The 144,179-nt window shown below is 34.3% G+C and overlaps 2 protein-coding genes across 3 annotated transcripts; both read left to right on the forward strand.

Annotated features, from left to right (window-relative positions):
• Window positions 1–5,287: 5,287 nt before the first annotated feature.
• LOC105219291 (probable cytochrome P450 6a14) lies at window positions 5,288–7,281 on the forward strand. Its single transcript, XM_054227466.1, has 2 exons — window positions 5,288–6,578; window positions 6,761–7,281. The coding sequence occupies exons 1-2, from the start codon at window positions 5,492–5,494 to the stop codon at window positions 7,174–7,176; spliced, it is 1,503 nt and encodes a 500-aa protein (XP_054083441.1). The 5' UTR covers window positions 5,288–5,491; the 3' UTR covers window positions 7,177–7,281.
• Window positions 7,282–39,691: 32,410 nt separating this feature from the next.
• Window positions 39,692–110,991, forward strand: LOC105219289 (limbic system-associated membrane protein). Of its 2 annotated transcripts, XM_054227324.1 has the most exons (11): window positions 39,692–40,026; window positions 60,506–60,804; window positions 61,407–61,504; window positions 69,332–69,539; window positions 83,395–83,553; window positions 92,117–92,245; window positions 94,460–94,597; window positions 100,171–100,323; window positions 103,480–103,533; window positions 106,638–106,736; window positions 110,362–110,990. In XM_054227324.1, exons 2-11 carry the CDS (start codon window positions 60,675–60,677, stop codon window positions 110,514–110,516), a joined length of 1,323 nt encoding a protein of 440 aa, XP_054083299.1. In that variant the 5' UTR covers window positions 39,692–40,026; window positions 60,506–60,674; the 3' UTR covers window positions 110,517–110,990. The 2 variants fall into 2 exon arrangements, with proteins under 2 accessions (XP_054083299.1, XP_054083300.1); XM_054227325.1 differs by lacking the exon at window positions 103,480–103,533 and having other exon boundaries at window positions 110,362–110,991.
• The last annotated feature ends 33,188 nt before the right edge of the window (window positions 110,992–144,179 follow it).

Genomic DNA, 144,179 nt, shown 5'->3' on the forward strand with positions numbered 1-144,179 from the left:
TGTGACATCCTTACAGTTTCTTCTACTTCAGTGAAGTAGCCAGCTAATTTTGAAATAAATTTCAATGACTTTTTCTCTGCATTTTGCCTTTCCAGCTCTTCAGGAGAATTTCTTATTTCGCTCCACTGCATGCGGCAGCGCCACTTAACTTATGCTCATATGATAATTAAGTGGCCACAGTTTTCTTTATGGTACTCACCTCTCTGTAACCCCTGCAGCATACGAACAGCAGGCGTATACTCTCAATGTCTGCTTGCATATAAGACACTTGGGCAATATAGCCATGTGTCCTTTTCACCACTTAGAAAATGTCGCTCTGCTACAAATGTAGCCTCTTCTAAGAGCACGCTTCGCTTGACACACAACGCTTTGTGGCACCATTTGCACTTCTAATTAATGTGTCGCGTATAATTTCGAATTTTATACCCATGTGTCGTATCTGAATGGTATTATTTACCGGTGTGTATAAATTTTATGTTTATTAAAATACTAAAATTATAGAAAAGTGATTTCATTATAGAGATCAGTACCCACTGCTCTATTAAAATCTTCTAAAAATTTTATATTACACAAAATCTCACTTCGTCACTTCGGATCAACTGGTTATCACATCTCTCCATAACATGATATTCATTAACCTGCAAATATAGCCGTCCTTACTCGTGTCTATTTCACCCCTTCGCACACTTGCTTTCGGCGCATACATATACATTTTAATCTCATAATTTATAACATTTCAAAAAGCTACTTTAACCAAATGCAAAAAAAGTTATAATGTTAAACCAACAACTTCTGAAGTACACTCACACCTTCGCTTCCAACCGTCAGCGTCAACAACGTTTCTCTTACTGTAAATATTTTTTTAATTTTTATTTTTTACATTTATGGTCACATTAATGACACTTCTATGGCCACTTGTAAGTTTTGTGCACACACATACACATACATATTTATTTATTATGCTTTCGAAACGTTTGTTGTGCAGAAAAGCAAAGCGTCGGTGCTCTTAAAGGATAGCGACTGGAGGTTTGCCATTCTAAAGTGTTCGCATGTGGAGCATGGACAATATTTGCATTCCACTTTACCTAGTTAGTTTCCGGAGTACACTCAAAATGAGTGTAGCAGGTAAGTAGACGTTTATTATGGTTTCTAAAATGTTTTAAAATAAAGTTGCATTAACTCAAGTAATATGCATGGCATTTTTAAAAAGCCATTGATTTCAGAAGCGCTGTGTAACATATCATATGTTTAATGTCCTATCCTACATTTTCAATGAGATATATCAATAGATCTTTCACTTTCGCACTTCTGAAGGGTAAGTAAATAAGTACGATTTTGTATAGTAAATCGATCTTAATCAAAGTCTTAATCGAGCAGAAGCCGGTTACTTGATCAATTAGCTCCTGTGTGAAAAGGCTTTTACTAGTGAAGTACCTCAGTCAAATAATTATATGTGCATGAACTTTTTGCAAAAAAAAAGTAAAGATTATAAAATTGCAAAATATTTCTGAGTATGCAGGTTTGTTATTATTAATGAATACGATATAAAAAACCAAAAAAATAACAAATTTCAAAATATTTTTTAAACTATAAAACAGAATTGAAGTTGAGGCTAATAGTAAATATTTATATGTGTATTTTACTATTTTTACCAGTAAAGCCTATACATTTGAATTTAACTGAAAGAAATGTTTATTTAGTAGAATTGTCCTTACATTTTAAAACTAAATGAAGCCGCTTAATCAGAGAATTAACTACTGACTGTAGAATAGTTATGTAAATATTGGCAAATTCGTGCTTTATGGCTAATTTAAGGTGACGTACTGTCTCAAACTGCTTTCCGTTTTGGAAACCAGTAGCAGAGAGGTTCCCCCAGAGATCCTCAATAGGATTTAGGTTCGAACTCAATGCTGCACATTGTAATACCGGAATTTTCCGGTCGTTAAAGATGTTCTTCGTGTGGATTGAAACGTTATCCTTTCGATATGTCCAGTTATATGCCATAAATATTGCCAAATTGTATTAACTCGCTGTCCAAAAGATCTACATTGATATTAGCAATCATTTGAGTGAATATAAAACATGTAGATAGCTTTTCCCAGCAGCAATATGCAGCCCATGAAATCAAGGTACCGATTCCAAAACATCGATTGCAGTAGGACCGTCGTTCCTGGTGCGAATCTCTCCAATATTTCTTGCAATGACCTGGGCCGACCAAATTTAATTTTTTTTCGTCACTAAAGACTGTATTCTATCACTCATCGGTACAGAATTGGTATTTATTTTCAAACCTCAAATGTGCTTTATTGTGTTTTTCTTTAGCGTTGGTTTAGGTGCCATGGAGGTGTGTTTTAGAAACTGATTTTTATGCATAATTGGAAAAATTATATTTATTGTGATTTTCTGTCTTAACTAGGTCCATATTTGATCGCCGCTTATCAAGTCCGCAACTACTAGCCGTCGAATCATCCTTTCGCACCGCTCATTAATGTTGTTTTTCGTCCGCTGCGTCGCACTATACCATAATTAGTGAGGTTTTTAAGAAATTTTGAGATACAGGTCCGATGTCGCTTTGGTCTACAGCCATTTTGAAACCGCTTTCAAGCATTCTTATGATTATTACTTGTTCCTCGACTGATAAACTTGTACCACGAGGCATTTTAGGCTTAAAGTTAAATAAATGTAATCAAATGTTTAATAATTCATTAAGTTAATGCATTTACAATAATTTTGAAACAAATTTTAGCAAAAAAAGTTATTGCTGCGGCACTATCAGGAAGAAAGATCCGCTAAACTGATTTTGCACATATAAATATTTACTATGCAATACCCAATTCACAAGCACATTCTTAATGTAACTGTGCAACGAACGAGAAAAGTATGAAACAATTTTCGTTGCATAGTAATGGTAAGATATCAACCTTTTATTCCACATTTACCGAAATCCAAAAAATAACAGTGAATAAGAAATATAAACAAAAGCAAAAATGTACATATAATTATTTGACTGGGGTATATTCTCGTAGATGGTTAATGTCAACATATTCGGGAGTCGATTTTTGGTTTAATCGCAGACCAGTCCAATTCGAAGAGCTTCAATTAGTCGTGTCATACGGCCAGGGTATCTCAAAGGATTGTGTTGACTATATAAACTATATAACTCTTTTCAGGCAACTTTAAGTTGTATCTCATTGATTACGGTAAGTTGTATATCGTTCATTACCTGTATAAAACAGATAATATGCCGATTCGATGTGGAATTCGGTCTCATATGGCGAATAAATATTACCCTTTCACAATTGGTGCTCAGAAACTGCTGTATTATCTAGATATAATTCGGTACAATTCCTTTTGTTTCTAGATTTAAAAAAGTCACTCGACAAGCAGATATTGAACCGCAATGCAGAGATTACTATCTACACAAGAGCAATCTATAGTAAACGAATTTTCGGATGATTTAAAAAAGCTTGAGGTTCGCTGAAAGAAGTGTATCAAGCTAAACGAAGACTATGTTGAGGAACAAATCTTATTTTTCCCCAGTACTTGACAGACCGCTTTTGAAATAATTCGACAGACATTGCCTTTTAAAAGAGACTGACGTAAAAACAAATATTCAATAGCTTTCATTCATTTAAATGAATTTAAGCAATTACTCACACTCAAATATAATAAATTTGTTGTCACCAACGAAATATAAACAAGAAAAAACGTTAACTTCGGCTGTACCGAAGCTAATACGAGTATACCCTTCACAGGTGCATTTCTTTTAGTAACTATATAATTTTTTCGGAGATTAAATTATTTCTATGAAAAATAACTCACACCAACTTTCGTGAAGATATGTAGTAAAATGCGGAAGTTTTCCATACAAGTCATTGATTCCGATCGTTCAGTTTGTATGGGTGCTATATGCTATAGTAAACCGATCAGAACAATTTTTTCGGTTTGTATGGCAGCTATATGATATAGTGGTCCGATATCGGCAGTTCCGACAAATGAGCAGCTTCTTGAAGAGAAAATAACATCTGCAAAATTTCAAAACGATATTTTAAAAACTGAAGGACTAGTTCGTATATATACAGACGGACAGACAGACGGACATGGCTAAGTCGACTCAGCTCAACATACTAATCATTTATATATATACTATATAGGTTCTCCGACGCTTCCTTCTGGGTGTTAAAAACATCGTGACAAACTTAATATACCCTGTCTGTTCAGGGTATAATAAGCAATAATAATGTGCTAAAGCAATATGACCAAACATATATGTATAAATATATATATATATATATCTTCTTATGAACGACAGTGATAAGATAGTGACGTTTCCAGACTGCTTACAGTGGACTTTGTCGCTGCTCAGTCATTATTATTTACCTAGATATAACTTCGTGAACTTTGATTAATTTAATTAACGGAACTAACTTTTTAATCAGCTACAAATAAGTGGAAAGTAAAACTATACATAATGTAAAGATGTAGATAAGACTAATGAGTAGCTATTAGCTCCTAACATAGCCTAACCGTACAGCCAAAACAAATTGCAAGTATACTGTGTGAGGCTTAAAATAGACGTTCTCTTTCACTTTACTAAGGGGGTGTAACCATGATTCCGACTCTTGCGCCTACAAAAAAAAAAAAACTACAGACAGGATGATAGACTCCATTTTTGATGTCGACTACATTAAGTTACTTGGTTGTCCCCAGATCGAAAAACCCACAACCAGATCATTCATGTTGTGATAGATGACATGTCTCCATTGTTTTTGACGTGCGTATGCTGCGAGAACCTAACATCAACTGAGACAACTATCTTGTAGCTGGAAAGATACCCACCTATGTAGCAAAGCACGTACGTTAACAAATGCAAGAAAAGTTTGACACTGAGAATGGTTCACCAAAGATCAAATAGACTCATTGACAGTGATTATAAGAATTAAAATTGATAGCAATAATGATATTAACTACGATACATGTTCAAAGGTATTATCTTGACGGTAGCTGTTGTTCATTCTAGCATGACTGGCAGTTTTTTGCCTGACTCATAATCAATTTCAGTAGAATAACCCAGACAGTTCATTATAACATTCTAATACACTTTTGATTTCATATACAACTAATCTAGCCTAACAGTAAACATATTATGATTTCAAAGAGACAATTAGATAACTCCTGCTACACCGTACTATAGCTTATCTATGTGATAACTTATATCTTGTATATATTATGAAAGAATAGAAGCCAAAGTACAACGGAAGAAGACACTAATTTTGGCTTATAAATAGTCACTGAGTGGTCGCACATCACTTTAGTACGCACGCAACACTCTAGTCGAACACGTGTAAACCATTTCGGTTAAAAAGATTTTTAGTGCGAATATTAAGAAGTTAAATACTCAATTTTGAAGACGAAAGTGAATTGAAGTCAATTGAAGTGAAGTTGAAGAAGTGTTAACAGTAATCTAACCAATAAAAAGTAGTGTTTCAAAATGGATTTCTACTTCATTATATTCTCCACAATCCTGACGCTTTTGCTCAGCTATCTTCGCTACAAGTATCAATATTGGGAGCTACTTGGAGTGCCGCAGCTGAAAATGAACTATCTTTTTGGAAATCTCTTCCGCATACGAACCATACATAAAACGGAAATTATGCGTGAAGTCTATAAAGAGTTTCGTGGCAAAGCAAAATTAGCCGGCACTTATATTTTCACCAAACCCATAGCTATCGTGTTAGATTTAGACTTGGTAAAGTCCATATTAATCAAAGATTTCAACAAATTTACGGATCGCTTTGAGCAAGTTAGAAGCACCGGCAGCTTCCTCAATGAACATCTCTTTCGCTTACATGGTGAGAAGTGGCGTCCCTTGCGCACGAAGCTAACACCGACTTTCACGTCGTCGAAAATGAAGTTTATGTTTCCCACAGTGGTGACAGTGGCCCGTCAATTGGATGAGACTTTCGGCGGCCATTTGGCTAAGACACCAAGCGGTGATATAGAACTACACGATTTGATGGGACGCTTCACAACCGATGTAATTGGCCATTGTGCCTTCGGCGTTGAGTGTAATAGCTTGAAGGATCCGAATGTGGTATTTCGTGATATAGGCCGCCGTATTTTCTATCCACGTTATCTCTCTATACGTCTGCGTACGCTTATGATTACATATCCGGCTTTATTCAAGTATTTGAAATTTTTAAATATCAAAGAATCTCCTAAAGGTGTTGAAGAATTCATACTGCAGTTGGTGCGTGACACCGTGCGTATGCGTGAAGAGCAGAATATACAGCGTAATGATTTCATTAATATGCTAATTGAGTTGAAAAATTCAAAAGACATGAAAGGCGTGCCTCCAATGGGTATTGAGGAGATGGCAGCGCAGGTGTTCGTGTTTTTTGCAGCTGGCTTTGAGACGAGCTCCAGTAATATGAGTTATGGACTATTTGAGTTAGCGAAGAATCCTCAGGTGCAAGAGAAATTGAGAGCAGAAATTGTAAGCGTGCTGGAGAAACATAATGGCGAGTTGACCTATGAAGCTATGATGGAAATGACATATTTGGATCAAGTTATAACCGGTAAGCTGGTAACATGAAAATCAACTAACTATACTTTCAATAAACTTAGAGAACAGTAGCGGGTCTCTGAAGATCGTATATTTCGCACACCTATAGCTTGAGGCCAACACCGTATAATACGGCGTCGTCTTTATACTTTTATTTCGCTTTCACTTTCATTTTACTTCTTTTTTCACTTTCAGAAACTCTCCGTAAATATCCAGCACTCGCTGCTCTCACACGTGTCTCTATTGATGATTACAAAATCCCTGATACTGATATCACACTCGAGAAGGGCACACGCATTTATATACCCGCTAAAGAGATTCATTATGATCCGGAAATTTATGAGGATCCGAAAGAATTTCGCCCAGAGCGCTTCAACCCTGAAGAAGTGCAAAAGCGTCATCCACAAGCTTTTCTCGGTTTCGGTGATGGACCACGCAATTGTATTGGCCTACGCTTTGGACGCATGCAAGTGCGTGTTGGTTTGATAACTTTGCTGAAATCTTATCGCTTCAGCTTATCGGAGAAGACACCTACTGAATTAGAGATTTCTAAATATAGTATAGTGCTTGTACCACAGAGCAAAGTGTGGCTGAAGGCTGAGAGATTATGAAGATAAAACTTTTTTGTTGTTTATATAAGAATTTAAGTTGAAGTTTTATGTTTAGCGATTCCTTTAAAAAGAGACAAGATAGAAAATACATACAATAAATATTAATTTTTGTAAAATTTTATAGATATTCTAATAAATCTATCTAAAATACTTCTTCATACAAAAAAGTTTAATTCTCTAGGACACAGAAATGGTTCCTGCCCACAATTACGCAAACAAAAGCCTTAAAAGCTATTTTTTTGAAATGAATAAGCAAAAGCTTTTCCAGTTAAAGCTTCAGGGAGCAAAATTTCTTGTGTAGCTCGTTGGCTACATATCTCCTCACAAAAGCTTTTTGTGGCTACTACTCTGTAGCAGTAAAGCTTTTAAGAGCTTTTATGTTGAAGCGAATGTTATGTTAACAGTATACGCCGAAATGAGTATTTTTGCTCGGAGAGCTGGAGAGTTGTTGAGTGAAATTTAAAAGTTAATTTGAGAAATGAATAGCCTGAAAATTACAAGTACATTTAAGGCACTCTTAATTTGTACGTTTCTTATGAAGGTTACCATAATTTTCGGACAAATTGAATTTTATTTGAAATGTCGGCATTTCATATATTCATATGTATATATACATATGTCGAGAATGGTTTCTAAGTACTAAACTCCTTAAAGTCAATAACGCTTGTTATGTTGGAGGAACAGAAAGAGTTCTTCGCCAGAAAATATTTGTTTTTAAGAGGTTTAATAATTCAATTATTATAAAGATCTCTAAGTTCTCAGGGGATGTTCAGATCGTACACTTTTTGGTCAGCTATCTCTCATTTTTATACTATATAGATGATTTTTCTAAATTTTACTATAGCCTAAAAATCCATATAATTTATCTGAACTTTGTTATAAAAATTTGTTTAAATATACAGAGCAAAATTTTTAGCGAAGGCATTATGGACCGCATACTGCAGGTTAAATTTATTTCTAATGGGTGTTTTATTAGATATGTTGGTTGGTGTTATGACCAAGAACTTAGTTTTGTTTTTAAGATAAGTGTTTGATATTATTCTTTAAGTGGTTAGGGGTAGTCAGAGACACGAAATAATTCGAATTTTCAGTAATTTTTGTTTTGCTTTAAAAATGATTTCGAACAAGTGACGGAAGAGCCGGAAGATGACGCAAATGCTTCGGACGACCTAGTAGATTCTATTGGCTACCATTACTGATAGTACTAGTCAGTCTAAAGTAACCAGGAGCGCGACAATCCCAAAAGTTTCTTACTGCTATGAGAACTGACACACCTTGGCGGTCACTGGCAAACAAGGCGACTCTCTTCTTCTGCTTCTAATCTTTGGGTATTAAGGGGTTAGGGGTAGTCAGGGACATGAAAAAATTACAATTTTCAGTAATTTTTGCTATTAAATCATGTCATTTTACAAAAGTAATAATATGGCATTAATTCACAATGTTTTGACTTGAAGTCATAAAAAATTAAATGTAATTTCCAAAGTTGAAGCTGTTTGTGTTGACCCAGTTCCAAAACAAGGTTCTTGATATGAAAAATATGTTTTATAAATAGATAATCCTGGACCTGATAGAAGCTTTTTCTTTTTTTTTTTTCAAAAATTAACAATATGGCAGCCTCAAGAAATTTTTTTCTAGATTTTCGGGAAAAAATCAACAGTTAATTGGTATTAAAAAATCGAAATTTTTGAAAAAAAAAAATAAGTCTCGATCCGGCCCAGGATAATTATGCATTGTAAAAGTTGTAGAAATTTCATTAAAATCTACTGAGAGGCTTTCGAGTTAGTTTTGTGATCAGTACAAAAAACATAGTTTTGAGAAAAACGTATTTCATGTGTGACCTGGCGTTTTGGAGTTCCCAAGCGCTCTTTGTTATTTGTCGAATAACTCGAAAAGTAATTATAGGATCAACTTCAAATTTTCAGAGAATATTTTGAAGATTAAAAAAAATTGATTTTTTGACAATAATGACTACCCTTAATCCCTTAATAAGAATGGCTCGATATATATAAAATGACAAACCAAACTGAGTATAACGCAAGAAACAGTTGTCAAAAAAAAAACCTCTTCGAATAAATATTGCCTCATTGGAAACAACACGTGCAAAAAAACACTCATTATTATATATCTGTCTACTTTATGTATCTAAATACCGTCAATAAAATCGAGAGTTTTTACAGATTTCTCGGAAACTATTTAATCGGTCTTCGAGACACAAATTGAATAGACTTGGAAAAGAACAATTTTTCGTAATAAAATCCATTTTTAATTGTTTTCTCTTGATTTCTAATTTCTAGTCTTCACAATCCTCTTCACTTCAAATGTTCCTGCTTTTTTCCTAGGGCTCGCCTTTTTGATAATGAAACATGTTATGGAAAGTGTGCAGTATTTTCGTGATCAAACCCATGGTTTATAACAGTAAAACGAGTTGAAATTTTTATATTTTTCAAAAGTTTTACGAAAAATTTATGAATTAAAATATTTTTGAACTTCTTCACTTCATTTAAATAACTTTAAAAATCAAAAAAAATGTAAAACCAATAGTAGAGAGATAAATAACTATACCATCATCCAAAATCAAGCATTATGTTTATACGTAACGCGTAACAACAAGAACTTAAGAGATTAGATTACGTTAAACACGGAATAATATGTCAAACTACTTAGCTTATCTCTCGCGCTGACCCATATACATACTTGAGACAAATGAGAAGCTGTCGCTTAACTAGCCACGCATCAAGCTACGACAACGCTTAATTACACAAATTCACACCGTTAGATATCCACACACACAAACACACTCTCAAACACATGCAGGCAGCTACTTTGTGACAAGAGATTAAATTAAATGATAAGCTGACACATAACACGACAACTTACAAGACGTTGAAGATACGCGCGAGCGAAGCCGGGGCTTGTTGGCAAGCACCCGAAGAAAACACAAGTGCCGACGCGCTAAACAAACATAGATCCGCAGCTACATATACGCACAGGTGTATATATTTAACTAAATTAACGTGATAAATATGATAACAACAAAAACAATGCGCAAGTCATTGAGCCAAGGTAAACAAACAAACAAACATTCGGTGATGACTCATTGAGATTACGCTTTAAATTGAATTCAATACAATTCAAATCAATTTCATTCCACACAATTTGTAAATGTGTATATATTTTGTGTTTGTCTGTCACTGTTATTGTTATTATTGTTGCAATACAAACAAATGTTGCCCGAGTGCTATGTAATGTTGTGTATGTAGAAGCGAATTGTAGTAAAATTGTAATTGCAATTAAGCGCATTATTAATTGATAAGCATTTAAATGGCACACGCTGTGTTCGCACATGCACACACACACATCTATATATATGTACATATGTAATTATAGATTTACATATTCATCTGCACAGTCTTCCCTATTGCTTCACAATGCTTGTGTTTGTATGTACACAAAACTAAGTGAATTGTTAATGCTATTAAATCAACTGACCAACAAAGCAACATTGATTTAATTACACACAGCTACAAAAACAACAAATAATATAAAATTTATAGTAAAGTGATTGTCAAATAATTATTTATATTGGCAACAATTACTTTAACTTTTAACAGTCGCCATTTATGTGTGACGGAATTTTTACTCGGCGATCATTTTAAATAAAAATTCACGCTGAATTGTTGATATGAACAAATTTTAAGGATTCTTCAAGACCTATTGAATGATTTATGAAAATTCAATTCAAATATCAATGAATGCTTCAGAATAAAAATTTCTGCAAATAGTTCTCCTAAAGCCGGAAACTCTGCTCAAAAAAATTATCAAAATCGAACCATAATTTTTCAAACTCACTAATACCGAATATAAGAATATCAATGCCTATGGATAATTGGTGCCAATTTAGTTCTCGAAAATTAGTTTAATAATCAGCATTACTTTCAGATAATTAATAGAAAGTTCCTCCAACTTCTAGTTGATTTTATACTGCATTATTTGGTCAAAATATAACATACTATATTGGCAAAACGTAGTAAGAATATAATCTTGGATATTGTGTAGCTTTGGTAGCGAAAACAAGTGTAATCAGTCCTCGATTTCATTTTCGTTTTATAAATGAACCAAATATATAAGTAATGTTAATTGTTCTAAAGAAAATTTGGTGGGCACATTAATTTAACATTAATTAATGGTTTAATTTTGAAATATTCGAAAAAAAATAAGCTAAGAAAATCTATAGAGCACTCAAAGGTAATAATGAGTGGCGTATAAGATGAAACCTTAAGACAGATCAATTCATAAAAAGTGACAATTTTTCAAAGTGGAGCGCCTAAGATGACTCGGCTATATAACGCGAATGGACAACAAAAGACCACAGAAGAAAATTGTAGAGGCAAGGGGAAGACCACGAAACCGCAAAGGACCGAGATATCTGAAGGTCACATGTGCAGCAAGCCATAACTCAAAAGCGCCAAAAAATTTATTATGACTTAATATCAACTTCAATTGCAATCTGACTATATTATACTCTCCACTAATAGCAGTATATTATAGATAATATAGTTCATTTCGACTTTCCGGTACGGAGTGTGTATTCTATTGGTTAATACTTTATTTATTTGGGTTTTGGATTTTGGGCTTTATACGCTATTTTTCTCAGAAAGACGAAACTTGCCTAACAATTGTCTGACAAATTTTCACTTTGAAGGTGATAACTGCGAGAAATTTTAAGACTATAGTCTTCAAAAAAGATCTAGAACTCTTCAGATAATGTTGTCTAGGTGCTATATTCAGATCTTTTTTCAACTAACATTCTCTTAAGAAAACCAAGAAAAAACCTTTGAAAATATTTTAACATCCAAGTTGAAATTTATTTTCAGCAGTGATGATATAAAAGGATAAGGAAGATTCGAAAAATTTTAAATTGAAAAGATGCTTACAAATTAAAACAAAAAAAACTGTGACTTCCTCGGAGAATTTGATGAAGGAATAATAATATAATAATGATATTTGTGGGCGATATTTTAAATCGGAGACCTCATATTTATTCAATATATCAAAGACATCATTATGTTAGTAAGTTTAGAACAACTGAAAGCAATCTCAAACTACACTCTTGTGCTATTATTTTCCGCGACTCAACAGCTCCTTGCTAAAAAGTAAGTAAATGAGTGCAAAAGATTTGACCCTCGCGGCTTATAAGTGACATGCACAAAACCCGTGAAATAATTTTACATGCAAAGTTAATTAAAATCAATTTGTCAAAATCTGTCAACGCGTCCTTTAACCACAAAGCCACTGACGGTGTGCGCTTACTTACTGATTTATGCCATCCTTGACACACGAGCACAGACATATACAGCTGTATAAGCTACGTGTTCAAGGCATCTTTACGCTGTAGCCTTCAACGTGGTTGTTGACAGTTAGCTCGTTGATATGCAGAAACATAAATATATATTTACGAAAAGTGAAAAATACAGTATTTGTTAAATGATTAAGACCATAAACTAATATTATATAGATATATTTATATAAGCATATAATATAATTTTTGAAAATTGTATGGAAATTGAAAATTTAAAGAAATTAATAAAACATAAATTTTCTTATCGCCCTTTTCGAAAGTTATTATTTTTATCTGTACCTATAATCACTGCCAACACTGTGCTTGTTATTTGCAACATCGATGCTGTGAATCTCACAACCAAAAATTAAGTCAGTCAAAGTGATAAAGTAGAGAGCACTGGATAATAGAGCATGCGACAGCCGAGTCGATGTCGGTGATACCATAGCATGAAAAAGTTTTGCACAACTCCACGCTCCCATACTCCTCAACAGGCACGTTCATCAAAACAGTAACACACACACACAACCCTGATTTCACTTGTACGTAGGTGAGTAAGTCTCCGACGACAAGCAACGACAGTTATAAATTATGATGTTGTGACACTTTGGTTTTACTGCGCTTCCTTCCCCATCAATTCGATCTCATTGCCACACGCCGGTGTAGTAACGAATATGTAGATGAGCTTGTACTTATAACTTCATATTTTTGTTGCTTCGTATACCTACCAGTTAGTTGTTGTAATTCATTGTAATGAAAGCCAATTAAAAAATCAAAAACTTTGCGTCTTCATGCACTTCATTGGAAGTGGAGCTCAATGTGGTTAAAGTGCTTTTGTTGTTGTTGAGATTTTATAGTTGACTTGTTGCATTCATTTCATTAAATTAATAGGATTATTATAGTCAATATAGCAGATATTTTGTGCAGTAAAATTAAAAAAAAAAAAACAAATATATATGAATAGATGCTATATAAATGGAAGATCCCTTTATTATAGTCAAAAAAAAAGATTAAGCATATTATTTAAACATCAAGTCCACACAAAAAACAATCAAATACAGATGATTTACATTGAAATATTTTTATTGGAAATAAATTTTAATCCGCTCTTAAAAGAACATTACCTTATTTTCGGATCCAAAAATACATTTGAGAACAACAGAGAATTCTCCGATTTGACATTCTTTAGCAATATTCTCTTTCTGCGTATCGGCCAAAAGTTTATTGAGTGGTAGGACAGCAGTGGATGATGTCGCCAGAAATAAGCGATTCCAAGTTTACTGGATGTCAGGACACAGGTCCATCGAGAGTAACGAGATAGTAGACGAAATTGCCAAGAGAGGCATAAAACTGTCATCTGAAAGCATGATCGACGTAGATAAGCCCATGCACAACATTTATGATGATCTAGATAGGAACTTGGTAAGAAAGTTCAAAGCACGCTGGAAGGATCTACCGGGATGCAAAACCGCAAAAGATAAGTGTAAAGCGGTAGATCAGAAGTACACAAAGTTCTTACTGACGCTCGATAGAAGGAAATATAGGAATATGGTCGGCATATTCACTGGTCATAGTCTGGGGTCGGCGCACGCATAAAAGATGGGGCTGACAGAAAGCGAAGAATGCAGGAAATGTCAAGGCAAGCTATCAGAGAAGTAATGGCAGATCCTTTGTGTGATTGTCCTGCAGTGTCAAGGCAACAGCTTCAGCACTTCGGGGCTTCATAGTACGATAATCTTGAAGAAATATCGTTAGTGAAACCACATCATATTTTGAAACTCGCGTCAAGCGCAGGCATCCTAAAGGATGATTGACTACGTGGCAACAGTCCATCTGGTATCGCAAAGGACCAAAAGCGGTCCATGTGTGGCGCATTGGCCTACCAATTATCGTAAAGGATGATTGACTACGTGGCAACTGTCCATCTGGTATCGCAAAGGACCAAAAGCGGTCCATGTGTGGCGCATTGGCCTACCAATTATCCTAAAGGGTGATTGACTACGTGGCAACACTCCATCTGGTATTTGATAATCGTCGATACGATTTCTTTGAAATCCTATCTATAGATAGTAAACTATGCAATCTACTGCTACGCTAACCGGGCCCGGTGTTCTGTCATAATGGTTAAAGTATCCCCAAAGTCGAAAGATTGTCTAATATTGGTTCACAAATATATTTAAGAAGTAGCTAGATAATAGTTACAAAATAAAACTTATTTGATAAGCTCCACTCCGTTTTGTCACAACTGATACCTGTTTCCACTAAATATTAAAACGCGTACATCATTTAATCATCCGCTACACATTCGTATATCGGTACTGTGTCATGTCATTAACTGGTGTTTATATACAATATATGCAATGTTGATCCCAAACTGTTCATTGTTGTCATTGTCAACTTGCAGTGTGTACGCGACACTTAATTAAGTTTATTAGTCTAAAATGTCAGCCATCAAGGTGTTTACTCTGTAGTCGTCATCTTCATGTGAGCAGAGTGTTTTGAATTTTTAATTAAACTTGTTAAAGTTGGAACATTTTAGTATAATGATGAGAGACATAAGTTAGTATTAAAAAAAAAAAAATAAAAATAATAATATCAAATCAAAAAAGCAAACATAATTCCATAATTTTTTTTTCATTTCCACACAGCTAGCCTATTATATAATTTAAATATATATGTAGGAAGCTAAGTCTAATGGTTATGCAATTTAACAACTAATTAAAAGCATTCCTACTATGAAATGCAATTAAATGCCCTTCAAACTCGCACGTCCTCAAGTCGTATGTTTCGCGTAAATTTCACACCACATCCGACGCATGTCAACCACGCTGTGTGCTAGCCGTGTGCTACGCCGAGACCATAAACAATATTTGCCACACTTGACGGTACAAATTTCTTGCCATAAATTTCCAATATTTGTACCAGATTGTGGCAGTCACGTAATAGCGTCGTCTTTGCTTAGCTGGTGGTTTATATATATATATATTTGGCGTAGGAACCGCTTTAAGCGATTATAGCCGAATCCACCAGAGCGCGCCACTCATTCCTCCTTTTTGCTTTATGGCGCCAACTGGAAACACCAAGTGAAGCCAGGTCACTTTGCACTTGGTCTTTCCACCGGAGTGGAGGTCATCCTCTTCCGCGGCTTCCTCCAGCGGGTACTGCATCGAATACTTTCAGAGCTGGAGTGTTTTCTTCCATCCGTACAACATGACCTAGCCAGCGTAGCCGCTGTCTTTTTATTCGCTGAACTATGTCAATGTCGTCGTATAAATCGTACAGCTCATCGTTCCATCGTCTGCGGTATTCGCCGTTGCCAATGTTTAGAGGACCATAAATCTTGCGCAAAACCTTTCTCTCGAAAACCCCAAGAGTCGTCTCATCGGATGTTGTCATCGTAGCACCTGTTGGCAAGAGTGATTCTGCGTTGGATTTCAAGGCTGACATTGTTGGTGTTGTTAATGCTGGTTCCCAGATAAACGAAATTATCTACAACTTCAAAGTTATGACTGTCAACAGTGACGTGGGAGCCAAGACGCGAGTGCGCTGACTGTTTGTTTGATGGCAGGTGGTTTAGCCATTCTTTTATTTTGTTTCTGTAGTTTTCCGCTTACTAAAGGCATATTAACTTTTTAGATATTTACAGAGGGGTACAATTCTGTTATGCTTAGTTCTTTATAGATTTTGGTTTTAGTTAGTTTGCTTTCGATAACAGGAGAGAGAGAAAATGATTATAAAAAACAACTAAAATCAATCATCTGTGCGGAAGAGACGGAAGAAACACAATCCTTAAACAATATAAACACTTCAAGAAACACGACAGACTACTTTGATAGTTATACCGAACTCTGAGTTGAGAAAATTTCATTGAATAAACTCTATTATAAGGAGTTTAAACTCTATTAGCAAATAGTAATTGGAGAGGAACAATTAGGAAATGAATACCATAGATTTTTACCAATATACTAGGTTGGCATCTGTGCAATTTAATAAAAGTGTTTGTAGCGATTGATTTGAGACTATACCTATTACATCGGCTATTCAAGGTTAGCGACTACGAATAACTAAAAAGAGCATAGCTTTAAATAAGTTACTAGGCTGAGTGGCTTAAAAAAAGAGAAAAGTCCTTCAAATTGTGCTTCCGATATATATACTCGATCATATCTAGATCAGATATGTGGTAGTTCACTCAGTTCTATATATTATAACAACTAGTTTACAACCGTATGTTAAACTAAAATCCCCTTAATTAGCTCTAAGGTATAGTTAATTGTGAATAATTTACTCTTAAACGATTCAACTCAAGTCCATATGGAACGGATTATAACATAGTAAACTATTCCACAATGAAGGCTCATAAAACTTAAATAATAATTGCCTTTTCGCACAGCAACTAATTGATCAATTAACAGGTCTTTGCTCGATTAAAGCGCCGATTTATATCGATTTACCATATAAAAAAATTTAATTTTTCTACATTAATCCTTAATCGAATGATAATCGAGTTGAAAATGCAATGCAACTCTGCGACAAAGAACGCAATTGTAATTATAAATGCCACTCGCATGGTTTCTCAATTAAATATTTAAATGATCAATTAATTTGGCTGTGCGAAAAGGGTTTAAGCTAAATCCGACAAAACAGGATTAAAAATCTCTCATAATAGATTTGCTTCTCCTTACAAAAGCAACTAACCTGTATCTAGAGATAATTCCTCCCTAAAAACGAGCAGCTGTTTTCAAAGCTTGTGTTGTGATAGTAAAAATACAAATAAATATTCAGGTTACATAAATACAATGATTTTTCAAAGACTCCAGATCCCGCAATACTTGTCGGTTTCCAGTAAAATTATAAATCATTATAGGGTATACTTTAATTATTATACTGTGAAAATTATAGTATATGCTATTGATCAGCAATCTCAAATTAGGTCGTGTTCATCATTGCAGTTTTCTTTTTCATGTTATCCACTGCGGAGATATTGGAGATATAATTATTAAATGTTGGAACGAGTTACAGCTTAGTCGAAAAAAATATGGTTCAAACAACTCTAACTATGTATATCCTTCCATTAAATAACCAGTGCCCCGTAACTCTTTAAAAACTTTATCTACCTTGGTTAAAGAATCAACGAAAATTAAGTTTCAATTTTGTTGTTCGACGTAGATAAAGTGGGAAGGCCCCAAAATGGAGACGAACATGGGTTCGTGACTTTGATTTTATTCGATTAATTATGGAAATTGAGAGTTATGAGTTGCTTGACGATTATTTGCCTTCACATTTGTTTAAAACTTGTTCTTAAAAAAGAAAAAAAGAAAAGAAATAAAATATGAGCTAACGAAATCACTGAAACTTACATATTGAATAATTATGGAAGATTTTGGAAATACCCGGTTTAAGAATTGTTGAAAACTATACTACATATGTATATACACATCATAAGATATTCATTCCTCTTCACTCTATTTTAAACTTCTTACTGTGCTCTTCAAACTCAATAACCGCGAAGGCTATAAACGCATGCTAACTATAAATAAATTCAACAATTTTTCAGTTTTGCTGTGAATTTCAGGCATAATTGTAATGGTGAGAAGCAAACCCATTCGCTCAGCCAACATTCCCTTCACAGCCAACAGCGGCGCAACAAGCGCTGAAATAGCGCCGCAAAAGCAATTGTTGAAGAGAGGATATCCGCGCCTGGAAATTGCGTGCCAATGTATACGCTACACAAATCATTTTAACAGGCAGTTTAATGCCGTTATTGTTGTTGTTTGATGTTAATACTGAATTTCTAAGTTATTTTTTCTTCTACTTTGTGTTGCAGTAACGAAAAAAGCAGCAAAAAGTAAAGTGTAACAACAACTCTGCATAAAGACAAGGCAATAAAACACTTAAGCACACGGCATACAGTTGAGACAAGGATAACAGCAACAAGGATAGCAAAGTTGCTAATATCACTAACCCTTTCAAAAATTAAAACAAAAGTAACTCACCGTCAACCACAGGCGTACGCTATGCAATTTTATTTTAACCAATTTCCAGCAGACCTCGAATATGCGCCAAACAACAAGCGCAGACAACTTCAGGCAAGACAGGCGTAACTACTTTGTTAGCTATACTGCAGGTACACACCAACGACGATGGCCTGCTTGAGTCTCATACATTTCGGTAACACGCAAAACAATAAAAAAGAACGAGTTCGACGCAGCCGCACCCTCATCCTCGCGAAACTCACTGCGAAATTGACGATAGGCAATTGTGCTAATTTGTTTGTTTGTGTGCTGTGTATGTGTGTGAGTGTGCCTTCAAATCCTTGCGCGCGACTTTCACATTTGTTTTCGGTTGCTAGGTACTTGGCAACTTTGCTTTGATTGCCGTCGTTGCCTGCCTGCTGCGGCACATATTTGCTTGCATTTGCTGCTAATATGAGTTTTGACACCTGATAATTGCTTTTTACCCGCTTCCGTTCTAACAAGCTGAAAATAACGCTGCAAGGATACTTCCTCGTATAGATAAATCTAATTACAAGTACGAACATACAAATAGTAATACAAACATTTTATGCTATTATTTACGTACATGTGTTAAAGACACTTTGTGGAGTGTGCCTTTTCTTTGGCTGCAAAAATATTAACTGGATATGGAGTTCAAGTAGAGACGCTGAAATTAAATAGTTAAAAATTCAGATCAATATTCACAACGGTAAATAAAATACTGAATTGATTAGTAGTAATACGAAATTAACTTTTTAAGTAAATTTAGGTTATCAGACCTATCATTACAATTATATTGGAGGATGGAGTCATATGTAGAAGTTCACGTAAGTGAGGAAAGTTTCTGACTGTCATTCACTTGGGAGTGGCCAGGAACGATTCTTTTACATGTGGCTCAAGCAGCTCACGTATTCCGGTCTTAGACCAAGTATCCTCTGGGTAGCCAACAGACATCCGTTTGGAGGCGAGCTAAAGTGAGAAGGCGAAACCCGAATATGCGGTTGTGCGTAGGGTTTGGGACCCACCAAATAAAAACACCCCCCAATGAAAAAGAAAAAACAGCCTCGGATGAGAGACCCCAATTTTGATGACGACCACTGCAAACGTTTAAAGGACTACGAAATAAGGGCATGCACTTGGAATGTCCGGACCCTTAATTGGGAAGGTGCCTCTGCCCAGCTGGTTGATGTCCTCGTAAGAGTAAAGGCTGACATCACCGCAATCCAAGAAATGCGATGGACGGGAAAAGGACGGAAGAAGGTGGGTCCTTGTGACATCTACTACAGCGGCCATATAAAGGAGCGCAAATTCGGTGTGGGATTCGTGGTGGGAGAGAGACTCCGTCGTCGAGTCCTGGCATTCACACCGGTGGATGAACGTCTAGCCACAATCCGCATCAAAGCGAGGTTCTTCAACATATCGCTGATTTGCGCCCACGCCCCGACGGAAGAGAAGGACGAAGTGATCAAAGATACATTCTATGAGCGCCTAGAACGTACCTATGAGCGCTGCCCCCGCCACGATGTCAAAATCGTGCTTGGCGATTTCAACGCTAGGGTGGGTAAAGAAGGTGTCTTTGGCACAACAGTCGGAAAATTCAGCCTCCATGACGAAACATCACCAAACGGTCTGAGGCTGATCGACTTCGCCGGGGCCCGAAATATGGTCGTCTGTAGTTCTAGATTCCAGCATAAGAAAATCCATCAAGCTACAAGCTTGAAAGTACAACACCAGGAGATGGCGAACTCGATTCCCCAATCGACGACGATGGAGCAGATGTTCCATTGCCCGACCGTGAAGAAATTCGAATAGCAATTACCCGCTTGAAGAACAATAAGGCGGCGGGTGCCGATGGATTACCGGCCGAGCTATTCAAATACGGCGGCGAAGAGCTGATAAGGTGCTTGCATCAGCTTCTTTGCAGAATATGGTCGGAAGAAAGCATGCCTGACGATTGGAATCTCAGTGTACTCTGCCCAATACACAAAAAGGGAGACCCCACAATTTGTGCCAATTACATGGGATAAGCCTCCTCAACATCGCGTATAAGGTTCTGTCGAGCGTATTGTGTGAAAGACTAAAGCCCACCGTCAACAAACTGATTGGACCTTATCAGTGTGGCTTTAAACCTGGAAAATCAACAACGGACCAGATATTCACCATGCACCAAATTTTGGAGAAGACCCGTGAAAATAGGATCGACACACACCATCTCTTTGTCGACTTTAAAGCTGCTTTCGACAGCACGAAAAGGAGCTGCCTTTATGCCGCGATGTCTGAATTTGGTATCCCCGCAAAACTAATACGGCTGTGTAAGCTGACGTTGAGCAACACCAAAAGCTCCGTCAGGATCGGGAAGGACCTCTCCGAGCCGTTCGATACCAGACGAGGTTTCAGACAAGGTGACTCACTCTCGTGTGATTTCTTTAACCTGATGCTGGAGAAAATAATACGAGCTGCAGAGCTAAACAGAGAAGGTACAATCTTCTATAAGAGTGTACAGCTACTGGCGTACGCCGATGATATCGATATCATTGGAAACAACACCCGCGCCGTTAGTTCTGCTTTCTCCAGACTGGATAAGGAAGCGAAGCGTATGGGTCTGGTGGTGAACGAGGACAAGACGAAATATCTCCTGTCGTCAAACAAACAGTCAGCGCATTCGCGTCTTGGCTCCCACGTCACTGTTGACAGTCATAACTTTGAAGTTGTAGATGATTTCGTCTACCTGGAAACCAGCATTAACAGCAATAACAATGTCAGCCTGGAAATCCAACGCAGAATCACTCTTGCCAACAGGTGCTACTATGGACTAAGTAGGCAATTGAAAAGTAAAGTCCTCTCTCGACGAACAAAAACCAAACTCTACAAGTCTCTCATCATTCCCGTCCTACTTTACGGTGCAGAAGCGTGGACGATGTCAACATCCGATGAGACGGCACTAGGAGTTTTCGAGAGAAAGGTTTTGCGGAAGATTTATGGTGCCTTAAGAATTGGCAACGGCGAATACCGCAGACGATGGAACGATGAGCTGTATGTGTTATTCGACGACATAGACATAATCCAGCGAATAAAAAAACAGCGGCTACGCTGGCTAGGACATGTTGTTCGAATGGATGAAGGTGCTCCAGCTCTGAAAGTATTCGATGCAGTACCCGCTGGTGGAAGCAGAGGAAGAGGGAGACCTCCACTCCGATGGAAGGACCAGGTGGAGAGGGACCTGGCTTCGCTTGGAATAACCAATTGGCGCCAAACTGCCAGAAGGAGAGATGCGTGGCGCGCTGTTTTGGACTCGGCTATAACCGCGTAAGCGGTGTCTACGCCAGTCAAGAAGAAGAAGAATACGAAATTAACTTTTTAAGTAAATTTAGGTTATCAGACCTATCATTACAATTATATATGTCACCATTATTACCGAACCTAACTATAAATACGTATCTTCATTATTTAAAATTTTTGAACCAGCGGTTTTTTTTTAATTATGTAGACTTATGTATTGTGCAAGCTTACAGTTTAATTTTTTGTTATAAACTGTGCACGTATTCATTCTGTAGTCATTCTCCGCTGAGTGGAATTGTCAAAATAGGTTTCTCGAATAAAGTTATACTAAAGTGGTTATACAAAAAGTGTTCCACAACATAAAAATAATTGTTTTATTTTAAAACAAAGTGAACTATATAAATAAGAAAAGATGAGAGAGTTATTTAAAAAAAAAAAATTCTGGAGAAAAGTGTTTAGTTTATTTATAAAATTTAATTTGTGCCAATAAACCACATCCTGTAACTAATGAACCAGGATAGATAGAATTTTGAAATTTTTATCACTTCATATTTGATTTAAGACTAATGTATATCTGTCCTAAAAATATGTTAGCTCCGCCCTCTTTAATTTGGGCATGAAAGGGTTAAATACTTTCAAATTTGAGAAGAATCGAACGGTCGAAATATTTTTTGAACCAGTGGATAAAAAAAATATTTCCCGTTGCTTATCCCTCGATAACAAGCTGATAATTGTTCTTCGTAAAAACGATTTAAAACTGAATAATAGAGGTAACCAATACAAAAACTTTAATTAAGATTTCATATTTCCTCAAAATGTCAATCTATGATTCGGATAACAGTAGTAGTAGTAGTAGTAGTAGAAAAGCATACAGCCCATAAAAATATATGAAAAAAAGAATAAGAATGGAATTTGCGCTCTTAATAATAGTCTTTTGGATATTTATTTGTTTAAAGATTGTCGAGTAACTTTTTTCTTTAACATATTAGCTTTTAATACCTGCAAGAAGAAAAAGGAACACTCAACGACAATCCCAATCATTCCAAGTTTTTAAAAAAAATTCGAATATTTTTAATTTTTGGTGGTTAATTTCGCAAACAGAAATACTTATAGTAGCTTTGATTGGGCCAGATATTTGCAACTAAATTGAAAAGGTATAGCTGCTGGCGTAAACCTATGATATCTATATCTTTCGACTGAACAATCGCAGCGTAAGTTCTGCTTTTCCACACTGAATGTAGAAGCGAAGCGAATAGGTTTGGTGGTGAATGAGGACAAGACGAACGAGCCTGTCACCAACGCACTCGGGACTTGGCACCGACTTCACTGTTGACATTCATATCCTTGAAATTGTAGATAATCCGTTGCAAAGATCAGGTGGAGAGCGACCTCATATTACTTGGGATTTTCAACACTAAATTTGCGCTACTTTATATGGCCGCTGTAGTAGATGTCACAAGGATCCTCCTTCTTCCTTCTATCACACTTCTTGGTGGTGATGTCAGCCATTAGTTGTATGAGGATGGTAGAGGAACCTTCTCAATTAAGGGTCCAGACATTCCAGGTGCATGCCGTCAAGTTCTCGTTAAAACGTTTGCAGGGGTCATCATCAAAGGTGGGGTTTCTAATCTGAGGCTCTATTTGAAACTGTACACATAACCCTAGAAGCGATATTTGCTTTGTTGGCTATCTAGAGAATACTTGATCTAAAACCAGAAGTCGTGAGCTGCTTGAGTCATATGCAAAAGAATCGGTTCTGGCTACTCCCAATTAAATTACAGTCTTGTCTTGCCTCACTTGCGTGAACTTCTACATTAACAAAACCGTCGATCACCTGAACAGTCTGTTTACATTTTACTAGGTTTTACCAGAAGAAAAAGAGAGAAAAATAATAATATTGTTAAGGAACAGAAACTCAATGAAAATGCTTCAGATCTAGAATATTACATGAAAATAATAATCAAAAAACATAATATAAACTCATGTAAGTATTCTACATCAATCGGCCAATGAGGCTGCTTCAATACGAAAACACTTAAACTTATAATAACCTTGGATTTAAAAATATTTTCCATTCAAAGCACTCACTCTATATGCATCCGAATATGATACGACGGGTGAAGTTACGTCGTCATTTAATCATATACGTGTATGTGTATATTTGCTCATAAACGATACATTGCCTTTCAGATATATTTTCCTAATTATTGAATATGTTAATAATTAATGCGAGCTATCAGTAGAACTACAACAGGACTCAGCAGGAGTATCGCTGCAAGTGTTGCTGTTGCCTTGCTCACAATTGCAACATCAACTTCAACTCACCGCATTAAAATTATGTTGGTAGGGTTTATTTTGGCAACTCAGGTTGCCAAGCAAACTATTGCATTTGGTGTAATGAGTGCGGCTACTATCGAACGAATATGAGTTGTCGTAGGTAGGTATATCAGTACTTGTGGTTGCCCCGAACAACAACAACAATTGCTGACATCATGTGGTTGTAGCGACAGGTTATGGGCAACATGTGCCGCTGGTGGGCATTAACTGATGGGCACTGATTATTTATTGAAGCGCATACTCATCTTGTAATGCATATATACGAGTATATACACGTATGTATATATATAGTGCAATAACAACGAGAAGGCTTCCTCTAGATTCTATTATTAGTTAAAGTCCAATGCGACAAACCAATAAGACAACAAGTCAAATTAATATTGTTACTCATACAAGTGTCAACTATATTCGCACATAATTCAATATAGCTCATCAGATATTGTCCCTTTTACCCTTACTCTTTTTTTAATTCCTATGAGTATTGATGCAACCCCAGTGTAAATTTCATCAAAATTCATGCAAACACCTCACTTGCCGCCAACCTAAATTGACAAAAGTTATCATACACAAAGTCTACATACATAGAATGGCAAGCATATACTTAACAAAACCTCAGAGCTGCATAAATATTGACAAACTCATCTTCACTTATGTTTCAAACTCGCCAGACTTCCGCTACATATCAATTCTCTCGATGAATCTCCTGCCAACTCTCTGCTGCAGTTCAGTGGCTTGTAGGCAATACACATACCCACACTCATGTATATTGAGATAGGTGTACTTACTCATTCATCGTATGCATAAATCAATGCCAGCTCAGATGTGGTGTTGATGCCTTCAGTAACGGCAATGTGGTGTTGCCGTTGGTTTCGGTGTCGGCTTGTGGGTTTCGGTTTCAATGTCTGGTTAGGTGAGTACGTACCTACTATGGCTTGTAGATTATTGCCACAAGTTGTAGTTATCGGGTGCGTTAAGGTTACAGTGTGCAGAAGTCGAGAATCACAAATTTAAATATAAAAAAAAATATTATTGCTTCCACTTACTATAAATATAAGATAATGTGTAAATAGCCTTTTCGCACAGCCAAATTAATTGTTCAATTAAACTTTTAATTGAGAAACCAGTTTTTGCCCTTCGCACTGCCGGCTACTCGATTATCGATCAGCTGTTACTCAATTACCTCAGCATACATACAGCCAAATTAATTGTTCATTTAATATTTTAATTGAGAAATCGCCTTTCGCATTGTCGGCTACTCGATAATCGATCAGCTGTTACTCAATTACCTCAGCATATATACAGCCAAATTAATTGTTCAATTCATCTTTTAATTGAGAAACCAGTTTTTGCATTTCGCACTGCCGGCTACTCGATAATCGATCGGCTGTTACTCAATTACCTCAGCATACTCTACTAATTAAATTCAGACACGTAACAGTTTGAAGAAGGTAATTACTTCGACTATGATTTCGTGAATGTTCGATCTCTCCATATTTTGATAAATTAAAGCTTAACGCATACCGAAACATTCAATTTCGGATTCACAATGTGGAAATGTTTCCCGGACATCTCATGAACGATCCTTAAGTAAATTCAATAAACTTCACACTAATTCTCTGCAATGATTGGTATATTAATATAGATTTTAGACCTGTGTATTTTCCCTTAGTATGTACAAAATCGCTTCAAATCTATCCCACTGTACCCAAGGTACCGCCATGAGCCTGTAAGCACCCTCCGCATGATATCACATCTCCGTTGAGTGCAACAACAGTTACAACAGTTACAGTTACAACAACTATTGGTCACAACAATGACGCCCAAACAACATCAATTACAACAAAATCATTAGCCTTCACAACAACAACAGCAACATTGATTTGTAACAATTGAATTGGATTCAACCAAACGTCAACACTTGCGTATCTGTCGTGCTAATTATCATGTTTACAATTGCTTCGGGCCCGCTGGTATATCTGCATGCTATCGTGGGTGATTATGTAATGAATTAGTGTCGTTATGTAATAACTCACCGACAGCTGAAGGGAAAATGTATCATATCGGTAGACGCATATATATTCTGCGGTCTTTTGTTTGACACGTGAAGAATTAAATTACATAACCATATGCTAAAATAATTTGGTGTATATACATATCAATAGGAGTTTCGAAGTTATAGAATATGTAAGAGGTGAGCTGCCATACCGCTAAATTATATTACATTATTGTTCATTACTTTTTATAAATCTGAAGATGGAGGCAATCTCACCGTTAATGGCGACTTTTAGTTCTCCACGTCAATTTGCACTAGTAGCAACCGATCAACTTAAAAAAATGTATATTCAGTGCGTCATTGGCAGGATTAGAATGACTAAGCAATAGAGCGAAAGGTGTTTAGAAAGCATAACTAAGGTAACGTAAAATTGTGTCCATCATTACGCCCTATGCCCACATTTCGTACCATCCCGTGGCATAACCGCTCGCTTCGATGCTATCATTATTCGATTTAGAGTTTTTTTTTTTAAGTTATAATATTGTGAAGCATATGGAAAGTGAAGTAAGAGGAAAAAAGTAGTTTACGTTATAATAAAATAATCTGTTAAAACTAAAAATACACATAAGGGACTGTCACACTATAAACGTAGTATTTGTGCAAAGTTCTGCACCGATATCTTCACTAGAGCTTACTTTACATATTGTAAAGTAAACTATTCAGGTCGACTTCAAAGTTCTGGTATATAAGCGTGATTGCGAGCCGATTTGGCCTTTTTTCACAACATATCATTGGGATGTAAGGAAAATATTACAAACCAAGTTTCATTGATATTGGTCGAGTAGTTTCGGAGATATGGTTTTTGACCCATAAGTGGGCGAAGCCACACCCACTTAAAATTTTGTATACCAATTTGGGTGGAGCCCTTCTGTACCTTCTTTATAATGAAATTTAAGGTTTCTGGAGTTGGGAGTGGTTATAATCCGACATCCTCCATTTTTGGACTGTATAAGATAGTACCTAAAAGAAACGATTCTAGAAAGTTCGGTTGATATAGCTTAAGTAGTTTACGAGATATGTACAAAAACTTAGTAGGTGCGGGGCCACGCCCACTTCTCCAAAAAAATTACATCCACATATGCCTCTTCATAGTGCGATCCTTCATACCAAATTATTCACATAGCTTCATTTAATGCTTAGTAATGGCACTTTATGTGTTTTCAGTGGTCCGATTTTTGCCTATCTTCGAAAGCAACCTTCCTATGGTGCCAAGTTTCATCAAGATATCGTAATTTTTACTCAAGTTACATCTTGCACAGACGGGCGGACAAATAGACATCTGGATTTGAACTCCACTCTTCACTCTGATCACTTTGGTCTATATATATATGTATATATATATATATATCTATATCTAACTCGTTCAGTTTTATGACTTACAACCAACCGTTATGTGAAAAAAACTATAATACTCTCTTAGCAACTTTGTTGCGAGAGTATAAAAATAAAAGAAGGAAGCTACATTCAGATATTTTTAGATATTTTTTTAATTGGAAAATGAGCATGACGTCGCCTACTTATAGGTCAAAAACCATATCTAAGGAACTACTTGACAGATTTCAATGAAATTCGGTATATAAGATTTTCTTGACACCCTGATAACAAATAAAAAATGGGCGAAATCGATTCACAACCACGACTACTTTCCTTATAACTCAATTTTGAATTCCATCTGATTCCTTCGCTTTATTATGTAAACATAAGGAACCAATAAAGATAGCGAAATAAAACTTTACACAAATACTGTATATGATCTGTGGCATCACTTGTGAAAAAATTTTTGAAATCGGACTATAACTTTTGAATATCCCAGATATCGAATATAAAGACCGCAGTGCCTTATGGTAATGTTTCTCCAAAAATATCGGTAAATCTCTCAGACATCTTAATTTAATTCAGAGGAAATCTCTTTCTTCTAATAGTGTGTCTCTGTATCAGGAATGGCAAAAATCGGGTCATAACTTCCCCTAGCTCTCATATACCTAATTATAAGGTTTTCAAAAATACGATGGGCTTCTTCTTCTTCTTCTTGACTGGCGTAGACACCGCTTACGCGGTTATAGCCGAGTCCAAAACAGCGCCACGTATCCCTGCTTCTGGCAGTTTGGCGCCAATTGGTTATACCAAGCGAATCCAGGTCCCTCTCCACCTGGTCCTTCCATCGGAGTCGAGGTCTCCCTCTTCCTCGGCTTCCACCAGCGGGTACTGCATCGAATACTTTCAGAGCTGGAGCACTTTCATCCATTCGAACAACATGACCTAGCCAGCGTAGCCGCTGTTTTTTTATTCGCTGGACTATGTCTATGTCGTCGAATAACACATACAGCTCATCGTTCCATCGTCTGCGGTATTCGCCGTTGCCAATGTTCTGAGGACCATAAATCTTGCGCAAAACCTTTCTCTCGAAAACTCCTAGTGCCGTCTCATCGGATATTGACATCGTCCACGCTTCTGCACCGTAAAGTAGGACGGAAATGATGAGAGACTTGTAGAGTTTGGTTTTTGTTCGTCGAGAGAGGACTTTACTTTTCAATTGCCTACTTAGTCCATAGTAGCACCTGTTGGCAAGAGTGATTCTGCGTTGGATTTCCAGGCTGCCATTGTTATTGCTGTTAATGCTGGTTCCCAGGTAGACGAAATTATCTACAACTTCAAAGTTATGACTGTCAACAGTGACGTGGGAGCCAAGACGCGAATGCGCTGACTGTTTGTTTGATGACAGGAGATATTTCGTCTTGTCCTCGTTCACCACCAGACCCATACGCTTCGCTTCCTTATCCAGTCAGGAAAAAGCAGAACTAACGGCGGGGGTGTTGTTTCCAATGATATCGATATCATCGGCGTACGCCAGTAGCTGTACACCCTTATAGAAGATTGCACCTTCTCTATTTAGCTCTGCAGCTCGTATTATTTTCTCCAGCATCAGGTTAAAGAAATCACACGAGAGTGAGTTAGATGTGTTGATTTTCCAGGTCTAAAGCCACACTGATAAGGTCCAATCAGTTTGTTGACGGTGGGCTTTAGTCTTCCACACAGTACGCTCGACAGAACCTTATAGGCGATATTTAGGAGGCTTATCCCACGGTAATTGGCGCAAATTGTGGGGTCTCCCTTTTTATGTATTGGGCAGAGTACACTGAGATTCCAATCGTCAGGCATGCTTTCTTCCGACCATATTCTGCAAAGAAGCTGATGCAAGCACCTTATCAGCTCTTCGCCGCCGTATTTGAATAGCTCGGCCGATAATCCATCGGCCCCGCCGCCTTATTGTTCTTCAAGCCGGTAATTGCTATTCGAATTTCTTCACGGTCGGGCAATGGAACATCTGCTCCATCGTCGTCGATTGGGGAATCGGGTTCGCCATCTCCTACATATGACTCCATCCGATGGGCTTAATAGCTTAAAAATCGTTTAATATGTAAAATATCTTAGCAAAATTAAGTGAGCATATAATTTTGGAAACAACGTAAGTTGGTGGGGAAAATTAGTGAAATCGGTTCAGGAATTACCTCAGCCCTCATATACTATAAATGGTTATTTTCGTTTCTATATTGAACTTTATGCCGAATATATGGGTCAAATTAACACATAATTTGACAATCTCTTAATAAAACTATATTTTAATAACACTATAATAAATCGATAAATTGTGAGAGTATAAAATGTTCTTAATTAACCTTTCCTTACTTGTTAGCTTAAATGGGTTTTAATTTCAAATACATATTTAAACTCAAATATTCCCCAATATTAAAAAAATGATAAGCAAGCAATTGTGTAAACAACTTAGCACAACAACGATAAATTGCACAGCAGGAAGTTATTAGTCATCAACAATACTTTAAAACGCAATACTTACTTAATTACAACTCAAAAACAACACAACACATAAGCCACTGATGTGCATGCACACACTCTAAAAGCCGATCAAATAAATATGTTTATAAATAAATGAATATGTGCATATACACCTACATACAAACATATATGTATACTCGTATTGGCAACATAATCCGCACTGCACACTTAACAGTCGTACCATTTGAGATTTTCTCATGCATAAATTTACCAAAGTGAACTTTTCAGCCAGCCAATATGTGTTCAATATGCCAGCCGAGCATTTGATAATTTCTGGCATAATTTATGATGATTGTTATGCAAGCGTTTCACATACACACATATTTCAAAAGTGGATCTTGTTGCACATACATATATGAATTGTGTGTTGGTTTTGTTATTTTCTGCTCAGCACACATGATACATGATTAATATGCAGAATTTCGGTGCACCACAGTTGCTGATTTGTGGCCAAGTAATGTGACTACAGACGCCTGCAAGACACACTCAACACTTCACAACCACACTGTGTATTGAACTCGAGGTCTGCATGTAACTGTGAGTGAGTTAGTGAGTGCGTAAGTTAGTTATGCTCAAGTTATGATTGCTGCTTGCATATTTTATGGTTGCATAAGTAAATTATTGTTATTCATATTAGTTGGTTGGACATGTTGTTGCTAAGTAAACATTACTGCGCCATCAAATTGACAAATTTGGCTATGCTTACTAATTTATTTAAATGTATTTCATAGACCTGGTTGACTTGACCAGTTAACGAGCACATTGCTCCGTTACTGACCAAATTAATTGTGGCCAATCGATTTGAGCCACAAAATTTTACAATGACACATATAGCTAATTATGTGGTATTAAATATATTAAAATTACACACACATGCAAAAATATTTAGCAAAAATTAGCTTGTTAACACATTTTGCCTATTTGCCCATAAAGTCATACGTTGCCTGCTCATACATTGTACGTTGCTCATACGCCATGGCATGTGCTCGGATACTCAAATTAGCTGCAGGAAACATCAAAAATTCAATAAGAAAAATCATATAAGTACTTTGACATTTTGCTAGCTGTTTGTTCACTCAAGCATTTTAAACCCAAATGCGTTGGCAACAACAACAACAACAATTACAGTTTAGCGTGTATCAAATCGAAACACTAAACAACATGCGTAGTGGTAATTTTGTTTGCTGGAATTTCGCCAAAAAATACATGATTCAGGCGTAAATATTTTCTGGTAGAGTAGAAAAATATTAATTTATCAAGCAAATATATTAAATAATTCAGTTTTAAGTATGTGAGACCAATATCTATGAGTTTACTAGTTAATTTAATATTATTTTTAAACGAATTTGCATAGTACACTTTATCTTTAAATTAGTGATATTAATATGAAACATCAAACATTTTTATGCCGCAGTAATATTCACTATAACCTTATAATATGGTGAAAATAGCTGACAAATGTTTCGTTTTGAAGACATTAAAATTTATGACTCTGTCAGCATAGATATCAGATTTACACAGTTTTTAAGAATACATAATTAGTAATCTGTATCTGAATCTCGAAATGTTGAGAAATGCCCTCATAAGTTTTGTCACTTTAAAAGGTTATGTTGGTCTAGTCCTGCATGCCACGCATAGACCAGTTATGATCCATCACGTATTCCCTGAACGTCCCTAAACGATAACTACTACTCACTTGACATGAATTTTAAGAGTTAATGATCTGCAACGTATCGTATTGTGGAGCCCCTAAATATCTTTCTAACGCAGAACAAACGCACAATAGATGATCCACTGTTTCTTTGGTGCCCTGTCATTAACACTTCCTACATTCCTGCCGATCTGATAGCCCCCATATTATAGGCGTGTGCCATTACTAGACCAGTAAGAATAAAAAAGTAGCAACAGTTGGCTCAATCTGTTACTAGGTTTATTTGTCTTCAGAATTACTTCTACAAAGAAGGCCTCGAGGCACCACGGCGATTTTAGACACGAGTTCCGAGTTCATAACCTGTTTGAAACAAAATAAAAAACGAGTTCGACCTTTCTAGAAAAGTACTTAGGTTTCTATATTCATATATATAAACTTTTCTCAATTTTCTTAACAAAATATAAGTAGTAAAGTAGTAGTAGCAGTACCATAATTATCGTGAGTAGTTTAGTAGATAAGATTAAAGTGAAGCCCTAAACATTGAAATTACTGTGAAATTTTTATTTAAAAATTCCAAAAAATTAGGCTTTGGCGCTTAATTTCTCATGACGTGTCCAAAAAAAAGGTCTGCGGTGGACATCATAACTCATGATTGGTTCATCTAAAAACAAAAAAATATTTCGATAGTAAGGAAGTTAATGAACGAAGGAAAAGATAAAATATTGAAATTTGAATTTTTGACAGAATTTTTACCAAAAAACTCACTTTTTTGGTTCGGCATATATTAGCTCGAAAAATTTTTTTCCCGACGGTAAACGGTAAGCATTCAAAGCTTGGTAGTGGAAACCGACTCTACCCACACCCGATTTGTATTCGGCGATTAACTTTAGTTTATGGACATTCCCATGACGTCCTTCCCGTCTTACAATCGTTTGACCGTATGCAATTTGTATCAATCGGAATAAGCACGATCGCTAGATCAACATAGTCCCCATACGAGTACACTAACATTCAAGCTTACCAAAACCACTTTTTCACACTTTTTGTCTTATGTGTGTTATTTATTCGCAAAACTAAAAGAGTTTTAAATGTTTTATTACCAAACTTTCTCAATAATACCCACAGACTTAGCTGTCCGAGAGTTAAATGCTAACAAACCCACGAAAAAAAAAATAAAAAATACAAAAGTGAGCGCTGTGATAAGCGAATAGCGAATAACTGGACCTCTTATGTGTACACCAGAAAATATATAGATACGAGTATTCATTCATGACATCTCGCTGTTTTATAAACTAGCGCATGCTTGCAAGACCATGTCCGCGTCTGCTACTGACAGCGTTTCAAAGAAGCATTATTTTCTGTACCCAAGTGAGTACAAAGGGGTCGAATGGGTTAAGGCAATAATATCTCAGACTGACTATAAACTGCAGAATATATTGGACTTCTAATTAGGTCAAAGTAAAATGTTAAAAATAAATATGTCATTAAAATTTAAATATTGAAAATTTAATATAATGGGTTTCACAGAAATAAACAAGTAAGGAAGGGCTAAGTTCGGGTGTAACCGAACATTTTATACTCTCGCAATTTATTTATTTAACTTAATGTACGGCATCCAACTGTGGGGTACGACCTGTGCAACCAATATCGATATAATTCAGAGATTCCAATCAAAAATGCTTAGAACAATCACGTGCTCACCATGGTATATGCGTAATGAAAATATCCATAAAGATCTTGGTATTCTCATGGTAAAGAAAGAAGTAGAGACCAACAGACACAAATATTTATCCAAACTCCGAGATCACCCAAACCCATTGGCTAATGCTTTATTACATTCTTGTAATCAATCACGTCTAAAAAGAAGAGATATGCCAGCACACTGAGGAGCAACGTTTCACCAAAACAACTCAATCAATTGGTTGAGCTTGTCTAGTTTTAATTAGAATAAAGATTTTATAACTTATTGTTAGGCTCCAAAGAGCAGATTCAATAAATAAAGAAATATATGAACAAAAAAAAACTTAATTAATATTATATAATACACAATTTGACCCACATATTCGTCATATATATTGTATAAAGTCCATTGAAAGTTGGAAACCCTAATATTAGGTTAGAAGCACCGAGGTCCTCATGTTCGATATATGGGGCCCTGAAAACCTATGGTCCGATTTCGGCGATTTTTAGAAATGGGCTGCCACACTATAAATACAGTATTTGTGCAAAGTTTTGCACCGATATCTTCACTACTGCTTACTTTATATATTGTAAAGTAAACGATTCAGATCGTCTCCAAAGTTCTCGTGTATAGGAAGTAGGTGTAGTTGTGAAGCGATGTGGCCTATTTTCACAACATATTATTGGTAGGTAAGGAAACTATTACAGTTTCATTGACATCGGTCGAGTAGTTCCTGAGATATGGTTTTTGACCCATAAGTGGGCGACGCCACACCCATTTTCCATTTTGTAAAAAATCTGAGTGCAGCTTCCATCTGCCATTTCTTATGTGAAATTTAGTGTTTCTAACGTTTTTCGTTATTGAGTTAACCCAATTTTAGTAATTTTCAACCTAACCTTTGTATGGGAGGTGGGCGTGGTTATTATCCGATTTCTTTCATTTTTTGGACTGTATTAAGAAGTTTCATTGGTTTGCGAGATATATACAAATAACCGGCGGGACCACGCCCACTTCCCCAAAAAAATTACATCCAAATATGCCCCTTCCTAGTGCGATCCTTTATTCCAAAATTTACTGTTATAACTTTATTTATGGCTAAGTTATGACACTTTATGTGTTTTTGGTTTTCGCCATTTTGTGGGCGTGGTAGTGGACCGATTTTGCTCATTTTCGAAAGCAACCCTCTCACGGTCAAAAGGAATATGTGTTCCAAGTTTCGTTTAGATATCTCAATTTTTACTCAAGTTGTCGCTTGCACGGACGGACGGACGGACAGACGGACGGACAGACATCCGGATTTCAACTCCACTTGTCATCCTGATGATTTATATATATATATAACCCCAAATCTAACTCTTTTATTTATTGGTGACACAAACAACCGTTATGCGAACAAAACTATAATACTCTGTGCAACATGTTGCGAGAGTATAAAAAAAAAAATATTTTATTGTCCTATTAAATTCTACAACAGCTATAAAATATCGTTGTCTCCCTCTTAAAGATACTGTCTGAAAAAGATTGCGCGTTACAAGCTAGCTTTATTGTCACTTAAAACTTTACACGAACATGTCTTTCTTCACGAATTATTTTTTCAATTAAGGTGAAAGTCAAGTTTCAAGTTCTAGGTGAAAGTCTAAATTAAATACGTATTTTTATTATTCTCAGTTCGAATGATATTGCTAAGAGTTATACTGGAAAATATTTCAGAGAGCTCTCCGGAAACGATGTCACAATAGCAGAATTTCTTTACAGTTTTCTTCAAAACTTTATTATTCCCTTATTCAATGTGTATCTTTAAGACAATAAAAAATCAAACTTTTTTTTAATATTAATTTGAAATTTTAACGGTTGTTCGAACAGATATTTATTCGATATAGTCATGTGATATACTTCAAAATTGAAGCATTAAAAACAATTGAATATTAAATATTATTATTAATATTTATGTTATTAAAATTATCTTTAATAGTATTTCGACTAAAATGTGTTATAATAACCCATCTCACATGCAATGCGTGCTCTTGTCGGAGAACAGAATGCCGGCGCACAGTTCAATCATATCATGTCGTGCTTTTATTTGCCGGCAAATTGGTACCAAATTTAAAACTTCCTATTTCCCGCATGTCGTAAACGCGCCGCAACTCTGCCCCCAATACCTATAACATTGTTGTTGTTGCGCACAAAAACGTAAAGCACTTCAAATACGCGAAGTTAAAGTACTTTCGACCATCGCAACAAATACAAGCTTGCTCGCCAACCCGCTCAGTCCACTAACCTTATGGCACACACACACACCGCACAACCAACGAACCGCGCCTCGTACTTCGCTCGCTTCGCGTGCCGTAATGAATTCAATGCGAGCGCTCGCACAATAACAAACCGCCGAGCCGATTGTATAAAACTGGCAGGCGTGATTTCTTTTTTTCCTGTTTTTTTTTTTTTTTGTAAAAATGGAAATACAACAACAAAGTATTACGGACTTAGTGTCTGTTGTTATTGTTGCGCATAGCATTTACTGTTGTTGTTGCTTTTCAACAACAGGTTTATTAGCGTTTTATGACTGGCGCGTTTTAACCCTCCATTTCGAAAGTGTGAGTTTTTTTCTGCATTCCTGCCCTGCATTTGTTGTAATATTTTAAGTGATTTTCCGCGAAGGCATTGTGCAGTTTTTTAATTGACAGACAATTTAGTTTGCCAGTTGTTTGGTAAAGTAATTTTCAGACTTTTGTTGTGAAGTGAAATCTGACTGGGGCTTAATAGGTATTAAATAAAAGTTTATGGCACTCGATTAACGGTTGATCGGTGCGCTTTATTCATTCAGAGTATGTAATTTTATTTATGACTTCGTACGGACCTTGAAATTCAGCGGAATTAATTTATTTATGTACAATATGAGGGTGGCTTATTTTATAGTGAATATTTCCTATGAAATAAAGTATTAATTTTATAAGTATTGAAAAGACATCCACATCCGAAAGACAAAAGAAGAAATCCACATTTCTGTCATAGATTTAGTTCAACAATATAATCTTTAACACTTTAGTACATCGAAAATCCTTCGTCAGGGTTCCAGGGTTCAGGTTGAAGTCAAATTCTTATCTTCGTATCGCATATATTTTGTATTACCAGATTATACTAACGAAAAATATTGCCGTTGCTTTGAAAACATTTCGGAAATGTTAAATGCTCGATGAAATGAGGATATCACACACTATTCTTTGAACGGAGATAGTTAGAGGATAGTACAGCGTGGCCGTTTTAAACTGTCTATACGATATAGTGTATATTAAACCAATTTCGACATTTTAGCAAATAATATCCATTCATTCGATATCAAGGACAACCTGGGAGTCCTTTGATTTTGCATTAGAGGAAAACACGTTTAGGTTTACATTTTTCAAATGGAATGTAGAAATCCTTGTATAATTGATATTAACCCATTCCATCCCAATGAACTCGCTTGAGTAAAATGCGAGCATGATCGCCAGTTTATATTACAGCGATTCATGAATGAATATATAATTTCCGGTGTACACTTTCGTGGTGCCGTTTATCTCAGCGCTCCCTTTTGAACATTTTTTTCCTGGCTCAGTTAGTATTTAGCTCTCGTACAGCTAAGACTACAGGTATTATTGAGGAACTTTAGTAATAAAACATTTAAAGCTCTTCTAGTTTTGAGACACACATAAATAAAAAAAAGTGTGAAAAATACCTTTCGGTTAGCTCGGATTTTAGTGTACTCGTATGGGTACAATTGGATTATTACGTGCGTATATTTTTTTCATTCTTATCGTATAGAGTTTCGGGGAAAGAAATGGTGGCTCTTTTCACATCAAAAAGAATGACGAACCAGCTCAGGTTTAAGGATTGTCACCAAAGAATTTGGTGGATTTGTGAGCTACTTAATAAAGCACTTTGCGTCGACCAAGAATGTTTCCAAAATTATCATAATAATTTTTATCAAAGAATCAATAAAATTTTTTAAATGGACACTTCTGGAAATTTTTAAGCTATTATTTTTTAAGAGGGGGCTAAATACATCATTTTAATAAAGGCTTATTAATAAATTTAAGAAAACATGGTTTAATGTATGATTTGGGATTATTGGGATTTAATGAGTTAAAGGAATTTATTTGAAATTATTAAAAATGTAAACGTCAGGGCATTTTGACAAAAATATATTGTTTGTTGTCGAGAAGCGGAAGTAAGTGAATGATAAGTAGGGATACAAACAAACGATGATTCGGTGTATCGAACTACTAAGGAATTCTTCGTATTTTACAAAAAAAAAAAAAAAAACGAATTCCAATGTGACAAAGCGTTTCCAAACAGACGGTTTCGGGTTAATACCAGAAAAAATGTGAAGATGTGAAGTAAAATGATCATTTTTTTAATATGTCCGACCGAGTCCCATTTTTTGGCATATGCCGATTAATAGCTCTGCCGCCAAAGGATCGGCCAATGCCGAAGCCGAAACCAATTCTTTCATAATCAAATTTATTTAGTAAACTAGTATAGTAACACAAGAAAAACACGAACAAATAACATCACAACATAAATAAAAAACCAGTTAATTTTTGAATATGAAAGTGTTTATTAATATAATTAAAATTCAAAACTAAATAACTTATTATTATTATATACACATGTGTAGATAGAATGGAATATAGAACAATATAATATTTTTCCTTTAAGGACAAATGGGAGCTTTAAGTCTGTTTTTTGAAATTAGTAGGTCTAGAAAGATGAAAGGTTTTGGTAAGAAATAGATATCTTTAGCCAATTGTATTTCGCGTTATGAAAATGCGCTCGATGTATAACCGTCGCATTATATTTCATATGTATTGATTGTGAAAAACTATTGAAGAGAAACTTAAAAAAATATAATCTTAAATTATTTTCCCTATAACAATAAGAAGCCCTAATAGTGGTTTTATGATATCATCTTCTGTCGACCGAATAAAGACCTTATCATCTCTATAAAAACCAAACCAGAATCGGATAGATTGACTGATAACCGATCAATCTTAAACAAAATATTATTATCCACGAAGCCACAATAAAAAATACTCGGTTAAAACAAATACTAATCAAAAACACGATCTTTGGAATGAAAAATAAGCCTAGATTCGGAGCATAGCATTTCCCACACTACAATTTATTATTTTATAAAGATTGTCCCACAATACACAAAAATTTTATTACTTGATATAAATCTGAATGATTTTTCAGTTTTTTATTATGTCAAGTGTACAGAATGGGACTGTTAATATTTATTTATGAATCCAACTGTGTTTATAAGGTAAATAGAAGAATTCATTTTATATTTTAACCGTTAAAGAAATAAAAAAAAAATTAAGTGTAATTCGAAAGAAGGTACTAATATAATTATTACTAGAAACTTTCAAAATTTACCCATATTTACGCGAAATATAATAGACTATAAATACTACCCAAACTATAATTTAGAACTTTCTTTATTCTTTAACAAAGACTAGATAAAAAACGCATTATTTTAAATAACTTGAAAGCAGTAAATGGAGTCAGCATCATTCATAAACTTAGATAATGCAACCGCAACTAACAAAGATATTTAACATTTCAAACTACGGTCCATCGTTAGCAAACAAATGTCAAATTCATTCATAAAAGGTTGTACAGAGGGAATTTTTTGAAGCATTTAAACATAAAGAGTGTGTACTAAAATAACCTAAAGAGACTGTTAATAGAGGAGAATGACACTCTGCAATATATTTACCACCTTTAGAGAAATAAACCCACCACACTTCAATAAATACCAAACCAAAAGAGGGGCAATGCGAAATAAACACACAAAAGAGTAAAAAAAATAAGCAATGGAGCACATTCTAATACACCAACACCAATAAAAATATGAGTACGCGCATAAATAAAGTAAAACCAAAAGCAAAAACAAATAAAAAGCAACCAAAAAAAAAAAATAAACAAGAAAACACAACGTAAAGTAATGCCAACTACTGACAGCGGGCAAAGGAAACGAAAACGACTACAAAAACAAAATCACAGTTGTCTGATTCGTTGTGATTCGTCTACATTGTCGACGGCGCTATTACTGTTGGTAACGGTAAAGACGAAAGCAACGTTTGTCGTTGTATCTATTGTCTTTCTGTATACAACCACAACAACACACATACATGAATGTGTCTGTGTGGGTGTGTGTGTTTTGTTTTTGTCTCCCAATTCGTGTGTGTGCGGTGACGAGCATTAGTTCGTCGTTCGGGTCACTCATACGACACGCTGTGGCCACACTTCGCCAAGGCTTCCGGCAAATGAAACCGACCTATTGCGAATCAGTTGTTTGTCGGCATCGTTTGCGAGCGGTTGTGTTGTGTAGTTGAGTAACGGTACTATTTTATGGCGCGCAATCGAAAACGTGTGTGTTAAAGAAATTTGTGTAATTTGTGGCATAATAATTATATACTAAAATACTTATGCCAAATTAAGGCAACCGGTGAACTGCTATCGCAGTGAAGTGTGGGCAAGTGTTGTATGGCAAAAGAAGTGGCATGGAGTTGTATAGTGTTGGTCATCTTAAGATAAACAAGTGCTAAAGTATATGTTTCATAATTAAAACAGGAATATGTAAATGTAAATTACATACAATTGCGTGAAAAAAATATTGTAAGTTTCATTTTGTTGATGTTTAAGATAATAAGTTCTTTCAGAAAACGCCTAAATGTGTTCCTAACCTTCTTAAGTTATTATAAACTTGTGAGATTAGAACTTATCATTTATTCATTTCTGTAATAATGACAAATAATTGCCAAGAAGTGGAAAACATGATTCTCAAAACTAGCTGAGTGACTTATAAACAACTTCATTTATATTTATATAGTGTGGAATTATTTACAGTGACCTTTTGTTTGGCTCACACCACTTAATATACAGCCTAAGCTTCAAACGTTCTGAACAATCCCGTGGCGGGACTCGGTGATGGAAATTGCGAGTATTTCTTAGAAATGTTACTTTGGAAATTTCGATTAGTCGCCCAACTATCGACTGTTAATGCTCTTAAATTACTAATTTGTCGACAAGAATTTTTCGATCAGTAAACATTTTTAAGTTTTGTCGATCATGTCACACAATAGCTAATGAAAATCTAATTGACTGGAGTCTATTCTAATGCCAGCCGACACTAGCAATAGGGGTGCATATTTATTATTTGATGTCGAATACTACTCTTGGAACTCTTCCTTTGATTAACTAGTCTAATGTAACTAAATCTACCCAAAAATTTCTGGACAAATTTAAACTCTTAATTTCTTTAAATTTTACAGAACATTATTGATTGATAATTTAAGATTAATTTCTTTAAAAAACGACTTAAAAGACCGGTTGATGTCCTCTATGCTATACATTTCATAAACTATCACGTTTTTTAAATATATAAAAGCATTAACAACTCATGTTCCAAACCTTTTGAAAAATTTCACTTTAACACTTTGAAATTTAGTCTTCTTAGAGCTACACTTCATTTATCATATATAGCAACTTGTTTGGAAAATATATGAAAAGAGTTGTCATATATTCAAATTCTCATATGTATAATGTGATTAAACAATATTACTTTTTAGAATTTTCAATGAATTTAAATATATATGTATTCTTTAGAGATTTCGAGTGGTAGACTTAAATGATTTTTTTATCTATTGGCCGAATGATTGTGGTTGTCAATATTTTACTTATGGGTTAAAATTATTTATAAATTCGGCAATGGAATGGATTTAATTGATTTCTTGTGAAATTTGCCAATTTTGTTGCATTTAAGCTAAATAGCTTTCGCAATCAATTTTACAAATAAAAATCAAAACAAACATTTAATTGAAATCATCAAATAGAAGTTTCGGTCTAGAAAATTTGGCAACCAATGTATATCTTCGGTTATTTCATAAAACAATTTACATAAATGGAGAAATCGAGATTTCAGTTTACATTTGAAATATTTAAACCATTTTTTATTCAATAATGGATTAAGAAGTTCGAACTCACTTTGTGGCAGGTGCGATTTCTTATTTCAATACCTATATGAAAAAATATTTAGTTACACCTCAGTTAGTTCTGTAATGTGCTCTATTTGTTCAACAAATGGTTGGAAGCATCTAAAAGTTTGAAGTATGCTTGCTTGTCGCAAATACGCTTGAGGATTTGCTGTTAACATGTCTATAGGTTGAAACTTTTAATAATACATGGTTACTTTGTACTATAAAGAAATTTGGCAGATGGACGAAATGTAGGCCTTACCTCACTTACAATATTATGCTAACCGAAAAGTTATAAAGTGCTTACTGGCTCCAACCATAAATGAAGATATAAAAGCAAAACTTGAGGATCATACTAACAAATGGCATATTCGGATGGAATTTTTTCTGCAAAGTGAGCGTGGCATCCTATTATATGGCATGAAAATGGTTGAAACCAGATAATAACTACGCCCACACCACAGATGGTATATTGAAAACTACTAAACGTGCGTTAGCTCACTAATGGAAAACACGAAAAGCACTTATTTTTATAGAAAATAAAGTAAAGAACAGTTGTACTCAGATTGATATAAAAAATAGAAAAATGGAGTGACGCCGTACAATTATGGGTCAAAAATGATATCTCAGGAACTACTCGACCAATTAGAACAAAATTCGGTTTGTTACATTTTTGTGCCAATTTACGAGATAAGAGTTCAATTCATAATCCCAACTACTTCCTATATAATACAATTTTGAATACTATCTAATTCGTTCGTTTTACAATAGATAAATCAACAACAGTGAAGATATCGGTATAAATCTTTGCAAAAATATTGCTATGGAGGGCAGGCAATGCCCATTTGCCGAAACCCCAGACACATGAGGACATCAGTGCCGGTGGCGAAGTAAGTCTGCTCGATATTCTACAGAAATTCAGAGTGAATGTGTTCCTTATAGTGTGTCACTGTGTGAATAAAATCGCCTAATCAATTGATCCTGCCCTCAAATATCTACTGAAATGATTACCGAATTTCCAGTGACTCTTTTACCGTGTATGTTAGTTGATATGTGACATATCTTAGCAAAATTAAACGAATGAACAATATTTGAGAAAATGGTATTGGTGACGAAAATTAGTGAAACCGATAATATATATATAAAGGCTTTAGTTATCGTAGTGTACTTTATGCCAAATATTTCGGGCAAATACCATGTTTTCATAATAAAACTAAAGTAATAAAATGAGACAGTTCGGTACACCCTTCCTTATTTGTTCTAACCTTAGCTGAATACCGACAAGGCAAGAATAAAAATTACAATTTTTCAAATATAATATACATTTTTGAACATTGCTTATCTTCATTGCGAAGAAAACCATCGAAAAATTATTGTTATTCATACTTAAAAGTTTCATAAAATCCAATGATCATAATAAATGCGTCCAATTATTCTTAAAACCAACCAATTAACCCTCTCATGCCCGAATTAAAATGGACGGAGGTAACATTTTTTTAGTACAGATATAGATTAGTCTTAACTCAAATATGAAGTGATAAAAATTTCAAAGTCCTTTCTGTCCTGGACAGGATGTTACCTATGGGCAACAACTCAATTATTATAAATACACTAAACTGCCTATTGGCAACATTGGGCATGAAAGGGTTAAATGTACTAAATATGTACAAATTTTTTTTTTTTTAATGTGCTATCTTCGAATGTATTTACAATAGCTTTCTCTGCTTCCTATTTCTATCGAGTTACTACACGAGCACTAACAGGTTGGAAATTCAAGTCATAGCAATATATATTTTCTTCTAAAACAAGCTGTCATATTCCATACAGTATATTTTACAGAAACAACTGAAAAACTCCGCAATGTGTAGACGACAAAAATAATTAAAATAATCAGCTTGACGGAAGTGCCAATACTTGTGTTAATTATCACACACAATAAGTGGAAAGAAAAAAATAATTATCCAGCAAATTATGGCAATGAATAAAAATGCGAAAAAATATATAAACAAATTATACATAAGTATATAAATAAACAGCGTGGAATGCCGCCAGCTTGAACCGAATTTGCGTGTTGGCAGCAAATATGCGTTGTGTATGGCCTAGACTATGGACTAGCTAAATAACACAGGCAGCCTTTTGTTGTGTGCCACTAATGTTGTTATTATGATCGTGTTGCTCTTAGTATGCGCTATTATTTGTTAATGTGCCAGTGTGATTGTTTATTCAAAACAACAATTGTTGGCAAACGCGAATCTGCAGCAGCACGCGCACAAACACACAAGCGGCGCATGAATAAGTGATAGTGTGTGGATAATTAGGAGGGCGCGCGCGCACCGGCAGTAAAGCTGACTGGCAAATGCGCTAACGGTCTGCCGAGCGGCTAATGGTGAATTCGTGATTTTTGTAATTATGACAAAAATGTGCATTGCAGCACGACGCGCACTGCTGCCTACTTATATGTATGGATGTGTGTGTGTTGTTTCGCTGTCGCTGTTTGGCGCCATTAAATTTTCGCCTGAAATCACTGCTGCGACTGGCGACGCGCTTTGACCTCATGGCCATATGGCAAATTCTGGTTATTTGGTCTCGTGACCGGCACCACTTCAGTTGCACTTCAACTGCCACGGACAGTAACTGCCAATTTTGCGCCTAACTAATTCCGTGTATTCTAATAAGCACATTGTTCGTTCGCCATTTGTGTTTAGTCGAGTATGTGCCTACATTCATATGTACTAGTATTTGCTGCTGTAAAATGTCTGTGCGTGCGTGCATGCGCTTGTTGTGGCGCTTTGCGTGTGTATTAACCTTTTATTTATGGAATAATTGTGAAATGATCCTGCGCGCTTTGTTGCTGTTTTTTTTTGTTTGCATTCAGTAATGTTGCATAATTTTAGGCGCTCAGCATATCTGCACGTATTTATAGCGATTTCCGTGCGTTATTTTTGCCTTTACTCGGTTTTATTTTTTGCTGGATTTCATAAATATGAAAACAAGTAGCCTAAATACCGCTAAGTACCTGTGTGTTTAATACACTGTGGAAAATGTGTGGCGAAAAAATATTTTATTTAGGCTATACTATTATTTATGGATAACTTATTGTAATCGATATTTTATTTTATTGTTTTATATTTTTTTCTTCTTTTATGTTTCTTTATACCATAAATTATTACCCTGATTTCTCATTGTTGAAAAATGTTGTACTTTTTTCTTATTCAAATAATATCTACAAAAGCTTCAAACCGGAATTTCATAACTGCTTAAAAAATAGAACGCCTTTACTTACTTCTATCAACTATACACTGTGTATCCACTTTCCTTTATAAGGCAAACTTAAGCACGCCTTTATTGAAGTGAATAATGCTTTTGCCCTTGAAACCTTAGAATTATGGTCTAAACTTTTTTTTCATTCGTGAAAACACTTATTGATGAAAGCACTTCAAAGGAAGGACCTGAACCTTAATAGCAAGAATGTTCTTTAAAATTACGTCACAAACTCGTGTTCTTTCAAAGCGGCAGTATAAATCGGTTTTATATTTATATCGAAGAAATTAATATACCATCGCTCACTACAAACTTTTCCTCCTTCTAACCGAAAAAATCTAAGACCTCCTAAAAATGAATACTTACTTGATTTAAACCTTGAAAATTTCGTAGTTATAAATTAGTCATCCAGAAAACAAGTGTCGAATAACTCATTCTCTTATGTAATCATTCCGATAATAGAGGACAGTTCATAGGACATATATTCAAAGAAAAAAGACTACAGTTAATAAACCAAGGTCTCGTTCGGTAAGAAAGTAGAGTTAGAGTATAATTAATATTATTTGATTGGTTTGTTGAAAAGGGTGTCAGAGTGGATATACTGCGATAAGCGTCACCTAAACAACTCGGTCGATTTGACAAAACTTCTAAGTTTTTTTCCATCCCAGCTGCCCAATTTCTCTTAGGTTATAGTATTGGTGATAAGCTCATAATAATCTTAAAGTCTATTATGCTTAAGGTTTCAAAATTTTTGGCCTAATTTATATACTTACAATCGGTTGACGGTCTGTATCTGATAATTTTAAGAACTGCGAACTTGAATAACGCATGCTTTTAAGGCCTGTGCACGAAAACACCTCATATAACTAAGGTATTTTATATTGACAAAACCTCATATAGAGTTTGATTGAACTCCTTGATTATGAAACTAGAATGCTTCCAATGTAAAGTAGATGCCGATATCGATTCTTTAATGAAGAAATTTATTTAGTAAACCAGTATTGTAACAAAAGAAGAACAAAAACAAATAACATCACAAAATAAGTAAAAAATCAGTTCATATACATATATATAAGAAGGTATTTATTAATTGAATTAACATTCAAAGTTAAATAATTTATTTTTATAATACATAGATAGAAATAAGTTTTTCTTTTCTCAAAACAAGTTGTAACCTTTTCCTTTAAAGATATCAAAAGAACTTTGTTGGGACGTTCTTTTACATACACCTCATAGTCCAAATCAGCACCAAATGATTATTTCCTGTTCCTGTCGTTGGCGAAATGAATGAAAATTTGTCTCAAGAGAAATCTAGATACATCGGGTCTTGAAAACATAGGGGCAGATTTCGACAATTTTTAGAAGGGCGATGCCACTCTTTAAATGCAGTATGTCTGCAAAGTTCTGTTCCGATATCTTCACTAGTGCTTACTTTGTATATTTTAAAGTAAACGATTCAGATGGACTTCAAAGTTCTGGTATATGGGAAGTAGGCGTGGTTGTGATCCGATTTGGACTATTTTCACAAGATATCATTGGGAAGCTAGGACCAAATTTCATTGAAATTGGTCGAGTAATTTCGAAGATATAGTTTTTGACCCATAAGTGGTCGGAACCACGTCAATTTAGAATTTTGTATACCATTTTGAGTGCAGCACTTCTGTACCTTCTTTATAATGAAATTTAAGATTTCTTGTGGTTTTCCTTAAGCATTTTTAGTAGTTTTCAACATAACTTTATATGGGAGGTAGGCGTGGTTGTAATCCGATTTCCACCATTTTTGGACTGTATAAGGTAGTACCTAAAAGAAACGACTCGAAAAAATTACATCCACATATGCCCATTCATAGTGCGATCCTTCATACCAAATTTTACTTCAGTGGCTAAATATATGGCTTAGTTATGACACTATTAGGTCTACAACTTTGCTTCTCCGTTTTCCAATAGATGTCTCTAAGGTAAAGCACTGGTCGATTAAATCGATTTTTTTTATATCGATCTTGGACATTTGTGTAAACATTAACCCAACAAAATATTTGTAGAGATCTTTTTGCATCCCAAACTTATTCTCAACTGAAAATATCACTTTTTGAGCTGAATTCTCGACATTTGCGGGCTGAGGCTCATCGACATTTGTAAACGTTTTTATAAAAAAAAAACTTAAATTTACAAATAAAAACGGCGGAAGCAAAGTTGTAGACCTGATATATCTTACTCTTTTAGTTTTAGGTGTTACAAACAACCGTTATGTGAACAAAACTATTATACTCTCTTAACAACTTTGTTGTGAGAGTATAATAATGAAGTTCTTTATACTAGAATTAATATTATTATCGTGAGGTTTGTTTGGTTTAGGCAAATATGAATCGAACTGTGTTTTATAAGATGAAAAGAAGACTTAACACGTTGGGCTTTTAAAAAGTCAAGAAAGTAAAAAGTGTAAGTGTAATTCATAAGAAGTAGAAAGAATCGGCTAAGAATACTAAATTTTGTGATACTGACCGATGCCGTTGCCAAGGCCGGTTAATCGCTCGGACTCTATTAACAAAATCCCTTTAAACGTTAACTTTCCCTAGATATTTAACTTATTCTTCTTGAGAATAACATATAAGCATTATTTCAGTTTTAAATGTCAATGAACAATCCTAAGAAACGCCACATATTGCTAATCAATTGACAACTTACTATCAATTTACAATACTATCCAATGAAGTAGCGAAAAGTTTCTTAATTTTCGATACTAATTGTTCAAGCATAATTAAGTGTGTATGAACCACAGATACAGCGACTCAATTAATACCTTAATTCTCTCAACTAATTGAGAGGTAATGACTTCAGTAGATTGTATAGGTTAGGTTAGGTTAGTCTGGTAGGCCTGCAGGCCACGCATAGAGAATGTAGATTGTATAATGTGAAAATAATTATTTATATTTCAAAAAAATAATCAAAGACGCAACCTGTAGTATTGTACGAAATATTAGAAAAATTTAATTGAAACTATTTATTTACAACTTAATTGCTTTATTATATATATTTTCATTGACTTAACAGCAATTTGCCTATACCAATTGTTGAAATAAATTATGTAATTTTTTTATAATCACACTGAAATATTACTTACAGAGTCCCATAGGGGAATCTCAGGGGAATCAGTTATTCATTTTTATTTATTTTTATTTTGTAAATTGTAATTTTTTTTTTCTAAAAGATATCTGATCGTATGAATTTATAATAGAGTAGTTGGAGAGTATTGATTCGAACGAAACTATGACTGCTATTTCATCACAGTAACAGGCGAGAGTGAGTGACCACAAGTGGACGCCACCAAGCAATCATTCGGTTCATTGTTTAACATTTATTAGATATCCCCTTGAAAATCTGCTATGTCGTATAGTCTAAAATAATTCAATATAACGAACTGAATCGAAGACGCCTTACTATAGAGGAGTTCATATTTATCGATAAATGTCTAAATTTATTTTGTTTTTATATGGATACTATTTGCTTACGATACTATAAAATATATCTTCTTCGATAACCATGAATTTTCAAATTATTTATGTGGAGCTACATACAAAAAAACAGGAAGGAAAAAGGAGTACACTCATTTCATACCTGCACTTCAGCTAGTTTAACTGACATATTAATAAATTAGGTCATTGATATGACTGCATGCAGTAGTCAATTATGTGGTCGGAAATAGCGTATATTTTACAAAATTTAAAACAATTGTTAATATTTCCAATATAATTCATAGACAATATATCATATTGACATACATAATTATAAACTGCCGCACAGTTAATCATAAGCTTTATAACAAGCATTGTGTACAATAAAGCATGAAGGTATCAGTAAACGCAATATATACATACGTATGGTATATATGTTTGTAAGCTTGCTTAACGGTATCCATAACGGCATGCGTTCAACGGCTAAAAGATAATTATAAAATTGTCTGTGTAATCGGTTTCACCGTGATTACAATCGTTTAATTTTTAATGCCATTTAAAAAATAATCGATAGTACTACAAATGCACAACAACAACAATACACACAAGCGTGCGCGTGCACACAAGTCTATAAATGAACGTAGAATTATTTTAAAATTAACTCCACTCGAATTACGCGGCCACACAAAATGCCATATCATGCTGCAAGCAAACATGAATGGAAGTATATATAGACATGGAAACTCACATGTCTATAGGCATGGGTGTGTGCACAAAATACTGGGAAAATATGAAAATGTCAATCCCGCAAGTCATTGCATATGTCACGCACACAACTGTAAATATGCCGATTGCACATCGTGTGCGTTGCATTAATGAATGCAACCATGCAACTGACCGACAGTTGGACAGTTATCCAACGGTATGCAACAAGCCGCTTACTTGATGTGTGAGTGTGTGCATGTGGTTGCTTGCTCGTGCGGTTGGACAAGCTGAAGCGCGCGTCTGTATGTCTGTCTGCCCATCCGTTTTGCCTATTTGTTTGTCAGCTTGTCCGACATTTGGTAAATCTGTCAAGTGCTCAGCTAGGCATTTCACAACTCAACGGTTGGCCTATGAGCACAAATATACATACACACACATATATAAAGAGAAACATACATTGATATCTACGTTGGTCTTCAGCTGCTAGCGTTGACAACCAGAAGTTGCTGCCATATTGCATGCCATTCGTATTTCGCACGAGAAAATCATAATTTTTTTTTGTTTTTGCTTTTGCTATTGTTTTTGTAGTTTTTGTTGTTGCCACCGTTGTTAATTACAAGCGATAATAATCAACTTCCGTTCTTAAGTCGCATTCAACATGCCGGCAAGCGTATCGCACACACGTACCCAGAAGCCAAACCGACTGTTGAATACGGGCCAGCAAATATGCAGCATACATTAAGGCGCTTGGCAAGCATTTTTGTTGTTTGCTTCGAGCGCGTGTGTGTGTTTTTTTTTTCTGAGTATGTATTATGCGATATGTTTGCATTTTCGCTTGATTTATGCGAATTTTATGTAGTGAAAATATGGTAAGCGCTAAAAAATTGCAAAAAATAACAAAGCAGCAAGCAAGTTTTTAGTCGCGTCATACAGCGTAATCGTTTAGTAATGGGCGTGATTGTGGTCGATGATATCGGGAAAATGGGAGAACATAACTAAGAAAAGTTAAGTAACAAGTGCTGTTTTTTCATAATAAAAAAATATTTATTTAAATTACGAGTAACATTAGCATTACTTATGTATATGAATTACTGCTCAACAATATTTACATATAAAGTTTTTAATTCAATCTAAGATAGCTCATACATCCTTCATATTAAAAAAGTATTTCATCCAACTATTGCTTGATAACTAACATTACAATAAATATTTATATTCAAAAGTGATTACATTACATTACTGTTACCATAAGTAATTAATTATCATAACTGCAACCATTACTACTACAAGTAATTGTATATCATAGTTTGAAATTTACCACTGAAATAATCATTACCATTAGTACTTTATATTCATTACTGTACTTGTAATTACATTCTTGTAATTTCCTATATATTTATAAAGGTATGTGTTACAAAGCTTACAGCGTACTCCTTTTGTAATGACTGCAATTGTATTTTTTGGTATTATTAATGTAATCATTACAATTAACTCATTTTCATAACTATACCCATTACCATTTCAAGTTGTATATCTTCGCTTACGCTGTATACCATTCCATACCATACCGTGAGATATACCATTCTGTAAATAATTCTAAGAGTGTTCATCAATCGACTCTGGCTTGTTGGCATAGACCATAAATTTAACGTAACCCCACAGGAAATAGTCGAACGGCGTCAAATCGCATGACCGAGGCGGCCAATTGACTTCGTGAGACTTCGTTCACCAAACTCAATGAATCGATGTTCGATCGACATTCGCTGTGTGGCTTGTGCCGCCGTCTTGTTGGAATCACATATTGTCCAAGTCCATATCATCCAATTCGGGATAAAAATATTTGGTTATCGTTGAGTGGTAGCGATTCCCGCTCACAGTAACGTACCGGTCTTAATAATCACGGAAGATGTACTTCCCAATGACGCCGCCGGCCCATAAACCGTATTTTTTTCGGGATGTAATGGTGACTCCTGAAGTACGTGTGGATTACTGCCTGACCAATAACGCATATTTTGCTTATTGGCGAAGCCATTCAATGAAATAATCATCACATACGACGATTCCGGTGGTCAAGCTGCTTCAGTTCTTGCGTCAATTTATTCTTGTAAGTATATAGGCCAAGATATTTTTGCAAAATTCATTACAACGACGTTACAGAGATGTCCAACGCTTGAACGTGTGAGGAACTGATTTGGGTCTTCGTCAATTGCTAGTGGCAGCAATATTCTCGACACTTCGGAGACTTCTCTGTCTCACTGACACGGGAACATTTTGTACTATGCCTCTGGTTTCAAATTTTTCCACTAGACGCTCAATTGCTGATCTGACAAGACGATTATGACGACCATCAATTGGACGTAGCGCTCTCAAAGTTGAGACCAGAGACTCCGAATATCGGTATTACATTTTATGATTTCGACTCGTTGTTGGATCATATTTCTTTTCATGTTGAAATGGCAAACCTTACTGAAGAGAAATGTCAGTTACTATATTTATAGCGCCCCCATTGAAAACCCCTTTATATATATCTAAGGTTTTGTAGTATTTTTATTAGCGCCAAAGAATCCATTATTATCATTTATAATATTTTAACTAGTGCAGTTACTAGCTTCACTACTTTTCCCAGTATTATTACAGTACTAAAAATGTGTACTCCTTTACCAATTACCATTATGTTTAGCAATACAATTACAGTCACTATTACCATTACCAATATCAATTCTATTATAATTATCATTACATTAAAATTAATTATATCTTTTGGTTTCTTGTGCTTTACATTGAAATTACTATTACCAATACTTTTTTCATAAAAATTATTATAGTAAGTAGTATTACAATAACTATTAGAAATACTTTTACCAGTGCTGCTAACAATATCATTATAATTATAATTACAATTATTATTTTCATTTGCTCTCTTGGTTATTATTAGAACTCAACTATAAAGTGATTCCTAATTTCCTGTTCAAATCTATACTTTATATAATCATATTTAAATGCTAGACCGTGCACTGGCCTTCTTAAAAATCACACAACTAACCATTTTCACTCAATTTAAACACGAAGCCATTTTGAGGCATACAACTATTACTTGCGCAACGCGAACAAACTTGGCATAACTTGGTATAATATACATATTTCAAGGTATTTGCGGCAATTTACATTACGACCTGTCTCTTTAACGTCACACACAAAGCTTTGCATGACAAAACGCATAAAAGTAGGCTATGAAAGAAATTATTTAACGAGTGCTATGTTATTACCTGCATACTTCAAATTGAGTGTGTGCATGTATGGGGATATATGCGTGCAATTATGCGTGTCTGGCGCACAGAACGAAAATCACGTCGTTTTAGAGCGCCATACTGACTACGGTATGCGTGTGCGGATATTTAAATATTTTATTCAATTACATATATACATATATACATAGTAAACGCCTATTTAAATAAAATTACTTATTGATTATTTTTTCGCGCCTATTTACTTTTACGCGCAACACTTTAAAAGCGTTTCACCGAAATCAGCGTGTCATAAAGTGCTGGCGCTTACTTAAGTCAAGTTGACATATTAAGTGTTTGAAATTCATCAGCGTTATTTAATCCGCTTAATTTTGTAAGCATTTGATTGTGTTGCACGTGTAATTAGTAAATTAGTTTGCCTCAATTGACGACTCAAAACAAATTAATATTTCATAATTACATTGTGCGTGCACAATTCAGTGATCCACACACACAAGCACACATACTCCTTATAGCGGAGTACATTTAAAACGCTTGCTACAATTTAATAATCCTTCATATTAATGGCTCACTAGCTATTAACTGCACATACATGAATGTAAAATTTAATTTGCAATACCCTAGGGCTTCAATATTGCTGCAAAACCGAAACCGATTAGCTATTAAAAGCTCTTGTCATGCAAAGTCTTTGCTTTATTTCAATTCTCATTCTGTTCATCAAATTTAATTTAAAATTAATTTTACTTCAATTCATCAATATGCCTGTCAGCATAAGCGCATCTATAATGAATTAGTAGCTAATTGTTGTCCACCTGTTCAATGGCTTCCTTTTGTAGCTACTGACAGGCAGTCGTACTACTACTCAGCAGTGATTCACTTATAAATCGTATGCTTGCTTCTGAGTTTAATACGTTATTATATGACACAATTACGTTGCTTTATATATGCTACGAAGTTAACATTATAACAGTTAATGTTATCTGTTATAAGTATACTTATTGGTTGACCAACTCAGAACTGCTGTTAAATTTTAAGGAAAGCGTTTTTATTTTAGAAAGAATTTTTTTCAAGTAGATTGCCATTACTTCAGCCTTATATATAATTTACTGAATTGCAATAATTTCTAATAGCATTACTAACACCAATATCTTCATATTTTTTATTACCATTACAATCATCATTACCAAAGCATTGTATCAATATATTTAAGATTACTAAAGCAATTACAGATACCAGTACATTGATATTTAATATTACAATTACCTCATGGAGATGAGGTCTGTCCCGAAGTTGCTTCCTCGACATTGCCGTACAGTATAAATTTTGGACCATTGATTTCCAGTATGTACAGGCTCTGCAGAACTATATTTTATGTGTTTATCCTGGACTCAAAATTGGTAGACACGTTCCAAGTGACATTAGGAATTAAATGATGTGTGTTCTCCATGCAGGACATTTCCGTTTCTACAGGAATATACCAATATTCCACCAATACCAATATTTATTACTATAGATATTATAAAATTTTACACTTCTCTAGACACAAAATTGCTAGGAAAAATATCAAATTAATATATTTACGTTACCGATAATGAAAAAATAATATATTAATACCTTAATTTGTAGCGACATAGAGCATTAGGTGAAAGTGCACATATACTTATTTCCTATTGGGAATTTATAAATTTTTATTTTTTCATTACTAAATTCAAAAACATTTAAGTTTTTTCAACATATTTTTGGTTTTTATTACCAAAGAGTAACACGTATGCACATATACTTATTTCCTGGAGGTACCATTACCAACGCAATATATTAAAGGAAATGGTAATTTGGATTACCATGACTATTACTGGTAATGTACTATTAGTATCAATACCATAATAATTACCATTACTATTACCATAATCATTACAAACAAAGGGGTTTTTAAATGGGACACTACAAAAGACATAGGGACAGCAAAAATAAAGCATAAAAAGATATATGATCCAAGAGCGAGTCGAAATTATTTAAATTTAATACCGAAATTCGGAGTCAATAGCATCAACTTTAAGAGCGCTACGTCCAATTTATGGTCGTCATAATCGTCCTGGCAGATCAACAATTGAGCGTTTAGTGGAAAAATTTGAATCCACAGGCACAGTACAAAATGTTCGCGTGTCAGTGAGACAAAGAAGTGCCCGTAGTGCCGAGAATATTACTGTCGCTGGCGCATCAATTGTGGAAGACCCAAATCAGTCTCTCACATGTCGTTCTCTGTGACATTGTGGAGAATTTTGCAAAAAGATCTTGGCCTAGGTTAGGTTAGGGTAAGTGGTTGTCAAACGACGCGCCTAGGCCTTTGGGAGGCTCATTGTGACACCACTGAGACTGTGATCCCTTACACTATTGAGTCATTTTTGAACCACCCTGTGGTCTTAATAAAGTGAAAAAGTTCACACAATTTGATATGAGCAACTTCGCCCAAATCATCGACAAAACCGCATCAAATAGTTTTTCTTCTTTCCTATACATAGCCTTACATCCCCATAGAAGGTGTGTAATCGTTTCCTCTTCTTCTTGACAGCTTCTTCAGTAATCATTAAAAGGTAACCCCAGTCTGCTGGCGTCTCTCCCAATCAGACAGTGTCCCGTTAACACCGCTACAAGGGTTCTTGTGTCATTCCTCTTGGCCTAAATCCTTACAAGATCAAACTGACGATGCAAGAACTTAAACCGCTTGACCACCAGAATGTAATTTTACTTTCTGAAACAAATTGGTATAGATTATAGACTTTTTGCTTGAGTCGTGTGAGCTTTGTTGACCTTTCACAGAGAATACTTGATTTTCCTCAGTGTGTATGCAAAATATCATATTTATGGTAATTTTTATCTCACAGAAGTGTAGATTAAATAGCCCAAACTTTGTTGGAAAAATATAATGGAAACGAAGTTTGGAGACTCCAGAAAACTCAAAAACTGTTATAAATGATTTTTCCGTTCAATGATAACCGTATATTTTTGGCCCGAATAGGATGTTATGGACTTGGACAATTTGCGGTTCCAACAGGACGGCGCCACAAGCCACACAGCGAATGTCACAATCGATTTATTGAAAACCAAGTTCGGTGAATGTGTTATCTCACGAAATGGCGCAGTCAATTGGTCGCCTCGGTCGTGCGATTTGACGCCATTAGACTGTTTCCTGTGGGACTACGTCAATTCTATGGTCTATGCCAACAAGCCGGCGACGATTGATGAACATCATACGAATATCTAACGTAAAATTGCAGCAGTATCGGCCGATTTATGCTTGAAAACCGTCGAAAGTTGGGTTCAGCGTCTGGACTTCTGCAAGCATGCTGGTCGTGACCATGAAAAACAAATCGAGTTCCATACATCATGGTACTTTTACAAGAATAAAGAATTTCATTGATATCTTGAAACTTTTATAGAGTTCTTATAGAAAACACTTTATATTCTCAGAATTATATCCTCAATTCTTTATTATGACTAAATATAGTTTCGAAAGCAACACTCTCTTGTTGGAGCCACACCTCCCGCCACCGCAATAGCACAACAGCAACCAGCAACAAACTTAGGTTTAATTTACGAAAGGAAAGCAATAGTTTTTCATTTCCGTTTTCGTAATCAGTTTTTCGGTTAAAAGTAGACATGAGTAGCGTAGCTATAGCATATGCACATGACGCTGAAAGTAGGAACGAATGTGTGTGTGTGAGAAAAGTGAATGCAAATGGAAACGTATGCCCACGTTTGTTGGCGCATTTCTTAAGTGTACAGGCATATGAGGCCTCTAGCGTTGCCTTGGCGTGCACTTTGTGTCCTTTGGATGCCCCATGGGTATTGGCATTACACATAAACTGTACAGCCATTACTTAAACGCCATCATATAGATATGTAAGTATGTAAATATGAAACAGCGCTGAATATTCCTTTGGCTTACACCCACATATGTTCACTTGTATACAAGCATATACTCTCAGGTCTCAGGTGTCGGTTTGCACACACGTGTGGCGCTCACCTATCACTCGCTCACATCTCTGCCGTCTTTCAACTTTGACGCCGGTTAACAATTTCCCTTTAAATTCTTTTTCACAATATTTTATTTCTTGCACTTTTGTTTTTGCCTCATAAAATGTAGGTTGTTGCTTTGCACTCAAGTTAGCTAACGGTAAAATATTTACGCTCACAAATTCGTGGTTGTTTGTTAGTGGTGGCGGCGACTGCATTGCACTAGTAATTTTAACACCACATTTTGATGCCATTGCAGTGGCATAAAAACCGAACTACATTAACGAAGGCAACAACTATAACAACAACAACTCAGTAAGCAGTTAAACGCTACGGCAGCCTTGAAGTCTTGAAAGCTTTGCGGGCAAGCAACAACTTGGCGCAAAGTGAAAACAGTCAGACATCAAGACAATAATATATATATATAACAACAACAAATACATATGCTATATAGTAACAACAAATATATATAAATACAGAAGATATATACCTATATATATACAGTTACATATTTGCAGCATTGTGAAATTTACACAACTTAAACACGCAAATTGGCAGCAAAAGCGTGCTGCAAAACAGCTTTCCTATAATGTGTGGCTACAATAAAGTAAAAATAAAAAATAAAAACAACAACAATAAAAAATACATTACCAAACAAAAAGCGTGCATTACATTAACTCCCTTTGCAATGCATGCAGCTGTTTAACAATTTTCCGCTTTTCTCAACTTTCTTTGTTTTTGTAATTCTTTCAACTCTCCCCCACTCCAAACTTGCCATATCACTTCGCAAAAGCCTTCGCTTTAAACTTGAAACTTTCGCAATTTCAACGCCTCATGCCTTACCAACTTGGCATTCGGCACGCCTTACTATTTTCCTGTTTAAACTTTATTATTGTTTTTTTTTTTCGATTTACGCTGCCGGTCTATGTTTGTCTCGCGGGCTGTTGATTTCTTCGCTGCTCTTATTTACCGACTTATTAGCGCTCAATTGTCTGCTAACTTTATTTCAAGTGGCTGTGCAATTATTTGAAGCAACAAATTTACTTCCATTGCTGCGGGAAGTTATATAAAAGAATTACTTTCTTTTTGTAAAAATTACATAATGCCTTGAAGGTCAAAGGAGTTATGGCTTCATTTCAGTAGAAAGCTTATAATTACTGTAAAAATTAAAAGTGTTTGTTTGAAGGTTGGAGAAGCTGAAAGCAGTACAGTTACAAGATTTAGCTTCAGCAAGAGGTGATAGTAAATAATATGGACCAGAAGCTATTAGTGTATTAATGAGTCCAGTTTCCTAAGAAATATATACAAGCAAACTGGGTTCACTTACTGCATTCAACAGCAGGGAGACTAAACTGTTGGAATCGAAATGAATGTGTCAAGATCCCAGAAAGTTAACACTAAAGTATTTATTTATTATTGATTATATAATAAGTAAGAATGGAAAGTAACTTCAAATGTAACTTAACATTTTTTTCTTAATGTTGTCATATATTCGGCATAAGTTCCACGAAAATAACGAAAACTATTATATATAGTAGATAAATAGATAGATATTGATTTTGAGGAAAGCACCACGACCAGTGGTCTATTATGCCCTATCCAAGTCTACAGCGACTCCATAAGACCCAGTACCCTGAAAAATTTCAGGATAGTATTAGGACTAAGGGAGACGACGCGCCCCTCTGTTGGGATGGTATATCCTAAAACTTTGCTCCTGCTTCTGTGAAGCGCTGGCCATTCCAGCAGTAAGTGCAGGAGAGTTTCGTCCTCCATGTCACAGAAGCGACAGGTCCGCGACGAGACCAAGCTCAGATTATTAAGATGTGTCCTGAGCTTACAGTGGCCCGTGTATATACCCACCAATACCCTTAGTTTGCACCTTCCACCTAAGCACTTGAATCTTTTGTTGTTATAACCTCCCAATAGGCCCTTTACTGACGCAATCCAGCTGAATGGCATTGGCGTCATTCTGCTCCTCCCTAACTCTTTTTTCCTCTGCCCGGAACATATCCCGGATAGTGTGGGGGCCCACTGCCAGAAAGTGTTCTGGCCCAGTCGGTATAGTTGCAGCAGCTGTACGAGCATACTCGTCTGCAATTTCGTTCCCTTCTATCCTTTTATGTCCCGGCACCCAGATGAGGTGAACTTTGTTGCACGCTGATAGATAATTTAGAATATCCATGCATCCTCTCTAACCAGGCGGGACTTCGTTTCGTATGAGGAAAGCGCTTTTAGTGCCGCTTGGCTATCGCTCATGATGGCAATTCTCTCGTTATGATACCTACGCTGAATGATTATTTCAGCGCACCGGTATATTGCATAAACTTCAGCCTGGAAAATGCTAGGAAAAGCATCCAGTGGCACAGAGAGTTTAGTGCGAGGGCCTGTTATTCCCGCACCTACGCCATCAGACGTCTTGGAACCGTCAGTGTACCAGTGCAGCGAGTTGCTTTTCAATAAAGCCGCAAAGGCCTGACTGTTCCGTATATACATATGTTCTGTATATATAGTAACTGAGGGTTGTGATAATTTCCGGGCCGATTTCACAGAGAAACGAACGGAACGAAATATCGCTGTTAACTGATTTCGACCAATTGTCCATCGATAATATCAGGGTAGCAACAAAATCTCATTGAAATCGGTGGAGTAGTTCCTGTGATATGGGTTTTGACCTCAAATTGAGCGACGGCAACCTCATTTTCATTAGAAGTAACTACTTCTCTACCGTCTACTTAAGTTTGCAGTATTTTAGAAGAGGAAATTTTAGACATCGAAAAGTCTTTTAAAACGTTATCTCCGTGTACTCAGAGCGCTATAGAGTATCAGAAGCACAGAAACCCTTAGCTACAGTGACTAAGAGCAGCAATTAATTTAAAGAGTTTAACTATTCCACAGATGCTCACACAAAATTAAGTATAACATGAATTGGAATATTGGAATAGCGAACGATACCTAAATCTTACAGTTCCTTTAATGGCTGCTTGGAGCAATAGAATTTAAGGAATACTTGTGGTCATGGAATAAAACTAATACAGAGCACATACCAAACTTTTTTTTGGATATATAGGGATAGCATATAAATTAATGATCCATAGGAAAGAGAGAATTATGTAATATGGTAGGGGTCATCACAGTGATCTAAATTTCAGAAACTTGATAAAGGGGAATCTTAAAAACGTAGAACATATTTTGAGGATTATGAAGTCTAATAGAATATCTTCTAAGATAGTGAAAGAATGCTTTGATTTATTATTGACAATGACGTCATATTTCACGATACACCTACAATGGGTCCCAGGACATAGTGACATCCCTGGGAACTGCGTAGCAGATGAACTAGCCAGACTAGGCACCACACTGCAGTTGGAGGCCGATAAAGAGGCAATCTATATACCTCTGGCAACCTGCAAATACTTAATCGATAAACATGCAGTAGATACGGCGAATCACAATGGAAACAAGTAACGACTTGCTCCGTAAGTAGACAAACGGGGCCAGAGTGGAATAAGAGCCGTACTTGCCGCTTATTGAAATTTAAGAGGAATGAAACAGGGGTGTTAACGGGACACTGTCTGATTGGGAGACACGCCAGCAGACTAGGCCTACCTTTCAATGATTACTGCAGGAGCTGCCATGAATAATAAGAAGAAGAAACGATTACACACCTTCTTTGTGGATGCAAGGCTCTGTACAGAAAAAGAATCGCAACTATTGGATGCGGTTTTCTCGAGGATGTGGGCGATGTTGCTAATGTCAAATTGTGTGAACTTTTTCACTTCATTAGGACCACAGGGTGGTTTAATTATGACTTGATAGTGTGAGGGATCTCAGTCCCAATGGTATCACAATGGGTCTCCCAAAGGCCTAGGTGCGTCGTTTGGCAGCCACTCAACCTAACCTAACCTATCACTGAGAAACTTGTAATATCCGGATTTATTGGAAGATTCCCAAACATATATTGTGCAAGTCACGAACATGTCTGATATAAATTTAGGCACTATTGATACCCACTCAGAACTATCAAACTAGCGCTATGTATGTCATCTAAACCCGCTTACTGTCAATGGGTTCAGCTTTACATTAATATTGGAGGCAACCAATCTCACAACAGCCACCGCCGAAAGTAGACAAAAGGGAATAAAATTAATAAAAATTTTATTTCTCTTCAACTCTAAAGAAGATTTAGAAGATTTTCCTTATAAATTTTTATTTATCTTTAAAGGTTAAAAAAATCTTTAATCCACAAGTTAACATAATTACAAATAAATCATCCAAATGCACAACAAAGCCTAGTTAAATATTAATATATGATGGATAGTGAGATCTATATTAGAATAATTAATTGTTTATCATTAAAATTTTTTTTTCAATTTTATTCACTATACTTTCTGTTTACAACAATTATTTAAATAATAATTCTCTGCATACCTTTATACCATTACAGCAACTACTACTTATGATAATGAATTTCCTGCGAAGTGTATAAATACAACAACAATTTCATAAAAATGAATCAAAAGCATTAAAGCAGCGCTTTATAAAATGCCACACGCTCAACGAACTCAATGCGATTACTTGTAAATAAATATACGCGATAAGAACAAATAAATGCAATGCCGTCAATACGCGCAACACATTTCACAAAGCTATTGAGGCAGCCAGCGAGCAGCTTATTATTCGTTTTGATATTTATGTGCCATAAAACTGATTTCAGTTTAATTGAAACTGCAGCCGATGTGATAAGTAAGTAATACAAGTTTTATTTATAGAAAATGCACAAACAAAAGATAAAATGCATAATTATTATATAAGTGTAACAGTTCATTAATTCTTAAAATGAAAAAATAATAATAAAAAAAATTAAAAATTTAATATATTATTAATATATTCAAAACAATTTAATTCTGGATTATATAAATCATATTAGAAAGTTGATTCGAATTCTCCCAATCCATGAATCGTTATCTAAACCTTCCTTGGATACATTGGCATTTTCCATGGCCATATTGTGCAATATATTTGCCGAACTACTATAAAAGACCGGTTTGAGATCCCTATTATTAAACTGGGCATTTCTTTTTTCTTGTTAAAAAGCTTACTGAAAGCCGGCCTGAAATTTGCTGCTGGGCATCCATATAATGTCTTAAGCATAGAACTGTTGTGAAAACAGAATTTTCAGTTTTTCACACATCCCACAAAGAATTGGAACTCTCTTTCTCCCTATTTTTGATTTCAATATAAAGCTCCATCTGTTTCTTATTGATTTACCATTGTTCTGGTGTTAGTAATGTATTTCTTAATTATGCCAAATATTTATTCACAAAATCTTCTTTTCATTCTTTCAGCCGATCCTAAATTCAGTTTTCCAATTGTAAATGTCACAGCGTCGGTGGGCCGTGAAGCCTTTCTCACATGTGTTGTACAGGATTTGGGATCATTTAAGGTGAGCATTTAAAAATACGAATAATGATTATGAATTACCCAATATCATATAATCCGGAAATATTTTAAATTAAAAATTATAGCTTTTCAAAAATTTCAAAGTACTTAGAAAGCTTTACCAACAAATTCAATAGAAACATAGTTAAAGTTTTAAAAATCTGCCTTTTATATAATACGCCAAAGCCAATCTCATAGCAGCATATGAGCTTTTCGCTTTCACTCTGCTAATTAACTAAATTTAACACTAAAAATTAGAGCTTTCTCTAATGAAAGCTAATTTTACTTTAAAATTTTGAGCCTTAAGCTTTCACTCTATAACGAAAGCTAATTTCACTTGCGGAATTTGAGCTAAATGCTTTCACTCTATAACGAAAGCTAATTTCACTTGCGGAATTTGAGCATAAAGCTTTCACTCTATATTGAACTTACAATCTCTAATAAAAAATAGTATGCAAATCATATTCCACAAACCACCACTTCTTCAAAACACAAGTACACAAGTTTATCAAAAAACAAACCACCACCACCTACTTGAACTTAAATCACTTAACTTAAAATCACATAACTATACTGCAAAAAAGCTGTGAGTAATAAACATAAAAGTCACAGCTACCATATAATAAGCAATAACAATGAAACAATGAAAGCTCATAAAAAGTAATTGAATTATGAGTCACATTAAATAGATGAGGCAGAACGTAATCAAAGCTGCGAAAGCCACAATTGAGGTCTTGTAGGTGGTTACACAGATATAGTATAATTTATACGCCGTACTACAGATTTAGTATGTGATAGCGGCAATAACATTTAGTTTTAATGAAACTAGCTATTTGTCGGTATTTATAGACTGACATTTAATATATTTTCACGCACTAAACCACCAACTATGTGTTAATTTCATAAGCGCTTTATCGATGAAACGTTTAACCCAAAATTAGACATTTACCTTGGCGTAAGCAATCACTTTTCATAATATAATTATACTGCTTATATGATACTTAGACTTATCTCATATCATCAGCCTTTATGTCTGTGAAGGAATCAAAACAATTTGTCTGCCTCATTAACAATTCCACACTGGCATTGTTGGTGTGTCGATTTGCTGCTATTTACGCACAACGGTAACACTTTAACAGCACATTAACCATAATCAACTACTTATGACGCGTACAGCCAACATTTTGTTATTCATATATCAGGACACAAATGACGGCAGGGCGCTCCTTTGTATGTATGTGTCTGTTTATTTGACTGTGTGTATATGTTTTGAGGTAGTATCATAGTCTAATGGGCATAAATGTTCCCCAAAATGGTATAAGCGAACACACTTAGTGTTGAACAAATGCGATACAACAACTCGCCAACCCATTCAGCAGACATGTATAGCCTCATATGCAGACACATACACATGCATTTATGAATCTTATATTCCTTCAAATTTTCACAATGGCTGTCAAAGACCCAGTAGGAAATGTGTTGATAAATTTTATAGAGGTTATCTTTAAGTAAGGGAAATTTATAAAATTTGGCTTTCTAAAGAAATCGCTAGCTTCCTCGCTAAGCCATGGCTCCATCGTTAGGTCTTGTACATGACATTCAAGATGTAGTCGTACCATGGTAGGGAGACGGAAATACTGAATCAAGGAAAGTGTCATGCAACATATAAGTATGCGGAGAAACGTAGTGCTGTCCACTAGGAGTAGGACTTTAACCGCCAACTAAGAATGAGCTCCAGGAATCCAAGCCGAGGGAACGTACGCGACGTGACTAATCCAGTGTGGGTTGACCCTAAGCAATCAAGTTCTTCCACTTGCATGTACAGATTAAGACTGGTGCCTGGGCCAAGTATTAGCCTGTGACGATGAGAGAGCCGCTATTGCTAAGGCAGGGACGGTATATCCCTATGCAAGGCTCGTAGCAGTCGATGAAAAAGTAATTTCATCCAGCCGGACCATAAAATACAGCTCGTTAGACTCTGTAAGCCAAATCCGCCAACTGTAGGATGAAAACGTGTCAAGACTTTCGAAGAATTCACATCACAACCTGGAATGAAAATGAAAAGGGCCACGACGCAGATTATGATGCTTTTTATCACTTATGGCAAAAATGAGCTCGGTTTCTCAGGAAACATGGTTAGAGAGTGCCACGCTGATTATGATCAAGCTACGGACCCACAATAATATACAAAAATCGCAAGTTGGTAGTACTTCATACTAGCATTGAACGCAATTAACAGAGTAGCTATCATCTTCAATGACTCCCTCCCAGTGAATTGCGTCCATAGTGTAAAATTACCATCAAATGCAGACACGGAGCTCGCGAGTAAACTTGGTGGATAGTTCCTCAACGACCTTTATACAGATGTCTTATTTGACCAGTAGATATAAAGTCAGTGTATTTACTCAATATGGTTTAAACCAATGTTTTTCATTTTTACAACGGAGCTAGAGCTAGATACGAAGATTATATGAGAGTAGTTTTAGTGCGATTAGTATACTGACTTGTACTGATCGCCTTAAATTTTAATATTTGCAATTACAAAAGCCTTGACGATATTCTTCAATTTATTAATATTAACTGCCAGATTAACTTCAAATATTCCTGTTGGGGCGCCGTTCAATTAATTACATAAAAATATTCACACATATATAAACAACACATACTCCACTACTCTCATATTACACATACACTCATATCCACTCGACCCTTACACACCACTAATAGTCTGATAGCACATTCAATTTACCAACACCACTAGTACACTTGCCCACAAAACCATTAAATTTCGGCTTGTGTAGCAACAACAAAATTAAATAAGTAATAATCAGTAAATATACTCGAGTGTAGTACTCGTGTAAATACAAATTATTAAACTTACCAGTGCGCCATATATGTAAGTCGGCATGTTGTTGTTATTTTGTTTTCATAAATGATTTTCTCCAATTAAGCCTTAAAAAGATAATCGAGCAGGCTCATGGGTATAATTACTTATTTTATGGTGCTTAACGGTGTACAGGCGAACGATCTGTCTGTCTCAGCCACAAGCAAAACAATGAGCGTTTTATATCACGTATAACGGTAGTGTTTCATATAACGGTTGATGGAGAAAATATTGTGTTTTCCTTGGATGTTTATAAATGTATGTGTATGTGTGTGTGTTGAATTTTTATTGTTTATTGAGTGTTTGTTATGCTTGAGGTGGTTGCTCGTATTGTTGTAGTTGTTGCTTTTGTTTGTCATTATTATTTTATGCTTTTTCATATTTCATTCATGCCACATAATCACTTCCGCATAAGTGCCGCCACCCTGCTGGTGAGTTAACCAATGACCCTTCACTTCTGCTCCCGGTTTTCTTCCTTCTTTTTTCGTTTTTTTTTTTTTTAATACTCGCTTGTTGTTTTTGTTATTGTGGTGTATATTTATTTATTGTGGTTATTATATTTACTTGCTCTTCATTTGTATGCTTTGTTGTATTATAATTGTTGTTTTTGTTTCATTAATTTCTCTCTCACCCGCACAATTAATAAACTTCCTGTTGTCGCTGCGTTTTGCTTCCGCTGTTTTATTTTTTGTTTTTTATTGTGTAGAAAGAATTGTGGTTTCTTTCAATCACTACAAGAACATATCGTTTTTGTTGCTTATTATAGTCATATGCTTCATTTGTTCAATTCATAATAGAGAATTCCACTTGAGATGCTTTTTGAAACTCAACTCATTGCTACTTAAAACAGGTGGATCTTCATTCTTGAATAGCTCAAGAATGCTATCAGTGCATTTTTTATGTTTTTGTAACACATGAATGGGTTTTTGTTGTTCGCTTTTGAACAAAAGTACTTGACTCATCTGGTTTACTCATCGCCAAAACTCATCATACTGAATTATTCTGCTTCAAAGCAAGTAATCTCTACTCCTATCCTTCATAATTTAAAAGTACAGTTAATCATTTGTTTATATTATTGTTTTTGTTGTTTTAATTTTTTTCATCACCAAGCGATTGTATGTATTTTTAGTTTCTTTTACCACTCTTATTTCATTCTACTCCCATATCACCATTCATATACACATTTCCTTTGCACTCACCACACCACATTGTTATTATTGTACTTTTGAACATTCCCAACTCCTCTTTTCTTCAAAAATTATTTTTCTTTTATCACAACTTCTTGCTCTACTACGCTTATTTTAAGTAATTGACTGCATTCTTTGAATTTCCGCTTGTTGTTGTGCATATATTGTTTTACCTCCACCATTTGTTTTTAAATTTATTCATTACCTGTCCAATTTTCTCAGATTCTTTCCACTTCATTTACTTATTTGCATATGAGACAGCAAGTCGCCGCATTGTAGGAATATTATTTTCATATGTTTGTGTTTACAGGTATGGTCTAGACGCATCAGGCTTGCTTTAATCATAATAATGGTATTTTTTAAGAATACGTGATAGAAGAAATGTTAGGTTGACATGGACATTATTGTTAATAAACTACTTCAAAAGCCATACAAGACAGCTTTTAGTGTGATATGAGAAATTAACAAATCACTTACTCACTGAATCAAAAACAAAACTACTTTGTCATATTCAAAGGATTCTACGGATTATCTAGTTTATTTAAAAAAAAAAAAAACAATTTCAACAAACGACTTTTAGCATCAGTATTCTGCCCTTCCTATAATATTGTAGAGTTTCTATAGTATATTTCTGCTTATTAAATTCGTCAATTAAACCCTTATTTTTCCCTCAATACATATTGCTGTGAAACATCTATACAGAATTCCTGCGTAGATTATAGAATTATATTTCTTCATTGTAAAGCGGAATTATAATTTTGAAGCCTAGAAAATATCCGGTTATGAAATAATGTAAATAGAAAAGGAAATTGATTTGGTGTGATCTGATATGGTATGAAATGAGAAGTTATCATATGATTCTGATAGAAGTATTGTGATATGGAGCGCTTTGAAATAATGTGATATGATATGGCAGAACGTGATATGTTTTGTTTTGAATTGATATGATTTTATGTGCTTCGAAGAGATGTGATGTGATATGAAGGGATGTGATATGTTTCGCTTGGAGGTGATATGATGTGTTTCGAGATGAAGTAATATAATGTGCTTTGAAGTGTGGTGATATGTGTTTTGATATGCTGTTATATTTTTTATATGATTCACTAATGTATTATATCATGTTTTGATACGATATGATATGATGTGAATATGATATGATGTACCTAGGTATGATTTAAATGCAATATGAGTTTCTTTGGTTGTGATGATATCTTATTATGGTATGATGTGATATGATGCGATGATAACATCGTTAAAGGGAATATTGGGTTGGCAAATATCTCCACTCCGCTTTTATGATCTTTATTCAGTGCTTTATAAAAAGTATTACAGTGATCGGATTTAGTTCAAATATGCGCCGTTTCGTTCAGTAACTTCATTATATTGCATTATATGACATGTCTAAACTTATTTAACTCTTTTCTGGGCGACTCACAGCGGAAGTACTAAATTCTGAATTGAGAAAGAGTCGAAGTCTTGACTACAGTATGAGACATATATGCCCACAGAGATACCGAATTAATTGGGTGTTCGATAGTCGCAAGCGGCATCGTGGTGGTGTCACCTAGCGTCAGTACTGTACAATTGGTACTATTGAGTATAAAAACACTCGACGCATGGTGACGTTTCATTTAATTCCGTTTATCTTGCCAAAAACGTTGTCATGACTCCGTGTCTCTCGCACAAACTCAACAACAGTATTTCAAAGTCAGTGAAAGTACGATTAATCGAAAACGTTGCCAGTGCCATACGAGAAGTCGACAAATTCTTCAAGAACTCATTTCCAAAACGTGTGACTATATTAGCAAAGATACTTGGTGAAAAAATTGTCCAGTTGTGTGAAACAAGATGGGTAGAGAGGCACGATGCTGTCCTTCAATTTGTTTGCGAAGTTACCGTTGATCATCGAAGCTCTGTCAAAAATCAGTGAGTTGATGAACAGAGAAACAGCAGGCAAAGCAACAATTCTCATATCGGCTTTGTGCAAGTTCGAATTTATCGTCGGGCTCTTCTGTCTCAGCGACATTCTATCGCTCACCCATTCGCTCAGCGTAATTCTCCAAAAGGAAGCAATTGATTTGGCGTAGGCATCAAAAATGATTGGGACATTGGTTGCCACGTTGGAAAAAAAGAGGGAAAAAGTTGATGAAATATTCTGATTGATTTATTCAGAAGCCAAGAAAATGGCGGAAAAACTCGATGTTGGCGAAGCGAAACCAAAAACATATGGTCGACAAACGAAACGCGAAAATTACGACGTGAAAACTTGCGAAGATTACTACAGGGTCTCTGTCTACATACCTCTGCTGGATACCATCAAAGAAGATTTGGAAGCTCGTATTTCACAAGAAGTTTAGGATGGTTACCAATTGAGTGTGTTGCTCCCAGAAAAAGCAAGTATTTTAAAAGAAAACGAAATCAATGATCTTGATAGAAAGATTCGGGAATCTTCTGGATGATGAAAAAAGCGTACAAAAATGAAACTCAAAGGTGAATTAAGGGGTTATATACAGTTGGACGGCCGAAAAAAAGTGAATTTTCCAGAATTTTTTCTGAGAAAACTTTTTAATTTATTGATCCAAAAATTTATACACATATTATGGTATCTTTTAACTTTATTTTAAGACTTAGTTTTAGTAAAAATATTTATTTGAAAAAGAGCTACAGCTGATCTCCAGGAGCTCCTCTCAAAAAAGACGTTTTGCGGTGACCACTATATCTCGGAACTGGATCATCCGAAATTAAAAAACCAAACAGATTTCGTTAAAATAATGTTAAATCTAGTAATTAATCGAAGGAATAAGCAAAATAAATTTTTTTGACAAAATGGCGGTTTCTCAAAAAAAAAAATCGATTTTTCACCGAAATTTCGGCCTTAAATTGTTTATAAAAAAAAATATATTTATCGGAGAGAAAAAATCAACGATTAATTATTAAAAAATATATTTAAGAAGGTCGTGTTAAAATTTGAGACTAATCGGTCTAGCCGTTTTCGAGTAATGTTGGTCACCGACTTTGAAAACACCATTTTGAGAAAAACGCGTTTAAAGTTTGGACCTTGTACTTAAAAGCACTCTGAAACGCCTTTTCAAATTTTTCATTTGCTTGTAACTTTGAAAATATTCACCGGAACGATATGAAATTTTCTGTGTGTATTCTTAAATATATGTACATTAAGAAAATGAAATAAAATAAAAATAGATTTTTTGAAAATTCTAACTGTATATAACCCCTTAAGCTACTGGCAATGACAGTGGCAGCAGCAACAAAAAATTGAAGGCAGCGAAATTCCAACTTCTGCACTGGAAACATTACGAAAATGTGATGTCGCCATATTCCCGACAATCCATACCTATCTCCGAGTATTCTGTACACTTTCCGTAACAAACGCGAGCTCTGAACGTTCTTTCTCTTATCTTCGCCGCATCAAAACACGGCTTAGGACGACCATGCTTCAATAAAATGAAGTCAGAAATATGGACGAAATGAGTGATATGATCTGATCAAATTTTGTTGGTTTGGTCTTGGAAAATTAGGGAGAACAATTCATTACGCACCAGAATACAATTTTGACATTCGTACTTGGTATAAGAGTAGTCAATATAATATCATATCCGTTCAAGAAATTTGTAATAAAATATTACCATCTTAACATAATTCTTTTCGAAGCAATATTTTTTCAATATATTAAGAAATTTTTCTGTAGTAACATTTGTCTTGATTATTATTTTTTTTAACAAAACTCTTTCATCTCTTTCAGGTCGCGTGGCTGCGTGTAGATACACAAACAATTTTGACCATACAAAATCATGTGATTACAAAAAATCAACGCATCGGCATAACGAATTCAGAACACAAAACGTGGACAATGAAAATCAAAGATATCAAAGAGAGCGATAAAGGCTGGTATATGTGTCAAATAAATACGGATCCAATGAAAAGTCAAATGGGCTATCTGGATGTGGTAGGTAAGTGCTGGTCAATACTTATAGTATATTATTAAAGAGAAAACCTTTTGAATAATTTTAACTTTGAAACAACTTGAGCGACTCACTTTCACAAAAATAACTTTTCCTCATTGGCAAACAATGAAAAAATGTACACAAAGCAAAGCTCATTTACACATCGCTTGCGATTGACAAAACAAACGACAATTAAAGACGGAAAAAGTAACCGGAAAGTGAAAAAACCATAAACACCGGCGAAACGAAATCACGAAATAAAAATATGAGTAGCACAACACGGCAAATAATAATAGAAACTGGCCAGGTGCAATTTCATGCAGAAAATGAGCCAACTCGTTGCCACTCAGTCAGTCAGGCGATTGGGCCAGCGCCAACCATGCGAAAAAGCCCTAATATATGCAATTAAAAGGCTATAGCGGTCAACTTGCTACCAATACAATAGCTTTTAATGGTTGTGCACACATTTGTGTTGGCACGAATGTGCGCGAAAACGTTGGCTATAAATAAAACAGCAAGTGAAAACAACTGAAAATGCGACCGCAAAAACCACAAATTACCGATTGTTAAAAGAATTATATGGCAGAGTGGGGATTGAAATTGTGGCGGGAAATTATACACAGCGCGGGTCGCAGGGTGGGGGGCAAGCGCGAATGCAGTTAGTGCGCAGGGTATACGTTACAATATTGTGGCATGGTTAAAGTGAATTTATCACTGATGTAAAGGTAGTTACGAAATTTCAGTCCACCTAGTCGTTAGATATGGAGTAAGGAAATAAAAAATCACATTATTTCACATTGATATTTTTAAGTGAAATTTTTTTGTACAAAAACAAAATTGTCTTTGATAAACATGGAAATCAGCGTTTATTTATGATAATACAATAGTCAAAATTTTATATTTTTAAAATCCGATTGGACTTATTCAATTATCATTGTCATATGAATATCGATATTCATAGAATTTTGACAATAGGGTATGAGTTCATAAAAAATATGAAAACAATTTAGAGTTCCTTCACTTTTACTGACATTTTTAAAGGGAGCTTTGGATTCTTATGGTAACTTTGAATGAAGGTAATAAACTGGAAAGGAGAGTCGTTCAAAGAAAACAGAATTATCAAATAAAAAGAAGTCAGAAAGTAACCAAGATCAAAGCTGTTTCCCTTAAAGTTCGCCTTCATTCATTTTTAGTTGGCTTTCACTATAGAACCAATTTGTTTCAGGTAAAATAACCGGAAATCAAACCAAATAATTTAACTAACGGGTTAATTTGGAAGATGCCCCTTAGACTGCGTTTAAAGATTATCTCTCTCAAATGTTGGCCGTGGGTACGTCTCAGATGGTCCATCCGTTGTGTCGATGACTCTTTCGAGTATTTCGACTGACGAATGACACGTGTAATGATTTGCTCTAAGGATTTTTTTATAGTAGGAGGAATCAAAGTCGAAGTGCGGAATTTTAACCCGCTAAACCAAACCTAATCCCAACTCAAGACTCTCCCACGGAACCACCGGATTAAGTATTATTTCGTGGGAGTGTCTAGACATTTTAATTCTCCTTTATGATACGGACATACTGACGCATACTCTGTTGTAAATGACTCTGTTCTGTCTGCTTCGCTAACAGCTTTCCATTTATCGGAGGACTGACACATAAGTGCAATCAAATTTACCACCCTTAAACTACCTCCTAAGGGTATTTCTCAGCTTACCCCTTATACTTAAAAATCGAAGGCAATGAAAACAAAAAATGTTCACAGTCTGCTAAGGACTCTGTACACATCGGACAGTACGGAGTAGTGTCATGACGTAATTAGTACAGGTAGCTTCTAAAGCAACCGTGACCAGTAAATATTTGGGTCAGGTGAAATCAAGGTCCCCATGCAGTATACTCATTCAATAATGGATGTTAGATATAAGTCTGTGGGTCCACCGTCCTTTGGTTGAGGTTTCCCACCGTTGCTGCCATATTGTGATGCTCCTGCTTCTCTCTTCTAACTTTCTTGTATATGAGTGGGGCGCATTCGCGCGAATTCTTTTCCCTAGATGTCTATGGGCGGCATACTAGCTAGTACTTCAGCTGCTTCACTGGACATTGTTCGGAAAGCACTTGTTACTCTTATTGCTGAGAGTCTGTGCACTGCATTTATCAACTTGCCATATACTTTTATGTCTAGCGCCTGGTTCCATTTTTGAGTTGCATACAGGATTACATCTCATTGCTTTTGATATTAGAAATCTCCAGCTAGAACGCACTCAGCCTTTATTTGCCATCATTCTGGATAAGATGTTATGTACCTTATTTGCTCTTCTTGAAGAGTACGCTAAGTGCTCTTTGAATTTGAGTTATGAGTCCAATATTACCCCTAGGTACGCCAGCTGTGGCTGTGAGGTAATCTCTAAGGCCTGTATAGAAACGGGATTGTGGGCATAGATTTTTGACTATATATATATATCCCCACAGGAAAAAATCTAACGTTGTGATATTATGATCTAGGTGGCCAATCGACCAGCCCAAAATTTGAAATTATCTGCTCAGCGATGTGTTCTCTCTATAAATGAATTACATTCTTGCTGAAACCAAATGTCGCCGAGATCACAAGGTTCAATTTCAGTCATCAAATAGTTGGTTATCATGGTGTGATAACGGTCGCCATTGACGGTTAGAAACGAATCGGCTCTCCACGGTCTTCGAGTACACTCTCAGCAACGGCGGCTATATTTTCTTCTCTACTTGCTGGACGTGATCTATTCGGTCTTAAACGTTGTTCAGGCGTAAGTCTTTCCATAATGAAATGCCAAACAATACTGTACTAAAATAACATGACAGCTTGACACGACTCACCCGACATCTGTCAACAGAAGCCTATTGTAAAAAGTACCTCAACTTGGATCGCCCGATAGAACTAGAAACATCCATAGCCCGCATAGATTTAGAACAACTTTGGATTGATTAAAATTTGTGTGCTAAATCTAATATTTTCAAAAACGTATAAAAAATGGGGCTAAATGCCGAAATTTAGAACTTAACAAACATTTACTCTGCTTTATTTAAAATAAAATAAAAAATTATTATTAATTTATTAAATATTCAATTAATAATCGAAAATTATGAAAAGTATAATGGGCCATAGTATAGTATAATAGCACTCCATATCTACGAACTTACGTTTATATAACGGCACAGTGTGCTTTTGACCATTCCCAAGGTCAATTGCAAGCAGCTCTGTGATATATGCTGGTACAAGGAAGGGAAAGTAAAGAAAAAGATATGTGTTAAGCGCTAGCAAAACGTGTGGTCTACACCAAAATACACAAAACCGCTATGAGTGCATAACAATGGCGTAGATATACTTACATATATATAACGATGCCAACAACCCACACCACTTTCACCCACACTCCCATACTAACCAGTTATGTAAGCTCAGTTGACTTGTCCAACCAACCAACAGCAATGCCTGCCTAACTAGCGGTGCATGGCGACTTAGCTGACCAAATGCTTTTGTTCCCAAAACTCTCGGACAGTCATACAAACAAACATTTACTAATAGCCGACTTTAAAGCATACATACATATGTACAATGTACATATGGCTACGCGTGCTTTGGCATGGTTAGCTGGCTGTATGACTACTGTTGTTGTTGCTATTGTTGTCCCTCATTTGCTGTGCTTAACGACAATATCGCTCCCCAGCATTGTTGACTATTAGTATTGGTGGTCAGTGTGGACTAAATGCCTGCGCTGCCACCACTACTTTGTATTGTTGTAGTTGTTGTTGTTGTTGTCTAAACTGTAGTATGAGTTTGTATATATATATATATATAGCTTTGTTTGTGTGTGGTTGCATTACGCTCCAACATGTTCAACGTGCGCCACGCCACAGCGGCCTTGTTGATTTTGCATTAAATATTCCCGCTTAATACGTTAAACGCTGCCAGTCTCTCACCATTTCGCGTAAAACGGCAACGGCTGTTCGAACAACAACAACAATAACTGCACAGCCCCAACCGAACCTGTCTATATGCACAATCGAATATACCTGCAACGAATTTGGCTTGCAAATATGCTAAAGCATGTTGTCGTAAATGCAGTGGTTTGTCTCCCTCTTAGTAAGTGAAAGCAGCGGCAAACACGCGCCACACAGGCACACATACACTCACATATGATAATTTCCATATCTATGTATGTGTGTGTGCTGGCACAAACAGCTGTAGCTGGGCTTTGTGCGGCATTAAAGTGCTTATTTGTGGTCAACATACGCTTATGCTTCTACATATACATTCACACATACATAGCGACATTTATGGTTCGCTTTGCATACACATGTGTATGTGTTACTGCACTGGCTTTCGCTTCTCCATGGAAATTGGAAATTTAATTAAGGCAATACTTTGCTGTAGTAAACGTGCGCGCTAAATTGACTCGCACACCGTAGTGATTATTACTAATTTGTGGGGAGCAATCGCATTTTCAAAAGAGTTTGCACTGAGTAAACAGATGAGTAAAGTGAGCAAATATGCAACAACCCTTATTTGATAGAACTCTATATGGAATGATGAGTTTACGTGTATATGATATATTTTTACATACTTGAATGAGCTATATTTTGAATGGACTGTAGTCCTTTCAGCGCGTTACTTTCATACACGGTAAACTCGGAACATGTTCCAGAAGGTGGACAATCACTGAAAGTAATATCTCAACATAAAATGGCGTCGATATGATTTTTATTTAGATTTCGTTAACAAAGACATCCTCTTCAACCCCTATTAGGTATTTATTCGACCATTGTTTACATGTTTACTTTAGTGAAAGTCCTGTGATTACTCCCTTAATACCAATAATATCAATATAAATTTTTTCAGTTGAATTATAAGATATGTTGGAGGGTGCGCCAACCGCTTTATTATTATCATGGAGTGGCTAATGATCAGCTTTCATTTTAAAAAATATGTTTTGGCTTACATTTCAAAGTTCTTGAGTCGTCATTTGAGAACTAAAATCTATAATTTCATAAGAAGTCTACTCAGTAACATATTGAACTGAACAACACACGGTTGGGTATTGGATCAAACCAATTGTTTTAAATAATTTCGACATTTTTCGAAGTATTCCTCCAACATGTAGATATTTACTTTAAAATTACGAAAAAATGCTGATTGAAAATTACAGAATACACTTCATAAAGAATGCGAAGTATGGCAAATTATATACCTTTTCCTCTATTTTAAGGGACTATACTAGCTACTATATCCATTAAAAATTAGGCGATTTTCGTGATTTTTTTTTTAAAGAAAGTATTCGATCGAATGTTTTGAAGTTTTTTTGGACATAAATGTAAAATTTCAGCTATATTTTAAGAAAAGAGTTTTTTTTTTAATACCAAATTGACAATTTTCAATATTGTACAGTAAATATATTCAAGAATACTCAGTTTCAATTTAAAGTCGATCGGTCAGTTTCTCGTTGAGTTATGATGTCAGGAATTTTGAGAAATATCGTTTGAAAAAACGCGTTTAAGGTTTCAACAATAGTCGTTTATACCTGCTCGCGGTCACTCTCTAGAACGCTGCCATTCAAAAACTATTCCAAGATACGAGCTTGCGATTTCACAGGATATTTTTGAAAGTATAATCCATCAAATAAGCAAAATAAAAAAATGATTTTTTGAAAGTGTCACAATGGCCACTTCATATTATATAAATTTTTGGCAAAGTCAAATTTGGATTTTTTATATAAACTTTATATTTTAAAAAATACTGGACATTTTTTTTGTTATTTTGGTGAGTTTATAAATGCGAATAACCGACATTTGTGCTGGCATCTTATTTTACTTCATATAACTTCAGATACTCATCTCTTTCGAACACACTGCAATTAACTAGGTCAGTACATTTCCATGTGAATTCAGGGATAACTGGTGTGCTATTGAACAACTATTATTTGGTTTTCTATGACCACTTATTCGTTGTAAACTAGACAAAAGTTCTCGGTCAGGTCAGCTAACATCTAAATCCATCCTAAAGTTTCTTATCTTAGTTGATATTACTGTTCTTAACTAAATTCAAAAGTATTCGTGACACTACCGAACTGCGAGGTGTGTTCAAAAAGTATCGGGAATTTTCGTTCTGTTTTTAGAAAAATATTTATTCAATTATGTTGTCACCACTATAATAGTCCCCATTCGATATTATGCACTTATGTTAGCCCTTCGTCTCTTCGTCGAAACACTTCTATAACCACGAAGCAGAATTTAAGTACAGGCTGTCATAAATACTCTAAATTGTCAGCGAGAATATTTGAAACTCTTAACTTTATTCAGTGAGAGGAGTTTATTATTACCAAACAAAGATAAACGTTCTAGTATAATCTGGTATAATGTGATATACATGGATTGTAAGTAGTTAGTAGACATCAGAAATCTAGAGATCATTGAACCTTATGTATATCAAATATGGTCGTTTCAGAAGATCTTTCAAATTTTTCGGCTGACGGGGTCAATATTCATTCTTAGAATAATTCGGGAAATAGGTTTCCCGATAAATAGAATTTAACTCCGAATAAATTATAAACTATACCTACCCAAAGTTTTGGAAAAAACATATCCAGACTAAATATTTATTCCAACACCATTCTGATAGTGTCTAAACATATTCACGCGTATACAAACTGTCCCTCTTTGTTTCGATATGCATCTATGTTACTGGACTCCAAAACTACAGACAACCTAATTATTTTATAGACTTAGAGCAAAGTCCAATTTGCTGTGTGCTATTGAAACCAACAAGATGAAGATGACAGCTAGAGGATTCCTTCGAACTACCATAGACGATGCTTACGAAGTATTCAGAGCCTTAGAGTGGTTGGAAAAGGATCTTATTTATTACGAGGCACAAGAAAATCGATATATTCAATACAGTCTTGGCATGTAAAGGAATTATTCCCATTTTTTTTTCAATTCAGTCCTTCTTCTCAAAATTAATTTTACTTCACCATGCAGTTAACAGTCTTATAACCTTTCATATCACATATCGCTACCCGTCCTCATATCATCTTATACACATTCTACTCTTCACCTTTGTTCGTTTACATACTATTTTCTGTAATATTTTTTGGAAAATTTTCAACCAACAAAAATTCCCATGCTGTAATTTATCACACGAAAATGTGAAAAGTAAAAAATTAATTTACCTCAACTGGCAATAAATTAATTTTGCACACAACGGCTTTTAATTTACACTGCCACAAGCCAGCGCGAGAAGGCCACTTGAGTGTCACACATAAATATACATATATGTACATGTGTGCTATATTAGGGTGGATGGATATTATTGAAATTTTAATAAGACTTATGGAAATTAAAAAAATATTTGAAAGGCGTAATATTTGTTTGAGAAATGCTATTTTTGAATGTTTTTTTTTAATTTTTATAAATTTTTTAAATTTTTTTATTTCTTATTTTTCAAATATTTAATATATTTAATACTTAATATATCTTTAATTCAAAAATACTTTTTCAAAAATCGTAATTTATTTTCCATCGATATAAGAAAAAACTATTTACAAATTTTAGATTTGAATTTCCCGCAAAAAACTGACCCACCCTAATGCGAGTGCAATTACTGAAAATCTCCACATATGCTTATATGCGGCGCATAATGAAAATATTACAATAATAATCTCTTCGCGTTTGCACAGCTTAAAATAACCTAAAAAGTAAGAATGTGTCTGTGTAAATACAGCGCGGCCAAACTCACACTCTTGCACTCACACCGCGCCGCACTTTCGAAATTTTTCGCCACTCACCGCAATTTCGGGTTGCACTATTTAACCGCATAATTGCGGCCACTTTTATACACTCCACAAGCCGAGCGACTACTGATTTTCAGCCACCAGGCCGACAATTGGCCTCCCTTGTCTTCCTGCACAATGGCCAAACGGCAAATTCGCTGTATTAATGACGCCACTTCCGTTGTGCTCCGCTGTGGCAACAGTTTTTGTTGTACGTTTCAGATTCACTGTAAAATACTAGCGTTATCCTTGTTGTTGGGCGAGTCGCGCCGTTGTATAATTTGTTGTTGCTTTTGCTGTTTGTCGCCATGATCTCAAACTTCCGGCCGCAACGGTCTGTTCGCCTTCCGTTGACATGAAAAAAATTACAAAAACAACAAACGATAAAATTCTACAAAGAAGACACATGTGTGCTTGTGTGTGTTAGTTTATATTTGTATTAGCGCAACAATGCGCTCAGCAGCTACTGTAATGGCGGCAAAAGTCATGGCCGCAGGTGTCAACCCAAAATGTGGCATAATGCTTATATTTCACATGTGTGCGATTTTCCACGAAAATAAAGATTGAAAACACATTATGAATAAATGCAGCTGTACATGGCGATTATGTGGCGCGCACACGCAGTTCGTTTATAAATTAATGAAAAAGTTACGGCACGCGCTGTATACAGTAAGCTGCTCATGCATAAAGCATGTGTTTACAGTTATGGAAAATTTATTTAAAAATCGTTGTAATAATATACTAATAGGTCAGAAATAAAGTTTCGTAGCACTTGAAGTATTAAAAGAATATGTAGGGTTCATTTATAGGTTACATTGTGACAGGCCTGAGAAATAATACATCTAGCCATACTTTCCCTTAAAGTGAAGAAAATCAGGAGAGCAAACAAGTTTTAAATTTAATTTATTAATGTATGTGATTGGCGTTCAACCGTTTAGCCGGTTATAGCCGAATCGATGAGAGCGCGCCACTCCTCTCTTTTCTTCGTAGTTCGGCGCCAATTGGAGATTCCAAGTGTAACCAGGTCGCTCTCCATCGGGTCCCTCCAACGGAGTGGAGGCCTTCCCCTTCATCGGCTTCCTCCGGCGGGTACTGCATCGAACACTTTCAGGGCTGGAGTGTTTTCGTCCATTCGAACAACATGACCTAGCCAGCGTAGCCGCTGTCTTTTTATTCGCTGAACTATTTCAATGTCGTCGTATAACTCGTACAGCTCATCGTTCCATCGTCTGCGGTATTCGCCGATGCCAATGTTCTGAGGACCATAAATCTTGCGTAAAATTTTCCTCTCGAAAACTCTTAGTGTCGTCTCATCTCATGTTGACATCGTCCAAGCTTCTGTACCATAAAGCAGGACGGGAATGAAGCGACTTGTAGAGTTTGATTTTGGTTCGTCGAGAGAGGACTTTACTGTTCAATTGCCTACTCAGTCCAAAGTAGCACCTGTTGGCAAGAGTGATTTTGCGCTGGATTTCGAGGCTGACATTGTTGGTGTTGTTGATACTGGTTCCCAGGTATACGAAGTTATCTACAACTTTGAAGTTATGACTGTCAACAGTGACGTGGGAGCCAAGACTCGAATGCGCCGACTGTTTGTTTGATGACAGGAGATATTTCGTCTTGTCCTCATTCACCTCCAGACCCATTCGCTTCGCCTCCTTATCCATGCGGGAAAAAGCAGAACAAACGGCGCGGTTGTTGCTTCCAATGATATCAATATCATCGGCGTACGCCAGTAGCTGTACACTCTTGTGGAAGATTGTATCTTCTCTATTTAGCTCTGCAGCTCGTATTATTTTTTCCAACATCAAGTTAAAGAAGTCGCACGATAGTGAGTCACCTTGTCTGAAACCTCGTTTGGTATCGAACGGCTCGGAGAGGTCCTTCCCAATTATGATGGAGCTTTTGGTGTTGCTCAACGTCAACTTCAGACATCGCGGCATAAAGGCAGCTCCTTTTCGTGCTGTCGAAAGCAGCTTTAAAATCGACAAAAAGGTGGTGTGTGTCGATCCTCTTTTCACGGGTCTTCTCCAAAATTTGGCGCATGGTGAATATCTGGTCAGTTGTCGATTTTCCAGGTCTAAAGCCACACTGATAAGGTCCAATCAGTTTGTTGACGGTGGGCTTTAGTCTTTCACACAGTACGCTCGATAGAACCTTGTATGCGATATTTAGCAGGCTGATCCCACGATAATTGGCACAGTTTGTGGGATCTCCCTTTTTATGGATTGGGCAGAGCACACTGAGATTCCAATCGTCAGGCATGCTTTCTTTCGACCATATTTTGCAAAGAAGCTGATGCATGCACTTTATCAGTTCTTCGCCACCGTATTTGAATAGCCAGCCGGTAATCTATCGGCCCCTGCCGCTTTGTTGTTCTTCAGGCGGGTAATTGCTCTTAATTAATTAATATGGACATATAAACTCGAGTTTAAGATTTTGGGTTTATGGAGAATTCACAAGTGTCTTTTCGGTTGTTTCATAAAATCTTTGGATCCGATAGAAGCTTTTTCATACATAACAAAGCTATAAACAGAAATTCGTAATCGCGCCATAAGATCTTGTAACAAGCTACATATATATTTTTATTCTTTCGCACAAAAAAATTTAAAGGGTCTTTTTTGTACTGGAAAACTCCTGTATCATCCATTATTGTGTTAGAGAATTATATTTAGCATTGAACAGCAACTAGTTTTGGTAGAGCGAACTCCTTGGTTCATAGCGTTAGGTTACACACCAAAATTACCAATAAACCCGAGTTTATGGAACTTATACACATCTAAATTATTAAAGGACAATCTTGTATAATAAACTGGTTGATTTAAGGAGTGAAGTTTAACTTTAATACGTAAAGTAATTAATAAACTCGTGTTTATGGAACACTTATTAATGATATAATCTCTAAATGGTTAAATAATATTTTATATCTAATAATATAATTGAAAGGTAGTATAATTTTACTTAAAACACTAAAATTATCAAAAAAAAAGTTTGTGGTGTAGTGTTTAAACTTAAACACTAAAGGTATCAATAAACTCGAGTTTATAGAGCCACTTAGCTATGGAAAAATTAAAATACAAAATGGTCTTATTTACTATACTCCTTATAAGTAAAGAGTGTTTAACTTAACACTCAAATGAAAAACAAACTCGCGTTTGTCGAATCACTTAAATTAATGATAAATTTTCTAATTGTTTCTAATATTATTCTTATAGCCTTTTCACACAGGAGCAAATTGATCAATTAACTGGCCTCTACTCGTTTAAAACGCTGATTAACATTGATTTACCATACAAAAATAAAAATCTAAATCAATTATTACATGAATTTTAATTTAATTGAAAATGAAATGCAACTATGCAACAAAGACCGTATTTGTAATTATATATACGTTCTTTGTCTGCGAGTTATTGTTCAATTGCAATCAGCTGACGAAACTTACCAACTTCTTATGAAAAGCAAAAACAAAAATGTATAACAGCTGATCGATTATCGAGTAGCCGGCAGTGTGAAGGGCAAAAACTGGTTTCTCAATAAAAATTTGAATTGATCAATTAATTTGGCTGTGTGAAAAGCCTATTAGGGATCAAAAACCAGTTTGGGGAATACTTATATGAAATTATAATTTTATTGCATAGTATTGTATATAATTTTAATAGAAACAATAGTAAGGAAAGCTAGAAGACTCAAATTACACTATGTACTAAATATTTGCTTTTCCTTGAGTTCTCAGAAATTACATATCAAGTATCTATACTTTAAATAATTAGAATAAATATAGATCCAATCATACAAATTACTCTGTCAATGAATTGATTCAATTTAAATAACTACTTCAGATTATCGATTACTAGCCAGAGATGTGAAGGAAAATATAAGAAAAAATCTGTCCGTTTTTTCATACCATTTTCAAACTATTTGACGAAGTTTTAATGGCAGAAGACCGATTACAATATTTGCTTTTAGTTTTGTGAAATTTTAAGATAGACGCTATAATTATTCAATTATAAATATCATCAGCAGAATAAAAAATATGTATGTTTATATAATACTAACAAAATTCGTTTCTTTATTTTCTTTTTCTTTACAAACCTGCTGCTCTTCTGTGACGACAACCCACAAACACCCAACAAAACAACTCAACTTACTTTACTCTCCGCTTGTATTAATTACCAATTAATGACATTGAAACAATCTGCGGAAAAAACACACCACAACACGACAAAAATGTGTGTAATAATAACAATAATAACAAATTAATAATGGTGTCGACAATTGCTGCATGGTGCCGAACGCAATAACAATAAAAACAACACCGCTGAAAACCAACCACTTTAACGACGCACACAAACGTAATCATAACAATTATGCTGGCCATGATGATGCTATCGCTGACGGTGATTTCGCTGACGGTGTGATGATTTTATGATGATGGTGTGATGGTGATGACGACGCTGATAATTATGTTGTGGAACTCTGTTGGGATTGGAAAAATAAATGAACGAAACTGTGAAAAATGTATTGAATGAAAATCGAAATTTTTATGTAATATATTTAATATGAATATGAAAATTAAAAACAAATAAATTAAATTAAATAATTAAAAAATTAATAATAAAAAAATTTAATTAAATAATTTAAAATATAAAAAAAATAACAAACAAATCACTTTCAAATAAAAAAATAATGTAATAATACATGAAAATATTGAAATAATTTTTTTTATATATAAATACTATTTTTTGAATAAATCGCTGAAAAATAAATATTAAATTTCATTTAAATTAACAAAAAAAAAATTTAATTATTTCAAAAAAATTTATAAAATTCCAAATAATTTTATTTTTTTTAATTAAAAATTTAACTTTAAATAAATCGCTGGAAAATCAATCTAAAATTTTATTTAAATAAATAAATTTAAATAAAAATTAAAAATTAAATTTAAATATATTATAAAATTCAAAATTATTTTTTTTATCAATACAATTTTTTTAATTTTTTTTTATAAAAATTTTTAATTGTTAATAAACATTTTTAATAAAAAAAAATATTTAAAAAAATATAAAAAATAAATTAATAAAAATTAAAAAATATAAAAAATGCATAACTAATCCCTCTTAATCAAAAAAATCACCAAATTACCCACACCAAACAAACGATCATTAATAATAATTTCTGTAAATACGCAACAACAACAACAACACAATATCACGCTGTAAACAACACCAACAACACATCCCTCACCTTTTGTATACATTCGATGTCATGCCACCATCAACATTTCAACATTTACTGATGACTATCACAACAATCGCTTTGCCAAAAAATAATCCACACACAAAAAAAATCACGAAAAAATATAATTTCAATCTGTGTTGGACAACATGCAATAACAACATTACCCACCACAACTAAATGAATTCGGTGCGCTCGAAAATAAATAATAAAAAAATACGTGAATGATGAAAAAAATATATAAAATAATAAAAAAAAAACAACAAATAACACACACAACTTTCATGCGCCACAAAATATGCAACGAAATGGTGAAAACGGTGAAACAAATTTTATGCTTCACTCGAACAACGCACACATTGCAATGAAACAAACATGAAAAAAAAACAACAAATTCACTAAACCGTTACAAAATAACCAATTTCGGCATTTGAATAACGGCAAAAACAACAACATATATGAAATATATAAAAAAATGTGCTACAAATGTAAAACACCTGCCGCGTCATGCTATCAACGACAACAACACATGCAAACACACAAACTAAAAATCAAATGTACCAAAAACAAAACCAACAACAAACGGAAACTAACGTTCGTATGCCAACTACAATCGTGTAACATCCCGTTATTCGGAACTTCAACTGCACTGCACTTCCATGCATCCAACACTTATCTGCTCATCATCTCCGGCTTGCTTGTCTCACTGCATTTTGCGGCAATTTTTTTTCATTTTCTTTTTGTTTTTGCCGTCTCCTCCACTCTTAACCTGCCGTCCACCGGCCTGCCTCGTGCGCTATTCTATCGCTCATTCGCGCACCTCTTCAACAGTCCCGCCGGATATCCTCGATTATCCCACCAGCACGGATATGGTTGTACGCGAGGGTAGTAATGTGACGCTCAAATGTGCGGCAACGGGCTCACCAGAGCCGACAATTACATGGCGACGTGAAAATGGAGTACCCATTGAATTGGCCAACGGCTCAGAGGGTAAGTACTACCACCAAACCAACCCATGGTCTTTGGTATATCCGCACGATGCTGATGTAGATGTGTAATGTGCTTGGGCAGTAGGGTTGAATGACTGTATGACTGAGTGGGTGAGTTTTTTTTTACGTTGAAATATTGCAAGGTTCATGTGGTTTCAATTGCCCACGTGTAGACGAATGCAGTAAAGTTGGCTGCCGAAATGTATAAAGGGTGATGTGTTGGGTTTTATTTCGGTAACTATTTCTAGGAAGTTATTTTTGATTTGTCGCTTGAAAGAAAACCTTCTTCTCTGACTATAGTCCACCACGATCAAAAATAGTTTTTGACAATTATATTTCACTGGCAATCTATGCCATTCTAAAACCATTTTGGAATAATGATACATCGATTTTGTATCTCTTTGCTCAAAGAAGTAATAAAGATATTTTTTTTGTGTGTTCTAATTATTAAATAATTATGAATACTAAATACTGTAAATAAACTCGAGTTCAATACACAACTTAAATGTGAAATATATCGTTCATCGTTACTGAAGCTCCGTCTAGCTCGGAGCAAAAAATGTGCTTAGATTATAACTTCAGTCAAATCAAATTTAAAAACCCGATAGAACTTCGGTATTTTGGATCTATATAATGCCATCTGAATCAGAAGAGCAATGTAGGATTATAATATACAGATCTGAGAGATATAGATTCATCACCCAAAGATATTCATGAGTAAAGTTTTTATTCAAATTTATCAGAAATCTTACATGACCGCTAAACCCTAAGCTCACTCAAATAATATCGAAGAAACCCATTGACAAATGTAAAGTCTGATTCAAGTGGTCCTGAATTTTTTGGTTCCAACGGCTGAAAGCAAGCAATAAGTATCTATTACATTGACTTTCCTCTCTAAGAACCTGAAAAACAAACGATCTATGGGGTTAAGACCATTTATGCATTTATGAGGTAGAAAGATAACTTGAAAAATAAAAATAAATGAACTAACTGAGAGAGGCGAAGTCTCAATGTGTCAGATCATGCAAAGAGACAATTAATAGACCTACTGCAAAGACTTGACATAGTAGAATCGGGTGAATGCAGGGCGTGCGCGGAAGATGACGAGACACTAGAGTATTATCTCTGCGAATGCCCGGCCTTCTGTCGGTTAAGAAGAGATACCTTCCAAGGCTCATTACTCAAATCTGAGAGAAATTGGGCAGCAGGGATGGAATAAACTCAGAAGCTTCGTTAAATCGACCGAGTTGTTCAGGTGACGCTTATCAGGGTATCTTCGGGGAGCACAATGGGCCTAATAATGGCCTAAGTGCGGCCGCTTGCGGTCAGGCTCTCTTCGCCTCCCTTTTCAACCAACCAACCAACCAATTGAGAGAGGCTATCAAGACATTACTTCAAAGAAATTATTCAATACTCTCCTTAGACAAATCTAAAAGGCAAATTTAAACTAATACGAAAAGCATCAGTCTTGCAAGGGAATATATTAAAGTAACCTGGCAAAATAACGAAAGATTAAAGCACCATTCACATAACATCCATTAGAATCCCATATAATATTAAAAATGTTAGACTAAAACATTCCCGCTATTCCGGGATAGGTATGTGGTTAAAATTCTCTATATGAAATAATTTCAAATAACATAAAGAAATATTGTTGTTGTTGTCATTAAAACATCACCCGAGTTAGCTGTCGAGCTCACAGTGCTTAGCCGAATATAAACAATATCTGTTTTTGCAAATTAGATCCGACTTTCATAGAAACGGAACAATAAACAATCCGTTGGTTAGCTGAAAAGGGAGTCAAAGTAAGCCTGGCCGCACGTGGTCGCACTTAGGCCATCATTAGGCCCATGGTGGTGCCCCCCAGAGGTACCCTAATAAGCGTTACCTTAACAACTCGGTTGATTTCTAAGTTTTTTCTATCCCAGCTGTCCAATTTCTCTCGGGTTAGGGTATTGGGACCCGTGGGAAGTGACCCTTCTTAACTGACGGAAGGCAAGGCATTCCAAGACGTTTTTTTAAGCCTCAACAGAGCTGCAAGTATTGTAATCTCGAACTACTACTCGATTTCTTGAGATCTGTATTGATTATTCACATGATAATATTGCTCCCTGAGAACCATTGACCGGTACTTCGAAGCGATTCAGAACATGAAACCCACAAAGTTAGCCAGTTTAATTCCATTTACAACTAAAAATATATAACAGCGCTCTCCAAAACCAAACATTTCTGCTCTTCCCCTAACACCCTTTACCATTGCTGGCATCATGTCAAAAGAACCACAGTTGTACCAAGCATTTGGCGTGCATAGCTGAGCGCTTTTCCACTGCCGCACTCGTATACGGTTAAGCGCAACATGCTCGTACCGTCCTAACAACGTAGAAGTACAATCAAAAAGCGTGGAACTTTTTTTTGCTGCTGACCATTACCCGAGTAGCTAACGGTATTGGCATTTGGCAGCGAACTTTTGTATAAAGGAGTCGTAACAGAAAAAAGAAGACCGAAAGCAAAGCGAATGCGGTGAACATAGTCGAAGGTGCACACACAACCAGAGAAAGAGAATACTCGTGAGTCATACACAGAATGCGCCAGAAACGGAACCGCAACACGTAACGCTGTAAATCGAATGTGAAAAATTCACCAGCAAACTTAAGTATTACGGGAGTAAAGTGCAATAGACGATGAAGGCAGCTCTCACGGTGTTGGCAACGGCGGCCAAGTGGCCAACAGTCGCTTACCAGTGAGCGGAGCAAGGGTTGGGTGAATGGTAAAGGCTGCCAGTGGCGATTACAAAAGTAGTTTCGACTAAACACACACACCGACATGCATATATGTATGGAAATTGCTGTTGTTTTTATTGCTGTATGCATGTCGGTGTTTATTTTGTTTGAACGCTGCCAAATGGCGAGCATGGAAATGCGGCAAGTGACCTTCCTCGCGGCTTAAAAATGTCTGCAAAACTCGTTTAGTCGTGATTACCAGTATTACTGTTGTTATTATTATTATTGTTGTTGTTGTTCGCTTTTTGTTATTATTATTGTTTTTCGTTTCGTTTTTTAAGCGTTTCTTTTGTGGCAACTTTTTTTTTACTATTTACCGTATGTACATATAATTGGAGTTATTTTATTATTAGCACTCTTTTCAACTATTAAACTTGTTGTTGTTGTTTGGTGTTGTGGCTTACGCGATTTAGTTTGAAATTGGTGTTACAAAAAGTTTTTACAATATTTGAAATTTGGTTTGGTTCAAGCACGCGGCGCTTGTGCTGCAATGATTGGCCAATTGTGGGCGACGTCATTAAAAGTAAAATCAAACTTTTAGTGTTTCTATGGAAAATATGTCGGTTTTATTGAACTTGCTGGCAATTATAGTGAAAATTATACGTGAGTTTTTAGTTGAAATTATTTTAGTGTTTTGCAACTTTGTTTGGTGAAAGGATGTGTGGCTAAAAGCGAATATACACAAACAGAGTTTTTACGAATTTCAATTGTAGGATGACCTGATTTTTCGATTAAATACACTTAAGGGGCTATACCAGTGTGACATTTTCATAAAATCGATTTTATTATTTTTTGCTTATTCGACAGTATATACTTTCAAAAATACCCTGTGAAAGCGGTAAGGTCGTATCTTGAATAGTTTTTGAATGGCTGCGTTCTAAAGAGTGACCGCTTGCAGGCATAAGCATATATAGTCAAAACTTTAGACGCGTTTTTCTCGAAACGACTTGTCTCAAAACTGCTGACATCATAACTCAATGTAAAATTGACCGTTTGGCTTCAAATTTAAACTGAGTATTCTTGAATATATTTACTATACAATGACGTAAATCTTTTTAATTGGTTGAAAATTATCAATTTTGAAAACGAGATTTTTTAAAATTTTTTTTTTTCAGAACTACCATTTGGTCAATTTGAGATATTTTTCAAAAATCGTAGGTCATTGTTTAGGAAATATATTTAATTTTAATATCCTTTTTGAAGTTTTTTGTTTCAGCAACTCATTCGACCGGAATCATGTCAACAGTTAGGGAACTTTTTTTTGGCACCTATTATTTTTCAATATTTTTGTAAAAAAAAAAGTTAAATGTAGCTGAAATATACCTTATTATGTGCAACAAACTTCAAAACAAACGATTAAGTACATTCTTATAAAAAAAATCACGAAAATCGTCTAATTTTGCATAGATTACACTGGTATAACCCCATAAATAAAACACAGTAGATATGGAATATTAAAATATGATACCAAATGCATTCATTGTCATTAAAAGCGGCTGCTTTTGCCTGAAATCGGTACACGATTCTGGTAACTCTAAGGTTAAAAGGAAATATGCAAAACAGTAGTCCAAGTCCAAATCCTTCTTTAATCTAAGTACCTTTAAAATTTTCTAATGTCAGCTCCTTATGATAAGATTGATGATTAAACCATTCCTATGTCATTCGGATACACATAATCGAAAAAGACCGATTTTATTGCTTGGCTAAAGACGACCAATTCGACCCCTCAAAATTTATTTGGGGAACACTTTCTGTCGCATTTTAATTTTTTTATTCTCCGTCAGTATTTTTCTAATTTTATCTCCACTCGTCCTAAAAAAACTATTTAAATCCTAAATGGATCTAGTTCTAGTATTTCCGTTGTATCCACTATCATTAAATAATTATATTATATTGAATTGAACAACAAATAAAGTAGAAAAAGTCTTTTTCGCTACAGATCCTTCTTTATAACTCCTAAAATCCTATATATTTAACATTTATTTATTGCTACAACCTATAATTGTTCTTATTATAAGGTTTTAATTTCTCTTCGTGGGATTAATAGTTATCCACAGATTCCAGAATATATAAAAACCGGAGACTTAGTTCCTCCTTGTCAAATATTGCTATACTAACTATATGAGGTAGGCGAAAAGCTACCTGAAATGTAGCTTAGTAGGTTTTCTTAAATTAACTGTAAAAAAGTAGATTTCTTATATCTTAACCGAAAATTTTTAATATGTACGTCTGTCATATGAAATTCTCATTTTCTTGCTGTATTATTTCTATATACTATTTTTAAACTATAATAAGTATATACTACCGCATTCCCCGCTTAAGTGGCCCCTTTTAACATGCAAGACTTTTGACACAATTAAGCGGGAGAGGCACGTAAATGAATCCCGATTAAGTGCCTCGAGGTGCTTACCAAGCTTTTTCCAAATACTTCGACCTAATATTTTTTCTTTTAGAATGAAAATCACACTTATTTCTTATTAATAACAAAAATACATTTTAATAAAAATAAAAAAAATATTGAGGAACTATGTAGATGTTTTTTTTGTGGCTTAAATATTGCAGACATTTAAGCGGGAAAGGCACGTAAGCGGAGGCTCTTAATAGCGGAACTTTATATGCAAATTGAGAGAAAAAACAACGATGCCGCAAAATATGGTCACTTAAGCGGGAAAGGCACTTAAAAGGGGGGCACTTAAGCGTCGATCAATGTATATTATATTTTTAAAATTCGGTTTTTAGCCTTACCATTACTACTTTATTTATAAGACATGCATTGAGCGACGATTAAAACATAAGAAATGCTTTTGAAGTGCCTACACAATGAGCGGCCTCCGAACGGCGCCGCTCTGCTACTCAGGAATGAAACATGTTCTAATTTTTCGTTAATGTTAAATATAAATACGGTGCTTCTGCTCAATGTAGTATTCATTTTTATAACAACAAATCAAAAATTTTAACAAACATGGGACATTGGTACATTTTTATAGAAATGGACAAATTTGCCGTAATATTCAAGAATGGCAAATTCACCTGGGGGTCCGTAGAGAACCTTATCTTTTTAAAGAAAACGCAATTGAACTTTTTGTGTTATTTACAAAGTTATAATTTGTTTTTATTTATGATTTTTTTTTTATTTTATTATATACAACTTTTACGAAAGATCGTATACACCAATTGGCGAAGGAAAATATCGAAAAAGAGTATGGTCGTAGAACAGAGATGCTGCGTTAAGCATGCGCACATGTGTTTTTGGTCATGACTCGTAAAAGAATAAAAAACGAGGAAGTAGCGAATCGTATTGGCCGTCCCTTTTGTTAAAGTTGTTGGGCTATGATTTGTGGTGTAGTATCCTCGGGTGTGGTGAGTGTGGTAGTTGGGCCATGTGAGTGTTGTGTTGTGTTGAAGTGTTGTGTTTTTGTTTTATGCTGAAGGAGGTCGGTGCTCATTTTGACACAAATAATTGACATTCCCTCATCATTGAGTTCATTTTCAATAAATATTTTCATGTTAGGTTTTCGTCTAGAAAAAAAGGTGATATGTTATATAGTGATCATAGTGATCATTTATATGCACACGTAGAGATATTCCCTGATCGATTTAGTAAATTCTAGTCTTTAGCTGAAGTACTAATATTTAAACTGGAACATTATCCGATATAGCGTCTAAAATGCAGAATACCTCTTTAAGGTAAGAGAAAATGGAGAAAGGAATACTTTATCAAAGTACTCGGAGTCACAAATGTGAAAAGTAAGGGGAAAGTTTACACATTTTTCAAGATTATGATAACTCTGGTAAAAATTCTACAGTGGTATAAAGGAACTATCAAAAACATTTAAAAAAATTTAAATGATGAATGCGTATGAAAATGTCCAAAAGTTCATGGAAATGTGTACTATATGTATACCACTTGCTTACAATGGAATGGCATTGGACTAGTTGAACTAGATCTAAAGCATATTGTTCACTTTGAGTTATAGATGTAACAAAGGAGAAATTAGAGTTAAATAGAGAGAATTTGAACAAAGACAAATTTACTAAGCAAGCAACACAAATGTATTTCGAAAAAAATTTCAGAAATATGTACTATGGAATTGTTAATGAATGCTTGAAATTGTGAATTGTTTTATTTTGTAATATAATAATATGACTTTTTCTACATTTTTTATTTATTGTATTTTACTAAAATATATGCTTTTTGCAATTTTGTATTTTTATACAAATAAAAAATAAAGATTTAAATAAGAAATAAATATTTGTTTTATTTTGTAATATAATAATATGACTTTTTCTAAATTTTTTATTTATTGTATTTTACTAAAATATATGCTTTTTGCAATTTTGTATTTTTATACAAATAAAAAATAAAGATTTAAATAAGAAATAAATATTTTCAAATTGAAACTAAGATATTTAAAATATTATACCCATTTATTAAAAAAAAAATTTACTCTTAATATATTACCACTCACGCTTAAACAATTTTCAATAGAATAATGTTTATAATATTTGATGACACGTATTCCATAAGACCGATTAAAATTTCCATACGAATTTGTCTCATCCAAAGCACTCAAACATTTAACGCAAAGCTCTACAAAGTTCGTTGGCTTTAGACGCAATAAAACTGGTAGAATACAAAAACGACAACAAAATTGCAGTTTTAGTAAGCTAAATACCATATACTATATTAAGCATATATACGAGTATATATGAAGCACATTCAGTTGTGTGGCAGCTTGTTAGCAAGTCATAATCCACTCATTGCAGCCATTCAAATGGCTTTCAGTGGTTTTGTTTTGTATTTGAGTCGAGTATGTGGTATGCCTGCACACATGCTAATGCCAACTTACACACACACACACACACAGGCACTTGCATTTATTGTTTGGCTAAAACTATGCCAACTGTTATTATAGCCATTATGCACTTGTTGTTAAGTTTTCAGTTATCGTCCCCCTCCCACTTTGGCTATGCAGTAAAAAATAATATTTTCCAAATTCATTTGACAACAACAAACAGCATTGCTATTAAGTGGGTACTAACTAATATATCTACATATTGGTGTATGCAAGCGTATATGCTTCACTGCAATAAAGTACTCTAATGTCGTTTGGGTGCCCGTTTTTATTGTCAGCTGTAGAAGTTTCATAAAAAGCTTAACAACGTACATAGAAAAGGTCGACTTGCGGCATGTGAATTTTATGGCAACTTAACAGCTGACAACAGCAACCTAAATTTTAGACAATTTGGGTGGTTTATAATATTATATTTGCATATATAAATTTTTATTGGTTTTGCAATTTAGACATATAGTATAGTTGGTTGAAAAGGTGTGCCAATTATATTTATATTTATAAAAATTAAAATTTGGCTCAAAAATTAGTTTAATTTTTTTCATTTATTTGTATTTTTTATAAAAATTAACACGATTTATTTATACAAATGCTTATAGTAAAGATATTTTCTGCATGAATTGTTTGAGAATTGTATACAAAAAATTTCGCTAGATGTCGCTTTTGTAATTTTTTTTTTGGATATTTTCAGGATAAATACTTCCATATATGAATTTATTCAAAGTTTATGTTTTCTTCGAACATACAAATTTCCATGATACCCACACTACTTCATTAAAATTATATAGAGAAACATTTATTTGGTTATACGAAGTGATTCACATTTAAACTCATTGCAAACAGGCTTCGAAAAATCAATCTGTAACCCTTTTAATCTTCACATTGAAATTAATTCACTATTTTTTCCTAAAATATTATCTTTTCATTTTAGTATTGAGCGTTGAAGGTATCACTTTGGACTTACCACAAGTGAAACGTCAACATATGGGTGCGTACTTATGCATAGCATCGAATGGTGTGCCACCATCTGTGAGCAAACGCATAACATTGATAGTGCATTGTAAGTATGAATTACCAGCTAATATCTTATTTTAAATTATATTATTTGTTCCTTGAATAATTTGTTAAATACAGAAAAACGAACAGCGCTGCGTATGAGTGATTTTCAGTAAAAACGAAAATATAAAAATCCAAAATTGTCATATAAAGCTAAAACCAAATTTTCCAATAGATGTCTCTAGGGTCAAGCACTGATCGATTAAATCGTTTTATATCGATCTTGGACAACATTAACCCAACAAAATATTTGTAGGGATCTGTTCGCATACAAAACTTATTCTCAACTGAAAATGTCACATTTTTCGCCGAATTCTCGACATTTGCGGGAAATTTTGCTTTTATTTTTTAATTCCAAGAAACGTGCGGCTGATACTCATCGACATTTGTTATACAAAAAAAAAACCTTAAAGTTACAAAAACAAAAAACTACGGAAGCGAAGTTGTAGACCTAATAGTCAAATATAAAATATAATTCTCAAAAATTATTATGTATGATTTATTTCATACATTAATTATTATAAAATATATTATTAATATAAAAGTTATCAATAGGATGTCTAAAAATATTTTCTAGTTAAAGTGGTGATTCTAATTGGTTACTGTATTCACTAAAAATCATTGCTGAAATTGTTTATTATAAATTAAAAAATCTAAATAAATCATCATCATCACACTAAATTACTGTTATGTCTATGTCAATAACAACGAGTTTGCAAATATATATAATTTTCGTGGTATGTTTTTACACTAAACTGTACCTTAAATAAATATAAAAGAAGTATTGATTTTGAGAATGAAATATTTTCGATCTTTTGATAGAAATTTTTTAACAAAAATTTAATGAAACACAAAGCAGGATGCTGCTCTTTTTTTCACTTCACCATTAGTAATAGTTATTTCATTTCACAATTCAACAATATCATTTCAAGTAAAAAGTATTAAATAACATTGTATTTAAGAAAAAATCATACATTTTTAACTTTGTTGAGAAGTTACTCATACGCACCGGTGGCCAGAATCACTCATATGCAAATAGCCTTTAACTTGACGAAAATTTTGAAAATCAAAACAATGTGCTATTGTAAAAACTTATTATGGCTCCTAATTAATTTCGGAATAAATTATAATTTGTATGTTGAAGATAGATTTTTTTATAATTATTTATGGTGTACGTTAAATTATATTCTAGTTAACTGTTTCATATAATGAAATGACTAATTATTTAAAAATATAGTCAACATCAAAATTTTTTTTTTTTGCAAAGTTTGTCGGAAATCACCAGGCAGTAGAAAAGCCCCCTACCGAAAAGCTTATCGTTGCAAATATTTTGCCATGTTTTATTCTGATATATATGTTTGCCTTGGCAGATATTACAGTTATGTTATATTGGAGGTTGTAGCCGACTTCGTCCATTATCAAATTTGGATCAAAATGGTCGAAATTATTATTTACTATCAATACTATTAAAAGTACTATTTTTGAAGTGTTTCGTCAGCTTTAGTGGTTTGTCATAAATTTATATACAAAAAATTCGTTTGTACTGTGACTTCGCCAATTTACCTAGCAATTAGCCACAGATGCTCTTCCGTGCATTGATCAAATGTACCAAATTTTATAGCTTAATTTGAATTTTTGCAATAATCCTCTCGCTGTAGTCAGATTTTGACCATCCACAGTATCAACCTTCTCATAGTGTCAAGGATTAAGTGTGCCAAGTTCATATATAATATCCAAATCAAGTTATCGCTTGATCAACTGGTCAACTGAGCAGACGGATGGACATTGCAACTAATATTTCAAATATAAACTATCCTATCTCTGGATCAAACTTCAAATGTATGTGAAATTTCATTAAAATCGGTTCAGTGGTTTCGGCGTTAATCCCGGACAAACAGCGTGACATATGTAATTATATATATATAGATGGAACTACAAGATTTACTGGGGCCCTATTCTGTAACTCGATTCTAAAACGAATTTTCTCGAATTCCATTTTTTTTTAATTCCGTAATTCTATTTTCGCATTTTTAATCCAACTTTTGAATAGTGAATCCGACTTACGAATATTTACAATTATGCAATTCGAATTTAACTGTCAAATGTATTCGAGTTTCGTATAAAATATTCGATAGCTTATGAGTTGCAGAATGAAAATGTTTTGGAAAATAAAATAATTTAAAAAAGTATTATTCAATATTTTAAATATTTTTTCCAGTCCCGCCAATGATAACAGTGCAAAATCAACTAATCGGTGCAGTGGAAAATAAAAACGTAACTTTGGAATGCCAATCTGAAGCCTTTCCTAAGTCAATTAATTACTGGACGAGAGAGCGAGGAGACATTGTACCACCAGGTAGGAGTTGAAATAAGATTTTTTATTTTCACAGCACTAAAAAACAACGCACTTCTCGAAGAATGAGAATGTATATGAAATTTATATTTTATTTATGAAGGGCTAAAATTGAATGAAAATCAAATTTGGAAAAATTTTAAACGAAAATTTAGTGTCCATATAGAAAACAATTTTATTTTTCAGACATATCTTAATTAATTTATAGAACCACTGAATTTAACGACATAATTAAATTAAATTAAATTAAAATAATAAAAAGTATTCAATAAATTAATGAATATATTTTAATTAACCCATAAAAAGTTTTAATATTTGTACATTACAACTTCACCTAACTATCCACAATATTATCTCTTTAATTTCATATTTATACAATAGAATATTGTTTTTTGTTTTTCTGCCAGCCCTTTCACCATAAAAATGTTATGCTACCAATTAACTACGCCACAACTCAGTTACAAACTTAATTAAAATCATAAATGCATACATGCGCATATATGTAGGTTCAACAATTTCGGAAAATATGTGCCAGCAATGATTTAACTAATTAAAATCACTGTCCAGACAATGTGGCGAAAAGTTCATGCATAACTGCCAAGCCGCAAATGTCCACACGTTGACACCTCAACAAAACATGCAGGACACTCAAAAACACACACACATACACCCACTTAACTACATATCAACATATAGTGCGATCTATGCAACGAATAATTAAAATGGTTGACACAAAAAGAGTTACATATGAAATCACCAGCGCAACCGCATAACCTTAACAAAACCTCAGAAGGTTGTCACATTCCATAAAATGTACAATACACACGTGCATTTGTATTAGTAGATATGTGTTGGCAGCAATGCAGCAATAGTTCAGTATTTCATATGCATGAAAGCCACAACAGAAATTTTGGAATAGAATGAAATTTCCCCTGCTGGGAAATGTAAATGCGAGTCCACTATTTTGAATATTCTCAGAAACTACTTATGTTGACTAAAAATTGACAAATGTGATTTTCAGAAAATGGGCTTTCTGATAGATTTGAGGCATATATCTCAGAAACAATTAATGATCTATAATTTTCACTTAAAACATTTCGTTTTAACTTTTCGTGTTAGAGAACAATGGCTCCTCCTGGCTTGTAAAACTCACAGATAACACTCCTAGGTGTACCAAAAATGTAGTCCATGTGGTCCTACTCCCATTACAGCCAATATAATTTTTGCGCTCTCACGGTTGCCATATATATATATGATACCCATCATAACGTGTGACTTTTATACTAACAAATATGATTCAAATCGGTTCGTGTCGATGCTGCGTCCATTCCAATACACCGAATGTATTGATTATGTGAAATATACTCATAAAATGTGCGAATACAATTAAAAGAGCGTCAAAATCTCAGGAATATGTATAATATAATCTTCTTTATATTTAACTTAAATTTAAAGCAGAAATCTTGGCTAAGAAATCTTTAAAATACTATCGAAAGTTCTTTTGATTTAATTTAAAACATTGCTGCATTCTTTAAACAAGAAAAGTAAAATGTTGCCTACATTTAGGCTGAATTTGTATACCAGTGACAGTTAGGAAGTAAATATGAAAAATGTGAGTAATTCTGAAATTAATGTAATGAACATCGAGGTTCTTAAGAATTTCTGCTATACACATATAAATATATTAAAAATTTTGTCAAATTCTTTCAGATTTGTATAAACTGGCAACTAAACCTTCACTGAAGCAGGCAAAAAATTAATCTTGTCAGAATAAGAAAAATATTGTCCAAGTTATTCCAACAACTTTCTTTAATGGCTATCATATGCAGCGAGCTCATGAACAAAACGAATATTTAAATTTTGAATTATAAAAATTTATTAATACAATTTTCAATCGCGGCTTATGTTAAATAAACTAAAAAACCTGTTCCACAAGAAAATAGGAGTGTTCGATATATAGCAAATAAGATAATTTGAAAATTTTAAATTCTAATACTTTAACTTTACTGTAAAATAGCGTCGTTTTTTAAAAGAGTTCAATCCCTCCGGGGCATAGAGTCTATTAGATTCTGCAAACGCTTAAATGGTCGCCCTTCCCAAACCTCTTTCGTTACCAGCGATAAATCTCTCAAAATAGTTGGTTTCCGTTAAGCAACATTTTTTTTATATTAGTTCTTAGATTTTTAATGAAGATGAGGTTACGATACTGAATAATTCTCATAATAACCTCAACTATATTGACCCCTGACCACTTCTCTGCGCACTTGCTGGTATGTTTAGGGTTATTATCATGTTGGTGTACCTATAGCAATGGTATATTCCTTCTGGTAGCATTACCTATTCTGATATTTTGGAATAAGCCATTTGATCCATGATTCCTTCCATCAAAAGTACTTAGTACAGGTTTAATACACTATTTCTCGCCATTTATAGCCACTGGCTATGTATCATACTTTTTTGCAAATTTTATATATATATTTTTTAATAATTTAAAAATGTATACTATAATTTAAGGGGTAGTGACACGAAAAAATGAGAATTTTCAGAAATTTTTTGCTATTAAATCATGTTATTTACAAAAGAAATAATATGGAATTATTATAGAATGTTTTGACTTAAACTCACGAAAATTTGAAAAAAAAATGTATAATTTCCATAGTTATAGTTGTATGTGTTGACCCAGTTTCAAAAAAAGTCCTTTCGCTGACAATCATAAGTCCTTGGAGATTCATCTAAAATCAATCGTATAAAAATTAGTTTTATAAATAGATAATCTTGGGCCTGATCGATGCCTTTCTTTCAAAAATTAACAAAATGGCGGCCTCAGAAATTTTTTTATAGATTTTCGGGAAAAAATCTAGAGTTAATTGGTCTTAAAAAATCGAAATTAAAAAAAATCCTTCGATCAGGCCTGAGTTTATTATGTATTCTAAAAGCTGTATGAATTTCATTAAAATCTACTGAGCGGTTATCGAGTTACAGTTGTCACCAGTTCAAAAAACATAGTTTTGAGAAAAATGCATTTAAAGTTTCACACTAGAGTATTGGAGCGCACGAGCGCTCGTTGTTATTTGTCGAATAACTCGAAAAGTTATTATCGGATCAACTTCAAATTTTCAGAGAATATTTTGAAGATATTACACTTAACGAAAATGCAAAAAAAAATGATTTTTTGAAAATTCTGACTACCCCTAACACCTTAAGGTATTTGCTACTATTGGAACAAATTATTTTTCGATTTCTTGGATATCCTTATACGTTTTCCTCAAGCTTTTTAATTTTTTTTGATAACTTCCTGGTTATTTCTCTATATGGGAAAACACATTGATTCAATTACCCTTAATTAATTGGACTTGCTTCTAGTTTATGGAACTCTACTTACCTTTCCAATATTGATAATATTTTTAGGTTATAGTTTATTTTTTAATGGAAATGTCTAACACTCCTATTTTTTAGTGGAAATCAAAACCAAGTATTGCCGAGAACTTGCAAAGCTGAATTCAAATAACGGTAAACATATAAAAAATTTGTATTGGTATTATAAAGCCAGTTTCCCGTTATATATACCGTTTTTTATCTCATAATTTTCTTGTGATCCTAAAAAGTTCTGCAGCCAAATACATTTTTCATATTGGCATTCCTACTATTTTGTGGACAACTGTGCCAACAAATATGCTCATAATCTAAATTATTTTCTTCTCCCTCATTTTATAAATGCCCGAATGCAAGTGAGTTATTAAAGCTTAGAATAAATGCTTCTTAAAACCAAAAAAACTATAACCAATCAACTTCACTTCAAAAAATTTATTTTTCAAAATAATGCAATTATTCCAAAATTTTGTTTTCACTACAATACTAACCTTAAAAATTCGAGCATTTCAACAACTAATTGAAGTGTTGTCACAAATACTAGTTGACCATAGACAAAAAAAGTGTATCCCAGCATGAGCATCAAGTTAACTTTTTAATTAACTGATTTAACTCAAAACTTTTGCGAGACACTCAAGAACACACACAAACCGAAATGCAGCAAACTGGCCACATGACTACAGTTTATGAAACTCTCTTACGCTGGCTGCACTTCAGTGGCTGCACTAATGCGCCTCCTGTGCTGATGTACATATAAACTTATATGACTTGCTATGCTTTTGCTATATGTATATATATACTGTGTGTGTTACATATTTCACTGGTCTACGTTTTTGCATAATCACTGCTGTGGTGAGTTTTATGTTTTTTTGCCTGGATTTCTGTGGTTGCTTTGGTTGCTGCAAAAAAGGGCTGTACACTAATATTTATTTTCATACAAGTATGAGAATGCTGACACATAATTGCATACATTTAGGGGCTAATACATAGTAATACATGGAGTTTATTGCAAAAGTGAGTTAAGTTCAGTTTAAAGAATTTTCATTACTCCTTATTATTGAGATAATCAGAAATATTTATTGATATGTGAATATAGAATAATTATTTGAAATCCGGCATATACGAGTAATTAAATAACAATTTTATAGCCTTTTCACATAGGAGCTAATAAATTGATCAATTAACCGCCCTTTATTCAATTAAAACGCTGATTTAGATCGATTTACCTTACAAAATAAAAATCTAGTTTTTCTACAGTAATTTTTAATTCTATTTTAATCGACTTGAAAATGAAATGCAACTCTGAGACAAAGACCGTATTTGCAATTATATATACATTTTTTATTTGCGAGTTGTTGTTCACTATACATGACGATAAATGTCGCTGCTAGAAATAAGTAATAAAATAGCAATCAGCTGATGAAACTTACCAACTTCTTCCGAAGAGCAAAAACAAAAATGTATAACAGCTGATCGATTATCGAAGGGCAAAAACTGGTCTCTCAATTAAAATTTTAATTGATCAATTAATTTGGCTGTGTGAAATGGCTATTAAGCAATTTACAATAGACATATTTACTAAATAAATCCAGTTAACTAAAATTAATATGAATCAGTGTTTTAAACTCAATAACAATTTTTTTTTTATTTTTTTGGTAACCGAATTCATCAAGTTTTTGCAATCAGTACACCTAATTCATAATTCCTAAGGTTCTCAATGAGTTTAACAAACTTATTCTCTAGCTCAATCTAGAGTTAGTTTATTTTTAATGTAAACACTCATGTACATTTGACCATGTATCAACACTCATGTATATCTATGTAAGCGAAGCGAAGCAAGCAAGGCAATAGCGCTGGAAAAAGCTCTGCTTAAATGCTAATAATTTAATTTGCATTTTTGTAGCGACTTTTAATTGGTGCTAATGTCCTTACATGCAAATGTAAGCAGACTTATAGACAACAACAATGGAAAACTTACTTATGTAAATATATGTATATGTTGTGGTTGAGTAGGTATATATTTACGTATTATGTGTATACAGAATTTTGATTTTTAACTTCTGACTAATGAATATGAACCGTAGTATGAAAGTTTGGCTTTATTTTAGTTTTTTTATGCTCGTTTAGATTATACGTAAATAATTATTTAAAAAATTTTATATTCAAAACTAATTTCTACTTTTTATTTTTTAATCTTTTCATTGCAGGTGTCAAATACACATCGGGTGTAACGGAAATTGGCGAATATCGTAATGCAATGCAATTACATATAAGTGATTTGACGCAAGCAGAATTCGGCGCTTATCGATGTGTGGCGAAGAATTCACTCGGCGACACCGACGGCACCATAAAGCTATATCGTAAGTTAATAACCCTTATTAGATATAAGCTTACTATTTTTATCCTAAAAGTTAAAAAATACTACAACTTTGCTTCTGCCGTTTTCCAATAAATGTCTCTAGGATCAAGCACTGGTCGATTAAATCGTTTTATATCGATCTTGGACATTTGTGTCAACATTAACCCAACAAAATATTTGTAGAGATCTGTTTGCATCCCAAACTTATTCTCAACTGAAAATGTTACTTTTTGAGCAGAATTCTCTACATTTGCACGGTATACGCATGCTGTCAGAAATAATGGTCAAAAGTAGTAGCTAGCAACGGCCAATATTTTGAATAACATTTTGTAATCGTTTTTATACAAAAAAAGCTAAACTTAAACGGAAGAAAAGTTATAGACCTAATACTATAATTTGTCACCTTCTAAAATATGTTTTTCACCTTTTGAGTTGAGTATTTGTTTAAGTTCAAGTTAGTAAAATGATATTACTGTAGAGATTAACATTTTTCCAATTTAAGTTAATATATTTGCTTAATTCAAGGTTTTTATGTATGATTCGAAATTCTTTTCCTTATGCGGTAGATGAAAACCCTATAATAAATTTCCGTATCTAGTGAAGATCAAAGTTCAACCTTATCATCCATTGTTTAATCCATGAGAATACATATGATCAGCCACAGCAAAAATGCTAAGTGCTTAAATTACAATTAATAAATAAATATAAGAAGCCTCCGATGGAGTAAGAGTGGCAGGATATCTCATATAAATTAGTTAGTGCTGCTCGTTACACACCTTCGAAATATATTGTTCATTGAAATAATATCAAACTTCATTCATGCAATTTAGTACTTGCCTTTAATGACTTAAAAAACGGTTAATCAATGAATTTTAAGCTCACGCGACCTCAGAACTTTCGTAAATATTTATGAACGATATATCTAGCACATTTTTTTGATATCTTCCGCATCGCGTTCATATCGCTGAAGAGCTTCCACAGCTCACCATTTCACATACTGCTTCCCCATACGTAGGGGGCCAATAAGCCTTCCAAGAACTGGTCTCTCGAACACTCAGGCGCACAAATGTTTATTTTGCCGAATAGTGTCATGAGTTTGGTTTTGTAAGAGAATACTCTTCTTTTTAACCCGTTGACAAGATAATTATCCAATTGTTTTGTGGCTGTCGTTATTATTAGTATTTATACTGAATCTTAGATACACTCACCAAGGAATAGCCATTGACATGGCTGTAAGTGTAATTCAACCATTGCTCAGTGGTTCGGCTTGTATGAAGGCGCTGCCATAAATACTTTCCGTTCAGATATCGCTATGAAATTTTCACCAAAAATCAAAAAAAAATATTTTAAATATGTAGTAAAAAAATTTGCCACATCGGACTACTAGATACTCACATAGTACAGTAATTGCTCTTATATGGCGTATGATGCGCAAAAATTCTTCTCATGGTCATGGTCGGAGCTTCAAAATTTTCAATAAGGATGATTTATCGTTAAAGTTCACCCCAAGCTCTACCTAAAATAATATCATATCAAAAAATCATGTAGGAAAAAATAAACATAATATATTAAATTTTACACAGCCGTTATAATTATAACAAAAACTTATAATGTCTCCTCCAGTAAGCCGTACACAGATTGAAATAACGTTGACTTATATTTCTTTCCAAGCTTTATTTGCCAAGTTAAATGGGTCCGCGCGTAAAAGAAGTGAATTTAGAAAGCACTTAGTAGATTCTATTGGCTCTCAACATCAGGAAACACCTAAAGAACAAAAATTATTTATATGTCTGAGCATGAGGGTCATATTCGGAAGAATACAGCAGCCACGAAAATAATACGAAGCAGATTAATTTTTTTTCATTGTTTTGAATAAGCGCAAAATGATAAGTTCTGAGCTCGGAGGGCTCTTACTTGAGACGGTTATTTCAAATATCCAAATATTGCGAATGGTATGTCACATTCACTTGATCCTTTATGTATATTATCAACCGAAGTTGATTTTGTCTTGTTAGACATTTTGATATTATTGACCCACGGCAACTTCATAATACCTCCCTCGAGAAGCCCCCCTCCTTATTTGCGAAGAATTCGGACAGCCACTTTTCACAAACCTCTTTTGAGTTCAACTTTACACCACCAGGGGCGTTCACCATGAACAGGAACAGGTGGTAATCACTTGGCGCTATATGGTGGATACGATAAAACCTCCCATCCGATCTCCCATAGCTTCTGACAAGTCATCAACGAAGAGTGTGGTCTGACGTTGCCCTGGTGGAACACTACACCCATCCTGTTGGGCAATACTGGACGCTTCTGGCTGTCCAGTTGTTCGCAGTAGATGGTAGAATTAAGAGTCTGGCCATATGGGACCAGCTCATAGTGGATGATTCCCTTCCAATCCCACTAAACACATAGCAAAACCTTCCTGGCCGTCAATCCCGGCTTAGCCACTGTTTGAGACGATTCACCGACCTTCGACCACGACCGTTTTTGCTTGATATTGTCGTAAAAATTCAAAAGACGAAAAGGCGGAAGTGAGGTATTTGCCAACCTAATATTATAAAGCGGAATGTGCTGTTAATCCTTCTTAAAAATTTGAAAGCTTAAAGCGTTATGAAATATGATATAAATATGTATGTATAAACTTTTTAAAAAGCACAAAAAAAAACAAAAAACGAAACACATTTGTATTCAAGATCAAATCAGCTTAAAAATAATCCGCGCGATTGCGGCAATGAATGCGACCCCTAAACTGAATAGCGCGACTAGCTTGGCGCATTTCTTTTAGTGAATTAACTATGGCAGAAATATTTAACCGCTTCGCTGGCGTCTGCTACGGACGCAGACACCTGCACTTGTACGTAATTGAATTTAAATATTTTCAAACCCGCCTGCATGTATTCACGGCAGCGGGGCGGTGCGGGGGATGCACTGCATTTTAATGAACTTCATTCATACCCGCATTTCGCGCTCTAGAATGCGCCAAAAGAATGACTGGCGTAATGTTTTTGCGAAATTTTTAATTTTTCACATTTTTTTTCGCTTTTCATTTGCATAATTTCTATGATTTGTTGTTGGCGTCAGCGTACAACTGCCGTGATTTTTTCGACTAATCCATAAAAAACTGTTCCATTCTTCGCAATTATTTTCGCAGGAATACCACCGAATGCTGTGAATTATGTGGAGAACTCCGAAGGACGTTACAAAGGTGAGTGTCAGCGCTGACCACAGCGCCTGTCAATAGTGAGTTCTTTATGCGCTTTCGGTTTAAATGTGTGTCTATCAAGATTAACTTGCGTGTATGTATATGAGTGCGGCAAGACTATGCAAATGCAAATCGACGTAGTTTCATGTCTATTCCGCGTTCTAGACACCATTCAACGCCAACGCTGAGGCAGGCAGTAATAGCCACTCGGCATAATTTTTCAAAATTTTTTTTCTCACATATATATCTTTATGAATATGTATGTGGCATAAGCACCATAACTAAAGGTTGGTGTACTTTCAGAGCTGCAGCGGTAGCAATGCCTCTACGTGCTGACTAGACACCCCTTACGTGCGCGTCGGCTTTTGTGACATGCCACAATCATATATTTGTTCATAAATTTGTATGTTTGTATGAGAGCATAGATTTTTTTCATTGCTTTAAAAAGTGCGAGGCAAATAAATTATTTATTTTCGGTTTCAAACAAATCCTCAGGCGGACGAATTTAATCGCCGGCAGGCAGGCGTTCAGGCAAACGACGACAGTGTACTCAGTGTTGAGTAACTATAGTGAGTGCGACGAAAGGTGAAGCTAAAATGAATCATAGTTCGGCAGTTGTTCACAGTGTGTCTCAAAGAAAGTTATTCTCTTGTCTAAATTTAGAAGTAATAATAGTAGTTAGCTAGAAGCTTATGTGTTACCGAACATTTTATACCATGTCATACTATATCCAATACTATATTTCAATAATATCTCACATATTAACCGATATATACGTTATAAAGCCCACCGGATGTCTGATAATCCAAAAGTATTTGGGGTGTTGAGGAAGTTATGCTCCGATTTTACCCAGTTTTGACACAGATACAAATTATTATATTCCCTCTAGAGATCTTTTAAATATCTGAGAGATTTGCAGTTATTTTTGGTAAAAAATTATCTATTAGCACTGTGGCCTTCATGTACGATATACGGGGCCTTGAAAAGTTATAGTCTGATTTCGACAATTTTTAACACACCTCAAATGAAGTGCTGAACCACAAGCTTGGATTCCGGTATGTTCGTAGGTTATTGAATTATCTATTGTAAAGTGAAAGAATCAGATTGAGTTCAAAATTTTGTTAAATGGGAAGTAGGTTGTTAGCTGATTTTATACGTTCATTAGTACAAGTTCAAGAAAATATTATGTACAACATTTCATTGAAATCAGTCTAATAGTTCCTGAGATATGATTTTTGAAAGTGGGCGAAGTTTGCCCATTGCTAAATGTCTTCATGCCTCGAACCACTAAAAATACATGACATACAATAGATACTCCATTAAGCATCAGTTTAGGAAAAAAAATTTGGTATGAGTAATCAATGATATTTGAGCATGTGCTAAGAATAATATAACGCTAAACTCATCATCTCAGCGAATGTCTTGCCTTCAGTTCATTGAGATAAAAATATCAAAGCTCCCAACGTTCCAACCAATGCAAGTTTTGAAAAAATCTGACACAATTAATTTAATAAGTCAGTGGTGTTAAACATATATTTAGTCTTTGAAAATATTATTTGACAAGTCACTAAATTATATCAAGAATAGCAGCGATATAATAATGTCTTAATAACATAAAGGATAATTTTTATTTGAGTAAAATAAGAATGCCAATATACCATAGAGTACATATAAGATTACAGATCATTGAGAAATTTAGATTTCAGTCTGAAAAACCAGAAAACTCAAAATGTTCGCAATAAGATTGAATTCGATACTAATTTGCACTAAATCTATTCATTGCATCATTCCCTATTCTATGTATAGAAATAAACTGGTAAAGGTTACTGAATCAAGGCAATTAAGCTTTGAAAAATAATTGACGAACTGCAATACTTACACCAAAAGTACTCGTTCGATGTGCTAAATATTTAGTATACAGACCTTGAGAGAATGCAAATGATTCAAAAATAAGAAAGATTGGGGCATTCGTGAGATAACTTATTCCCATATGTTCTATAGACCAGTCCATGATGAATACCTAACAAGGTGAAATAATCAACTTTATTTGCATAATAGCCTTTTCGCACAGGATGTAATTGATCAATTAACCGACCTTTGCTCGATTAAAACGCTGATTTAGGTCGATTTGCAATACAAAATAAAAATCTAATTTTTCTACATTAATTTTTAATCGAATTATGATCGAGTTGAAGATGCAATGCAACTCTGCGGCTTGTTATTCACGCTACACAACGGTAGATGTCGCTGCAGGACATAAATAAGAAAATAGCAATTGGCTGATGATTTCTACCATCTTCTTATGAAAAGCAAAAACAAAAATGTATAACAGCTGATCGATTATCTCAATTAAAATTTTAATTGATCAATTAATTTGGCTTTGCGAAAAAAACTATTAATTTTCTTTGGGTTCATCAAATCAAAACAAGTACAAGAGTGTCTGAATTTCTTGACCGATTATTGATAAGCCAGCAAAAGGAAAAATAATTTCCTCTAAATCCTAAACGATAATATAAATAATTTTGGTTATAGTAGTGACAATTGAAAATTAAATATGAAATTTATATGCACAAGAGCATCCACATTCCTCACAGTTCTTGAAAATATTATCTAAATATAGAATATACTCGAGCTTAACACCTAGAAACGGACTGTAATTCTCAGCACTTCTATTTAATATTTCAATTTCAAGGTGTTTTGATCACCATATCATTTATCTAAGGCTCATCCGTTCTTCTGTATGGACTTTTTTTTCAATAGCATAATTACTTAACACAGAAAAATAAAGGATTTAAAAAAAATAAGAAATATAGTTTCTTCCTTAACCTAATTGTCTCTTATAATAGTTTTTAAATATGAAAGAAAAGTTTTAAGTTCACTACTCAGTGATTCCTCGATGCAAGCATACAAATCCTACGTACAACACGGCTAATCCCACTGTGCGCCCGTACTACTCGTCTTACTTTGCATACACAATCTGAAATGTATAATTTACGCTTTGAAAGCATTTCTTACTCAACCGAAAGTGCAATTTATTTAGCTATTTTTCACTCAACTACATTTCCACTTTCTTTAACGCTTGCGCCACAATTCCGCACGGCATTTAGGCAGCAACAAAAAACGCATCAAGAGCTCGGAACTCTATCACCAGTCGAAGGTGACCGATGGCAGTAGCATGGACATGGAGAATCCCGGCAAACGAAAAGGTGAGCAGATTAAGATTATTTACTTACTTATACACTTACTTACTTTAACCTGAACTTTGCAAATACGAACGGCTAAACTTTTCGCTTACTTTGCGGCGTTGTATTTGTGAAGGGTGTAAATATAATAGCGAGATTTGTGCCTTTTTTCCGTTTTCCTGTGGAAGTGTTATTAGTTATTCCAAAAATTATCGGCCACTTGAGACTGTAAGGATATGAAATGTGTATATATACACACACTTACACAGAACAAATATCAGGTCACTGCAGGAAATAGAAATCTGTTATTTTCTCAAACATAAGCCGTGCAAGGTTTTTTACCCTCCACCATATTGTTTGACTAAGCGAGAAAGAAAGAAAAACGAAGTACTTCTACAAATAAAAAAAAAACGCTAGTACAAATAATGCCACCAGGTTGCGGCACTTGAAGTACCGTTTGTTTGGCTTTTCTACCGCAAACTTCCTAATTGTATATCAATAAATGTTCACTTCTTTTTCATTCTTCTTTCACAATGTTTGTCCTTTACGCCTACCAAACCAAATTTTTATGACCATTTAATGATTTGTAAATAATCTGCAATGATTTTTTTTGATGAGTCAATTTAATGCCCATTTGGGGTATTGCTGGTTAGGTAATATAATGATAATGATCGACGAAAAGTTTTTTTTTTTTCATTTTTTATAGACTTGTTTGTTGAGGAATGAAATGTATTGTGCAACCTTCGGAATATATATAAAAGTATGAATGTAGCAGAATTTCATGGTGTTTTTAATCTTTTTCTATATTTGAGGACTCAGCAGACATTGACTTGTTGATATAAAAATTATTGGATATCTTCAAAGCTTCTTTGCTTTATTAAACTATCTGAGAAGTATCATTACCTTTCTTCATTTGCCTTCGATTTGTAGTCCCATACCAAATTTTTATCATGATTTACTCGACTGGCCTAAACATAAATAAGCAATTTCATCGATACTTCCAAATACCTACTTTCTTCAAAATCATTGTATCAGTATTGTGAGACCTTTATATTTCGATATCTCGTTTCATCGTCAAACCATTTGGTGCTTTCAATGAAACTACTTATTTCCGTAACATTTTTTGTGGACATCCATTCGAGATTTGGTGCTTGATGGATCGCATGAGTTCTATGTCTGGTATTAGATAGGGCTGGGCAGTCGCATAGAAAGTGGAAAAGCATTTCCTTATTCCGTTCTAATTTGCATGAACGACAAATATCGTTCAGAGCATGTTCTCCGAATGGCCAATGCCCCGTTATGATAGCCGTAAGTCTATATATACTTTTTCTGGATCTATTTAATAGCTCCTTGGTTCTTGCTCTATCATATTTAGGCAAATTTTGTTTTGTTATTTGGTATTTGGTTGTTGATCTCAATATCTCTTTCGCAATCTGTTCATACTATGTGTGAAGATCTCGCTTGATATTCGCTGACGGGAATGGTATTTGCTCCGCTTCGGATTCTTCCTGAGAAGCTCCTATCTTTGCCAACTCGTCTGCCTTTTCATTTCCGAAAATGTTACTGTGGCCAGGAACCCATATTATGGACAGATGAAGTTTTACTGTCAGAGAGCTCATAGCCTTCCTGCAGTTGCTGACTGCTCTTGTACTTCCGATTGGAAGAGCCTGGATGAGTTCGGTAGATGGCAAGAGAGTGAGATGTCAAGATCATTGGAGTATACCCCCGTTCCTACATCGCAATCCATTTTAGATATATTGAGATGGTATTCTCTTCCTCAAGTACTCCTCTTCTACATTCCCGTCTGGAGGGTATCCTCACCTGTAAGAGGCTATTGTAGTCCAACTTTGGGATAATATAGTCTAGTTTAATTTGTAATGAAGTGAGCTGGTTCAGGATTTCGCTGTGTCCATAACTTTTGCAATTCCATCCACTGCTATCGCTGCTATCTGATGCAATTTTGAAAAGAAGAATCTGATTTAGGCTTACCAACATTTGGAGAAGTATTCAGCGATTTCACTCACTTTCGCTACCCAGCTACATTGTATTTGTAACAGATATATAATACATAAGTCCCACCGAACTTGAAAATCTTTGTATTAGGCATATGGGAGCTAGAGGAAATAATTGTCCGATTTTACCCATTTTTGGCACAAAAGCGCATTGTTAGAAAATATTCCCTAAGAATTTCTTTAAAATATCTGAGAGTTTTACATTTTTCTCGGTAAGAAATTCTTCATTGACGCTGAAGTCTTCATGTTCGATATCTAGGGCCTTGAAAAGTTATAACTCGATTTCGGCGAATTTAAACGGGAGTCAATAGATTATGCAGTATTTGTTCAAAATTTTGTTCCGAATTCGATGGTTAATTTATATATTGGAAAGTAGTTAGTTATTAGATTAAATTCAAAATTGAGTTACATGAGAAGTAAGCGATTTCCCCAATTTTTCATGGGTAATAAAAGGGTGTCAAGAAAATATCATGACCCGTTCGAGTACGATAGTAGTAGACGTCATGCCCAATTTACATTATTTATAATTATCTAAGTGCCGCTTTTCTCTGCCATTTCTTCTATAATATTTGATATTTCTGTTTAGTGAGTTAACGCACTTTTAGTAGTGTTCAACATAACCTTTGTGTAGCGAGGGGTGGCCGAAGTTATTATCCAATTTCATATTGTGTAATTGGATACTAAAGGAAAATGTGTCCAGTAATTTTGGTATATATAGCTTAAGTAGTTTGGGAGATAAATAATTTTCTTCGCTTTATTCCTGTCTTAGTTATAGCACTTTATAGCTTTTCCGTTAACGTCATTTTGTGGGCGTGGCAATAATCCGATTTAGCATCTGCAATTTCATCCTTCTCATGGTGCCAAGGAATATGTGTACTAAGTTTCATTAAGGTATCTCAAGTTTTACTCCAGTTATTGCACAGCTGGACAGACGAAGAGGTTTAGTTATGAAGACACACATTCTTAAATAATCTAAATTGAACGAATTCCGATTTCCAAATATCACAGCAGCTGTGAAAAACTTCTCAGTAGTTGCCTTGGTCTCAACCAACTAGAACATGGAGAAGTTAAACTCTCTTTGTGATCGAATTATCACTCAAATTGCCTGTTTCATATAAAATATATTTATTTAATTTATGAATTGTCAATATATTTACTTCAACTATATGATGTTTTCAAAACTGAAAAGATTGTTTTGCAAGCTTTGGTATTAACTTCATGGTATTAACCCCAGCGAGAATATAGTAGTTTTCAAATTTCCAAATTGTTCTTACTGTTTTGATTTCAATCTTCAAATACAAAAGTTTTTTTACTATCTAGTTCATTCCAAAAAAGTATATATATATATAGCACTAACGATAGATTGACTATTAAAAGTTTAACCTTCTTTATATACCCATATTGTTAAGTACTAGTTTTCAAAAATAATTATCTTTTCGTTAAAATGAGTAACGAACTTTAAATATATTTTCAATACGGGGTCATTCAACTTCGCAAATCTCAAAGATATAGATTAAACATATGAGTATTCTTAGACATATCACCAAACTATCACGTTTATACTACTTTGAAATCTCAAGCTTATTTTACCTAATATTTTTACAACCTCTGACTCTCCCTCTTTTCTCTCTCCACAGACATGATGCTTGGCAACGAATTGGAGGATGGTTACTACGACTCAGCTGCTGCCACTGTAACGCATTGTCAACAACATAAATTGACAGTGACAACAGTGCTGGTGTTCACAATGTTGTTACTGTTCAGAAAAGTTGCGGCAGTGATTGACGTCTGACAGTTGCTGAGCGCAGAGCTGCTGATACACTGATGACACTGTGGTTGCGGTGGCGTATGAGTAACTGTTAATGCTAAAGAGATTTACTGTTGGTTGGTTATGATTTATGTGTGCTTGCATGTAAATATTACTGCAATGAATTTTTGCAAGTGTGTGAGTTTCAAGTATTAAGCGGTTGGCGCTTACATGAGTTAAAATTGTAGAGCATACTATAAAGGGTTTAGCAATGGTAAGCAAGTGTAAATATAACGAATGATTTTTTGGTTTTATTGGTGGCTTATTGAAAGTAAAAAGTATGAAACTTATAAAAATATGGAGGAATTAGAAATTAAAGAAGCAAATAGCATAAACAAAAATAAAAAAAAACATAAAATGGCAAAATGGTTGATATTATTTAATTTATTAAGAATAATTAATTTTATTAACCCATAATTCCGTGTAGATAAGTATTAAAATAAGATAAGTGTAAAGTTAAAGTTACTTTTAAGGTAAATATATAAAAAAATGCTTCCTTATACATAACATATATATATATATATATATATATATATATATATATATACTATGAGTTGGTTTCTATTTAATTTGTTTCTTTAGAAATCCATACCTGTATATATATACTACATTTTCCCTGATTTCTGTTCTGAATATTGCTGATATAACTTTCCTAATCCTAAGACGAAAATCAATTTCTGTTGCTCTAACTGGGTGTTCTTGGACAGGTTTCAATGCATTAGCTCAATTTCTAGAAAGATACTAGTAGTACTTGAAAATCTAAAAATTGATAGAGATAAGTTTTAATTGGAGTATATCTTTTAGTTCTTATGGAACTATTTTCTTTTTGAAATTTAAAAAATAAAATACATAATTAAATCGTTTAAAAGTGACTAATCTTGTAGCACCAACCCGGATAGTTCAGAGCTATCACTTCATATGACTTACAGCCTTTTCGCAGAGGCAAATTAATTGATTAATTAGAATTTTAATTGAGAGACCAGTTTTTGCCCTTCACACTGTCGGCTACTCGATAATCTATCAGTTATTACACATTTTTGTTTTTGCTTTTCATAAGAAGTTGATATTTATCGTCGAGTAAGGTGAACAACAACTCGCAAACAAAGAACGTATATATTATTACAAATCTTTGTCGCAGAGTTGCATTTCATTTTCAAGTCGATTAAAATTCCATTGAAAATTAATGCAAAAAAAATAGATTTTCATTTTGTATGGTAAATTGATTTAAATTAGCATTTTAATCGAGCAGAGGCCGGTTAATTGATCAATTAGCTCCTGTGTGAAAATGCTACTAAACAGATATTTGAACATTTCTCCCGTACTGATGTCCACGAACAAAATAACCTTTCACAAATATGAATAAATAATGTTTTTTTTTTTTAGTTTTAAAGTAATACAACACCCGTTGCTTATGCTTTGAACATAAGGAGTTTACTTTGAAATTTATAACATTTTATCGTATATAATAGTAATGGTGTGCGTCAGCTATACTCAATTAGTAAGGAAATGAGGTTTGAAACCTCACTTTTATATTATTGTCTTTTCTCTATTTCTCATCTTTACGTAAAAATTATCTTCCACAAAAATTTCTGATCAACCAAATTGTTCTATTAAGACCATCCTTCATATATTATATATTCCTAACTAACTCCTAAATAAGAATATAAACATTTTATAAATAGTGTTTGCCACGACTAAATGATTTTGGTGAGGAATTTAAGTATGAAACAACAGTTTTGTAATGTTCCCTTTCCTCTCACTTTCACATCCCTCAAATCTCCCACTAAAGCTGAGAGGTAGTTTTGATTATCCATATAACTCAGAGTGATTTATAGATTATTTCGGTTTTCAAATCAAATAAATTTCATTATTGTAAAAAAACAATATTTAGGTGTTTGCTGGGTGGGTTTCAAAATTTCAAAATTTTCTTTGTCTTATTAAATATGTTTAAAATAGTATCCAAAAATAAAGCAATCCGAGTAATATTCTAAAAGATACCAAAAAAGTGATTTTTTTGGTTGTAATTCTGTCAAAAATTCAAATTTCAATGTTTTCTCTTTTCTTTCGTTCATTAACTAGATTATCCATATACTATCGAAATATTTTTGGTTTATTGATTATAGATGACCCAATCATGAGTTATGATGTCCACCGCAGGACACTTCATGGGAGATGAGGTGCCAATGGCTGAGTTTTCAGAATTTTCAAATAAAAATTACACAAAATACTGCTACTAAAAAATACCCTTGTTTTTTAGCCGCTGAAACCCTTAATATAATATTTTTATACTCTCGCAACCTGTTGCACAGAGTATAATAGTTTTGTTCACATAACGGTTGTTTGTGTCACCAAGAAATATAAGAGTTAGATATGGGGTTATATATACATAAATGATCAGGATGACGAGTAGATTTGAAATCCGGATGTCTGTCCGTCCGTCCGTCTGTCCGTCTGTCCGTCTGCCCGTACAAGCGATAACTTGAGTAAAAATTAAGATATCTCAATGAAACTTGGAACACATATTCCTTGGCACCCTGAGGAGGTTGCTTTCGAAAATGGGCAAAATCGGTCCACTGTCATGGCCACAAAATGGCAGAAACCGAAAACTTAAACAGTGTCATAACTAAGCCATAAATAAAGTTATGAAAATCAAATTTGGAACATAGGATCCCATTAGGGAGGGGCACATTTGGATGTAATTTTTTTGGAAAAGTGGGCGTGACCCCGCCCCCAAATAGGTTTTTTGTATTTAACTCGCAAACCAATAAAGCTGCAATCTAAACTTTCTGCAGTCGTTTCTTTTAGCAATTTCCTTATACAGTCCAAAAATGAAAGAACTCGGATAATAACCACGCCCACCTCCCATACAAAGGTTAGGTTGAAAATTACTAAAAGTGGGTTAACTCACTAACGAAAAACGTCAGAAACACCAAAATTTACATAAGAAATGGCAGAAGGAAGCTGCGCTGAGATTTTTTACGAAATGGAAAATGGGCGTGGCGTCGCCCACTTATGGGTCAAAAACCATATCTCAAGAACTATTCGACCGATTTCAATGAAATTCGGTATATAATATATATATTCTTGACACCCTGATGACACGGGTGGAATATGGGCGAGATCGGTTCACAACTACGTATACTTCCCATATAACTCAATTTTGAATTCCATCTGATTCGTTCACTTTACAATGTATTCATAAGGAACCAATGAAGCTAGCGGAGTAAAACTTTACACAAATACTGTATTTGAGCTGTGACATTACTTGATATCGAATATGAAGAACTCAGTGCCTAAGGTTAATTTTTCACCGAAAATATAGGTAAATTCCTCAGATATTTTAATGTAATTCATTCCCTCTGAATTTTTTCCTTATAACAGTTTCTTTCTGTACCTGAAATGGTAAAAATCGGGTCATAACTTCCCCCAGATCCCACATACCCATAAGTAATATTAAATTAAGTGAGCGTATAGTCTTCTACATTGTATCTTGGTGGTGAAAACGAGTGAAGTCGGTTTAGGAATTACCTCAGTCCCCATATACTATTTATGATGATTTTCGTTATTTTATTGAACTTTATACGAAATATATGGGTCGACTTGTATTATCTTTATAAAATTACATCAATAAATTGCGAGAGTATAAAATGTTCGGTTACACCCGAACTTAGCCCTTCATTACTTGTTATCAATATTTTTCTGCTATGTAGTACCCAAACAGGTTATGAGAGAGCTAGAAAATTTAATAAGATTGTTTTTGTGTTTTTCGTTGGAAAAGAATTTAAAAAATAGCGTATATATTTAAGTATATAATATATATGTAGATATCTATATAAGTCAACACATAAAGCAAATTAAACAAAGCGTAAACGCTGCTTGTATGATATGAAAGACTGTATACACTAAATTCAAAGAAATTCAGAAGAAGTTATGTAAAGTATGATAATTAAAGGATAAACAGACAATGTAAATATATTTATTACTTATAAGATTTGTAAATATAAAAAAATTAAAATATGAAAATATAATTGTATATTGAATAAATATAAAATATATAGAAATTAAAAATAAATTTATTAAGCGCTATATTTGGGTTGAAAACCAAAATTCAAAATCAAACCTTAATTTAATGTATACATACTTAAGTAAATTTGACAAAAATTATACATTACTATATATCCCATATATAAGAGAAATCCTTAGGTTAAATGAGTTAATTCAAAAAACATTAACATACATATCATGCAATGCGATTCAAGTTAAAATTGTTATAAACAAAATTGAGAAAAGAAATCATAAATTAAACAAAAAAATTAACAAAAATTAGTAGCTCATGAAATATACAAATAAATGTATATACTATATTCAAAAGTTGTTCATATATACATACATACCATATACTTACTATATATTGAAAGTAGTTATGACAAATATTGCTACAAAATTGTTAAAATATATAATAATACATACACACCTAAACGTATGTGTAACTGTGTAAGCTTCGTGGCTTAAGCATAAAATTGCTCCAACCCTCTTTGCCCCGCCTGAAATTGCTACGGAGTTAATAAGTACATAAGAGATAACAAAATTAAAAAAAAATTATGCTAAAATATGATAAATGTATGCTAATTTATATAATAGTTGGTAAATTAAAGTAAAACATATTTATATATATATACATATATACATATTGAGCGTAATATTGACAATTTATTACTGGTTGCATGTTTGCAAAATTATACTCAAAATATTGCAGAATGTTTCAAGATAATTTAATTTAGTAACAATATAAATATATATATACATTAAATGCAAAATAATATTAAGTCTATGATTTGAACTGTTTAATAAGAAAACAAGTATATAAAAAATATTATAATAATTTTTATGAATGCTGCTATATATGAAAGAAATAAAGGACAAAATTGTTTAGAGCGAAAAATTAAAGCATACAATTTGAGTAAATTTTTCATTTCGGGATCATAAAGGATGCGTCATCTTATTTGATGGTAGGTAAAAAATGACTAACACGAAATGATTGCTTGACATCGGTATCAATAGGTGCTCTTCTTCATCCTATAAATATAGTCACATCAACTACGAAGTATACAAAAAAAAAAATAGCTAGATTTTTGGAAAAATTGGTCCCATATATACAACATGATACTCCAGCGCTTCTAATAAGTTTTACCGAAAATATAGGTAATATTTTGATATATACAGAGGTAGTCAAAATTATTTACACATCGGACGTTTTTTTACAAGTTTCACAGAAAAAGCTTTCGCTTGTTGTTGTTGTTGTCGCAGGGTAACAAAATGCTATGTTGTTGTAAACCTTGATCTATTCCCGAGCGAATGAAGTCGGTTTGGCAAGAATAGCTAGAAATATGGCGGAGAAATAAGCAAATGAACTGAAGACTCGGAGTAGTCAAAAGTATTTACACACAACATGAACTCTATTATCCTGTTCTTATTTAATGATAACTATAAATTTTTAATGTTCAGTATAAATTACTATTCGAAGGCGATAAATTCATAATTGGTTACATTACCATTGGTATCAATACCGGCCTGCTTTATGGTCCGAATTGATTCAACACAATTGTGCGCTAAGTTAACAGTTAATTTAGACCAAATGTCGGTAATTTCGGCGTTTTCGGTTATTATATCAATTGTCCTCTGGTGTTTAACGAAAGACCAAACATTTTGACTAAAGTTTTGGCCAGGGATGTGCGGAGGTCAACTTGATGTGCTTCATTTAAAACTTTTGTAGGTAAAGATCCTTTATGAAATTGAGCATTATCCTGTTGTAAAATGTAGTCAATAGTTGGAAAAGGCCGACGGACCACTACAATGGCATGGTCATATGAATTCTGATATATCCGAATGATTTAGGGTCCCTAAATTAGTACCAAATCTCCAAAACAGAAGTAAGGAAAACTTCCCCAAATAATCAAAATCAAAAAATGTCACTCCCAACTCTATTTAGCGTCTAAACTGCATTATTCTTCTTCTCACGTGGTAATTGCATAAAGCGTTTACTAAAGAAGCCCTAGAACAAAAATTCAGCCTTATCTGCCCAAGAAAGGCTTTAGAATGCATTTTAAGGCAAATTAGAGGCGTATCGCTTTTTTGGTTTCGGAAGTGGTCAACTTTAAGCACAACGTAGGTATTTATGTTAATATTTTTAAATGTCCTTAACAGTGTAACATCATTGGCTGTTCACGCAATATGCTGATTCGATGCTGCTGCATTATTAACAGGACTAATTGTGGGATTTTGTATGATAGTTCCTACTAATCTTCTGCATTATCTTTGAGTTATCACAGGTTTCCGCCCAGTTCTCTTTAAAGTATCCTTGCAATTGTTCGTCTCCTTCTTTTTAATAACAATATAAACAGTATTCCATCAAATTCTATAAATTTTAACTAACTCCGAAGCCGAAACCCGAGTCTTAAACTTAGTAACAGTCTCCAATCAAGTTATAGTCCTTAATTCCACTGGTCTCGGCATTTTATTTACCAAATTTTATTTTTTAGTCTGTTAGTTATGAATGCAATAGAAGCCAATCACTACTCTTGCTTAAACCGAATCCAAGGATGCGGGATTGTTCGCATAGACTTTAGACTTTACATAACCCCATTGGAAAAAGTCTAACGGTGTGATATCACACGACCTTGGTGTCAAATTGACTGGCCCAAAATTATCCGCTCACCGAAGTGTTCTTTCAATAAATCCCTTGATTGATGCGATGTTTGGGAAGTGGTAGAAGAAGAAGAAAGACGGCCGTTGAAACCAAATATCACCGACAGCTTAAATTTTGGCCATCAAATATATAATGACGCGGTAACGGTCGACATTGACGACTACGTTCTCACTGTCATCATTTTTGGAAAAAATATGGACCGAAGATTCCACAGGCCCACAAACCACACCAACCTGGATGAAATAGCATCTCTTGAATCTCATCAGGTTGGTCTTCGTCCCTAAGGCGGCAATTCAGCTTGTTTACATACCTATTGAGCAAGAAATGGGCCTCGCTGAACAGAATTTGGATCGCGATGTTGCTTGGAAAATTCGAATTCATCTTTAGTCCAAACGGACACTAGATAACAAGGGGCTATGATTAGAGAAGCTTTCGCTTTGGCTCTTTTAACAGTTCAAAGCGAAGTCTCTTCTGTCTGAATCAAGAAATTTGGCAAATGAATCCAGTCTCTCTCCAATCCGTGGAAATCTGTTTATCACTTCGAATATAATTCAAATGTTTGTTACAGCTACTAAGCAGCCGAAGACTATCTTATCGACCAATCTTATAGGCGGTTACCAGCATATAATATGGCACAGAAATTTGAAAATCGAGGATATCTAAAGTCTCCATAATAACCGATTTCTGAATTGTGTATAACTACCATTTCCAGATTTATTTTATTAGCAAGTAAGGGCTAAATGTGGATGTAAACTCATTTACTCTGAATTTCAAAGGATAACTGAAAAATGTACATATATTTTCGGTAAAAATTAATGTAAGGGGCCTTAATATCCGGTATCTGGGGCCTTGAGTTATTATAGTCTAATTTCGATCATTATAAGATGAGCGATAAGTGAACGATTCATATGTAATTCAGCATTGTGTTATATGGAATGTAACTGATTTAACTGATTGCGCCCATTTCCATGGTAAACAAGTTTCCTTGAAATTGGCTAAGTACTTGTTGAAATTTGGGTTTTAACCCATAAGTAGGCGATGTCACGTCCATACCAATCTGATTTCATCCCTTCTCTTTCATATTTTCTGAACAATTTTTTGCTATGCAATGTTAACTATAATCTCTTTAGGCATTGGCCATATTTCTACCAAATCCGAATCCGAGGTCGTCCTCTTCCGCGGCTTCCTCCAGCGGGTACTGCATCGAACACTTTCAGAGCTGGAGTGTTTTCATCCATCCGTACAACATGACCTAGCAAGCGTAGCCGATGTCTATTTATCGCTGAATTATGTCAATGTCGTCGTATAAATCGTACAGCTCATCGTTCCATCGTCTGCGGTATTCGCCGTTGCCAATGTTTAAAGCACCATAAATCTTTCGCAAAACTTTTCTCTCAAAAACCCCAAGAGTCGTCTCACCGGATGTTGTCATCGTCCACGCTTCAGCGCCATACATCAGGACGGGAATAATGAGGAACTTGTAGAGTTTGATTTTGATTCGTCGAGAGAGGACTTTACTTTTTAATTTCGACCCTGTCATTGTTGGTGTTGTTAATGCTGGTTCCCAGATAAACGAAATTATCTACAACTCCAAAGTTATGACTGCGACGTGGGAGCCAAGACGCGAATGCGCTGACGGTTTGTTTGATGACCGGAGATATTTCGTCTTGTCCTCATTCACCACCAGACCTATATGCTTCGCTTCCTTATCAAGTCTGGAAAAAGCAGAACAAACGGCGCGGGTGTTGTTTCCAATATTATCGATATCATCGGCGTACGCCAGTAGCTGTACACTCTTATAGAAGATTGTACCTTCTCTATTTAGCTCTGCAGCTCGTATTATTTTCCACAGATTAAGGTTAAAGAAGTCACACGATTGTAAGTCACCTAGTCTGAAACCTCGTTTGGTATCGAACGGCTCGGAGAGGTCCTTCCCGATCCTGACGGAGCTTTTGGTGATGCTCAACGTCAGTTTACATAGCCGTATCAGTTTTGAGGTGATATCAAATTCAGACATCGCGGCTAATTACTCTATAAAAATATCAGAATCTTATACAGACATCAAGCAATGGCATCAACGTCCATCATATACTTTAATTACTTCACAGGTCGTGTAATTCTAATAAGTTCAATTTTTCATTATTAGCCTCATATAAACATTTTAATTAAAACATTAAATCACAAAAATAATTTCCCTCAATCAACTACATCACCTCAGTTGAATGCGAGCAATACAAAGTCTATATTTAGTACCTAAAGTAAGTATCTCGTTTAAATAAATATGTGTGTCAGCACACCAACGCCGCTATATCACATATTTAACATATTTAACCGCTATCGGGTTATATTCCACCAACAGCTGTGCGTTTCTTTGAATCTGAGTAAACTGTTTGGAAACCAATAAGTCAATTAAGAAAATTGGTTTCGACGCAGTTCATTGCTTTCAGCAAGCCACACACACACACACCATGCCCCGTGCACCACCAATACAATCTTGACAATCTCAAAGGATGAAGTGGAAAGTGCTGTCCCACGCTCACTAACACACACACATACACTAGTTGAAGTCTATGTAGGGCAAGTAAGAGTATTGAGAAATGACTAGAAGGTAGAAGGAATATCTATTTCTCATTGCATTAAAGGTGAAATGACTTGATGAAAAGCAGCAATTCGTGTTGATGATGAAGAAGGCCATATGTAGTTGTGGTCAGTCAGTAAAGTTAGCGACTTGAACAAATAAGTAATTTCAACAGCAATCATTAAAATCTTTTGAGACATTAAAGCGAAGCTTAATCAAACAGAAAAACAAAAAATACTGTAATATTGAAGCGCAAGAAAACTACAAAAACAACAACAACAACACAACTGTGCGCCCAATGCCATGCTTACAACTGTTGTCACCACCGTTTTCTGGTTTCCGATTGTCGGTTTGTCTCGGTTGGCCTCGCTTTACTTGAAACGGGGGCGGGGTGCCAAACACCGCTGAACTGTGGCGAAATACACCGCATTGTAATAGTTGCTGTCGTTGTTGTTGTTGTTAGTATAACTGTTGGATGAAATCATTGCACACGCACTCCGCTGGTTGTTTGCGTTTAATTAACTGTGGAAAATTTAATGGATTTTCACTTTTATCACTTTGCGTGTGTCAACGATAGCAAAAACGAGGCGATAAGCGTTGGTTGGCGGTTATGGTGAATTGGTGTATACCCGTGGGTGGTTGCTGCTGCTGGCGCTGGCGTACCGCACATTCTATTTGAGTGATGAAGGTAACGTTTTTTCTATACTCACGTAGTATATTTTTAGCCGCCAAATGCAATTGTGGAATTTTATGAATGGGTAGAGAAATTTTGTAAATAAAATGTATTTATTTTGTGCAGAAAAATTGAATTAGCGAGCATTTTAGTATTATTTAAAATATAATTAAGCATCTTATCAATTAAATATGCTAAATGTAATTAAATTATTTGGCAAACACAGCAAATGATTTCCATTTATATTTGACCCTCAAAATACTACAAAATTGGGAAATGTAAACGACTGCTCGTAAAATTGTGAAAATAACTAGCGAGGGGTATCCTCCTACTTATACGTTGCTGGACTTAAAACACATAGTGTCTACTACCTCTGGGACCTATAAGAACCTATAACATTATTCCCATCACATTCTGCTTGTTACAGTGAGGAAATCTATTGACAATTTACATTTCTTGCAATATTTTTTCGGAAGAAATCTTAGAGATGAGTGAAAGTTAACGAAAACATTGAAACATAGAGGAACGCGTACTTATTGAGTAGATTTACTATTAGAATAGATCGTTATTATCCGTGACATCAGCATACTATGCTACTCATACACTAGTATAAAATAATGATATTCGACTACAGTACATTTCTGCCACTGAACGAGTATTAATTGAAAACATTAAGATTATATCTAAGGTCTACAACTTTGCTTCCGCCGTTTTTTTTTTTTTTTAAATTTAAGGCTTTTTTAGCCTTTTTTGTAACCGTACAAAAATTTTATTCAAAATATATTGGCCTTCTCTAGCTACCACTTTTGACCATCTTACTGGCAGCATGCGAATTCCGTGCAAATGTTGAGAATTCGGCTCAAAAAGTGACATTTTCAGTTGAGAATAAGTTAGGGATGCAAACAGATCTCTACAAATATTTTGTTGGGTTAATGTTGACACAAATGTCCAAGATCGATATAAAACGTTTTAATCGATTTAATCGACCAATGCTATTATACTTTTTATTTTTTTTTATTTTCTGTTCATAACAAGTTGTTAAGTTTCAACACCTGATGATAACAACAACCATTATTTCCAACAGCGACATCTACCGTAAAGTTGCATTACTTCTATTTTGTAAATAAACACAGTCAAATTTACCGCGTGGACAACACCCTACAGAATTTCATTGCATTTCCAACTCAATTTATATTTGATTACAAATTAATGTAAAAAAAATAAGATTTCTCTTTTATATGGTAAATCGATCTAAATCACCGCTTAAATCGATTGATGAATTAACTCCTATGCGAAAAGGCCATAAGGATGGCTATGTTCTGTAAAGTTAGTCACAAACCACCATAATTTTTTTTCACCATCGTCAAAAAATAATAATATGATGATGATCTCTAATCTTACATATTGTATTTTGCTGTACCCAGCATTGATGCTATTAAATGTAAAAGTATTTAGTTAGTCATTAGCTTATCAAGCCAAGTTTATGCCATTTAGAATCGCAGGGACTCATAACTGAATTTAACAACAACACCAGTGACAACTAGTTCGCATTGTGTTCTTCTTGAGTTTTGTGTCTTTACGAAGGTATGCTGGGACTATACAGTAAACAGAGGATGATGACAAGAAGGTTCAAAGTAACAGAAAGTAAGAGAAGAGAGGATAATAATTATAGCCTATTAATGGTCTCTACTCGAATCGCACTCGAGTTCAGCCTTTATTGTCATTATATTCATTGGTATGAGACGCATGAGAATGGTACGAACCTTTCATACTTACTTCAAAGTATGTTTAAGTGCTAAGTTAAACGAAGATGCTCATAAAGCCAATCGAACTTTAAATTAACAAAAGTTTAAAAATACTTACTTGGATGTAAATTTAGTACGCCAGAGCTGAATTGCTCTCCTATTACATACTCAACCCTGAATTAATGAATGTGCTGATTGATTCAGCGCAACACCGTCATACTGAAACCTGAGAACGCTGCAATTTTCATACAGAATAATTAATTCAAATGCATTTCCAACAATATTCAACGCGCTATCCACTCATACTTTTCACAGAAAGCTGTAAAGAAGCTGCAAAAGAGCAACCAACACACACTCATTCAAGAAAATTCATTCGTGATGTACTCAACGAAGCCGTAAATTACACACAATACTATAATTAGCGCATACAAATGAACATTCATTCAAGTGCGTGTAGATGGACACTCGTGGCTGATGTTTTGAATGCAAGATAAATCTATAAAGGAATAAAAGGACAATAGGGTCAGGTGATGTTGGAGTACATAATGGTGTAAAGAGCAGCACTACCAGTAATGGTATCAGAGCAGCGGCAGCTTTGCATATGAACAACGGCTAATTGAGTCGCTAAGCGGCATATAAACATGAGTGAGTAGAATTTTTTTTTTTACTTTTTTCTCTTTTTTATTTTATTTTTTCATACTTAATGCTGCGCTTAGTTGGCGCCATGAGTTGAGGGAAAAGTGCCATTCACCAACGGTAGCGGCAGCTACATTTCTAATGCAAATTTTTTCCATTTTTGCCTACACACAACAACATTTTTTTGCTGCATTTATCTGCGTGCTTTATTAAACAACGGCATGCCACAGTGCTCTCTAAGGATATAAGGATGAAAGCGCGCACAGGCATTCGAAAGCAGCAATGCGTAACTGTTGGTCTTACAAACATACAAACACATATTTTTTATTTTATTTTTTATATTCTATTTTTTTTTTTGTTCGTGTGTTTGCTGTTTATTCCAGCATTTGCTCAAATGAAATCTTCATGTTGCAAATAAGTTAATTTATCAAAATCCCTAAATGATCATCAATGTTACGTTGCGTCATGTTGTTTGTCAGCATTAGTGTCGAGTTCTACGCATAATAAACATGTTTATTTCATTAACATTTTCGGCGCGAATTTTTTATTTCTATTTTTCTTATTTTCTGTGACCTATCTACAAGGTACTTTTTTATTTTTTTCCATTTACACCTGCTTTTATTTTGCTATTCTTTATGTTCGCTCATACACTCAATTCACTCACATCCATTTCTCATGGCATTCTTCGCTTCAGCGACGCAACGTAATTACTCCCCAAAGACGCTGTTTGCGAAATAAAATAGAATATGCACAAGAATACGCGTGTAGTGTGCCTTGTTCGTCGCTTTAGCGCGGAAAATTTCTGGCTTGGAACAAGTGTTAATGGGAGTACTGAGTCGTGTTTAAATCACTCAACCATGTGGCCTTTAAGCGAGATTTGAGGGATTTTAATTCATTTTACTTTTTTCCTAGTGCTAGCATAAAGCTTGATATGATCACTTCTGCATAAGTTCTATTACTATAACCAGCAGAAATACCTTTTCTGTCTTTTCTCAGTGGCTAACAAATTTTCTGTACTGCGTAATCACTAAAGATATGCATCTATACGATTCTCGAAACCATACGAACTAACTGCTTTATAATATACTTAACACTGAACACTCTTTACTTACGGATCTTTCTCTCGAACACCTGAAGAGTCGTTTCGACATCGGTTATTTTGCTGTACTCTTTCTTAGGTTTGGCTTAGCGATAGGCTTGTGAAAGGTTACTTGTTCCTTGATAGAGAACTTAGGTTGCCATTTGTCTCAGTTTGTTGTCTTAAATTGAAATGGTAGACGTTATATGTTACTTGAATGTTATGTTCAGCAACAACATACGAGACAAAGTACTAGTGTACTGACTATTCATTTGACAACTTTTTATTTTCTTTTTTAATTTTTATTAATATCTCACATATTAATCGATATATGCGGCATAAACCCCAAACCTTGTTTTTAAGTAACCGCCGCTGTAATTAGGTATGTGGCGGCTAGGGGAAGTGATGACCCGATTTTATCCATTTATGATACAGAGACACTCTATTAGAAGAAAGGGAGGCTTCTTTCTTACATTAAAATATCTTAGAGATTTTTCTTCAAAAATTATAGTCAGGTTTCGACAATTACTATATGAGCGATAGCACAGCTGCAATCCTGAATTTGTGTAAAGTTTTATTCCAATATCTTCATTGGTTCTGGAGGTATATATTGTAAAGATGGAATTCAAAACTGTATTATAGTTTTTCATGGGATATTAGGATGTTAAAAAATAGTTATGTACCAAATTTCATTAAAATTAGTCTAGTATTTGCTGAGACATGGTTTATGACCCAAAAGTGGACGACGCCATGCCCCCTTTCCCATTTGTTTAGCGATCTGAGTATAGCCCTTTCTTTACTATTCTTTCTGTGGATTTTAGTGTTTCTTACGTTTTTCATTGATGACTTAAGGGGTTACATGAATTTGTAGGGTAAAAAACGGCCTTTTTCAATGTTTTTTTTTTTCAATATAATAAATTATTTAATTAATTCAAACTCTTTTTTATCTTATGGATACATATTTAAAGAATAATTTATGCAATTAAAAAAAAATAAAGCTCCTCCGTTGTGACGTTATTTCCGGTGACCCCTCGAAAAAATGATGCGTGTTGTAAGCATAACTCCTAAATAAATATTTTAGGTAAGACCATAAACTCGTGCTTGAAAAAGGGAAGGCGAAAAAGTAAAAATCTGAATTTTGGCAGAGATTTTTCCAAAAGAAATAAAAATTTCGGCCAAATTGCTTGACATTTTGTTTTTTTTTTTTAAATAGTTGTAATTGAGAAAAAAAAATCCTTCGTTCAAGCACGAGTAAATTGTAAATCAAACACCTGCGAAAAAATTCGACCAATATCGGTTGAGTAGTTTTCGAGAACATTTGACAACCGACTTTGAAAACACGGTTCCCAGAAAATCGTGTTTAAAGTTTTGTGTAACAACAATGCCTGACTTGGAGTGCAGAAAGCGCAAAAGTATATCAGTTATTAAGTTGCTTAATATATGTTGCTAAGGTGAAGTGGTTTGTTCTAAAGAGCGGTGAAAATACACCCAGCCTTCTTCGTATTTGAGCATATTATTATCTGTCTCTGAACTAAAACACTCACCTTTAAAATCAATATACTATAATCAAGTTACAGCTTATCCGCTCTACTCATAGAATACTACTATCTACCAGTCAATTTAAATTCTAGTTAACTAACAGGTTCATTAAACGCTTAAACAAACAGTAAATCTACTTACTCACAAGCAAAAGGTAAAACTGAACTTGAAATTTTAACACGAAAAAACTTTGCACGCAGTGGCAGAATTTTTTCTAGTTCATTATTTGCTTTTATAATTTTTTCTTGTTTTTTGCTGCGTTTTGTTTATTCCGCTATGCTACTTTTAATTTTAATTCTCAAAACTGCCATTTCACGTTGCCATACACAACGAAAAACTAATGCGATCAACGCGAATACATACTCACCTATACTTGCACTCACACACTCAACTTTACCATTACCAGAGCAGGGAGCATCCTCTCATACATTCCCTAAGCAGCAACCGGTAAAAGCGCATTTGATATGCTCTCATTGCTACTTTCGCAGGTTAGCGCTTTTTATTTGCTTTTTTTGCAGCAAAATATTGCAAATAATCATCACAGGTTTTCAACTAAATGCTTATCCGGTAATTTCTTGTTTTCTTTTCTGATTTTTTTCCAACTTTTTGCGCAACTGTCTGCTGCGGTTGTTTGTGCAAGTTGAGCCGCCCACAGCAGTGTGTGCCGGCAAGTGATGTAAAGCACAGGAAGTGCGACTAGATGCATGTTGCAAATAAAAAAAATAAAAAAACAAATAATAATAAAAAATATAAAAAAGCGAGTTGAAATAAAACTGATTTCATTACCTTGATTAGTTGGTCGCTTCAAGTTTGCGCTCACACCCTCTCACCGTGTTTGTTGAGTCATTCGAAATAGCAACATGCAGACGCAGACCGGATGTTGTGTAAATTTCAGTCCACAGGAGTACGACGTGTTGGCAAATGGGTGAGCAGTTGCATAAAAAATGTTTTGCTTTGAAATTGGACCATTGGAGGAACGACGGCCATTTGATGTTCAAATATCCAAACACACTCATATTTGCGAAATATTGCAAACGGCAAGCTCAAACGGCAAGCTCAAACTCACACTAACTCTAAGCCGCGTGTATATATGTAGATATTTACATGTTGTTTGGTATGTAACTGAGGTCAATGCAAACATTAACCTCATTAGCTTACCATAAATATTAAAATGGTATCAAATGTTTAGGTTCATTCAATTTTCACTGAAAAAGAAATAAAAATTACAAAAATTTAATCTGTATTTTAAAAATTGTGAAACTTTTTTGGTCAAAGCTCACATATTGATTGATTATTTCAATTAGATTTCATTACGAAAGGAGGGAGGTTCTAGCTATAAATGGTTACAAGGGTTACCCGAAATGAGTGGTAACATTAAATGGAATAAAAAATAATTGGAAAAAGTATTTTTTTTTTTTAGTATTAAGAAACTATATGGAAGACTATAAGAAAGGCTTACTTTCACTACATGAAAATTCGAAATTCGAGAAATACACCGTCTACGAGTATAAGTCGGATGAATAATATTTATAAAAAATAAAAAAATATGTAATCAATATAATTATTGCTTTTCCCTTTATTTGCGTTAAACTAACTACTTTACATTTTTTTGACAACAGAGTTTAGATTAAAAAAAAAAATAATTAAATAAAATGTTGCCTACTTTTAAACGTTTATATTAATTTTGAAGCAGTTAATCCTCATTTAAGCTTGAAATGAAATTTATCTATTCTTATCTATCTCACTAGAATCCTCAAAAATATATTAAATTTTACAACAGTACATTTAATGAAACAAGACAACAATTCTAGAAAATATTGCCTACTTTTAGGCGTGTAGACTAATATTGTAACAACTGGTAGCAGCATCCAAAATTTGCAGCTATCATTAATAACAGCATTAGGATGGCAGATTACCCTCAAGAAGCATAACAAGTTTATATTAAATCTCTTCGAGAAATCAAACAAGAAACGTTACTTTTTTTTATAGGCGTTTTCGAGATCTTATTATAGAAATATAGTATTTTACAAGCATTAACATTAACATGAGAAAATTTATAATATAATGAAAACACCTTTAATTATGCTTGCTAGAATTCATATTTCATAATTAAGCTATCCCCTTCCGTATTTCTCAATCCTGATAAACAGAAAAGATTTTCTAGCTTACAACCAAAAAATTACTTGAATAAATGTTAGCATACTTCTTACTTTAAGTATACTTATTATTTGTAATAACATTTCATTTGTATACAACAACACTTCTAGCAATTTATATAAAGTAAAATTTTTGGAATTAATAATCCAACTGAGGAACCCATCGACATCCTCACTCCTGGAACCATTCAGGCATTTATAAGATCGGATTTAGTTCAAATATATGCCGTTTCGTTCGATAATCCGTTTCCATCTAGAAGACAACTTCAGAATACCCCCTCCTTATTTGCGAAGAACGCGGCTGTGTATCCAGCCTTCTGTAGATGGCTAAAATGGTTTGCTGACTAACTCCCATCTCCTGGGATGTCCCCAGATGCCACATGCCAGTCTGACTCGATGTTTTCCAAGATTTGATCGATATTTGTCATCACAGGTCTTCCAACCGCTGGTTCCTCCGCAGTTCGAAGTGATAGAGTACCTTCCCCTAAAACACCATTAATCGCACCGAACGTTTCTCTAGCGAACTTGCATTTAACGAAGGAAAACTTTAAAATAGCACGAAAATAGGCGTTGGTGAACTCCATGTTTACGACGCTGTTGTTACTGCATAGCTCGTTTTGTAGGTTATGTCAAGACATTTCAAAGATGTATAATATTGCCAGATACGAGCTCTGTAGCGCTTTATACATAGCCGCGAAATTCAGGAGACAAAAAGGCGGAAGGTTGATATTTGACAACATAATATAAGAAAGTAAAAATCTGAAAGACTTGAAATTTATTCCATTTATTTTGAAGTAAATCAGTTTATGGTTTACAATAATTTATTCATTATACCTAAAAGGGCAAACTAAAATAATAATATTTTGCAATTGTATTCAAATAAATATTGCCTTTACAAAAATCTATCGTTATAAAATTAGTTATGCTTCAAATGTTGTAAGAAAAAATGTATTGGAAATTGGAAAATAATAACAATATAATTTATAAAATGTACGAAAATTAATAGAATATATCATAGAAAATGGAGAAAACATAATATATGCTACGCTTGTAAAAATTGTAAAACTTTTTTATTAAATTAACAAATGCTCACTTTTATAACCAATAACATAAATAAAATCCAATAAATTGTAAAAAATCATCAGCTTTGTTTTTTGTTTCGTGACAACCATAACTATACCACTGAAACAGTAACGAGTATAACAACAATAACGAATGCACTTCACGAAATCACATTTTAATCCCAAAAAAAAAAAAAAAAAAAACAACATGCAAGGAATAAATAGTTATTGTTTTCGATATAAATTCAAATTTTCATTTTACGCATGCAATGCATTCTACCGAAAACCAATTTCTTGTGACAACAACAAATAGCAACAACAACATATGCATAACAAGAACAATGTATTAACACGTACATGTATAAGATTATTAGTATCTTTGTATGTGTGTATTTATAAGACTATATTAGCAACAGCATTACATGCATACACAAATACATACATACATAGATATACATATACATATATTGACTAATACAAATCTTACTACAAATTGTATTGTAATAACATACGTGACCATAATTCCAATCTATGAATGTTGGAGTAATGCAGAAATTTACAACGCGCAGGAATAAGTGAAGACATGCTCGCACTTAAATATAAGTGGAATAAGAATGAGATTATCTTGCGATGTTAATATACATATAAATATATTTATGGTCTACATTTGCACGGTTAATATGTATGAGTTAGGGAGCATAACATCGAGTAAACCAATTTATAATACAATGGATTTTTTTTGGAAAATATTAAACATTAAATACTCGTATCGCCTTTTTAGGTATAGTATCAGATTAGTATCATAAAGAGATGACGTATCGTCTATTAAAGGCAAATTAAGTTTTCAAAAAACTTATTAGTTCAATTGATTTGATATAAATTCAATCTCTACAAACCATAACAGGCAGTGGTCCAAGTAGCCTTAACTTCAAATGAATAAATATACCCTAAAGAGTGAAAACCTGATTTGGATGTTTGGTATACACAGAGTTTGGTCATCGATAACTTCGCCGTCTAAAAATATGTGGTCAATCGGTTCTCAATTAACCTGAATAGAAGAGCTTAACCCTAAAATGACATTATCCTATAATTCGTAAAGTACTCAAATTATATCACCCTATACGAGTAAATGTTCGATTAGCTCCATCAAAATTGGAAAGAACTTCTTCGATACTAAACGTGGTTTGAGACAAGGCTATCCTCTTATTCGTGGACTGTAACATTAGTAGTCACTTGTATTAGTATCTGTAATATAATTTGATTTGATATCAGCTCTTCTGATGCATACACTATTATAATGTAGCGTTAATCTTCAATAAATCAATATTTGGTAGCAATTTTCGTTTTAAGTAAGTTTTTGTATTCCTATTATTAATAGTATTCGTAAGGAAAGGCTAAGTTCAGGTGCAACCGAACATTTTATACTCTCGCAATTTATTTAGAGATTTACCCATATTTTCGGTAAAAATTACCCTTAGACACTGAGTTCTTCATATGCGATATCCGGGGCATTGAAAAGTTATGGTCCGATTTTGACAATTTTTTCACAAGTGATGCCACAGATCATATAAAGTATTTGTGTAAAGTTTTATTTCGCTATCTTCATTGGTTCTTTATGTATATCTTATAAAGTGATGGAATCAGATGGACTTTAAAAGTGGGTTATAATGAAAGTTGTCGTGGTTGTGAACCGATTTCATCCATTTTCCACACGTGTCATCAGGGTGTCAAGGAAATATTATATACCGAATTTCATTGAAATCTGTCGAGTAGTTCTTGAGATATGGTTTTTGACCCATTTTGGCCCATTTTCCATTTTGTAAAAAAATCTCAGTGCAGCTTCCTTCTGCCATTTCTTATGTAAAATTTGGTGTTACTGACGTTTCTCGTTAGTGAGTTAACGCACTTTTAGTCATTTTCAACCTAACCTTTGTATGGGAGGTGGGCGTGGTTATTATCCGATTTCTTTAATTTGGACTGTATAAGGAAGGTTTATATAGCTTTATTGGTTTGCAAGATATATACAAAAAACCTTTCTGGGGGCGGGGTCACACCCACTTTTCAAAAAAAAATTACATTCAAATGTGCCCCTCCCTAATGCGATCCTATGTTCCAAATTTTATTTTCATAACTTTATTTATGGCTCTGGTTATAGCTCTTTATGTGTTTTTGTTTATCGCCATTTTGTGGGCGTGGCAGTGGTCCGATTCCGCCCATCTTCGTACTTATCCTTCTTATGGTGCCAAGGAACACGCGTTCCAAGTTTCATTAAAATATCTAAATTTTTACTCAAGTTACAGCATGTACGGTCAGACAGACATCCGGATTTGAACTCCGCTCTTCACCCTAATCACTTTGGTATATATAACCCTATATTTAACTCGTTAATTTTTGGACTTACAAACAACCGTTATGTGGACAAAACTATAATACTCTATTTAGCAACTAAACAAAATGAAATATTTAGTTCATGCGATTTACATAGTTGAGTAGTAATTACAAAAAAAAAACATATTAGAAGTCAATTTCAATAATCGCAATGAATGTTGATGCATTAAATAAGTTTTGATCTTGATACTATTGAAAAACACTTTACATATCTTAAAACCAAGAACAAACTTATTGCTTTTTTAAAATTGCCTTGAGGGGCTATACCAGTGTAACCCATGAAATATTAGGCGATTTTTGTGAATTAAAAAAAAAGATTTTTAAAGAAAGTACTTGAGCGAATATTTCGAAGTTTTTTGAACACAATAAGAAATACGATACAAATTTTCGGCTATATTCTAAGATTTTTATACTCTCGCAACAAAAGTTGCTAAAGAGAGTATTATAGTTTTGTTCGCCTAACGGTTGTTTGTAAGACATAAAACTAAACGAGTTAGATATAGGGTTATATATACCAAAGTGATTAAGGTGACGAGACGAGTCAAAATCCGAATATCTGTCTGTCCGTCCGCCCGTCCGTCCGTCTGTCCGTGCAACGGATAACTTGAGTGAAATTGAGATATCTTAACGAAACTTGGAACACGTATTCCTTGGCACCCTGAGGAGGTTGCTTTCGAAAATGGGAAGGATCGGACCATTGCCACGCCCACAAAATGGCGAAAACCAAAAACTTATAAAGTGTCATAACTAAGCCATAAATAAAGTTATGAAAATAAAATTTGGAGCATAGGATCGTATTAGGGAGGGGCACATTTGGATGTAATTTTTTTGGAAAAGTGGGCGTGACCCCGCCCCCAAATAGGTTTTTTGTATATAACTCGCAAACCAATAAAGCTATATAAACCAACCTTTCTGCAGTCGTGTCTATCAGCCGTTTCCTTGTACACTCCAAAAATTAAAGAAATCGGATAATAACCACGCCCACCTCCCATACAAAGGTTAGGTTGAAAATGACTAAAAGTGGGTTAACTCACTAACGAAAAACGTAAGAAACACTAAATTTTACATAAGAAATAGCAGAAAGAAGCTGCACTCAGATTTTTTTACAAAATGGAAAATGGGCGTGGCATCGCCCACTTATGGGTCAAAAACCATATCTCAGGAACTACTCGACCGATTCGAATGAAATTCGGTATATAATATTTTCTTGACACCCTGATAACACTCACAAAAAATGGGCGAAATCGATTCACACCCACTACTACTTTCCTTATAACTCAATTTTGAATTCCATCTTATTCCTTAACTTTATAATGTATACATAAGGAACCAATGAAGATAGCGGAATAAAACTTTACACAAATAGTACATATCATCTCTGGCTTCACTTGAGAAAAAATTGTCGAACACGGACTATAACTTTTCAAGACCCTAGATATCGGACATGTTGAACTCAGCGCCTAAGCGTAAATTTTAACCGAAAATATTGGTAAATCTCTTAGATAATTTAATGTAATTCAGAGGAAATTGTTTTATTCTAATAGTGTGTCTCTGTTCCAAAAATTATTAAAATCGGATAATAACATCTCCTAGCTCCCATGTATCTAATTATAGGTTTTTCAAAAATACGGTGGGCTTTAATCTACATATATGTATTGGTTAATATGTAAGATACTATATCTTTGCGAAATTAAGTGCGTGTATAGTTTTGGATATAGTGTACCTAGCTGGTGAAAATGAATGAAATCGGTTCAGGAATTACCTCAGCCCTCATACACTATATAGGACGATTTTCGTTATTCTATTAAACTTTGTGCCGAATTTATAGGAAAATTTGGGTGTTATCTTATTAAAATTTCTTCAATAAATTGCGAGAGTATAAAATGTTCGGTTGCACCCGAACTTAGCCTTTCCTTACTTGTTTTTTACAAAAACTGTTTTGGGAGCTGGCAAAACAAAAAGTTCTCAACTGTTGACATGATTCCGGCCGAATGAGTTGCTGAAACAAAAAATCAAAAAGGTCAAAAGTTTAAAGCATTTCCTTTACAATGACCAACAATTTTTGATATCAAAAATTAACAAAATGGCGTAGTTCTGAAAAAAGTTCCGTTTTATAGGTAAAAGAAATAGTCGTTTTTTAGTGCCAAATTGAAACATTTCACAAATCAAAAAGATCGAAGGTCATTGTATAGTATATATATTCAACAATATTTAGTTTAAATTTGAAGTCGATCGGTCAATTTCTCATTGAATTATAATGTCAGCAATTTTGAGATATGTCGTTTCGTGAAAAACGCTTTTAACTACACTTTTCGACTATAGAAGCTTTTGCACATTAGAACGCTGACATTCGAAAACTATTCAAGAGATGTCCTCACCGCTTTCACAGGATATTTTTGAAAGTATAAACTATCGAATAAGCAAAAAATAAAAACATCGATTTTTTAAAAATGTGACACTGGTATAGCCTCTTAAGTTTACACTGTTTATGTTAAGGTTACTACTTATAGAAAAAATTAAAATTGAACGAAATGAGAGCTTATAATTGCAATTTATTTTAAAATATTTAAACTGAGAATATTACATTGACTGAGGCCTTCAGTAATACGGTTCCACTCCAATCGAATTCAAACCCACCATCCATTTTATTACAGCAAATCAATAAATCTTCAAAAAAACTTCAAATGTTTATCTACACAAGATCACAGAGAAATGCCACAAAAGCTAACAATTCTAATAAAAGGTCAAAAGTTCAAAGCCATCATTAAACACATTGTCACGCTAACATACGAAGCTACGCCATTTCATTTCTTATATGTACATATATATATATATGCCTACATGTATAGTTAATTAGCCAACAACTGTTGCTGTTAATGAAAATGTCTTTCTTACCCATTTAATGTAAACAATGCGGCAATTAAAACATGCTTGCAGACAAGCGAGTATTATACTACGTATAAGTCTATAGGTGTGTATGTATGTATTTCGATAAACACACCTACATGCAAAGTCATTAACTAAAGATAAATTGATGAGTTTATTTTAACATGCACACACTGTAGAACATGTAAATATAAATGTGTTTAATGAACTCGAGACTATTAAACAATTCAACTAGTCATTGTTTGTATATACATATATACATATTCTGTGTAATGCACATAAATCAGGATTTTATTGAAAATTTAGTATTTAGTTGTTATTACATTTGAGGCATTTTAATGTACAGATATGTAGGCATTGGCTTATAGTGCATTCTTACCAACTAATTGCACATTGTTTGGCTTTAAGTGGTTAGTAAATGTACGCGCTTGTAGTTTATATTACTTTTCTACTTTCGTCTAATGTTAAACAATTACTTAACTGTTCTTCTGCTTTTTATTGGTAATTTCCGAAAGGATGTCTTCATGTTATTGGTGATTAACCTCAATTACTTTAGCGTTATTTGAGGTGCTCCGTGAGAATTTTTTGGTAAATTTTTGATGTTACTGGATTTGATGTTACTGATAATGAGTGTGCTATACTATCGAATGGTTCGATTAAATTTTTTTATATTTTTAGAAGAAATGCCTTTACTGTCTGAATATTTTTCGAGAATACTTAATTTAATTTCAACAGAAAGTTACTTATACTACACGTACCCCCACATAAGAAAAAAATATATTTTTTCATAAATTCCTAAAGGGCTTCTCAGGTGTATATCTCCAAACAATAGTAAATACTTAACTGTATATTGGTAATTATAACATCATTATCTACAAATATGTGAAAGCTCAAAACAAATATCTCTATTTAATGTATGTAGATTCCAACAATAACAAGCAAATTAAGCACTTAATGTAAATAAGCGTATTTCTGTTAATGTTTCCTTTTATATATGTAGTTATTCATTTAAGTAAATTGACAGGCTCTTATACAGATATAAACAAACTATGTTACTATATGTATGCTTAAGTATGCCACAAGCATTTCATAATGTAATCATTAATTATAGTATTATGGCAAATGGAGTACATAGGGTTTTTACAGCGATTACTATTGAGTACTTTCCTGCTTCACAGAGTTCATTCACCAAAAAAGGACAATGCGTAATTAAAAAAATAATATTCCACGAATGTTGTTAATTTATTTGCTATCGATGCCATATAAAACTGACTAACCTTATAGCTATTTCACACATGACCTAATTGATCAATTAACCAGCTTTTACTGTATCTACAATAACCTTTATTTGAATTTTAATCGACTTGAAAATGAAATGCATCTCTGCGACACAGAACGTATTTGTAATTATATATATGTACGTTCTTCGTCCACGAACGCTACACGACAGTAGATGTCACTGCTAAAAATAACAATCAGATGCTGACATTTACCAACATCTTATGAAAAATTCACACACTTTCACCACCAACTTACATTATATCTAAGATAATATGCTCATTTAATTTTGCTAAAATATTTCACATATTAACCAATTTATAAGCTATTAAGCCTATCGTATTATTGAAAATCTTATAATTAGGTATATGAGAGCTAGGGGAAGTTACTAACCTTTGTATGTGAGGTGGGCGTGGTTATTATCTGATTTCAACTATTTTCATGATGTGTGGTGGGGTACGTAAGGAAACCGAATTTGGTTTTTTAGCTTTATTGGTTTTCGATATATATACTAAAAACCAATTTGAGGGCGAGGTCCACTTCCCCAAAAAAAATTACATCCAAATATGGCCCTTGCTAAGACCCTTTTAAAACTTTATTTATTGCTTAGTTATGACACTTTATGTGTTTTCGGTTTTCGCCATTTTGTGGGCGTAGCAGTGGTTCGATTTTGCCCATCTTCAAAAGCAACCCTCTCAGGGTCCCAAGGAACATGTGTACCATTAAGATATCTTCATATCGTAGGATTTCAACTCGTCTCGTCACCCTGATCATTTTGATATATGTAAGCCTATATCTAACTCGTTTAGTTTTATGACTTTCAAACTACTGTTATGTGAACAAAACTAGAATACTCTCTTAGCAATTTTTGCTGCGAGAATGTAAAAATCCGAATACAATTAGTAATGATTCTATAGCTTTTCTTGTTACCTAGAAGGTCTCTAACCTAATATATATTGCAGTTGTTAACAGTTTATAGAGCTGTAACACTTTTCTGAGTGTTTCCTAAAATTTCTATCAGATTTGCAGCATACTATAGTTGATAATCTTATTTCAAAATTGTTGATAAAATATGTATGGATTATAAATCCATAGATTATAAGATACTAGTTTTAACCATAAAAAATTGGATTGACTTATAGAATTACTGAGTGTCCCATTTAGTCATTGGGTTATCTCGAATTTAGTTAGATTGATAATTTTTATTTTGTTTCAGATAGCACAATGTCCTTAAATCGTCGTCATCCATCAATACAATATTGATGAAGGTGATTACGGAGATTGCGACAAGTTGAGATCATAAATTTTTATTTATATACTCAAATATCTGTTTAATAAAGCATGAAATCACAAATAAAGTATCGTAATTAATCGTTTTCTTGAGTCTCCAGACTGGTATTAACCTCAATTACTCAACTAAATTTGGCCAATATATTTAATAGAACATTATTGAGACAAAAATATCACAAAACAAGTAAGGAAGGGCTAAGTTCGGTTGTAACCGAACATTTTATACTCTCGCAATTTATTGATGTAATTTTATAAAATCAACACAATTCGACCCATATATTGGGTATAAAGTTCAATAGAATAACGAAAATCATCATAAATAGTATATGGGGACTGAGGTAATTCCTAAACCGATTTCACCACCAAGATACAATGAATCGAAGACGATACGCTCACTTAATTTAATATTACTTATAATTAGGTATATGGGATCTGGGGGAAGTTATGACCCGATTTTTACCATTTAAGGTACAGAGAGAAACTGTTATAAGAAAAAAATTCAGAGGGAATGAATTACATTAAAATATCTGACGGATTTACCTATATTTTCGGTGAAAAATTAACCTTAGGCACTGAGTTCTTCATGTTCGATATCAGGGGCCTTGAAAAGTCATGGTCCGATTTTGACAATTTTTCCACAAGTGATGTCACAACTCAAATACAGTATTTGTGTAAAGTTTTATTCCGCTAGCTTCATTGGTTCCTTACGTTATAAAGTGAACGAATCAGATGGAATTTAAAATTGGGTTATATGGAAAGTAGGCGTAGTTGTGAACCCATTTCGCCCATATTCCACCATCAGGGTGTCAAGAAAGTGTTATATACCGAATTTCATTGAAATCGGTCGAATAGTTCTTGAGATATGGTTTTTGGCCCATAAGTGGGCGACGCCACGCCCATTTTCCATTTTGTAAAAAAATCTCAGTGCAGCTTTCTTCTGCCATTTTTATGTAAAATTTGGTGTTTCTGACGTTTTTCGTTAGGGAGTTATCCCACTTTTAGTAATTTTCAACCTAACCTTTGTATGGGAGGTGGGCCTGGTTATTATCCGATTTCTCTCATTTTTAGACTGTATAAGGAAATGGCTAAAAGAAACGACTTCAGAAAGTTTGGCTTATATAGCTTTATTGGTTTGCGAGTTATATACAAAAAACTTAGTTGGGGGCGGGGTCACGCCCACTTTTCCAAAAAAGATATCTTAATTTTTACTCAAGTTATCGCTTGCACGGACAGACGGACAGACGGACGGACAGACATCCGTAACCCCATATCTAACTCTTATATTTCTTGGTGACACAAACAACCGTTATGTGAACAAAACTATTATACTCTGTGCAACAGGTTGCGAGAGTATAAAAATATGGCTAAATTTATCGAAGACTCGAAATTTTTTATACAGCTACACTTAATTACAAATAATCTACACGCTAGAAATTTTTCACAATTTTTCTTATCATTAACAATTAATATCAAATTGATACTTTCAACACCCAAAAGAAGCTAAATATATATTCATGTATACATCAAAGGACTACAAAACAAATACAGGACGACCGAGTAAGAGTAGGCAAAACAATTGAAACAATTTAAGTTCACATAAATCTGAAAATGCTCATTAACTTAATTACAGTGTTTATTTTTATTGCGTTTCCGTTTGCTTTGATATTTAGCGAAAATGCTACAGTTGACGAAAGTTCGAAAAGCGACGAAAACTGCGTGTTGCGGCTATCAACGCGTGCAACGGCAGGAAAAGGAAAGGGAAGAAAAGAAAAGAAACACTAAGTTTCCTAAAAAAAAAGTTGGGGCAGAAAAAATATGCGTCACGCAATTTTCAAGGACCTGGTCTGAGTGTGTACTTCTTTTTGTTGTTTTTCTTGCGGGTCAGCCTTGAGGCAGTTGTACTTTTTTGGAAATAAAAAGTAAAAATAACAAATAAATAACGAGAGAGCCAGACCCGATTGACGTTCTTATGCTAAATGTATATTTAAGTAATATTTATTGTATGTTTGTTCTTTTTACGTTTGCGCATTTTTGCGATAATTATTATTTGTTTGCCCTCAGGCTGCTAATGAAAGCGCAACACAGCTCGACATAATTATGTTTGTATGTATGTATATATGTATATTCCAGTGAAAAATGTCTACCTTCTAAGTGCCCAAATATCAATCAAAAAGTAGTTAACGGTGAATTTTTCTTAAGCTAATTTCTGACTTGCAAATCAGCACGCACACTTGTATATTATAGGAGTATTTAGTGATTTGATAAGTAGGAGAAATGCAGCAAGCAATTAAAATGTAATTTTCTTAAACGCTCATTTGTTGATTTAAATCGGTATTAATTATTTTAATATGAATTGAAAAGTGTGGCAATAAATTTTGTATGGTGATTTTATTAATGAAGCTCCCTGAGGGCTAAGAATTATTATTTTTCCTTAAATAATATTACTTATATATGTAACTTTTTCTCTGGATTATAATCAATTTCTTAATACAATTTTTGAAAATAAGCAAATTTGGCTAAGGACTACATATAGTATAGGACTATATATAGTATATATGAATTCTAAATACATTATCAATTGATACTTTATGAAATACATAGAGGTTCTACTAAGAATATAAAACCACTTATTAAGTTTTACGGTGCTTATGAGAAAATCGCCCAAAATGAATGCGCTCACATCATTAACTTCACAGAAAAAACCGAAACTTTTTTTACACCATATCTTATATAAATAAAAACACCATATCTTATAAAATAAATAATAAAAAGTTTTTAAAAAATATACCAAAATATACTTTCATGGGGGGGCAGAGCAAGTTTTATACAAATTTTGTTTTACTTTTGGGCATTTAATTCAAGTTTTGGAAGTTATTTGTCGAATGAAATCTTTATCTGCGACCTACATGTTACGTATACGCACTATCATACCAAAAAGAAATTTCAGTTTAAAGGGGTCATCCCCGGCCTGGTTTACGACCTGTAAATAGATAGAGGTTAAAGTTTATTATGATTCATTACCATATATGCATTTCGACAGCATAAGTATAAATTTTATGTAGAACATGAGTTAAAGGGTTTTGAACACCCCCGCCTCGGAAAAATGGGCTCGAACTATCTCCACGATTCCAGCTGATTGGTTTATCAGAAACAAAAAAAAAAACAAGTAAGGAAAGGCTAAGTTCGGGTGCAACCGAACAATTTATACTATCGCAATTTATTGATGTAATTTTATAAAGATAACACAATTCGACCCATATATTCGGTAAAAGGTTCAAAAGAATAACGAAAATCATCATAAATAGTATAAGAGGACTGAGGTAATTCCTGAACCGATTTCACTCGTGTTCACCACCAAGATATAATATATCGAAGACTATGCGCTCACTTAGGAACTGAGTTCTTCATGTTCGATATCAGGGGCCTTGAAAAATCATGGTCCGATTTCGACAATTTTTCACAAATACAGCATTTGTTTAAAGTTTTATTCCGATATCTTCATTGATTCCTAATGTATATATTATGAAGTGAAGGAATCAGATGGAATTCAAAATTGAGATATATAGGAACCGATTTCATCCATTTTCCACACGTGTCATCAGGGTGTCAAGAAAATATTATATACTGAGTTTCATTGAAATCTGTCGAGTAGTTCCTGAGATATGGTTTATGACCCATAAGCGGGCAATGTCACGCCCATTTTCTATTTTGTAAAAATATCTGTAAGCAGCATCTTTCTGCTATTTCTTCTGTGAAATTTAGTGTTTCTGACGTTTTTCGTTAGTGAGTTAATTTTAGTAATTTTTAACCTAACCTTTGTATGCGAGGTGAGCGTGGTTATTATCCGATTTCTTTCATACTGTATTAAGAAGTGGCTAAAAGAAACGACTGCAGAAAGTTTGGTTTATATAGCTTTATTGGTTTGCGAGATATATATAAAAAACCGATTTGAAGGCGAGGCCACGCCCACATCCCCAAACAAAATACATCAAAGTATGTCCCTTCCTAGTGCGATCCTTTGTTCTAAATTTCACTTTTATAACTTTATTTATGGCTTAGTTATGACACTTTATGTGTTTTTAGTTTTCGCCATTTTGTAGGCGTGGCAGTGGACCGATTTTGCACATTTTTGAAGGCAACCCTCTCACGGTCCCAGGGAACATGTTTTCCACGTTTCATTAAGATATCTCAATTTTTACTTGGGTTATCCGTTGCACGGACGGACGGACAGACAGACATTCAGATTTTGACTTGTCTCGTCACGCTTATCAATTTGATATATATATCCCTATATCTAACTCGCTTAGTTTTATGTCTTATAAACAACCGTTATGTGAACAAAACTATAATACTCTCTTAGCAACTTTTGTTGAGAGAGTATAAAAACCTGTAATATCAAATTTAAAAAATATTAAAAATCAAATTACTTAAGGGAGAAGAAATTAGTTCTTATACTTCCAATAAAAGAAGTTTCTGCAATATTTAATATGTGATTTTTATACAATAAATTTTAAATAAGCAGCTACAATTACACGAATGTAAATACAAATGAAATCTTGTATTAATTAACTGATGACTTTAGTTATGATTTCATGAAAATAGACAAAAAAACCAAAAGTTCCAATTGTTGTCTACTTACATATGTCCTTCAACACATAAATATTGTTAACTCAAACTTATATTTGTCTGTGATTCATAACAACTGCAAAAAATAATTCCGCTCCACTGCATTGTTCTATGCTTTATTATTTGCGTGCATTGAGGCAATTAAAAAAATTTCTCCAAACTTGCTAGACAATGCAAATAATTTCTTTATTATTTTGATTTTATTAAATAAAATTGCAAAAATATTTTACTTTCCATTTCAAGTGCTTAAGGGAAATATGGCAAATCAGAAATAATTTGCAATTTATTTCTTATGCATGACAACATAATTTCTGCTGACATATTAAGGCATATGCTAATTAAGTTGATTTATTTTCTACAATTCATTGCAGTTAGAATTTAGTTATCAAATTTTAACTATTTCTCCAAATTTAATAAATACAGCAATCAAAAGGGTTGAGATGTGATTGAATGGAAATGACAATATTTTACGAATGAGAAAGGGAATATTCATTATTAATTTAGTTACAAAAAAGATTTATAAATATGGTGAGTTTCGATTTCATTTCGTTTGTATATGATCAATGTGACCTCAATTTCTTTGAATATTACCAATATGTTATGAATAGAAGTGGATGAAAGTCTAGTCGAAGGTTCCAAAGTTCAAAACTTAATATCCACATGATATGTAAACCTTCCAGTACAGATTGTTTCAGTTTTGTATGGTTTGGCGACTCCCACTCATGTTCAATAGTTACAAACAGCTTTGGCTCTGTTGTTTTATACGAGGGCTGCTATATATAATTCTGGCCTAATAATGAAAATAGGAATATTTATCAACGAAAATGGTTTTATTGTTTTTCAAAATATTCTCCATCAAGATTTATACACTTTTGCATGCGCTCAAACCAATTTTCGAAGCACTTTTTTTGAGCCTTTTTTGAGCGATTGTCAAATTGTGCGGGATCCAACGAGAACAACCCTTTTTCACGGCCAGGTGTCCATGCAATATCGAATGTATGCTGGTGGGAGAAATGCATAGGCATGCCTCTATCTGAAGGTATGTTACATGGCGGTCTTGCATTATCAGTTCACGTACGGCATCGATGTTTTCTGACACAACGGCTGTTTTTGGACGACCTTCACGGAATTCGTCTTTGAGCGAGCGTCGGCCACGTTTAAATTCATTGTATTAGTTTTTCACAGTGCTATAGGATGGTGCTTCATAGCCATACTAAGATTTTAGTTCATCGATGCACTCTTGTCGCGATAATCCACGTCGAAAGTTGTGAAAAATGATCGCACGAAAATGTTCACGAGTTAATTCCATTTTTTCGCCGAGATGAATTTTTTAATTCCCTGTAAATAAAACAATTCACGATTAAATGACAAAACGTTCTGAGTGATGTTATGCTAAATAATGTCAAACTTTCCAATGGAAATGTCAGATTGCACCTGGCAACACTTAGTGTTGCCTAGGCCAGAAATATATATAGCAGCCCTCGTATATTCTAACCTATTGACGTAAATTAACAATACTATACATCGAGTTAGACCAGCATGTGGCATCTCGTGACATCGCACAGGAGATACGAATTAGTCATCCAACCATTTTAAACAATTTACGAAAGGCTGGACACACAGAAACTATTGATGTTTGGGTGATGCATGATTTGACGCAAAAACCTTCTGGACCGAATCAACGCCGGCAATATGCTGCTGAAACGGAACGAACTCGACCCATTTTTGAAACGGATGATGACTGGCCACGAAAACTTGATCACATACGACAATATATGCGAAAACGGTCGTGGTCAAAGGCGGGTGAATCGTCCCAAACAGTGGCCAAGCCGGGATTGACGGCCAGGAACGTTTTTCTGTGTTCGTTGATGACTCGTCAGAGGCTACGGGAGCACGGATGGGAGGTTTTATCGCATCCACCATATAGCCTGGGCATAGCGCCAAGTGATTACGACCTGTTCCTGTCCATGGCGAACGCCCTTGGTGGTGTAAAGTTAAACTCAAAAGAGGCTTTTGAAAAGTGGCAGTCCGAGCTCTTCACAAATAAGGAGGGGGGGCTTCAATGAGGGGGTATTATGAAGTTGGCGTCTAGATGGAAATAGATTATCGAACGAAACGGCGTATATCTGAACTAAATCCGATCACTGTAACATTTTTTTATAAAGCATTGAATAAAGAGCAAAAAAGCGGGAGGGAAATATTTGCCAACCTAATACAAAATACCTTGTACCAATTTCAGATGTTTTTACTAAGAAGAAGGCTATCAAGATTAATTGAAATGTCCTCTCATGAGAGTTTACAGTACTCTAGGTTCCTTTGAAATTTTAGTCAAAGCCTATTTTCCAATTAGTCAACGCCTATTTCCAGTTAATTTTGAGCTGAATCCGCAAAGTATACTAACATTGTTATCTCAGAGAATCCTAAAGGTATGCTACTTTTAAATCTAGAATCTCAAAGTTTTGTAATGACACATATGGAGAGATACAGTGTCGCATAAAAACGACATATATATTTACATACATTCATCCATTTGTAGATTCCCTTCGAAAAAGAGACCTCCCAAGACACAATGAACAGCACACTTGGATTGAATTCTATTGCACACAACACACAATTCACTTATCGAATCAGCACGTCAGTCTATCTACGCGTCAGTCTAGTTATTTTTGCCCACAAGCAAATTTGATTGCCAATCATACAATCAACCAAATCATACGATACTCAACGCAGAGCCATGCATCGCATTACAACGCATTGAATTACCACACACTCGCACGCGCATTACATGGATTGGCGGTGCGAAAGCAATGGAATTGAATTTAAAGCTCTTCATATGGCTTACGGACTTTTACAATAAATTTGTTTCTACACATGTGGACGTCTATATGTGTTTGAGCATGTGTCAACATGCTAGAAGCTTATGTGTAAAGTAAATTTTGCATTGGCCATTTGCCAGTGTAGCAATGAAAATTGAATACTTGATATTGTAGTGAAAGCGCCATTGTATG

The sequence above is a fragment of the Zeugodacus cucurbitae genome, chromosome 3, assembly GCF_028554725.1.
Source record: "Zeugodacus cucurbitae isolate PBARC_wt_2022May chromosome 3, idZeuCucr1.2, whole genome shotgun sequence".
Classification (NCBI taxonomy): domain Eukaryota; kingdom Metazoa; phylum Arthropoda; class Insecta; order Diptera; family Tephritidae; genus Zeugodacus; species Zeugodacus cucurbitae.

Bases quoted from the DNA above. Each gene is read 5' to 3' on its own strand.
- LOC105219291 (XM_054227466.1), top strand. From the start codon at position 5,492: ATGGATTTCTACTTCATTATATTCTCCACAATCCTGACGCTTTTGCTC. The intron at 6,579-6,760 runs GTAAGCTGGTAA...TTTCACTTTCAG, and splicing joins TTTGGATCAAGTTATAACCG to AAACTCTCCGTAAATATCCA.
- LOC105219289 (XM_054227324.1), top strand. From the start codon at position 60,675: ATGCCGTCAATACGCGCAACACATTTCACAAAGCTATTGAGGCAGCCA. The intron at 60,805-61,406 runs GTAAGTAATACA...TCATTCTTTCAG, and splicing joins AACTGCAGCCGATGTGATAA to CCGATCCTAAATTCAGTTTT. The intron at 103,534-106,637 runs GTGAGTGTCAGC...CACGGCATTTAG, and splicing joins CTCCGAAGGACGTTACAAAG to GCAGCAACAAAAAACGCATC.